Source organism: Amblyomma mixtum, chromosome 1, assembly GCF_055824585.1.
Source record: "Amblyomma mixtum isolate Tamu chromosome 1, ASM5582458v1, whole genome shotgun sequence".
NCBI classification, from domain to species: Eukaryota; Metazoa; Arthropoda; class Arachnida; order Ixodida; family Ixodidae; genus Amblyomma; species Amblyomma mixtum.
This window is the reverse complement of record NC_143012.1, coordinates 95,277,311-95,399,206: the sequence shown is the minus strand read 5'-3', so window position 1 is coordinate 95,399,206 and position 121,896 is coordinate 95,277,311. Positions and strand designations below refer to the sequence as shown.

The 121,896-nt window shown below is 47.5% G+C and overlaps 1 protein-coding gene across 3 annotated transcripts; it reads right to left on the bottom strand.

The window, feature by feature from the left end:
• Positions 1-2,206: 2,206 nt before the first annotated feature.
• Positions 2,207-86,113, bottom strand: LOC149367258 (uncharacterized). 3 transcript variants are annotated; one of them, XM_089566935.1, is made up of 14 exons: positions 86,026-86,113; positions 50,205-50,355; positions 46,301-46,491; positions 44,839-45,148; positions 28,489-28,618; positions 27,822-27,867; positions 25,872-25,943; positions 23,965-24,007; positions 22,970-23,113; positions 18,263-18,392; positions 13,714-13,800; positions 9,414-9,462; positions 6,329-6,403; positions 2,207-4,322 (listed from the first exon to the last, which is right to left on the bottom strand). In XM_089566935.1, exons 1-14 carry the CDS (start codon positions 86,074-86,076, stop codon positions 4,251-4,253), a joined length of 1,551 nt encoding a protein of 516 aa, XP_089423061.1. In that variant the 5' UTR covers positions 86,077-86,113; the 3' UTR covers positions 2,207-4,250. The 3 variants fall into 3 exon arrangements, with proteins under 3 accessions (XP_089423061.1, XP_089423071.1, XP_089423080.1); XM_089566945.1 differs by having other exon boundaries at positions 25,872-25,940; XM_089566954.1 differs by lacking the exon at positions 13,714-13,800.
• Positions 86,114-121,896: the final 35,783 nt, after the last annotated feature.

Sequence of the window (121,896 nt, the reverse complement as noted above, 5' to 3'; positions counted from 1 at the left end):
GTTCACTGATGTGTGGTTAAGATGTTAAGCTTCGCCTGTAAGAGTGGAACACGACAGCGTCTTGCAACGCTGTCAGGGAGTTCATAGAACGCCATTGCCCATTCGGTTCTACGCCGCTCGTCGGTAAATTGGTTTTTCAGGAAAGGAAATGCATCTCTCTCTCTCTCTCTCATATCTCGGTGGACACCTAAACCTCGCCGGAAGGGAAGGGAGGAGGATGGGAGTGAGCGAAGACACCGTATTCACTAGACGCACCTTTGTTCATTCCAAACCATCGAGCTGGCATGGCGGAGTGGATATCATGCTCGTCTCGCACGCCGAAGACCGGGGTTCGATTCCCGAGCTCGACCAATTTCCTACTAGGTTTTATTTATTTGTATGGCCTGACTATAAAGGTTAGTTAGGTTAATTAGGCAATTAAGCAATTAACTAAGCTCAGTCCCACTTGGAGCATCACTATACGATCCCTTCAATTAGTTGCATGGTTACTAGCCAAAGTACAATTGGCCCCATTTGAAATTCGCGCACTGTAACGTGACGACCGTTTCGACCAATTGAAAAGCGTGACATTTCTGTCGACAACTGCTGCTTACAACGATGAGACATTAAAGGCTTCTGCCTTAATAAAACATTGTAATGCAGCTTTTGAATCGCAGAACACAGCCCACATTTGGGGGGTGTTTGTGCACCGATGTGCTGCAAAGTCGCACGAAGAGCAGCAAATTCTGACCCGGTGGAGGTTGTCCGATGTGAAGTTCGCTGGTTAATACTAGCCCGTCTCGCAGGAATGACCATGGCGCAAGTTGAACTTGTAGATGAGACCGAGCCATCAGTATACACAAGAGTGCTGCCACTATAGATTCGGCATGGAGTAGGTAGAGTGTCAATAAAGTCGATAAGGTCAGCGTTGATAAGGTCGGTTTTTTTCGCTTTCCTTGGAATTGTAAGGCGCACACGTGGCTTCCGCAGGCACCACAGAGCAGAGGAAGGCCAGGTCGCAGGGGTAAACTGTGGCGGGTTGGACGTTTGGTGGGCTGCTATTACCTTTGGAAACGCTGCGTGTGGTCTTTGTACCGGTACTGACACGAGGTGATGCTGGGGAGTCCTTGTTAGATGACGTATGAGGATCTGCAAGGGGTCACGGGTAATATACGCCGAAAGTGGGTAGCCCTTGGCTATAGAAATTATTACAACTGTTGATTCGCTGCGAGGGAGACCCAAGCATCTGCAAAGACACTCACCTTGTACAGTCTGGAGGGCACGGAAATTCGACTTGCATGTATTCGAAAGCACAGGTGTACTATGCCGCGAAAATACCAAGAAGAGTGCTCTGTACAGCTGCAGCGTTGACTGAGCCGACGATCCCTATGATTTTCTGCCAAGAAATCTGAGTAGGTGTGCGATTGAAATTAGCTTTTTCTTTACAAAGCTGCAATGCGGGCTCCATGATAGATTATGGTATACGATAATCCTTAAAAAGCGATGAGAAACACGATAGGCAGTGGTATGACCGTTGCTAGTTAGCTGATATCTAGTCATACATTTGCGCGTAAGTGCCACTAAAGCGCACTTCTCGGCTGGAAGGCTGAGACCTTGCTCTCGGAGATGGGTTGAAGTTATGACTGCTGCCCGCTGAAGTCTTGCTCGCACCAGGAGAAGAGTCACAAAGGAGGCCCAGGTGCAGACGTCGTCGGCATACATAGAGATATGGACGGTGTTCATCATCATCATCATCAGCCTGACTACACCCACTGAAGTGCAAATGCCTCTCCCATGTCTCCCCAATTAACCCTGTCCTTTGCCAGCTGCGGCCACTGTATCCCCGCGAACTTCTTAATCTCATCCGCCCACCTAACTTTCTGCCGTCCCCTGCTACGCTTGCCTTCTCTTGGAATCCACTCCGTTACTCTTAGGGACCAGCGGTTGTCTTGCCCTCGCATTACATGCCCCGCCCAAGCCCACTTCTTCCTCTTGATTTCAAATATGATGTCATTAACCCGAGTTTGTTCTCTCACCCACTCCGCCCTCTTCCGATCTCTTAACATTACACCTATCATTTTCCTTGGACGGACGGTGTTAGGTAGGTTTAATCATAATCTAAGCGCCTGAGAAGTTGTCGCTTGGCCTTCGTGTTGTGCCCCCCTTGGACAGAACATTTTTATAAATAATGCAAGAAAATGGGGCGAGACACGTGTCGTTCAAAAAAAGGAACCATCTCTTTATTTTGCGCCAGTGCCAACGTATCTTGCGGGCGCACTTTAAATAACTCAACATGTGACAAACAGTGATATCGCAGGGAAGTTGGGAACAGGGCAGGCAGCTGGGGCCCCGGGAAAAGGAGAAACAGGAACGCGGGAAGGATCGCGGGGCAGACCCGCACTATGTACAACAGGGGCGCGCACACCGGAAGTTTGGGGAGAGAGGACTCTGTCCGTATAGAGCGGAGGAAGTAGAAAGGGGTCGAAGGGGAAAAGGCGCCCCTTCCTTCACTGCGCGACGTCTAACACCTCCCTGCCCAACACTAAACTCGGCATGGCGCTTTCTGTGCACCGAACAGTGACCATCATTTGCTCCTGCCCAATATACAATATTACGCAATCATCTCTAACTAGTGTTCACAGTTTGTTCAGTAATCAGGAACGTCCTTGTCAGGGCCTGAGCATTCGCTGAAAGCTCGAAGCCCGCTGCGAACAAGCGCCATTGTATTGAAATCTCAGTGGCGAAGTGTACGCCTAAGCGAGTGCGGTATAGCATCTCTTTCGTTAACAGTAAGGCTGAACGCTCGCTGTACTGCCTACGAGCATTGGTGGACACCGCAGGCTAGTATTTACTGGAGCCCAAGATCCATGCAGTGCAACGAATGGAAATGTGAAAGATTAAGAAAGGGTTTTAGAAAAAAAGATGTGTTATATAAATTTAGCCTAGTTCATGGCTGACAACTTGTTCTACCACTTTCAGATGCAACGCCCATGGCAACAATGATACCCAAAAAGACAGCGGACAGTAAGTTCCAGAATATATATACTCGTCATGTACTCGACCGGAATAGGCAAAACATAATTACAGTTTTGGCTTCACATTTTTTTGTTTTTTGGCAGGTCCTATGAAATCGTGCTCTTTAAATGATGCTGACCTATGTGGACAGATCGTCGTGCTGAACAAACACAGAGGCTATTTCGCTCAAAACGGCGCCTTTACAATTTAGGAAGTACCAAAAAATGAAATACAACAATCGGCACCTGCGGTGCTTATCACAAGCACACTATGATGAAGTAAATTTGAAAATTCCTTTTCTTTGGCCACTCACTTGCAATGGCCATTTACTTACTGCCGGTGATGCCGGAGCCTGTTTTGGTCTTGACGTCACAAGGTTGAGTCGCGTGACGAGTAAAAATGTTTAATATTTATGTGTAACTTGTCGAGAAATCAACGCATCTTTTCGTGCAGAACAAGAATCAACACATTATGCAGCAACTAGCCACACGATTGATCTTTCTTTACCAAGAACAAAAATTGAATTTTATTGTCCGCAGTGTCTCTTTGAGCGCGACTGTGAACATAACTAGCGTTAATTTGGTCAAGTAAAAATCGTCAATGCATTCTGCGGAAGGAGATAAGAGTTGCATCCTTAAAATTTTTTTTCGACAGCCTATAGACTTTCCATTTATTTTTGTCTGTACAGTCTACGGACTTTCTATAGACGAGGTTATAGACAATACAAATCCTGCAGTCTATAGACAATCTATGGATTTATAGTCATGCACGTTTAGCAGACTTTTATCTATAGACAGTCTATAGGTTCTGAATATATCAGAGGAAATATCTATAGGAAGGCAATAGAACCCATCTGAAGCGTATATAACGTGAATAGACCATTTTTATAAGGGCGGCGCCTTTGACGATCACTTTTCGGTGCACAAAACCCCAACATGCCTTCGAATATGACTAAACTCGCCGAGGCGACACGGTAACACTGAATCGATCCCGCAGCAGTCGACGCGACAAGAACCATTGCACTCCTACGCGGGCCGTAGGCGGCGGCGGCGATGACGACGGAGTGGTGGTCGCGTCGATTCGACGGCTTCGTCGCCGTCGTAGTCGTGGAAGCGCGAAGCTCGCTCATTCGCCGCCACCGTCTTCGCGCGATCGTTACGTATGAAGAAGCCTGACGTCGACGTGGACGCGTCGAACCACCCGGCCGGCCAATCGGAGCAGAGGGGCAGCCAGCAGGACCCGGTACGGGGCGCCCCCTAGAGGTGGATCTTGCGCAGGTCAGACGGACACGTGACCGCGTCGCACTGGGGACACAGACCCTTGGCACCCTGCGGTCAAGGGAGATAACGATAAGCTTTAAAAAAAAATGCGATATTTGAAATAAAAAGAACAAATAACAACAGTACGTCTGAGTCCCGCCGTGATGGCTCAGTTGGTTAGGGCACTCGGTTTCTGAGCTGCAGGTCTCGGGTTCAATCCCAGCAGCTGCGGCCGTGTTTCGATGACGGCAAAACGCAAGCAGCTCCCGTGTACTGTCCAAGGTCGGCGCACGCTAAAGAACTCCAGATGCGCTAAATTAAGAGCCCGTTACCACGGCGTCCACGGATGAACTAGCTCAAGACCAGGTACAATCACGAGTCGTTTTGAAACACTGGCTCTCATTTCATTTAGGCGTCGATAGCACGCAGAGCCACTGCTACAGCAAGCGGCACAGTATCCGGCGTTTTGACACAACCGGAAATCGCTTCGCCGTTCGGAGCTTTGCTTATATAACAGCACACATTAAATGGGCTCTGAAACGATCTCCCATTAAGCTGCGGTACGTCTATGATGTTAAAGGACGCCGCTTCATGAATATCCTCCAGCAAAATTTTTTTTATGCGCTTTGTAGAAGCTGAGTTGTCTGTAGTCACAATTTGAATTTCAGCGTCTTCGAGCCTTTCCCTCTCCTCTCTCCATTTTTTGCACGCTTAAAGGCCGGCGCCGGAGCTGCGCCGTTTTTATTGGCCGCGGCCACGATAGCCGCCTGACGTCAGAAAGAATCTAACCAATAGCCACCTCTGCACTGGTATACGCAGGACCGGTGTGGCGGAGGAGGGCGAGCGCATGAAAAGGTCACCGGAAAGGGATCGCCAACTTTCGCGTGCGATTGTGGGTTCTCTGCTGCGTGTTGAAATGCATTATTTAACTCAGGTGTTCAAGACAACACAATGCAATGATTGAGCGACTTGATGAGCTCTTCTCGGAACGTGTTTCTGAGCCCCTTCGTCCGCCCGATAACAGTGATTCATACACCGCTTGGACACAAGGACCTCATCATCGTTCACTGCTCGATTTCATTAGATCAGCGAACCTTTACTCATTTATTTAGGCATCCTCATTTATCATTACATGCCGTTTTATGCCCTGAGGCAATAAACATCGCATTAAAAAAAAAAAAGCCCCTTTAATCAAATTCTACCCCGTTTGTCCCGGCGTAGTGGAGTGGTCGTACACTTTGCTTTTTTATCTGAAAAGTTGCTGCTTTCTGCTTATTCCTGCATTTTCTAAGGTGTATGAAAGCATGAGATGCGAATGAATTTAAATATGTAAATGTCCTTACAGTTGTACACATTGCGTTCTCTGAATATACGTACAGCCGGCCAAATCTTTAGCTGGCGTGCGCTAAGGCCGCTTTTTTTACGCTACTGCGCGCTGAGACAAAGCAAACTTCTGGAAAGCTATATATTAAGCACGTGCTTAGTGAACTTGTGCTTAGATTTCATATTTTCGCAAGTTGGCTCTGTCATAAGCTGCAGGAGCCATGAAACCGCGGCCGTCACGCACGCCAGCTAAAGATTTGGCCGGCTGTACGTTCGTGTGGCTGCGACACGCTACGCACGTTAAGCCTAATCTCTTGGTCCTCGCATGGGCAGAAGAGTTCGTAATAACAAGCAGGTCTAATTACCTAAAGGAGCTTCATGAATGGGGTACGGAATACGACGCCACACAACGTAACTAGACATATGCTGCGATGTCTAGAGGGCAACTGGCGTTGTGCAGTGCAACCATACAACCTCAGTTCACTCATAAGCCTACGCGGCTATGTTGGCTCTCACAGTTCGTGGAGAATGGAGAGGAGGCTACGAGGCTTTCTCAGGACGTTCGAGACTGAGCATGAGAAAAAAAAATATGGGGACACTTAAGTCGCCTTAAGAGTAGGATGCTTTAGGTGAATTTGTCGCAGCTTCTGTTTAAACCTCTTTTAGAACTCCTCAGCGCGTTTGCGTCAGTTCTGTGCAATTGTCGGTGCATCAAGTGACAAGTACCTGTGCTCATAGAAGGTTCCGCTTACCAGTGATTGAAGCCAGCAGCGTTCGCAGTGTACGTGCCAACAACACACGGAGACCAACGGAGTTGTGTACGGACCCTGCGGAGCGCGAAAGAAAATAGAAAGAGAAAACAAATTAGGGGGATACATAACCCCTGTTCTAAGAGTGTAACGAGACAGAGTTAATGGTTATTTGTTGCATTCTTTCTAGGTTACTTCCTTTTTTAATTACACTCATTCATTAGCACACATCAGTACGCATATTAGACCACGTGATACAACACGTGATACATCACAAGACACACAGGGTCTCCCTTAAACCCAGTCGAACGTGCATCAGTGGCCTGGGATGCGTGTCTGACTTGAAACCCAAAGATGGGGGGTTCGATTCCCAACTAATTATCCCAATTTCCATTTTAGAGTAATATACTTATTCTACATCCTGACATGTCTTAATGAGATTTCAGGCTATCGAAAAACGCAACAGAAGATTTTCTGTTGCCACAACAGAATTGTCTGTAGTATTAAGTGACCTGACAACAGAAATTCTTGTTGTAACAACAGGGTGTTGTAACGACAGAGCCAGTTCTGTCGTTACAACAGACATCTTCGCTATAATGCACAAAAATTTATCGTAAAGACAGGACGGCAAAATTTTTTGTCGTGTTTTGGAACCGGCTCTGTAGTGTTTTTTGACTTCATGATCACGATTTAACTGAAGATTTAATCACTCCCATTGCGCTGGCCAAAGTGTGACGCAAGGGCCATCTTGACCAATTGAGATTTTCTCGAAACGCCAAGGCCAGCAACAACGTTGGTTTCTCGTTAAACATGGTGACATTAGTGCAAGTGTTTCTACGGAGACACGGAAGGATCAAAAATAGGGAAAAGACCTGCAGTCGCTAGCCTGAAAAAAATGAGGCGAGGAACACAAAAGGACAGAGTTATGTTACTGAAATTTTGATGAAATGTTCACCTGGACGACCCCAAAAGCGCACCAGCAAGGATCGAACTTTACGTGCCCTCATCGTCCTCCTCAGAAATCCGCATTTTGTGTGCTCCGCTATTAAATGAAGAGTTTGACCATAGCTTTGTTTAGATACGATGTGTAACTTTCACACTATCATTGGGGCCAATATCGGCTTTGGTGTAATGCTTCTTACGAAATAGCTACATGCTTGCTGAAGGTCCGTCGAAGTGTCACTGCCGTCGCAACCCACGATCTTAAGAAATACATATTTGCTCCGTCGCAACCCGTTCTCTTAAGAAATACGTATTTGTTACGGGACACAAAATTTGTCGACGAGTTTCTTATATTTAAGAGGTCGAAAGTTCACTCCAGGAACAACAGTAGATAATCGGTTAAGGGACATATGGTTCAACAAGGGGAAGCTTTCAGCCAGTTGATCTGACATGCTGAGGAGGAGGAAAAACCGCGAACTTGAACGAGATATGGTGTACGTGCTAAAAGGTCATTAATGTAATGTCCTTCAGATGTACAGTGAGAAATTAATAAATAAACAAATAAGAACACTGCAGGCAGAGCAAATGCCTGAGCTTTTCGCTGTATCTTGAGCACTTGAAAGTATAGAAAGGCACAGTGATAAAGAGGTAAGCCTATATCAAGCTTGAGCTTTTGAGTAATGAGCCCAAAAAAACAGCGCGGTACATATGGTGTTCTGAAAATAGAATATCTCCTATTTCCAATATGATGTATGGTTAGAGGCCCGCCGCACAGCGGTTGCAGTGATATCACTTTCAATTATTGTTTTTTTATATCGAAGGTGTGCTGTCAGGGGGCCATAGCCTATACTCCGTTTCATACATAGCTGTCAACGCAGCCAAGGCTGCGGCGCCTGTTCGCGCTCCTCGTCCGCATCGCAATGTAGTGCGTCGGAAGTGAAAAGAGTAATGAACTTAAAATTAAAGTATATGTTGGTTGATATTGCAGTATAATGATAATGGTGTTTTATTTTGCAAAAAGATTGCTTTTTCTTTAATGTTCTTCAAAACAGAGTGCCTTAGTTTTCTGGGTTTTTTTTCGGCTCCTCCTGTATCAGGTTTTCGCAGCTAGGCCAGCCGGCGATGTCGTCTGCTTTCGTCTTTCGGTTTCCGAGTATGCGAAAATGGCACCGCTATCGCCTACTCGCTTGTTTTCTTCGCCCACTGCGGCTTCAAAAACATCTCCTGCAAGCCTGTTCTCCAAGCTGAAGTCTCCGAAAATTTCGAAAGACTCCAAGCAGGTTATCGTCAACTTTTACTCTAGCGTAAAGAAGCGCTTCCCGGAGAAGAATGTGCGTCAAGTTCTCGAAACTGTGGGCAAGATGACCAGGGTGAGCCCTCGGACAGTTGCGAGGTTCAAGAAGGAAGGTCTCGCTACTAGAATAAGATCACCACAAAAACGACCTAGCAAGGTGACCATATCTAGCTATCGCAGTGTTAAATATGACAGCTTTGCAGTCAACGCCATCCGACTCAAGTTACATCGTATGTGTGCCGTACACTACACTGCCTTTTCCCTTCGAGACAAGTAAACAGCGCTGTGTTTTTCAAAGTAGGTATTAGAGCTTGAACGTTTCGAGTTTCTACCTAATGAATCTTTAAAGAAAAATAAAAAACAATAATAAAAAAGACACCCCAGCCGGGAGTCGAACCTAGGCCCTTTGTAAAATGAACACACAGGCGCGCGCTTCGTACCACTCAGCCACGACGCGAGGCGGACGGATACATTTTGCTTGTTTTGTTTTTTGCAGCGGACTACTATCGTACCTTTGGCAGCGTTGACAGCTATGTATGAAACGGAGTAGTCAGGCCCCATCCGGGCCTTTTGCTATTGCCTCCTGAGCCAATTTGTAGCAAATTGTCTCAAATAAAAAAGAAAGAAAGAAAAGAAAAAGGGCTATTTTTTATGGAGTAGAAATAAAGGTAAGAAAGGGCCTGTACTACTTTTCTCCGATAATGTAATACGAACGCGCACGAAGCGTATTTCATTAGACAGATCACTTCAGCACGCGGTCCGGTGGATCTGAACGGGTTACCGCGATGTGAACAGTTGTCGAAACAAGGTAGTAAGCAATACTGAGGCCTTGCATAAACCCTCTCCACTCACCGAGCAGACGACGCACTTCCACCTGACCGTCTCGTCTCCATTTGTGCTCCTGCAAGAAAATAAAAACAAAATAAAAAATAAATTCGCAAGAGAAATTTTGGCGCATGGGGATACGCTTTTAATATCCATGTTTAACAATGCTTTAATATGGGAATGTTCTCACGATTCATCACCCGACAACTGCTAGGATTTGCATCAAAACTGTATAAAAATAAATTCGACCTTCGCATACGGAGACTTTCAGAACTCACAATTCAAGAATATGAATGGCGCCGACCACAAGGGAAATAGAATGATGTTCCGGATCTATAGATCCGTTCAAATGACGTTGACCAAAACAGAAATGGAATAACTTTCTGGCTGCCGCACAGAAACGCCCCCCACGTGGGGACCGGAACGTCCTTCAGTTTGTCTTCTAGTCGGCACTGTTTTATTTTATTTCCATAGCATAAAAGCCCCATGTCCCCCCACCCACCCTGGTGTCACACTTCGCCACCCACATGGTGGCATGTGGCACCATGCATGTGGCAAGAGACACTTGCCAAGATTGGTAAACGGAAGCGCCAGCAGCGGCGTCCTGCCTCCTGCCACCGTTGGCCTCTAATGCTTCTAATCCATTGAAAACATGTGTCTGATGATGCAGTGTATCTGCAGTCATGCATTGTGTGGTAAGTGTGCTCGTGTATGGTATCACACAGCGAAGTTCGTATGCTATCACATTGTCCCAACTGATGGTGTTTAGATGTCCTCCAAGTTTTTTCATCATCTTTGGTTACAGGCGCGAAAAAAGACACAACATAAGGCAGGAAGAAGACGGGACGAAGCGCTTCGTCCCGTCTTTCTGCCTAGTCTTCTGTCTTTTTTCGCGCCTGTAACCAAAGATGAACAGTTACCAACTAGCCCAGCAAGACGTTCTTTTTTCATCATGCACTATCCCCACAAGACCGGCTTCCGTAAAGCTCTTTGATTCCAAACCATTTCGAAAGTCATGTGACTGTGCACAGCTGGCTGCATGTCCTCGGCGAGCCAGCTCGTAACTATTGTTTCGAAAGTTTTTTTTTTTTTCGAAACACGTTGCCACGGTTCAACTGGCTTAGAATCACCATCGGTAACGCACAACCACCGTTCTTTGTTCCCGTAGACTTGTCACAATTATAACAGCACAGTTTCCACATTCTTGTCTCCGAGCACTTCCACACTGCAGTTTACACACACAATGTTACTCTGATCAGTATCTCACTAATTAGCACGTTTATAATTCACTCCACTAGTTACCACGCTACTAAGCTTCAAATTCAAGCCAAAACCAACACACATTACCCCCTGCCCTCTTGTAGTACATCAGCGAAGTCAACGCGCCTACATGGCCTAGTTCGTAGTCTGCCTGGATGGCGACATAAAGATGTGGGCTTGAATTCCGACTAAAAACAATGGGAATTTTTTTTGGGGGCGAAATTCAAAACTTTCATAACATTACAGCCTTAAGCTATCGCGTAATGATACCCACATCATGCAATTCACCCACACTCTATACAGAAGGGAGTAAACTGTACTCTAGCACGCATCTGGTTACAAAAGGATATGCGCTAGAGGACACTTTGCTCCCTTTTTTACACGTATTCGTGTTCAGAGTGCACCCCCCCCCCCCCCCCTCCTGAGAATGCTTGCTTTCAAGACCAGGTGCGCCACAGGACCAGATGGCTTGACGAGCTTGACGGATTTAACGCGATATCGTTAGGGCGCACGTTCGGTGGCAACAAGGAGGCAGGAAAGCTCAAAAGTGGCCCTCGATATCCGAACTGTGCACCAAACAGTGTGCCGGAAGTCAGGCGCTTTCCCAAGGACTGCTGGGAGTCTTCGGCTTGTACCTGTAGCGGTATAGCGTACTGAAGGCCGCTCCTTTACGTATCAAAACCAGTTAATAAGCAGTGCAGTTTTAACACGAGAGCGTTAATACACGTCTGAAAAAAAGGGCTGAGGCTTAACTTGGTTAAGCCTGGAGAATGCGAAGCATCATCGTGTCGCGTAATTTGGAGGCGCACAACCACAGCGACGGCGCGAGGTGGGCCCCCGCTTCTCCACTGCCGTGACGTCATCGGGTCACGTGGTGTGGCATCATCGTGTCACGTGATTTGGAGGCGCACAACCACAGCGACGGCGCGAGGTGGGCCCCCGTTTCTCCACTGCCGTGACGTCATCGTAATGTCCGGCGTCGACGGTGGCGTCGGAGCGATCGTTGACAGCCTCGCAGCCGGAGCGGCCGGAGCAACGTAGGTGGGCCACCTAAGTCCCGTGACCATGTGGCGTCATCACAAGCTGCCATTGGATAGTGAGCAAACTGACCGCCGTGGCAGATGGAAATTAAATTACTGATTGGCCGAGAGAGGTTACTCAGGGAGAGCAACCTGGGTCGCACAATGCCCCACCGGGAGAAGCACCTGCCATCGCAGGGCAGTGGCGCATCGCTTAAAGGGCAACTGAAGCGGTTTTAGAATTTCGATGAGTTTAAGGTTGCCTAATGCGCGAAATGTGCTGGTAAAGCCTGCCAAATCGTTTTGCTCTAGCATATGAAATGGTGGCGTAATCGCCGAATAAAGTCTTCGTCGGCGTTCAGGCTTCTCTGAAGTTCACAGCGACGGGCAGAGGCCCCGATAATGACGTCACGTATGACGGGTCTACTTTTCCAGCGAAGAAACGGTTATTGCATGGAAGAAAACCGACGCCATCGAAGGTGAAGCTCACGATGCATTGTTTGGCGCCATCTGACGACGCACAGCAGCATGCAGGCGTAGGCAGCGCACATCTGAAATTTCGGCAACAATGGCGTCACTGTCGAGTTTCCCCGCACTCCTCCAACGTAGTGAGAAGCCTAAAAATCATCACGGTTTTAATCAATGATTATGACACCATTTAAAATGCTAGTGCAAAAATACTTTGCATGCTTCATCTAGAAGCTTGATAGATTCGAATTCTTGAATAACCTCGAAACCTCAAAAAACCGTTTCAGTTTCCCTTTAACCGCTGCACCACTGCGTCTGGAGTGGTATGAGGACTCCCAGGGATCTATTGATCCTACGTAGAAGATCACAAATTCTTTATAAATGTTCATTTACTCACTAATGTTATTGCGTAATACACTTAAGACTCTTAAATCTCCCCTACAAGTTTTTTTTCTCCTTCCTCGCCATATTTTTCCTTGGCTTTCCTAAAGACTGTGTCAGCTTTTATCTCTTCTTAAATTGTGACTCTGGTTTTGCTCCCCAGATTTTAGCGCTTTTTCGTAATCGCGTGCCATGCCTTTTAGTGTGCTTCCTCGACACCCCCCTTAGGCTTCACTGTTAACCGTGTAGAAGAAAACCTATTGTTTCCCCTTTTTGACTTCGTCACGATGCATACTTGTACTCTGTGTTTGCATGGTGCTTTATGTCTCAATTTCAAGGGATGTTCGTGATTCTGTTTGCATGTGTTCCAGAGCACGGTTTGGGGTTCTTCGGTTTTAGTTCTGGCACTGCCAGCACCTGATGAGTTTCCTTTAAGATGCCTTCATTGGCTCCCTTGTTATCACGTGGTCCGATATTGTAGGCTTACATTGTGCTGGGTTCCTTGGCAATGGACATTTGGTACCCAGAGCCCGTGCTGGCTTGAGTATTTCTTTGTCGGCGTCTTTTGGAGTGAAAAGCTTCACTACGAGGGTCGGAGCCGAGCTTCGCGTATGCCGTGGAACCGAATGGCGAGTTCTGCGCATGCGCGAAACCGAGTGATGTCACACGCGGCGCAGGTGGCCGCAGCCGTCACCGCCGCCATTCCACCGCCTTACCTTTCAGCGCAGCCGTGCGCTACTGCGCATGTGCGCCGCCTCCTCACCGCCGCTACTACTGCGCGCTCGCCTCCTCGGCACCGTTTGACCTTTCGTTGCAGCCGCGTGTTCACTACAGTTGCTACGCATGCGGAAGGAGGGGGCTATATAACGCGCTTGCCTACACCGTTATCGTGGTGCCCCCAGTGCACTGTGCGCCAACTGCGACATCCATGACGTCAAACAAAGCATAACTGCAGATTTTCGCTTGTATATTCAGAGAAGGAGAGTGTGCCAGAGCTAAGCCGCTGCCATTTTTTTTTGCGCTGGTTACTCACTTTCTACGACTGAACCAAAATGCCGAAAAAGAAATTTTCTGCATGGTAAGTTACTTCAGTGAAACTTAGTGACTCACTAAGAAATAAACTAGGAATTTACGGGAGAAAAAGGAAATGAATCAAGCAACAAAGGAGACAGAGCTAACAGGGGCGGGCATTCATTCACCTCTCGTCTGCCGCTTGACCGTCTTCGGTGCAGGGCGTTTCGCTACTGCTGCCGACGCCAGCGCCCCCGCCCGACGACGAAGGGGACCTGCGAATCAGGCGGATACGTATAAGCCAGCGCGTCTCTACTGGCGCTAAAGTGCGCACGCCAAGGCAACTAGCTCGTTCACTCAAACTACAGGGGTATAAACATTATTGCTGTTGACTAAAACGACATTTGATGCTTTCGAGGCATTTGCCGGCATTTCCAGTTTACATTTGATACTTCTCCGTATTCAAGAACTTATTCGAAGCATAGAGATTGCGATTTCCTTTTTAACGCCCAATTGGAATGGTGCAATGAGCACTTATTTATTTACTTCTGCTCCTTGCGCCCTGGATCTGACTCTTTAATCCTGGAATGTGGTCGTCCTGCCAACACAAATCACGGTCGTCTGTTTGTCATCTCCATATTTAAAAGTACTTCCTGTCCGTTTCACTCTCGCAAAATAGCCTAGTTCATGTAGAACCTGAGAGCAAGTTGACGCGACGGTTCATTGATTGGTACACCGATCACGTAAAAGAGCGTTTCCCTTCATATAAACACCATTTGAAGCCGCCGTTAATAAACTCAAGCATGGCGTATTTCAGTAGCTTGCGTCATTTCCGGCCACACGGGCTAAATAGTACCAGCATTCTCAGAAAAAGAAACCGGCCGGCCGATTTCAGCTCACCACTTTATCACTGTGCACACTATCCTAAGCGCGAAATGTCCTTACCGCTTCCCACGCATTGTCACAAAACATAAATGTACTCCCATGTGACAATGTCTTTGACAGCCTCCCATGCATTTTCTTCAGATCATCTTTGTAAGAGCCCGCCGCGGTGGCGCAGTGGTTCTGGCGCTCGGCTGCTGACCCGAAAGACGCGGGTTCGATCCCTGCCGCCGCGGCCGAATTTCGATGAAGGCCAAATTCCAGAGGCCCGTGTACTGTGCGATGTCAGTGCACGTTAAAGAACCCCGGGTGGTCGAAATTTCCGGAGCCCTTCACTACGGCGTCTCTCATAGCCTGAGTTGCTTTGGGACGTTAAACCCCAATAAACCAATAAACCAATCATCTATTTAATTCATCGACTTCCTGGGCTGCCAACTTTCCCTTATACTGTAAGTAAGAAGATGGGGATGCGGGAAAGTAGAAATGCTATATTGTATTCAACAACAAAAAAAAATAAAAATAAACTAGGAACAGATTATTGAAAGAATGAAGGAAAGAATACAAAGCAAAAAAATGCCCGTAATAAGCTAGCAACACGTTGTGCGCACGTTGATTCGTCACGCTGTTCAACGCCAAGGCTGACCTTTATTGATATCATACTTCCTTCTACGCGTGCCAGAAGGTTAGAAAAAGCTACGCAAACAGCAAATGCCACGATCACGTTCTTGGAATATACGTAACAGCCGCTGTAACCTCAAAACAACCCTTTTGAGGAAACGATTAGTAGCGAAATACCTTTTCGCAGCAAAGAAGTATAACAAAAACCGATGTCACTGAACTAAGTAGAGCCGAAAGTTGGTTGAGTTGGTGAACATTCATGATGTAAAAAAATAGCGTGAAGGAACACGGCAGACGGAAAGAACGACGCAGACAAACGCTAAACTGTCCAATTGTTCAACTCAACTAACTGAACCTAACTGAACCTGAACGCTAACTGATCCAATACTATACACAGCACGAAAAGGTCAATGTAGAAAATGTGCCTACCAGCACGACCGCTGTTCGTGCCTCTAGTGTAGGACTCCCGAAGCGTGGAACCAGTTTTCCTACTTCCTTTTTTTTTCCGTGCCATATTTATCGTCCTTTCTACTTCTACCCGCATCGCTTCGACCAGGCCGAACCGACGCGGTCCCCACTTCTCTCCTGTCCCCAGTCCAGGGTACAATGGAGGCGGTCCCTTTGCCTCCCGGCAGACTGAGAGAAGGGCATTTTGGTGAAATGCCCTTTTACTGCGGACGGGCTATCAGCACGTGTGCGTATGTGCGCGGCGCTTTCATGTATCCCGTCAAATGTTTAAGGGAAGAGAGGGATTTGACCCTGCAGCTTTCGCCCGTGCGCTTCTCTCCCGCGAGCTTTTGTTTCCCTTTCCTTCCCATTCTCCCAAAATACTAGGGCACTTATACAGACTTGTCACCCCTCCCTCCCATCCTTCGCTTCGCGAGGTCACCCTTCTCCCACCTGACACCGTCAATTTGAGTGACTTCGGTGTCACGTCGGCCAACCGGAACTGATGTCACTTGGTCCCCAACTCAACCTTCTCACCCCCTTCCTCGATTCCCCAACTTCGCTCTCCTCTCTTACCCATGCCCGTTCTGTTATGTGTGTGTGTGTTTCGCTGTAGACCCCGTCTATATGCGCAGCGGCTAGTTTTCAGTCCCCGACGTCGAAGCGTACGGTTCCTGTCAACTGCGCTGGCAGCAATTTGACTAAAAGCACCCCGGGCTTTCTCACTTTCCCGTCCCGTCCGTCCCGTTATGCCCTTGCGCTGCCACCACTGCTCGTCGACTTTGAGCTTCGGACCGGGTCGACCCGCCCTCTTGCCGCACAAAGGCCTCTCGTCGCTGGCTGGGCCGCAAGTAAATCTCGGGATGCTCGACATCTCAGTTCTTGTACGCTTCAAACTGATTGTACAACTCCGCTCACCCCTTCATCTTTTTTCAGCCGTCTTTAGCTCTTTTCACACCGCTAGGGTTTGAATTCTTTTTATGTTGGTCCATGTATAGAGAGTCGCTCGCTGGGACCAACCGGGTGTCGATCTGCGCTCCGGTCATGCGAGTCGACTAAAGCCGAGCCATGGCAAGTCAAACCAAGAGAGCAGCTCAGAGAGGGTGTAGAAGGGTGGGGGGGGGGGGGGGGGTATAACAGAGGACATCTTGTCGTCATGGAAGGGCGCGGTCCTAATTGAATTATATCGAGAGCATTTGCATGACAGCCAAACGGAAACCATCGCGCTCTTTCTTTTTTTCTTTTTAATGTATTGCATCTCGTTCTTTTGTTCCTTGCTCTCCGGTCTTCAGCACGTCTGTATTCCGAAGCTGAAATGTCACGCTGTTGAATTTTGTGTTTATTTGCTGGTTTTGTTCATTTGAACTCAGCTCTGGATTTTTAGCGTCAGACTTCGCGGAAACGGAGCTTCTGTCTCTGCAGTCGGCTTTCTGCGCAGCAGCTAGGCCTTAATGTAGAAGTCCATCAATCTAGCTTTCTTGTTTTCCTGAGGGACCTCTTTCGTGAAAGTAACACTGCAGTGAAGAACATTCATCCCCCTTCCATCCCCCATCCCCAATTCTTCCAGTGTCAGCCTCTTTCGTTTTGCTTCACCGAACTTTGTGATTTTTGTTCGTCCGTCGCTACTGAGGAACTAAGCCAACTTTTCATGATTACAGTTTCGAAATCCTGAGAGCTTCGAGTGCTTTTTCTTCTTTTTATTTCTATCTTGCCGTACGTCCATGCATTTAAAACGCGGCAGTCACTGTACTTCTACCTTTTTTCTTGTAGTCCTTCGCAGCTGTCTATTAGAAGATGCTATCAGAGCAGCCGAAAAAAGTGACGAAATGTTATTCACTCATTTTTTTCCCGGTGTGTGCACTCTTCATAAATGGCGCGCCTTCCGTATGCATGCTTGAAATGACCGCAGTGTTCAGAAATTCAAACAACGGTGATAAGGCTCAGGAAAGCTGAAAATTCACAATCCAAGGCTTCCATGGGAACTGCTGTTATTCCCTTGGTGTCCTTGATGAAGCATGATTTTGAAACCCGTAAACTTTTTTCTTAACCGAACTACACTGCGGGGTACGCATTTAACGGAAGACTCCGTATTAATTCCGGCCATCCGGTGTTTAAACATAACAGGCAGCGGACCTAGCGAAAGCTTAATTTGTGCCTTGAATAGAGTTGCTTACTACTACAACTAGCGTGCAAACTTCTGCCCTTGGGCTCCGTAGGCGGAGGTGTCTGTCTCTCTCCTCTTACAAAAGAAGTTTTAGACAGTCTATATAGGGTCTGTAGGCTTCTGTCTATAAGGTCTATAGACTGTCCATAGACAAATACTAGAGAACAGTCTATAGGCCATACAAATGCCATTCAGACAATCTATAGATTTATCGCCATACACTTTTAGTAGACTTTTGAGTATAGACAGTCTATAGACTATGAATAGACAAACAGAAATATCTATAGGAAGTCAATAGAGTCAATAAGAAGTCTATAGACTGTCTATAGACCATTTCTATAATGGATCAATCCACCAAATTGACATTTGTTCACTGAGCTGACGAATAGGCTCTGTGCGACGCAGATAATGTCGATTCAGTGCTTTCATTAATACTTTAATACAAACGGCATCCGGCAGGTGATAATTTTTTACCTTGTTTTATATTTTAACCGTATGACGATTTTAAAATGTTTACAATATTTTTAATCTCACTTCTTTTACTCTCCTCGCTATTAACTCACGTGCCGAAGCCTCGTGAGTGCGACTGCAATAAAAGAGGGCAAGGGAAATGCAGAAGGGCTCACCCATCCCGTCCCGTCGACGTCTCGCCACCTCGGGAGTCGGCGGCCGCGTCGGCACTCCCCGTCCGATCCCGAGCTCCCGACGGTGACTGGGGATCCTTCCCTACTCCCGGAGATCCGGACCGACAGCGCTCTGCGACATGGAGAACGGTGGGTGAGCGAGAGAGGCAAGAGTGAGGAAAAATAACAACACACACGCTAAAAAGGAAACAACGAAAAACGTGCCGACTGTGTCTGTCAGCGATGCGACAATGATCGACGATGGCTTCAACTCAATGCCCCTTTTGTACCTTACGCTTGCTTTTAACTTCAAATTTTTATGCATCCGTGCAATCTTTGTCTTTATCACGACTTTTCGTGAGAGCCATTCGCGGTGTTAAGTCAGAAGTATCATCTACATTACCAGACGCATGTTTCTCACTTTTCCTGCATAAATAGCACTCCAAATAGCCGTCGGTGTGCGGTACTTGTGCTTATCATGCAGGCTAATGATATGCTGTAAAAAAGTGGTAGGGCTTTAACGTAGTTAAACCAAGGAGACATAAGCGACACTATGCACGTCTAGCCTGGTTGGCTCATGGTTTTGCCTTGCTGGGTCGTTGGCACGTCTGGCTACGATATTAGTTCGATAGTAGTATTAGCTGGCGAAGACGACGAAGTGCAATGCACAGGCGATAGTGTGTTGCAGTTTAACACAAACCATGATGGGCTGCGGCGATAACATAGTATGCTCTCGTGCACAGGCCAGCGAAGCTGATCTGTTAGCGCCACCACGAGTTCGAAACGCAGTTGCAGATATATTTATTTTATTTATTCACTTCATTTAGACTCACAAGGCCAATTTAAGGTCAAGGTGCAGCGGGGAAGCGCCTTTTGCAGCTTTGGCCGTGAAGTAGAGCATTAGCTCCAAAATACAACCCGAGCACATTATGTATACTAATACCTTCAGCGAGCGCGAAAAGCATTCTTTATAGATGTCATCTGTGTCAGCGACTTCATTTCACAATTATTACGCATTATAGATCACATTTCAGGCATGCACCTCCCGAATACAGTCGGAGACTGGTAATAGAGCTATTGGGTTCAGTTGCGGCTTAACCGTCCCGGACACTTTTCTCCCCGTTGCCTTTAAAACTACTGAACACACACTATCGCATTCCATAAGGGTGAATGCTCCATCATCTACATCATCATCATCAGCAGCAGCAGCAGCAGCAGAAGCAGCGTGACTACGCTCACAGCAGGGCAAAAACCTCTTTCATCTCTCCCCAATTAACCCTGTTCTTTGCCAGCTGCGGCCACCCTATCCCCGAAAACTTCCTAATCTCATCCGCCCACCTAACTTTCTGCCGTCCCCTGCTATGCTTGCCTTCTCTTGGAATCCACTCCGTAACCCTTGAGGACCATTGGTTATCTTGCCTTCGCATTACATGCCCTGCCCAAGCCCACTTCTTCCTCTTGATGTCGACTAGGATGTCATTTACCAGCATTTGTTCCCACACCTACTCCGCCCGCTTGCGGTCTCTTAATGTTACACCTATCATTTTTCTTTCCATAGCTCTTTGTTAGCCTCCACGCTTCTGCCCCAGAGGTGAGTACCGATAAGACACAGCTGTTGTATACTTTTCACTTGAGGTGCATTGGTAAAATACTCAATGAGCTTACTCCAATGGATTACTCCGGGTGCTCAGCAACATCGCCGCGAAAAGCACGCGGGCAGAGAGAGCCGCACGACCAGATACAGCTAGCTGTCCGCACAACGGAGCAAAAAGGGACGACAAAATTGGGAAAGAAACAGCGAGAAAAAAAAAACACTTGAGAGCCATAATCGAACACAACTCCTTTCGTTCCAGTGCCCTTCACAATTCCGTTCCTCAGTGTCTTCCTGTCGCCATATAACCCCTGAAGGCACCTTTTAATAAGTGGACCCCCAGCGCCCGGTCGTAGTGAGCTCCCCTCCCCCCTTATACATCTCCCCTCTATCCCTATAGCCTCGGGAAGCGCCCGGCGCGGCCAGCATAGCGGGGGCTCAACGGGGCAGAAAGGATTTCGGAGGAGGGACGGGACCAGGAGCGAACCCGAGCGGGCCGAAGTCGCTGAGGCGAGTGGCAATACTCTGCGCATCCTCGCGTTCAGTCCACGCCGCAGAAGAGAGGCACGGGTCCTCGGCGGTCCGTCTCCGACAGTATATAGAATACGCTGGGAGCGTGGTTCCATTGGGAGAAGGAAGCGATGAAAGGAAGGCCCTGTAACTACCTTGCTGCCAGCTTCTCTCGCGCAGCGAGTCAGTGCCGTGCTGCACGCAACTGGGTGTGCATACTGCGCGCAAAGAGAGAGAGGACGCTCATCTAAGCGGCCGCCTTTACTGCCGCGCACGCTGTGTTTCCTCTCAAATATATGTGCCGACGGGTCGGGGCCCCTTTCCCCCCTTCTTTCCCTTCACGGCCTGCCGCAGATATTGCGGAATGGCTGGGACCACGTGGGTTTCTTATTTTCTTTCATTTTGTTAACATCTATATCTTTTTTTCTTTTCCACCCTCTCCCTCTGATCTTTTTTTTTTCCTCGTGGTTTGTCAGCGCCGCAGCTGCTAACGCGTTTATGACACCAGTGGGGAAACATGACTGGAATGCGGCCGGTTTTGTTGGGAACACCCGCTGCACGTGGGCGATGACGGTGCCGGTCGGAAACGGACAGGAAAGTACGAAGACAAAAGATGAGAGAGAAACAAAGAAAGAGGAAAGCGGGAGGGGGGCGCGATATGCAAAGTTATGCAAGCGCATCGCAGAGCTGCAACCAGTATTCCGGAAGCAGGCATGCGTGCATTTGCGTTTATGTGTGGCGTAGATACGAGGACACCGCGAGAGGCGCGCGTGCTTCCCTACTTGCGAAACACTCGCGTAGAGTCTTCGTAGAAGTTCGCCATGAGGTATGGCGAACAGCGGGCAGCCAGTGTATGTAGAAGCTGCACCGTGCGTTTACGCCTCATTGAGCGCGTGCTCATTGAAAAGCGTCAATGCTGACGAGGTAGTATCCTTTGTATACTTCCACGGTAGCAGCAGGATAGGCGGTACCTTACGGGGTACCCACAGGCCAGTAAGGCCACCAACACAGCTTTACGGTCCTCGAAAGTATAAAACACCGGAAGAATGCTAAGCTTATAAAGGAAAAATTGACATTTTCGATTTTTGAGCAAATCACTAGCTCTTGGTTTGTCCGCGCGTATTATTTCACAGCGCACGCACAACGCTCACCACATGCGCTCGGGCACACCAACTGCTGCCGCTGAACTTGGTGAATTATTCATGCCGGAGTCGAGAAAGTTGCAAAATTCTTTAAATCTCTGCCCCTTCCACACCTTGCTCGTTCACTTTCTTGATTTTATGCTTCACAAGTCCACCCGCTGTGAGAATGATACCGTGCCGGGGTGGCTTTATGCGTCTCTCTTGTAAGGGCAGTTTGGGTGGAGGGTGCCGTTGACCATTTCAACCATGTGCTTATTGTACTTTTTGTCAAAAAAACTAGCTTCAACATGATTTTCTCGCCTAACATTACTCGTTTGGCCATCTCTTAAAATCCCCATCTGCTACCATGCAGTTCCTTTCCCTATTCTAAATAATAATAATAATAATAAACACCTTTATTTTCAGAGAACAGAATACAATCTATAAGACAAGTCTGCCCAAGCCATAAAGGCTTGTAGGGCAGTACTCGGCAATCGATGAAAGACAGATATATTAAACAATAGGTGTTACAAAGCAAGCAAACAATGATAAATGTGTGCCCATTTAACCCTTTTCCTGCATTCCCGGCCCGTGCTTGGCCTACTAAGAACACCCAATAGCATCAACGCAGACGAGGCCTGTTGTGGCTTCGGAACAGCGATGAATTTGGAACCACGATATATGCTACGATTCCTAATAATCAATGTGCAACTTCGACAAAGTTTCGAGGTTAATAAAGGTTTCACCCAGCCTATTCGGCCCATAGGGATTATTCTCTGACGTCACACCTGCCTCCATTTTGTTGTATGCGGAGCATGACAACACGCCGCCGGCGTGTGTAATTATTAGAGAGATTTAACATGCCGGAGACGTAGTAGCGGAGGCGTATACCGGTTTTACGTACGCTTGTCCAGCACGCGCAGTAGCCCTATACGGCCACGCATTTCCAACTGTGCATGCGCAACTCCCTTAACTAATTCATCTTAATACAGCGCGATACACAGGACAAGAGAAAGAAACAAGAAATAAAACTAGAAATAAAATAGAAATAAAAATAGAAATAAAACTCAGTTGTTAGATTGCGCTCGTGTCGTCTCTTGTTTCTTTCTCTTGTCCTGTGTATCGCGCTGTATTAAGATGAATCCGTTCCAACTTGCCCAGTTTTCTGTTCTAGTTATCCCTTAACTAAAACCGGTTACGTCCCCGCTATTAAGTTAAATCTCTCTATTTAGCATACCGGAGACATACTAGAGGAGACGTATACCAGTTTTAGGCACGCGTGTTAGGCACGCGCAGTAGTCCTACCCGGTCACATGCGCAACTCGCGCGCGTAAAACCGGCATACATCTCCGCTATTACGTCTCTGGTATTCTAAATCTTTCTGTTGCATCCTCCTCCGGCCTGCTACGTCCAGGACAACAAAATGGCGCCCGTGACGTCACGTGAACAGCCCTTTACTCCCGCAGCAACGCAACCCCACGGACTCACCGGCCGACTCGTAGGCGGCGTCCGACAGCTCGACCTTGAGCGGCGGAGGGGGTCCTCGGCTCCGCGGGGTGCCCGGCGGGGAGCCGCCGTCCGCCGACTGCAGGTCCAGCGGAAGCTCGGCGCGGCGCCGGCGGCCACACAGCGCTGCGGAAGAGGAGATGCAGGGCCGCCAGATAGTTCAGACGCAAGGGACGCCGTGATTTGTATTCAGTTGATACGCATCGAAATTTACAGGCGTCGATGGCTTGCACTGGTGTAACAGCGGCCGCCATGTTGGCAGATGATCAAGACCACGGTGGGAGGCTGTTTATCTACCCGCTAATTGGCCACCGCGGTGGCTCAGTGGTTATGGTGCTCGGCTGCTGACCCGAAAGACGCGGGCTCAATCCCGGCCGCGGCCGTTGAACTTCCTTGGAGGAGAAATTCTAGAGGCCCGTGTACTGTGAGATGTCAGTGCACGTGAGAGAACCTCAAGTGGTCGAAATTAATCCGGAGCACTTAACTATGGCGTCTCTCATAGCCTGAGTCGCTTTGGGACGTTAAACCCCATGAACCAAACCATAAACCAAATCTCTACCCGCTAATTGGCATCTGCTCCTACACGCAATGCGGAGCCACATTAATTAGTTTTATTTTCTTAATTTACCCCTCGGCTTTCAGATGTGAATTTGTAGGGTGTAGAACATTGTGAGCAATGTTCGATTCTTGTGTTTTCGGCTACCTATCGGCAGCATGTTCCTTTTTTACCACAGAACACATATGATCAAGTGGATTAAAAACAAGAAGGTGTAGTAGCAGGCCGCTAGTGCAGTGTTCTCAACCGAGATATGATGAAAAAATCAGCTGCTCTCAAGTGAGCACAAAGTTCGACCCAGCCTTACCCTGCAAATCACGAGGGACTTACAAGGCGTTCATCAAACCTTGACTGAGAGTACCAAAGTGGAATTTTACACGGTGGCAGTGAAATTACCAAAAAGATTCATGTTACTACTTACCATTCAGCCTCTGATGGCGGTTACCGCGGACCTTCAGGTATGTCTGGGAGCACGAAAAAAGAAAGAAAGCATGAAGATTAAAGGAGTAGTCTCGTCAGTTTTCTTTCAATAATCGCAGCAGACAAGGAAACACTGATCTTCATGCTCTCTAACACGCCCTTCGTTCGCCGTTTTTCGCTCCTATGCAGCGTGCATGCCGCATTAGTGCATGCCGCTTCCGCAAGGCTCACTACAGTCGTTAGTGCATGCCTCGAAGCACGACTTGGGTTGTCGAGTACATGCACCTCTAGCTCTGCCTTCATACTCATTGCTATCCGGAGGACGCTGTACAACATGTGGGGACGCCTTCGTCCCCTGCGTTCGCTTTCCCGTAACGCACTAGTTCCCTGTGGTTAGCTTCCCCGCAACACACTCCCCTTAGTTGTGTTTAACTAACAGGGGAGGGCGCTCGCGTCGCAGCGACACCAGCGCCACGAACGGCGTTTTGCTGCGCGCGCGCGGGGAGCGACGGGGTCTCTTCTCCCTGGGACCGGGATAGCGAGCGGACGTTTAGCTCGCGGCTCCGCTCTTCGCCGCGGGCGCCTCGTGGTCGGAACTTGCTTCCGCCACCCCGTCCCGTCTGGCCTCGGAGCTTCCCTTTGCCCTAGCGTGGGCGAACGTTCGCTCGTAACCGTGCTGGTGAGTCGGACATCCTCGATTCCTCAGTGTATTTTGTTGCTAGCTGGCGTTATTGTTGTTATAGCAATAAATGCCTTGTTCGTGTCAGCCAGTGTGTCGTTCTTTTGTTACCGCAGAGCAAGGCCCGCCGTGGTCGGCGAGCGCTCGATAGCGCTCGGCACCACGGGGTGGGGTCCGCGCGGTTAGACGGGTAGAACGTATTTATCTCCCCATTTTAAAACCCCACAAACAAAAGCCGCGTCCACTTTAAAGGGGCCCTGAAACAACTTCTGAAGAAAGCACATTAACTCACTGAATCACTGCATTGTGTTGTCATGGACACCTGAGCCAAGTAATACACTACTACACACAGTAGAGGACCCACAATCGACGCGCGAAAGTTGGCGAGCCCTTCCCGGCTACTTTTTCATGCTCGCACCCTCCTCCGTCGCTCGCACCTGCTTATGCAAGTTCAAAGATGCTATGCTATCGGTTAGATTCTTTCTGACGTCAGGCGGCTATCGTGGCCGCGGCCAATAAGCGGCGTAGCTCCGGCAAAGGAGCGCCGACCTTCCAGCGTGCAGAAAGTGCCGAGAGAGCCGGGGCGGGTAAAAATCTTTTCCTTCCTTTTAATTATGAATTTACTAAACCTCAACTACTACTACTACTACTACTACTAGATGGAGAAAGGCGAAGATGCTGAAATTCAAATTTTTTACTACAGATAACTCAGCTTTTGCGAAGCGCATTAGAACAATTCTTACTGAACAGTATTCGTGCAGCGGTGTCCTTTAACATCCCAGACATCCTGCAACTTTATTAGAGCCCTTTTCAGAGCCCCTTTAACTTCCTTCACTGTGTTTGGGGCACTGTGCAGCTCCGTATTCCCTTCGCACTGCGCTGTGCTCACCTCTGCGTCCGCGTGCGTGGTGGAAAGATATCCCTTACAAAAAAAAGTTTTATACAGTCTATAGAGTGTCTATAGACTTCTGTGTATGAAGTCTATAGAATGTCTATAGACAAAAGTATATAGGCAATACAAATGCCATAAACAGTATATAGAGAATGTATAGATTTATGGCCATACACTTTTAGTAGACTTTTGTCCATAGACAGTCTATGGACTATGAATATACAAAAAGCAGTATCTCTAGGAAGTCAACAGAGTCAATAAGAGGTATATAGACTGTCTATAGACCATTTTTATAAGGGAATGCAGATCAGTGCAAAGTATTGGAAGGCTCACGTACCTCCCACCGAGAGAGGGGCGATCGCTTGCCAGCCTCGTACGCGGTCCGGCAGGCGGACTGGGGTTCCGGCTGCTGGGAAGAGAACAAAAAAGAACGCTGTTTTCACGACAAAAAATAATTAAAGAATAAAAAGGGTCAACCCACAGCTTCAAGTGGCAGTTTTGCTTTGTCCACCATGCGGCAGAGAGAGAGACTGTTACCACCCCCAACAGGCCGGTTATGACTAATGAATATACCATCGCCGCCGCCGCGGTGGCTCAGTGGTTATGGTGCTCGGCTGCTGACCCGAAAGACGCGGGTTCGATCCCGGCCGCGGCGGCTAGAATTTCTTTGGAGGAGAAATTCTAGAGGCCCGTGTACTGTGCGATATCAGTGCACGTTAAAGAACCCCAGGTGGTCGAAATTTCCGGAGCCCTCCACTACGGCGTCTCTCATAGCCTTAGTCGCTTTGGGACGTTAAACTCCATAAACCAAACCGAATATACCATCGGTGTCAAATTAGCCCTTAGATTAGAGTGCTTGCAGCGGCCACATTATACGATATTAAGGCCACCACAGTGCAGTATGTCAACAGTTACAAGTGGAATACTTTGTTGCAAAGCATTAAAGTGAACACCAAACCACTGCTCAGGAGGCAACTTCTCCTCTGCCCCATAAAAAATGCAACAGCACCACGACGCCAATACAGTAATGATGCTCCTTCTCCGTGCAGCAGAAGCGTTCAGTCAGAGGCGGCACACAGACGGCTTGAAGGCTTATAGCGTATAGTGTGTATAGTGACGTTTTGCAACGACGGGAAGTGAGGAGAATATGGATTGAAGTTTATGTACAGTAGATCTACAAATTTACAGACATATAATACAGAGAAGAAAAAAAAACAGACGTAGCAGCCTAATATGGAAATTTTCCCTCCTCGGCATGGCCCAAGATGCAGCCCATTTATATACCCAGCCCAGAACCAAAGACTGGGCTCCCGGGCTCGATATAATAATTTATACCGAGCCCGGTAATAATAATAATAATAATTATAATAATAATTATTATTATTAAAAACACAAATGATCTATGTCCATAAAATATGCAGTGTTCTGGTGTAACTGAAGAAAAAAATTGTATAAGGCAACTTGACTGGTCCCCAACCCGTCTCGTGACAGAAGCAGCAATGCAGATACAAGCAATAACGAATGACACAGGCATAACTCATGTGACAAGGATGCGCTGAGTGGCCGTGTTGTAAAGACGGATTGCGTACCCACTTGACAAAATTGCCGAAACGGCGGCGGTTCGCCCCTCCGGAGGCATCAGCCGCCCATTGTCCAGGCGGTGCGTACCCTCGAAAGCTAGTCCTTCCGAACGTGCGTTGTAGTTCCCCGCCAGCCTCGCGGTGACGCCGATCGCATCTTTGCCTACGCGTTCTCTCCGTTCTTTCGAAGAGCGCGGCAAGCCGTTTCCCTGCTTCGTCCCCATGAATGGGCCGCGTCATCTGCGCGTGCTCGGCGGTATGTATGTCTGCGGGGCCCGAAACGGCGGAGCTCGCCTCTACGGCCCCAAGCGCGTAGTGTTTTTGGAGCGGAAGCTCCGCCATGTTTCACTAAGGTCATCGGGTGCTGCTGCTTGACCTTCTTGACCTTGCTTGACCTAGTGGCCGCCTGCTAGCAAGAACACAGCACCCAGCTGCTCATTGTTTACACCTCCGGGTAAACAGGGGCACCACAAGAGTCCAGCACAAGCATCGGTAAGGACCCGACATACGCCCTCAATGAGCGTTATTGAAGACATCGTATATCTGCTTCTCCCACATCTGAAAGACTACTTTGTTTGGCACAAAGAATCGGCTGCAAATTGAGAATAACTTACTACTGCTGCACACGAACCTTATTAAAATATTTTTGAAAGAAAAGGAAGAGAAGACTGAACTGAGATAAATTTTAGGGAAGCTTTTCAACTCACCAACGGCAAACTGTCTTCGTGCGTCCGGTCCACCCACCGCCGACAGCTGGAAAACGGGATTTCATTCAGTGAGAAATGCCACTCGGAAGACTGGCAGCAAACAAACAGGCAAAAGTTTAACGGCTTAAAATACTCAAAGTACCTATAGAGAAGTACGGGGCACAATCATTCCTGCACTATACTTCTTTCGTTGCTTCTTTTCCGACCGACGCCATCAGTTCGTGAGAAGTAGAGCAGCTTTGCCTGCAGGCACACTATTGTAGCGAAAGCTACATTGGCCACAAACGCGATTTCGCTGTGGCGGTGCTCCGCGGAGGCACAGAGACTGACCTTGAGCCGTCGCCTAGCAACCGCCGCAGCTTGCGGATGCCACGCGCTCGCCGCGCCATCTGGCATGACGTCACACCGTGCGCCTCGCCGCGGAGCCGCCGTTTGGTATGACGTCACACCGTTTCCTCGTCGTTGCGCTCGCTTTCGCTGCGTATATCCCGGCATAGCCGAGCTAAGCCACTGCCATTTTTTTTTTCTACATGCTCGTTAGGCTTTATATAGGGCTTCTTCCAGGTGGTACCGTTGGCTTACTGTGTTCTCTGAACGTGACACGGCCGAAGGTGGGGCGTGCGGGCATACACGTGCAAGGGTGCCTGGTTGGTATACAATACCGCACCTGTAGAAGTCCGTAAGCTTGTCCATCTCCAGCTGGAAGTGATCAGCCATCTGAGCTTGGGCCAGCGTGATGCCGCACACGGGACAGCTGGTCGCCTGGCCCAACGTCCACTTGGGGGATCCCAGGGGGCCTGCGAGGAGGCAGCGAGACCACCGTTTTTACCTAACGGCTAAGATGACATCTAACGCGAAACGAAGTTCTCGGAAATAAATGCGCGATCATCATCATCATCATCATCAGCCTGACTACACCCAATTAACCTTGTCCTTTACCAGTTGCGGCCACTGCATCCCCGCGAACTTCTTAATCTCATCCGCCCACCTAACTTTCTGCCGCCCCCTGCTACGTTTGCCTTCTCTTGGAATCCACTGCGTTACCCTCAAGGACCAGCGGTTATTTTGCCTTCGCATTACATGCCCTGCCCAGGCCCATTTCTTCCTCTTGATATCGACTATAGTCGGATACAACTTAAGTCTGCAGTGAAGCTCCGCCCACATTCAGCCTTCGCGCACAGAATTCCTCCACGACAAAAAAGTAGTCCGCTGCTTAAACGCTTCTTGTTATGTAAACAAGAAGCTTATCAAAAGAAAAAAAATTATGAGCTCTAGAATTTTGATACATGGATTGTTTGATATAGTCAAACATTAAAGAGCTGGTTTCGTTTACAGTTGCGATTCGCGAGCGGAGTAATACAGGACGCCGCGGACCGCGGCCCAGTGTTAGCAACTGCTGTTTTTTTAAGTTGTATCCTACTATAGGATGTCATTAGCCCGTGATTGTTCCCTCACCCATTCCACCCTCTTCCGATCTCTTAACGTCGCACCTATCATTTTTCTTTCCATGGGTCGCTGCGTTGTCCTTAACTTAAGCTGGACCCTCTTTGTTAGCCTCCACGTTTCTGCCCCATAGGTGAGTGCCGGTAAATGCGCGATATTTCCACTTAAAGATGTGCTGCGATGCACGAACGCTTGCAGAGTATTGCGTTCTTTCCACAGCTTATTGCAACATTTGTGCATGTGCCTCCAGCTTTATAAAGATAATAGCCACAGTTCTCAGTGTTAAGCATCCGCAGCTTTCAAGAGATGATAGAGACTATGAGTTACAGCTCTAAAACGCCTTGGGCTGTAAAACTTTTGACAAAGACTATGTTATTAATATATATAGATCAAGATTCGGTAAAATTCACTAAGCAACAAATCTACTGAAAACTTAAGAAAGGTGACGCGTGAATGAACTGACATCTCTCTTCGCTTGGACAGCGTCGCAGGTCCCTCAACCAAACCCTTCTCTGAGTGACCCGACTTAGCTAAAGAGAAGGAATGAAAAGAGGAGGCTGAACGGTGGAGTCTAAAATACAGAGAAAGGTCAACAAAGCGTGAATTCTATAAAGAAATAGTTGGCAGGAAACAAATGAGCGGTGGCGTACGTACGCGTACAAAAAAGAAAGAAGGGAGATACAGGGGGCTGAGAGAACACGGAAATTCATTGAACGGAAGAGCGGACCGAACGAGATTAAAACACGCGGCGAAAACCTTGCACCGCCGATGAGAGGGCCGCTGATCGATACAGCCTCAGGGGGGAAGGCCTGGGAAGGCACCGCGCTGTGCCTCGCGAAAGAAACAGCCAGCCCCCCCCCCCCCCCCCCCTCGTCTCAAGAGGGGCACTAATATGTCGGTGTATGGGGCTTGTCGTAGGTTATCCAGGAGGCGAGAATATAATAAAAAGGCAGGAAAATGAACGGACCGCGCAGGCAGGCGGAGAAGGCTTACGCCGTCTTATAGGGACACCATGAGAGTTATTCGCCTGTCGATTATTGGAAAAACTGTTTCTGAACTGCGTAGCGAAGAGGACGGCTGCATGGATGACAGCAATATTGTATACGCGTACCTTAAGCGCAAACATACATCGCTTGGTGTCAGATGACACGCATCCCACGAAGATATGGTAGGAGTAGAAGAATCCCCTTTTCAGCTGCGATGATACTGTCTAGATTTGTCGACAGAATGGCCAGCATTGCTGTCAGAATAACCATTGCTACTGTTCGCGGGTTGGCGCTGCTGGTCACACTTTCTGCTTGGTACAGTGCCGGTTTTTAAACCGTTGCCTCAGGGCACTGGACCCTGGACTGCGCCTCCGTTTTCCCCATAGTACACCGCGTCGCGAAGCAACACTCCTCTGCCGCCCACGGCTCGGTGTTGCATTTACAGAGCAAAACGCGTTCCGGACTGGGATGGCCGACAGCCCTGCTTGTGAAAAATGCCCTTATAAAAATGGTCTATAGACAGTCTATAGACTTCTTATTGACTCTATTGACTTCCTATAGATATTGCTTTTTGTCAATTCATAGTCTATAGACTGTCTATAGAGAAAAGTCTTCTAAATTTGTAAGGCCATAAATCTGTAGATTGTCTATAGACTGTTTACGGCATTTGTATTCCCTATAGACTGTTGTCTATAGAAGTCTATAAACTTTATAGACACTCTATAGACTGTCTTAAGCATTTTTTTGTAAGGGTGTGGCTGCAGGCAGACAGTTGTAGATCTCCTGTGTGAGAGCCCTGCTTTGTAGGCCGAAAGAAATACGCTGCGGTGTTCCCTGGACTGCCTCGATTTGCATATGAGACAGAGGGATGCCTTCGTACCTTGCCAGAGAGGCGTCGTCTACAAAATTCCACTTTCATATGGAATGCACTTATAGGCCAAACTGGAAGATGCTTGAACTTCCGGCTGCAAGAGCACACTAAGAAAGTCAGCAACATTGCCACTGACGGATAGCTAGCTGCCCATTGTAAAAGGTGTGACCCTGAAACACCGCGCCATCCTTTGTTTGACCAAACGATTTCTGTGTATAACTACAGCACCGGCCCGACCAGAGAAATTGTGCAAGCGTCACTGATAGCACGGTCAGGTGATGATTGCGTCAGGAAGCCATCCGTGGCCCTATCACAGACCGCGCTGGAACGTGGCAATTTTGTCGTTACCTTTTCCTTCGCTCCCCTTGCGAACGAAGGAACCGCAATAAACATTTGTCGAAAGTAGTGTTTGTCTTGCCCTCGCCTCGTCCTGTAGTTACCCAGGTATACTTTCTGTGTAACGATGAACCAACAAGCTCAAACGTATTCCCTCATTTAGAGTGTACCCTCCAAACATAGCGATGGACATGGAATATCCTGTGGTTTCGGTTTGGCGTTAGTGAAGGGTAGGCTATCCCTACAACGACTTCGCGCAGGATCTCACCGCAATCTGTAGTTTTTTGTTTTAGTGAGTTAGGCGGTGTTCTCCACTGGCAGCCGACAGATGGCGCTAGTTAGTTCGTTTGCTTTTATTTTTGCTTTATTTTGTATTGTTTGCTAGGAGATACCTTATGTGACCGCACGCCGCATCACCATCAACATCATCAAAACTGAGCTTTAAAAATAATTGAAAATAGCAACGGGACCGAAACCAGTAAATGAATCCAGGGCAGGAAATCTGATCAACCACTTCTAGTTATCACGGCTGCCACCACGTTCGCGCGGCGCTGAACACTGAAAATAACAGCGGGAATTTTGAATTTTTGCTACACCTCCTTGATTTAGGGATCACATATCATGATCTCACCAATCATTTTAAACTAGAGAGGAGAATTTTCCCCCCTCCAGACAAAAGACTTACTAAAGAACAAGAGGTTACGTGGCGTCGTCTACAGACGAGATCGATACGCACCCCATCACTCCTCGCGCACATTTATCCAGATCTTTACAACCCAAACTGCAAACACTGTGGCCAACGTGCTACCTACGATCACATCCTGTGGGACTGCAAAATAGAGCCACCTCCGGGTGATCTAGTTACAGCTCCTTCTCTCGAGCGGTGGGAGACCGTGCTGGCTAGCTCTGAACCCAGAACGCAAGTTTTGGCGGTGGAGTGGGCTGACAAAGTCGTCGAGGGCTATGTACTCTCGACCACTTAACGCGACCTCTTGCCAAGCTCTTCCCGGCGAATAAAATGTTTTACAATCAAAAATTTAGGGAAAGATTTATGCCAACTAGTGCAGGCCTTTGCGCTAAGCAGGATACTCTATGCCACCCCTTCTCTCAAATTTGCGAAAGCTGAAAAGGACAAATTAGATAGCATGATACGGCAGGCCTACAAAGCTGCGTTAGGACTCCCACTAAATGCCTCAACCGAAAGGCTTATCAAGTTAGGAATACATAACACCTACAATGAACTGAAAGAAGCCCATTTAATGGCTCAAACAGCGAGATTAGCCAATTCCAGGACTGGCAGGAGTATTCTTACCAGGCTTGGAATTAACTTTTACCCTACGAATAAAGATGCTAAAGTAGACTTACCCCGCGACTATACGACGCCCCTACTAATCTAACCACTCAAAAAACATGCACCCCTTACACCATGAGGGTAGAAGACAAGCACAAGCCAAAGCCTTATATTATAGATACGGACAGTGCGCTGGAACTCTTTATGTAGATGCGGCACAATACAAACTTACCAATTCCTTTGCAATTGTGGCTGTGAACGAGAATGGTGACCTCATCGTGTCGGCAACAATCAAAGCGAAATCCTGTGAAACGGCAGAAGAAACGGCTATAGCCCTCGCCCTAGGGCATACCCAAGAGAGCATCACCCTCAGCGATTCCAAAATGGGTATCAATAATTTCGCTAAAGGGCGAATTACAAACACCTCCCTTAGAATCCTTAACGCAACTAAATTATCACCAAATTGTTCCGAACTGATATGGGTCCCAGCCCATTCGGGGAATCCGGGGAACGAGGCAGCCCACAGTAAAGCCCGAGGTTTCGTCGACCGGGCAGTGGATGAGTCTGGCTCCCTGAATTTCACGAAGGACTCAATGATCACATATCATGATCTCACCAATCATTTTAAATTAGAGAGGAGAATTTTCCCCCCTCCAGACAAAAGACTTACTAAAGAACAAGAGGTTACGTGGCGTCGTCTACAGACGAGATCGATAGGCACCCCATCACTCCTCGCGCACATTTATCCAGATCTTTACAACCCAAACTCTAAACACTGGTCAACGAGCCACCTACGATCCCATCCTGTGGGACTGCAAAATAGAGCCACCTCCGGGTGATCTAGTTACCGCTCCTTCTCTCGAGCGGTGGGAGGCCGTGCTGGCTAGCTCTAACCCCAGAACGCAAGTTTTGGAGGTGGAGTGTGCTGACAAAGTCGTCGAGGGCTGCGTACTCTCGACCACTTAACGCGACCTCTCACCAAGCTCTTTCCGGCGAGTAAAATGTTTTACAATCAATTTCTTTATGGCCGACGGAATAGTTAGTGCGAGCGCGGGAGGCAATTCAAACGTAAGATTTTGCAGCGACAAGGAAGAGTAGGCCATGAAAATCACTATGTTCGCGCTGAAACTGCAGGGGACTCTAGCCTTCTGAAAATTAGAAGCTTAGGGTATCACTACTGAGTTAGGCGGTGTTCGCTAACGGTGACCAACAGATAGCGCTAGATTCTGCATGTCCAGGAAAGTTGGGAATGATACGTGCAAACCTTTTAAAGATGCATTATCCAGTAACGAACTCTTTCTTTCTACTTTACAGAGAATAAGCCTCTTGGAGCTTATCTCATGTGAACATCTTTCCTATAAGGACGGTATTAGTTTTACGGGGCAAGCTCTGGAAAGTTTGGTTTGGTTTATGGAGGTTCAACGTCCCAAAGCGACTAATGCTATGAGGGACGCCGTAGTGAAGGGCTCGGGAAATTTGGACCACCTGGGGTTCCTTAACGTGCACTGACATCGTACAGTGATTCCCAGCTCAGACATTGACTGCTGTCCAATAAAAAAACAAAGCGAAATAACGCTATGCATAAACATGTATTCACTGCGCGTGACGCTAATACAGCGTAAAATACGAGGCTACGGGAAACAAGGAACGATACAAAAAAATGACATCTTGCCAACACAGAAGCGCGTATGAGGTTGGCGAGAGAACTGGAAAGCTAGAAAGTGCCGCAGCCAAAGCCCGTTTTCCTGATGGATAAACCGTTTATACGCGCGGCTTTCTCCAAAGGGAAACCACCAACGCAGAAAACAGGCTTGCCTGCTCGGAACCAGAAACAGCTGCGGCGGCGTCAGCAGTGGAAGAAGGGCGTAGAAAAATAAAGAAAGACCAACATTCATCGGTTGCAAGGGGAACAGAACTGCGACTGCTCGGAGAAGAAAGTGTTTCTCCCCCCAAAGTCGCGCCGCTGCTTTGAGCAGCAGCTTCGGCTGGGGTGGGCGCAAACAGACAAGCCTGTATTCGTCTCCCTACACCCAAACAAACGCCCGAGGCACGCGCGGCGGTCGGACCGAAAGAGATCGCACGAGGGGCAGACAGACACCCTTGCAAAAGCGATCTTCGGACGTCCTTTTCAACGCAATCCAAAAACAGCGGAACAAAAGCAAAAAACAAAATCACTCATACTTGCTCGGGGGGGAAAGCGAGAGAGAAAAGAAAAAGATAAATGTCATGAATAAAGATAACGCGGAACGGGGGGGTCGAAGCGTGGCGGCGTGTCTCTCGGTCGATGGCCCGATGCTCGAAGCCAGGCGCCGGGGGCTGCAGGACGGTTTTCACCCGCCGCGCAGAAGTGATAGGCAAGCAATCCCCGCCAAGCGAGGCGCGTTCGCTTCAAAATGGAATCTCGGCCAAGAAGAAAGCCCCACTCCGCGTTCTCTCGGCTCCTTATTCTCTTTTCGTTTTTTGGATAGTCGCGAAGCGCCGCCGACCGTTGATCCGCAAACGGAATTGACACGGGCCGAGCAGAGTGGGCTCGAACCAGAACTGACGGGACCAGGGGGAAGGGACGCCGAGTTTCTTTACTACTTTGCTTTGTCGCGGACGGACGAGATCGGTTTCTTTTCGCAGCTCAAACCAGATGAATTCTTCCGGGTCGCGGCAGGTTGAAAGGAGCAGCATCGGGAGCGAGCGCGTATGCAACAAGACATTCACTTCGGTCCACCTGACAGCGCTTGGCCTTCCGCACGACAGGCGTACAGTATGCACGCAATCAGCGGCCCACGAAAAAAGGCGATCGCGAACTTCCTCGTCATCGTCTGCGAGGAAGAAGAGACGAGCAGACGACACTCGCTGACAGCTTTGCGGGGGGTCGTCTGCTCCGTCGTCTGCTTTATTCAGTGTTTCTCTCAATTTTTTGGATCGTGTACTTTGATTTCTAGTCCTGCTCTTTGTGTCCGGAAATGCAGAGCTATGAATGACAGGCGCGGCTACGGGGAGGACATTGAACGAACCACTGCCGCCAGGTGCGGTCGCTGCGTGGCCCGAGGGGCTATGCATGGCAATCCCCAGACCACCCCTCGACATCCCTTGTTGGCAAACAAACATGAAAAGAAAGAAATAAACAAACTAGCCAGCATGTACAAATACGCGATCAAGCCGACACACACTCAATAGCAAACGAGCTCAACAAAAATAGTGCAAAGCAGACGGAGACAGCGTAACGAGAAAAAAAGGAAGGAGCGCAATGCTGAGTTTCAGAGTGTTCACGCGCGCCCTCTCTGGAGCAGCGCCGACGACGACGGATGGCTAGCCCTAATCCGTCCGAGCTGTTCTCAATTTACGCTGCCCGGGACAATCCATCTGTGGCCCCCGACCCCGGCTAGGTTCCTATCCCTCCACCAGCCGCGCTTGCTAAGCGGCTGTGCTCGGGGCTTCCGATGCTGCTTCAGCGAGCATCTAGCGACGTTGAGAGGAGGGGGAGGGGGGGGGGGGGGTGCGGAAGAGAGCAAAGACGAAGCGAACGGAGCGATCGGTTGTTGGCTTGCGGTAACCTGCGGTCAGATCGGCGCGGCGTTCATGACGAAACGGCCGTGGGTCTTGGATAGAACGGCGGTTGCAGAGGGAAAGGTCGTGGTGGTGGGCGCGCGGGTGGAAGTGTATGAGAGAGGGGACTTTGATTGCGCACGAGTCCGATTTCGAGCACCCGCGCCGTCGTCCGAGTAGCCCTGGGACCAAGATGGACGAGCGCTCATATCAGCACACTATTACGCCGCGACCATGGGCTCCACCTCTTCTATTTTCTTTTTTGTGCCTCCGGTGTGGTAGTAGCTTGACTCGACTGACAGCGGAGAGATGAAGCGAGAGTTGAACGCTGAGCAAGACCGTTGCGGTGCGGAGGGGCGGGACGGTTATAAGCGGGGAAAAAAAAAAAAAAAGAAAACGCGAGAACGTTTCGGCTTGTTGCTTGCCAAGCCACAAATCGATTCTCTCTCTCCTCATTTCTCTTTACCGGGTCATTCGATCCGGAAACGAAACGGAGCTCTCCGTTTGGCTCGCCTGTTGGACAGCGAGTCGTGGAAGCGGTGTTTAGGTTTTCTTTAGTGGGATCTGATGTTTAGCACCCGCCCAGCTTCTGTCGGCTGTATTCCAACTTGACCTTCTAATACTCCAACGTTCTCTTCTTTCGTTATTATGAGCATTTCAGTTTTGCACAGAATCAAGGAATACCGCTGTTTATGACCTGTGCTAACCGTTCGCATATCGGTCAGCATTTGCCCAACTTTTCGCTCCTCAAGTACCTTACTATACAGTAGGGCGTCGACTCACCGCCATGGCTCAGTGCTCATGGCGCTCCTCTATTGAGCCACAGTACCCGGGTTTGAACCAGACCGCGGCGGCCGCGTTTCGATTGAGACGAAACGAAAAAAGGCGCCCGTGTGTTACGCGATGTCCGTGCACGTTAAAGATACTCAGGTGTTCGAAATTATTTTCGGAGGCCTTCACTATACGGCACCGATTTTTTCCTTTTTTTTCTTTCACTTCCTCCTTTAGAACCCTTCACTTACGGCGCTGTTCAGGCGCAAACCGAGGTATGTGGTACAGTTACTGCGTTATTTCCTTTCCTCAAAGCCAATTAAATCTTTATTTTCCGTAGGGCGTTGATCAAGGGGAGCGTCAAATTTCTAGCAGTGCATTAAGTAGAATAAGCAACAAGAAAAAAATGCAGTGCATAGGGAAATGTATCTGAACACATAACAGTAGAGAAGACTATAGCGAACGACAGAGAAGCAATAACAATAAAAACAAAATATGCGCCCCATGTTGAAACACAACAGTCAAGTAATTAATTGCATGCGGCTCGTGTTATCGTTGTGCAATCAAACAAATAGTGATAGAGCCCAATTGAGGATAATGTGAGCTGATGGACTAAAAGCTAATTTGTCACCATAGATGCGTATAAAACTGGGGGGATTGTACAACCGTTTAGACGTGCGTGATGGAACATCAAGGTGAAACGAACATGATCTACTACCGTTTACATGTTTCTGAAATAGTATTAGCAGAATGATGTAACGGTGTGTGCCTAAAGATTGTACTGAAAGACCAGCTCTAATCTGAGTGATGCTGGAATGGTAATCATAGTTTCGTGAAATGAATCGTGCTGCCCTATTTCGGATGGATTCTAACATGATGACTATGTTGTTATGCTGGGGAGACCAAATGGAGGTCATAAACTCAATTTGTGGGCGAACAAAAGTTAAGGAAGCTAGTTTATGTTTATTAGCGGGAGAATCTGTGAGACTGCGGCCTATGCACCCTAATGACCTTGAGGTGATGGCGCATACGGATGTAATATCAAACGACCTTGAAAGATGTGAAGGTTAACACTGAGAAGTTTGTAAGGGACACGTGAGTCTTTGGTTTAAGGCGCAAAACACAAGGACGCAATGAAGGTAGGCGGGACGGAACGCCCGCCTGCCTTCCTTTGAGACAGTCAGTCGTCTGGAGTGAGGTGTATGTAGACAGAATTACTGTGTTTGCGGCTGAATGAGATGACCTTGCATTTAGATACCTTAAGGATCATTAATCGTGTGTTGCACTAATTGTTACTAGCTTGAAGATCTGGCTGGAGTGTCAGGTGGTCCTTGGTATGTTAACAAGCCGGTAAATAACGTAATCATTTGCGAAAACCCGCACACAGGAAGATGTGTTATCAGGTAAGTACATAATTTATGTGAACAAGAAATAATATGGAACCTAGCATTTTGCCCTACGGCGCACCGGAAGCGACAGGAGAAAGATTAGAGGATAGATTATTGATAGAGATGAACTTTTGGTCATGCGAAAGGACATAACGAAGCCATGATATTTTAACGAGTCTCATCAGCATGATGATAATTTCGTAGTCATGCGGCAGTGAGCTACGCGGTCGAAAGTTATGGCGACGTCAATAAATATGTAATGTTTTTGCAGGCTATCGTTCATAATAAAACGCAAATCAATTTATTACGAATGACTGTGTATCGAAGGAATGTCTCTTTCTAAATCCATGTTATTAGCGTGAAGAAGTTATTGCGCTCAGAACGGCTGTAAACTTGAGATGGAACTATGTGTTCTAGCATTTTGCAGCGAATGCATGTGAGGGGTATGGATGGTAATTATCAGCTGAACTTTTATTTACAGTTGTACTGCCCTCAGCCTTTCTGTCTGAGGGCAGTATTCCTGTAAAGATTACTGAGCAATATGAAATAAAATTAGCTGCTGGTCTACGTGTCATAGAGAAATGTTTACAAAAAGCTGCTAATGTTTTATGCGACTAAAAATAGTAAATAAAAACTCTACAAGGCAACATGTGTAAGAGGGACATTCGGTAAGTTTTTTTTTTATTTTACCAACAGATTATTTCAGTTACAAATTTGATCATCACTCTATCCTATTTAATTGAAGACAAATAATGAGAGCCACGTTTTGTATACGTTTCAATATTCCATCCCCGGCTTATTCGAGTTGCTGCAGACGCATTCTGAAGCTAATTCTAAGCGACGCCCCAAAAATTCTTGTCCCCAGTTTTATTTCCTCTTCGAGCTTGAGACTTCATTGTCGGAACTTTTTTCATTCTTGTGATGCTGCTGTTCTCTTCAAAAGCGACCAAATCGAACCTTAAGACCAGCTGAACCCGTGATCGGTCCGCTCCACTGCCTAGCGCAACGGTTGTCTTTTTTCTGAGCACCCACATCTTCACGCTTTCTTTTTCTTTCTTCTATCCGAGCACGATTTATATAATGCTTTCTGTCAACGCCGCCATACAATCTTTATCTGTTTACCCATTCTCCCGACATACGTCACACTGCTTCCATCATGTCCAGTTATTGTTGTACGCTCCCTTTTACGTACATACGTCATCTCTCTTTTTCTGGTACACGGATTTTTCAGCTCGACCCGTCCGGGAGCAAGTGTTTGTTCTTTTCGCTTCCCTTGTAAAAGGCGTATATAAGGCCTTCAATCTATTTATTCTCGCCTACTTTTCTTTACTTTTACATTCATTCGGTGAAGGGCACGGCCGGCTGGCTGGCTCGCGCGATCTCTTGTCTCTTTGTATTTCGACGCCATTTTCATCCCCTCTTTCTGTCTTTTCTTTCTTTCAGTTTTTTATTTTTTCTATCGCTTTTGTGAGCCCGTCTACCCCCTCTCCCTCTCCCTCTCCCCCCTCCCCCCCCCCCCCCATCGCAATCGACCATCCCGTGTTCCTACTTGTGTGCTTGATGGAAACATCTCCCCCTCACACGGCGCAGGCACGTCGCCCCCAATACTATTTGTTTTGAGCCGCGCTGACAACTTATTCCTCGCAGAACCCGAAAGCTTTCTTTTTTTTTGTTCATCCGCGCTTGAACCCCGCTGGAGCTACGTGTGCCTGTATTTGCTTCCTCATTTTCTTTTTTCTCCTGCCCATTTTCCGCCTTCTTTTGTTCCGTTCTTTCTGTCAGCAAAGTGGCCACGCTGACCCCACTCCTACTTACGTTCGCGACGGGTAACGCGAGCTCTGTCAAGCAGTGGAACCTCAGCGATTGAGAATTGGCGGTGACATCTGCGGCATTGCCGCTATATTCTTGCGCTTTGTTTTCTTTGCCACGTGTTGTGTTCCTGTTCGCAAAAAGATACGTCTTAATTTTTCTCCTCTTTTTGTCCTTTTTTGTGCGTGCGATATCCTGTGTGGGTATGACCGTGTGCTCCGCTGTACGCGCTTCAGTTGTCGCGGCGGTGGCCGCCGGACCGTGCTGCCTCGATAAAGATTGGCCGCGTTTGTTCGTCTCCCCCCCCCCCCCCCCCCCCCCCCAAAAAAAAAAAAAAAAAAGATCTTGAAAGATTGGGGCTTGTTTTCATAAACGTATACGGTCGTGCGGAGAGGTTCAGCGATCGCTTTCGAATTAAACCGGCTCGGGCGTGGAAAACTCGCTGTCACTCACGACGTGTAGGTGTACACGGGACAGTGTGATAAGGATCCGGACCTTGGGTCACGATCTGAGCGGTTTTAGTGAAGTGAACTCTCTGCAAGCTCACCAGGACATGGTCGCTTGCGGACTCCGCTCCGTTCTTGGTATGGCCAGCGCGAAAGAACAGAAGCGCGGAGACAAGACAGGACGATTCATGGTTGAAAAACAGCGCACAAAAGACTAGACACAAGAGTAAAGGCGACGACAGGACAAGCGCTGAACTCACAACTAAGGCTTTATTGCGAAAACCTGGGTATATAAGGAAGGCATAATACATGAAAACAAAATTGAACAAACAAAACTATGACAATGATAAAACTAGCGTGCGCCCGAAGCCCAAAATCTGCCAAGAAACGTGATCTCGTTATCACTTAAAGCAACCGAAGGTTTGCTAATGCAGCCCCGTTGCTCCGTTGCGATGAAGTATGCTTCTGCTACTTCCCGCGTGGTTTGATCTCTGAGTGAATACATCACCTTTGCTTGACTTAACAAAGCAGTGCACTTTTTCTTCTTGTTTTTCATCACCGCGCACCCCTTACAATGAGTAACAAGATAAGATTGGTCATTGCCTTTATCTGAATTGTTGTGTTCTTGCAAACACTTGTTCAAGCAACGGCCGGTCTGTCCGATGTAGCGGGCTCCGCCTTTACTCTTGTGTCTAGTCTTTTGTGCGCTGTTTTTCAACCATGAACCTATACCAACTCGCCCAACTTAACGTTCTGCTAAGACAGGACGAGGAAATGCATATGTACAAGGTTTATCAGAAGTCACCAGGCCACAGGTTCTGCATTCGAGCAGTGCATAGTCGGGTACTTGCGGTGCCGAACAACCTACCAAGATTCTCAGGGGAGAGGATGGAACTCCTCCTCACCCTTGAGAGGCTTTGAGATTTGGAGTTGCCCTACGTGCGTCACTAGATGGCTCAAAAGCTGGCCCTGTGACCTCCATGGGAACTTTTCATACTCAGCAATTTTGGACAAAGGCGTTTTTTATCAGGAAACTGCTTACGAACACAGTTTTTTCATGTAATATAAAATTTCGCTATAACAATCAATATATGCAGAAACCACCCGACGGCTGTGTTGTATTTTTTTATTAACGTTTTTGCTATAGTGAAAAGCTTTCCCCATTGGTTTTATATGGCAGTCTTAATTGTTCGATGTGATCCATGGAGACACTATAAAAGAGATCTTTTGCTACGTATCAGGAGAATGGACCATTACCTTCCATATTCCTGTAACAGTGTCTTACAGTTTTCCAATTTTAACTTTTTTTTTTGTCGGAGAAAATTCAACATGGACCAACTTTGTGTGCAAGGGCTCCCAGGTGGGAAATTCGGCGTGGGAAAACCATGCTGGACCTAATTTTTCGGTGAAATAAAGTACAAGCCATGCATGGTTCAATTAAGACCTTAAATAAATATAGACTTGTGGCGTAGGCTTGGCGCAGATTACTAGCATTTTGTCATGAGCTTGTAGCAGGCTTTGCCTTTTGGCGCAGTTTGGCGCGACTGGAGCAACAATTACATCACCACAGTCACCTATTGGCCCGGGCACAGCGACGTCACTCGTCAAATTGCCAGACATTCACCAAAGCATACCCATGTAACTGATCTGAATGTAGCGTCATAAAGGTGGCTCAGTGGCAAAGTGCCCGTCTGCCGAGCCGGAGTACCCGGGTTCGAACCCGACCGCGGCGGCCGCGTTTCGATGGAGGCGAAACGCAAAAGGTCCGCGTGTGCTGTGCGATCTCAGTGCACGTCAAAGATCCCCAGGCGGTCGAAATTATTCCGGAGATCTCCACTACGGCACCTCATCCTCCCTTTCTTCTTTCACTCCTACCTTCCTCCCTTCCCTTACGGCGCGGTTCAGGTGTCCACCGAGATATGTGAGACAGATACTGCGTCATTTCCTTTCCTCAAAAACCAATTTACCAATTTATTTACGTTAGAGATCTTACACCCTGACCGAGAGTTACTAAACACTCTGACTGGAACAGGCATTTCGAACCACCCCAGCTCTCCCTGGGATTCACAATACTGTCGGTTGTTGCGACGCGCGTCGGTTCTTTCACTCTTTCCTCTCATATCTTTCAACTGTCCTCTATCTAGTAAACACTCTGGCTGAAATAGACATCTCTAATCACCTCAGCTGACCCTGAAATTCACAATACAGTATTTTGAATTCCAGGACAGCTGAGGTAGTTCGAGACGCCTGTTCCAGTCAGAGTACTTAGTAACTTTCATTCAGGGAGTAATACCCCTGTCAAGCGGGCAAGTTAAGTGCACTTACGGAGAGTGTCACTCACCGTAAGTACACTTTGCCTCATCTGAACGACGCAAGTGGAGTGTCACTGCGGAAGAGTGTACTCCGCTAGGAGTGCGTTCACGGACCACACTTCGAGGGCTGAGTGCGTATAGTATCGCAGCAGCGATTTCAAAGGCAAAATATTTACAGTGCATAAAAAGTACTTACAACTTTATTTTACATGCTATAACACTGTTTTCAGGAAAAAATTCATTCGTTATAGCTACAAGCGAAGCAACAAAACAAGGAAACGTGATCAGATGCAACATCGCTGCCCGCCGCCATCTTGTTTGTTATCGCAACTCTGGATAGTCTTGGCCGGTCTTGGCTTTTCTTCTATTTCTATTTTTTTCATCGTTAAAAACTATTGAACCTCGTTTTATTCGCGCTGTCACGTTAAGCAATCAATTATTTTGAGTCCTTTTTCTTTTCCATCGTCCTCATCAGAAATTCCGCTCATTTTCTGACGCCATCTTTTTTTTAACTACGAGTACACTTTGCTTCCCCGTTTAGCACCGCGCAGCCCAAAGTGTCACTCGGGTTGCCGAAGCGCACTCCCCGTAAGTGCAGTTAACTTGTGTGCTTGACAGGGAGTTGCGGTAAACGACCGGTCACACTTTTGCCGCATGTTGTCTTCTTATTTATTTATTTATTTATTTATTTATTTATTTTTTTTTTTTATTTATCATCATACCAACACCCCATTGCCTGGCATTACAGTGGGGGGGTTGACGAAAAGTACACAAATGCCACCGCGTGCAGGTGGTTACAAAAAAAAAGAGAGATAACAATGAGATAGAAAGAACACGGAATTATTATACATAAAAATGTCACAGCATGACAAAATATGAATCATTTGATAATATGGACACTACTTCCTCGGGCAGCTTGTTCCATTCCGAAACCATTTTGGGGAAAAAAGACATTTTAAAAAGGTCAGTCCGGCATCTGTATTTGTCTAACTTTAAGTGAATGATCTCTTCGTGAATACACGTAATCAGGGTTGGCTATATATTTGGTTCTGTCTATTCTATTTCTAGAATGAAATATATTATGAAATAATTTTACACGCATAATAACTTTCCTACGTTTTTGAAGTGAGTCCCAACCCAAAGATTTATTCGCGCTCGTTACACTAAAATATCGCCCATTGTTATTGAAAACAAAACGAACGGCCAAATTCTGAACTCTTTCTAGCTTTTGAACGTCATTAAATATTTTAGGAATCTAACAGTATGAAGCAATAGATTAAGGATTTGAATTGCATATTGTAATTAAAGAAACATTTCTGTATAAGTTCATTTGTCTATGTTTCAGATTTCATTTGTGAAGTATGTACATGTATAAATTTTTGTGTACAGTGAATAAGAGTTTTTTTATATATGTGTGTGTGTGTGTGTTCTCACTAGGTATAATGATTTGTGGTGTACGCGCATAAAATATTATTTGATCGTATTTTGTGCTGTAGTGTAAGAACTTCTGCAGAAACTAATCTAAACATTGTGTGTAATTTTTTGTGTGTGATTTGAAACCGCTGTACGCTGCCATCAAAGGGGGCAAGGGCCTTGGTCAAGCTGCTTAACTAGCAGCTTTTAGTCCTTGCCCTCACATGTTTTCTGTACCAGGAGAAATGTGGAATAAAGTGAATTTGAAAAGAAATGATTTCGGATCCCAGACTGTGCAAGCATACTCAAGTATGCTTCTAACATTTGTATTATACAGCAGTTCTTTAGTCTTTAAAGGGAAAAGTATAAGTAGTCCTTAGTTAATTCGGCTCGAAGTCCACGGCCTCTTACCGGTAAGGTGATCTGTCCTCTTGAGGTCCAGTCCCTTGGCGGGCGACCCGCTGCGGTCCTGGCCGAAGGGCGACGGCGGGGAACCCGCGTCCCCGGCCGACGACAGCAGGTCCGGCACGCTGTGCGGCGACCGCCACCGGTCGTGCAGTCCCGGGGGGAACGGCAGCGTCGGGGCGCCCAGCAGGGGACTGCGCACGTCGTGCGGAGAGGAGCTGCCCTTGTTCGAGCCGGGCCTCTGGTGGGCCGCCGCAGCCGCCTGCTGGTGCGCGTACGAGCGGGCCGCCAGGTCCAGGCACGACGCCATGCGTTCCTGCGTCGCCGGGGACTCGTTTGGATGGAAGGTTCGGAAGGCGTGCCTCATCATCATCAACCTCCGTACGCCCACTGAAGGACAAAAGCCTCTCACGTGTCCCACCAATTAACTCGTGTGCTGTGCCAGTGCGGACTTTTATTGCGAAAGCAATACTACTTGCACTTTCACGCCTTTGCCGTGCCGCGGCGGTGACCACCATTGACCTTCATTTCACCTTGATTGTATTAGATTGGATTAGATTAGATTGGATTGGACTGGACTGGACTGGACTGGATTAGATTACATTAGATTGGATTATACTACATTGAATTGGATTGGATAGGCGTGGATTGGATTGGTTTGGATTGTATAACAGATTCATCACCCCAAGTCTAACCACAAGCACCACCACCAGCTACACTACCAGCTGTACCATGGCGTAGGTACGGATATTGCTTTCGCAATTACCGGGCTTAACCAAGCTAAGCCACAGCGAATTTTTAATCCCCGTAAACTTCCTAATCTCGTCCGCCAAACTGCATCTCTGACACCCAGTGGTCGTTCAGTGGTCCTCTCTTGTCCTGTCTTTCGCGCTGTAACTATGGAAGATCGTCACCAACTCGCCCGGCAGGTTGCTTTATGCAGACTGATTTTAAGTAAGCAGTGTTCAAAGAAGAACTAGCTACGGTTCACAATGTTCGCCCCTTTGTAGTTGTCCCGTATTTAATTTACAGCGCCATCGCTCTTCTTGGCCCATTCCTTTGTTTCTTAGCAATCGCTCGCCACCTTTCGTTGGTTACGTTTCGTTAGGCTTGTTTGCGTTGTGTTCGCTACAGGCATTCGTAAGATGCAAGTCTCCCAGAAGCTTCAAGCATGCTCTCCTTGTTGAGAAGGAAAGAAGCAGTGTTGCTGAGAAGTAGCTTCGTCATTACTCAAAAGGTGTTCCACAGAGGCAACAGACTGCCCACGTAAAGGTAGGAACATGCTAATCGGAGCACGCTACTCTGTTCCATGTGCAATCCCACCTGTCCCAGAAGTCTGTCAATGTTTTTTGCCCATGAAACTGCTGCACAAGAGTTCACTGTAATAAGCGTCAGAAAGCAAGAGAGATAGAGAGGGAATGACGTCAGCCAGAAGGAGTATTCTGCGTTCGTCGTTGGGGCAACGTACAGCGTGGAGTACCTTGGCGAGCGGGTCGAATCCCGCGTGCAGCGGCGGGAACAGCAGGCCCCGGGACAGGTCCCCCTGCGGCGGCAGCGGCATGAAGGGCGCCGAGCCCACGAGCAGGTACGACGAGGGCTGCCCGTACAGCAGGGACAGGGGGAAGCCGCCGGGCTGCTTCCCGCCCAGCAGGGGAAAACCTGCAAAGCAAGCATCGGACAACCTTTTACGCAAACGGTGACGAAGCTCCGCGAACAGGAGCGAAAAAATTGATCGACTGACTGACTGACTGACTGACTGACTGACTGACTGACTGACTGACTGACTGACTGACTGACTGACTTTCTGACTGACTGATTGATTGATTGACTAACTTTCTGACTGACTGATTGACTGACTGACTTTCTGACTGACTTTCCGACTGACTGACTGACTGACTGACTGACTGACTGACTGACTGACTGACTGACTGACTGACTGACTGACTGGGCTGACTGGGCTGACTGACTGACTGACTGACTGACTGACTGACTTTCTGACTGATTGATTGACTGACTGACTTTCTGACTGACTGATTGATTGACTGACTGACTTTCTGACTGATTGACTGACTGACTGACTGGCGGATTGATTGAATGATTGACTGACTGGCTTTCTGACTGACTGACTGATTGATTGATTGATTGACTGACTGATTGACTGACTGACTTTCTGACTGACTGATTGACTGACTGACTGACTTTCCGACTGACTGATTGACTGACTGACTTTCTGACTGACTGATTGATTGACTGACTTTCTGACTGACTGATTGACTGACTGACTTTCTGACTGACTGATTGACTGACTGACTGACGGATTGATTGATTGATTGACTTACTGGCTTTCTGACTGACTGACTGACTGACTGACTGACTGACTGACTGACTGACTGACTGACTGACTGACTGACTAACTGACTGACTTTCTGACTGACTGACTCACTGACTAATGAAACGGCTAAAACAGATGCTTGGGCGAGTAGGTAATCCATGACTGTAGGCAGTGGGAAAAGACAGGGACGTCTCGCGCTCGTCTTTGTGTTCTTCCCACGTCCCCGTCTTTTCGCGCTGTCCACAATCACGATTAAAGGAGTTTAGTTTGGAATATTCCTGGCCAGTAATATGAAGGCGTATAGGTTGGGATGACACCGGCACCATTTAGCAGTCGGCCTAAAATCTAGCTAAAAAAAAATATCTGCTCCTTTCGAGTACGGCCTTAATGCCAGCAGGTTTTATTTAATTAATCTTTGGCGTGCCTTGTGGGCCGAACTAGTGCTAAAGACAGCGCATGTCTTGTGTCGTAGGATCACGTGACATGTGGCGGGAAAATTCCAAAAGAGGAGCGTTGTAGATGGGCGCTCCGTTTTGCATTGTAAAGCAGCCACTTGGATAATAGGTTGGTGGATATAACAGGCTGGTCGTGAGTGCGAATCCCCCATCAAAACCTTGGTGAAGGGCCCTTGGGCAACTCGCCGGTCTTACAAAGAGAATTAGTGGCCGTGCAGGAAGTGGCTTGACTCTGTCCTCGGAGCACACTTGGCACTTGTTAAGCGCAATGGTCACCTATGGTAGCCCCACGGCGCCTCATACGTTGAACAAAGCTTGCTCCTCGGTTAGGTGGTGGGTATTGATAGAAACACGGGAGTACAGAAAAGACACTAAGAACACTTTCCGGAAGAGGCCATAGCTGAAGATAGTTGATTTCAGATTCCGCAAACGGAACGTTCAACACAGTAGAAATATCTGTGTAAAGGTAGAGGTGTACGTCCTTTTAAGTTAACAGATCCCATAGAAAGCGATACGCGGATATTTAAGTAAACGAGCGGGTGTTGTGTGCCTGCAAGAACAGCGTATAGCTTGCAGTGGGAAGGAAAATTATCGCGTTAACGTTAGGGGACTCAAGGAGAGCCCCATTCATAAGACAAAGTACGAGATGGAGAGACATGAGTTGATGTTCTTTCAGGATTTGAAGGGGGAAAATTGAACCGGGTAAAGCATGTGCATTGCGAAAATAATCCCGTTCTAAGCCAGAAAAGACTAAAAACTTCCACGAGCGTCAGACCCTCAAACGGTGAACCGTTACTCCTGCAGAGACTATTTACAAAGGGACGTCGGCTACAGTTAGCCTACGCACGCACTAACCGTTCTTCATAAGGACTCACTGGTACGGTTACTCCCAATTTAACCCTTTTTTTTGCTTGGAGTGTAACCGTTGCTTTTAGACAGGCAGAGTAGACAAGTGAACGGAAATATAGCCAGAACGCCAGAGGCTTATGGGGAGGGACCAGGTTACGAACCGCGCTGGTAAAAGGCGACCTCTGAGCAAGAGCAATGCATGGGGAGATCACTGGGACATATCCTTGTTCTCCAGTGAGTTTTAAATGCCTGCTATCGCTGAGGATAATCAAGAAGTTGTGCGCCTTGCGCGTGGTTTATGAGATGTCTGACACAACTTTGGGGCCGTGACTTGAAGCTTAACTACCAAGAATGAAGTTCTCTAACGAAGTTTATTTTAGCAATAAACCTGACGAAAACACACAAGCTTAGCTGGCTGCTTGGTCCCTTTATCCGCTCCGTCGTTTTGTTCGACAGTAAGATACCATCGCACCAGGAAAAAATTATGGCTATCGTTAGTCAGATAATAATGTTTGGTTTGGTTTGGCTTATTGAGGTTTAACGTCCGAAAGCGACTCAGGCCATGAGGGAAGCCGTAGTGGAGGGCTCCGGGATAATTTCCACCACCTGGGGTTCTTTAACGTGCACTGACATCGCACAGCACACGAGCTTCTAGAATTTCGCCTCCATAGAAATTCGACCACCGCGACCGGGATCGAACCCACGTCTTTGGGGTCAGGAGCCGAATGCCATAGCCACTGAGCCACCGCGGCGGCTAGATAATAATGTAACAACCTTTAATCGTTTTGGACTATACGTATAAGTTAAATGGATGCATGGATGAGTGGACAGCGTCACTTTCGCATTATGAGATGTCTGACACAACTTTGGGGCCGTGACTTGAAGCTTAACTACCAAGAATGAAGTGCTCTAACGAAGTTCATTTTAGCAATAAACCTGACGAGAATACACAAGCTTAGCTAGCTGCTTGGTCTCTATCCGCTCCGTCGTTTTGTTCGTTTTGTTCGAGAGTAAAAGACCATCACATTAGAAAAAAATTACTGCTACTGTTGGCCAGAAAACGATGCCACCACGTTTAAATCGTGTTGGATTATACGTACGAGTTAACTACATGCATGTATGACTGGACAGCGTCAGTTGCGCATTACCAACGCGACGTATTGCAGCGTCTTTGCAGCGTCAACGCATTTCAAAACACCACTGGCTATAAAAGAAAGGAACTAAGGAACTACTTTGTAACGTCGTAAATACTTGTGTACTATTGATATCATTTTATTACTTGCTGTGTTGTTTAGCTCGGTGTGCACCTTGTGTTTGCTTCGTTGATTGAATATGTGCCATCTTCAGTTGTCTCCTTGTTCTTACGTTCTTTTTTCTCTGCACAGCTAAGAGTTTCATGACATTTTTATATCACTGACTGTGTTCTGTGCTTTGTATTTTTATCATTTATTGTTATATCATTTATAATTTCTGATGGCTTAAAACTAGTTGTCACAAGCTGTGCGCTTTGCCTTGTATTGATTTCTTGGACTTCGTCATGCTGCGTTAGCAGCTTTTATCCAGGAAACCATCCAGAAAAATGTCTGGTGAATAAAGTTTATTGAATTCTTGTGTTGGCACCGTCTTCAGCCGCCACAAAGCTCCACAGGTATGTGCTCATGGTCACCGTATTGTCACCATCGGCTATGAGCGGAGTGCCGAGATTAGCGAGCAACATTGGGAGTGCGTGCACTGACCTGCGGGCTGCGCCGTGGGCAGGAGGGGCCCCACTCCGCCGGCCGTAGCCCCCGCCGAGCGACCCTTGTCGTCGGGCGACGGGCTCGAGGGCACCCCTCCCAGAAGGAACGGAGACGTCGGACCCCCATCGTCCAGGCCCCCGCCGGCACTCTGCGAGAGGAGAGGGGAGAATGAATGATGATGTCATAACACAATAAATTGCTTAGTGTGGCCTGACTTGTAGCGCAGACCACGAACAGTGGCACAATTGTACCCTGTCCTGCTGCGCAAAAAGTACACATCAAATATTAATCAAGGAACTGCATTTCTCGCTGATTTGCCTAGACTAATATGGAGAGAACGCCCCTGCAATACGCGCATCGGAGACAACTGGTATTTACCGCGAACGCGAACTAACTACGGCAGACAAATGCTGTCCTATAATATGCCGTCCATTTTAAACAATTTGTGAAAAACTGTAATTAGTGAAGAGTAACAACATATAGTTTCTTTCTTTACTGTACTAACTCAGCCTGCTGTTATGCCTTCCCTACTGACGTGATATGTTTGATAGTTATGAGTTTTTTGATGCCCTGAACGTGTTTATTTTCGATGCAATGTGCTTTTGTTTTAAATATGTCACAGGCATAACATATAATGTACCGTTGTGTGATTGTGGGTTTTTGGACACAATGTAGCTGTTAGTAGGGGGCAAGGACCTCCGTCAAGCCTCTATAGACTTTTTGTCTCCGCTCCTCACATCCTTGACGTGAAAATAAACCTGATTGATTGAATAACACTGATACCTGCGGAAAGCGCACGTCATCAAGCCGAAAGCACTGAACGCCGATGAAAAAAAAAGCTGAGGGGAGGGGGGACACAGAAGCTCATCCGAAGAGTTTGGTTTATGGTTTATGGAGGTATAACGTCCCAAAAGCGACACAGGCTATGAGAGACGCCGTAGTGAGGGGCTCCTCGCGACCCAAGGGAGAGAGATTCGATTCCAGCGCCTGAACAACTAATTTTTTCTTTGAAGTGAAATTGATATGGTTCTGACGTCATCACCCTCTAGACCAATGGGGATTCTGAGTCACTGCGCCGTGCCCCGGTTTTATGCTGAACATGACCCTTAATGCTATCCGTTAAAAAAACATTCCAAGGGGAAACATTCCTCAGAGAATTTCGCCAGCCGTAACTGCTTCTAAGAGCCCATTCACACTTGCGCGTTGCGAAGGGCGTCGCTTGCGAGAGGGGGATCGGCAGATACCTATGTTCACATTTGTGAGGGCTACTCACGGGTAGCCTTCTCGAGAAATCTCTTTCGGAACAGGAGTTGCCGGTATTCACCGTTACCGGCAACGAGAAGCCGGATGTGGAACAAACTTCCGTTCACCTCTGAGCAGCCACTCATTTGTTAGCAGTTGGTTGGCATGACCTCTGCCAGTATTCAATTCAATTCAATTCTTTATTTCCTTTTGAGAGGAGGAGACAGGACTAAAAGCCGCGACAACGGCTTGACATGGGATGGCTCCTTACATGTTGGCATTCACAGAGGTACGGCCATCGGAATCATTACTTCGCAGGTTACAAGAGTATACAAGAACGGCAAACACGTGCGACAATAATAGAGCATACAGTAATTATTAAAATTAACTGCAGTAAAATAAATGAGCGAAAGAACAAAATTTCCAAACATTGAACAAAACGAGCACATCAAGGCACAATACCCTCATCATGTATGCAAATGTGATGAAAACAATTTAACATCAGAATTGAATTTACATAACGGATTAAAGGGTGCTTCGTCAAACGAATTTAGCAAAAAAGGGAGGGTGTAGCATAATTATGGCTTACAATAGTTTGCCCGTGGGGTGGGCACGTTCCATTTTTCACCGTGGCGGGTGTGACGAATGGACTCATTCTTTTTCAGCTTGGCAAGTTGCACAAGGTAGTTATTACTAGATTTCAGAAATGACTTGTAGCACTGGAATAATCTGAATGAACGGACCTAGATTGTGCCTTTAGAGCCACAGGGGACTGGCGACCGCACTACAGTTTTCATTATAAAATGAGCAAATCTCGCAAGGAGTGCTGTCGCTAGAAAAAAATGAAAAAAAAAAATGTTGCGACGAATTGAGCACTTGCGACGGCATAGTTGCTTTACTGAGGAGCTCTCACACGGAGTGAAAATGGAAAGAGAAGTCGCGGATCATGCGCGTAGGCACCGTAAAAGGCAATGCGTTGCTTCACATATACCAGAAGATATCGATTTCAGCTGATATTATTTCGCAGCGGTGACTACAGAAAAGGGAGCGGGCCTAGCAAACAGTTATTAACGCAGCAAGACGGGCTAGTAGGTTGTTGTAGCTTCAAGGCATCTTTTTTAGCAAATTCAAACCAAAGGCAAGACTACAGGGTCTGTTCTGAAAGTAGCAGGACTGGTTTTTTCCTGGGCGAACGGGCGGACGAGAGGTGGTCTGCGCGCGCAGGATCGTTGAAGGGGGATACTGGAAATGCTGGGGAAAATCGGCAGTCGGCTCTCGTCCGTTGAAGAGAGGAGGTCGCTTGTACTGTGAACCCCTGTCGAAACGTCTCGTCACGCAGAATCGTCGAGCGTTTACTGGATCAGCGATACGCGATCAAATTTTGAGTAAATCTTGGTAAAACGGCGTCTCTCATAGCCTTAGTCGCTTTGGGAAGTTAAACCCCATAAACCAAACCAAATCTTGGTAAAACGGGCAAAGAGACTCACAACATGATTAAGGAGGCCTACGGTGACGCTTCAATGGGTTTATCAGGTGTTTTTTGAGTGGTACAAGCTCTTCCAAGAAGGTAAGGAAAGAGTGGAGGAAGACGACCGCTTCAGACGCCCTTCGACCAGCAAGACGAACGAAAATGTGTAGCGAGTGAAACATTTACTGAACAGTGATTATTAGAATGAGTATCAGAATGATTGCTGATGACTTGAGCATTCCTCAAACCCAAGTTTTTGAGATCGTGACAGAAAACTTATCCATGAGGAAAGCGTGCGCGAAGTTGGTGCCGGGAGTGTTGTCAGAGGAGGCAAAGGCAAACCGGTAGGATCTTCTTCATCATCTGAATGAGGACCCCGATTTTTTGCCCAGCACAAGGCGGCAACGCTGCCTCAACCCCCCTACAGCCTCGACTTGGCCCCGCCAGACTTTTTTCTATTCCCGAGAATAAAATCGACGCTCGAGGGGAAACATCATCGATCGGTAGAGGTGGTACAACAGGCCGTGACGAGGGAGCTAAACAACATTCCGGTCCAGGCGTTCCTGGAGGCGTACGAAAACTGTAAAACTCATTGGCCGCAGCGTGTAGGTGCGGAAGGGTGCTACCTTGAAAAATTGTAATCGTTTGTACTATTCTCTTGAATAAATTTTTAAAAAAAAATGAGTCCTACTACTTTCAGAACAGACCATGTATGTATCAAAGCGTTTGTCCTTTGGTACATTCTGTGTCCTGCTACATTGTCTTGTGTCCAGTTTAAATGCGCTGAAAAAATGTATTCAAGATATATAGGAAACAGATAGTCTGAGGGCGAAAGGCTAAGCAAAGGGCTTTAAAGGCGTCCCAATAGAAAAATAAAAACAAACAAACAAACTTGATGGCGGTGATAGTAATACCTGCTCTTGAATCTCGGCCGGGCTCTTTTTAAACCATGAACGCTACAGATAAAACGTCTGTCTCGTCGCAGGAAGTCCTGAATGTCGCACAGCCGGCTGACTGAGATCGCAGTCATCCGAAATCAGCCTGTCATCACCTGGTAAACCAACGCCAGACAGCGCGCGACACACGTGGCGAACAGCAGTGAGCTGACAGCGACAAGCAAAGGTTCACTGGTTTAAGAGTACATGCAATAAAAACCACGGCGATATCAAGGAAAGATAACAATGACGGCAGCCATCTAGGTTCTGTGCTGCGCGCACTACTGCCGACCCAATGAGTGTCGATTTTTGCCCACCTGTACCGTGCATGTGTTAGCCACAGATTGCCTTCATTCGAGAGCAAGACATTGCGGAGGTTATTGGAACACTTGCAAGCGGCTCACCAAGCTGTTCGATAATAAAGCCGAAATAGGACATGCAGCATGATGTCCCAATAGGGCTGGCCATTGTGTTAGAACCTAACATATTCTAACACCATGGGGCTGGCTAACCAAACAGGGCAATGAAAGGACTGGGAGAAAAATTTATCCCCAATAAGTCTGAGCCTGACGCCCATTTTCATGTCACATGTTATTCAGAAGCAAAGGAAGCAGCCTAACAGTGAAAAACTTCACTAGCAGTCTCTCCTAACGCATGCAAGACAGCTATTTTCACTCTAATGCCATATCGGTCGGAAAATTTCAAAGATAGGCGGGTTTGATCCCGGCCGCGGCGGTCGAATTTCTTTGGAGGAGAAATCCTAGACGCCCGTGTACTGTGCGATGTCAATAGAAAGTTAAAGGACACCAGGTGGTCGAAATTTCCGGAGCCCTCCACTACGGCGTCCCTCATAGCCTGAGTCGCTTTGGGACGTTAAACGCTCCATTAAAAAAAAAAGATTCAAGGCAGGCCCAGTTATTTAGAACGACGAGTTATTTATTTACTCCTTTAATGTCCAGTATCTCGAATTCGCGACATACGTTAGCAGGCCGTGTACACTAGCTACAACATGGAATTGAATACAAAAATTAATGTCAGCGTGTTCTCAGCAGCCTCTTATTTGGGTCAAAAATGATAAGTGCGTCACCATTGATGTTTTGTGAAGAAAAAAGAGCATAAGAGTGTGACTTCTAGTCTGCATTCAACAACTCCCGGCCTGTTATTTTTTAAGAATTCTTGCGCAAGAAAATAAACATTTGGTGGCCAAAAATATTCTTCGGTCTCCAGGCCTTCGCATTGGTTCCAGTTCTTCGCTTTGGTCTTTCAGAATACGCTGAATAGCCGCACAAAATGGACCAAATTCCCATTTTTGAATCAGCAGCACCCTGATTTCGCAAATTTTCATGGGGCTATCAAGTTTTTTATATCGCCTTTGTTATGTCGGTACATTAGTTAGCATAATGTGGAAGTAATATTTTGTTCTATTGATCCTTTATTTCGGCAATAATGGGTCAAGTCAGATAAAAGATCTACTTTAAATCACTGAAAGAAATGTCCTTTGTTGACGAATATCACGTAATTCGTTAGAATTTGAGTGCGCGTCCCTGAGGTTTTGTTGTTGCTGAATAAACATGCTAATACATTCATTTCCGTCACTTAGATACTGCTTGAATGATGATTTGCATCATAATTTTTTATTTCAAAAGCACAACATGTTTGATCCTGACGAACTAAAGGATAAATCAGTAAACTTCGATTCAGTGTCATGCACAGAAACGCTATCAACTAAGTCCCCATAAAGGGAGAAGCCAAACACGAGCCAGACGCGGCCGGAAGGGCAAGCCGAAGAAGGACCAAGATGGCGGCGGTCGGCCATATGGAGGCGCAGGAACAGGCGGTTGTCATGGCGGCCGTTTTCGCGACGGAGAAAGAGGGTGAAACCGTGCGATAGAAAATCGTGCAGGGGTGTAAAGAGGTAAATAAATAAGCAAGTGCGCAAAAACCTAAAAAAAAACAGGCGCTTCTGGTCCGGACGGAGATGATAAAAGAGGAGGGAAAGCGGCCGCACAAAATGAAAATCATAACCGTCAGAGGGCGCACTAACCATAACTCCTCTCTCTTTTCCTCAACCGCTTCGAACGAGTCCGCGCCGCCATATAACGCCCAGTATAGTGGAGAAGCGAGGCGGCGGTGTTGATAATGCGACTTTGATCAAAACTCTGCGGACCTCGTTCCTCGGGTCGCCTTCATCTATAACTCCGTCTCTCTCTCTCCCTTAGCATCTAGCTTCGCACTTTCTTACTTCACTTATCTCCTCTTCCTCTCCCTTTTGCAGGTTCCCCTCTCTCTCCGTAAGCCGGGTTACTAGATGTAGCGTGCCAGAGGGCAGTGGGCCTCTTGCAGGCGGAGACTCAACTGCCCCCTTTCCCTCTTCTTCCTGCAAGCACCGTATTTACAGTTATGCGGGACTGCAGTGTACGCACTGCTGCCGCAGTGGCCGGCACAGAGGGGGAGAGGTGATAGCGGCGGGTGCACACAAAATGAAGGGAGTGAGGACGTCCAGTCGACGAAAACTACCCGGTCGGGTATCTAACTCCCTGCAGAACCTCACCACCCTTTCTGCCTTCATCCAGCTCTTCCAACCCTTCCCCTTTTCACCCCTTCTTTCCATCTGGATCCACCACCACGTATACTCCGCAGAGCAAACCACCGCAGTTCGCCGCAGTCCACCCCCCCGCTTCCTCATACGCCCGTGTGTACCGCAAGGGCAGGCTGCGGCATAGGTCGATGCGGAAGAAAGGCGGAGTCTCGGAGCTCTATGAACACTCCGCCCCTGCCGGCGCGGAGTCTCTATAGCGCAGCGCCGTCGGCGGCGGGCCCGGGGTTCCGGCGGAGCTCGAGCCCGGGGCGGAACTACCCGGCAGCGAACCGACCGGCGCAACCCCATTGGTCGGAGCGCGGGAGAACAGACTCGGCCCCGGAGAAGAACCTCCGCGACTGTCGCTGCGGTTCCCTCGCTCACTCGGCGCCCGGGGTCTCGGGCCAGAGACTCGGACTCTCCCTCATAGACTCCCCCGACCCTCTTCCTCTGAGGCTACTCCCCTTTCCCGCTCCCTCTTTCTCCGCATTCACCTTCCCGCGCGCTTCGCCGGAGCTGGTCACCTCCGCTCCCGACGCTGGCGCTGCCGGCGCTTTCCGGTCGATACGGGACCGACGTATGGACCGCCGGAACCGTGCGAGAGCGAACCTCGATAGTTGCACGAGCCGCCGGCAAAGCCCAGCTGTGTGAAGTGCTGCGCATTTGCTGGGATTCTACGGCGCTAGCCGTAGCCGTAGCCGTAGCGGCGCTAGCCGCCCAGGCCCGCCAAGGTGGCCGCGCGACAAAAGGTCCTGGGCTAGGTACACTGACGTATTTCACAAGGGCATACCACGGTTGCAACCTTTGGCACATGCAAAGGGGTCCCCGGCGGCTGAGATTTATCTAGAGTCATCCGTCACTGCACCCGTAATATTTGGAGAAAACTTTGGGACTCCCAAGTACAAGGCTGTAAACTTTCAGAGTGTGCCCAGTGCACCCTGTCAGTTATGGACTACGGACACGCGAAAAAGTCATTTAGCTTCCTCTCTCCCTTTTCTATCTCTTCTTCCGTTCCCCTTCCCACGTGTAGGGTAGCATACAGGGCGTCGCCTAGTTAACTTCCCTGCCTTTCCGTTCATCAATCTCTCTCTCTCTCTCTCTTGGGAGTCCTAAGCAGAGGAAAGGGCAGAAAAAAGAAAGTCTAGGCCAAAAGACTATTTCGGTTGGTCGCCTCGCATTGGAAGCATTGCACCAAAAGCCTTAAGGAGAGGCTGGCCGCTACATTATTTCCTGTACACGCGCACGAATTAAAGGGTAATTATCAGTTAAAATTTAGGCACCTCGGCTGGTATAGGGAGGGAATAAAGGATGAAAAAAAAATGCGATAGACCGATTTACAGAAATCTCGATTGCTGCGCTCATCAAGGAGTTCAAACCGGTGAACAACTTTCCTCAAAGCTATGCGTCCGTGCAGTGCTTCCACATTTCATGTGCTCTTGGAATTACTGTCTCGGTATCGTATTTGTAATCTCAGGAAAGGCGACGAGAGTTTGTGTCCAGGAGGCCTCAAAGGTGTCTGCGTTAAATTCGAATACCTGGAACGTTTAGACGTTTCTAGCCTCGTGTTGTTACTGCTGCAAGTTACGAGTGCATGGTATAACCTTCGTGACGAAGATAGGGCTTCGTACCTCATCCTTCCCATAACATGTTCAGTTTTACAATGCGGTTTAACGACGATAATGCGTAAGGGCTATTACGGCTTATTTCCCATCATGCGATAATGTCAGCGGTCGATAAAAATAGTCCGTTCATTCTTCTGTGCAACGCCTGCCACCGGTCGCCTAAATGGCACGTTAAAGTAATGATTAACAGCCTTTTTTCCTTTTTGAGCACTAGTTAAACTTTGCAGAGTCAGTGAGGAAAAAACAAAAACAAAATGAACGCTATCTGAACGACAGTTTGCCCGGCTTACTTCCAGTTAGCCTCCATCACGAATGTTGAACCTGCGGGGTGTTTCCTTCGGTGCTTGTCAGATTCGTTTTGGCAACCACTAATGTCACGGAGACCTTGTCAAGCAAGGAAACATCACCAATGACAGCGCAAAAATACACACAAGTATCCAAAAGCACAACGAGTCGGCGCCCCAGCTTTATCCAGATAACGCTCAGATTGAGGTACGCGACATCGATGCACTCCAAGGGCGTCCGCAGAATTTTTTGCAGGGGGGGGCCCCATTGGTTGTTGGCGCCGGAGGGGGGGGGGGGGGGGGGGGTATGTTCGTTGCAAAAAGGCCCTATTTGCGGAGTAAATTTATTTATTTATATATAAATAAAAATAAATAAGTAAAATACAGACATGAAAGAAAAATTACAAACAGCAAATTAAAGCGTGGCTAGGAGAGATGCATTGGAGTTTATCGACGAAGAAGCAATTACAATTAATAAAAAGTGCAAAAAGATACTATCACTTCGTGGAGAAGAGTGCTCAGTCTTGCTGCATACGAGTTCTCGACTCACCCGGATTGATGACCAGCACACAGCACAATATGTTCACAAACACGCAACTACAGTCACTTAGTCAGTCTTCCTTGAACAGCAACTGTAGGCGCCTCGGATTTTTCTGGGCGAATTGCGCAATTACACGGGTGATAATTCATTTATGTGCTTCATTACACGCTCTCGGTGCACACTCATCATACACATTGATTGGAAAAACGGTTTAACGCGTACGTTGAAAACAAAAGATGACTATATATACAACAAAAACTTCTTTACAAGATAAATGCACGCTCGCAGCTTCATACACCTCGCTCCATCTTGCTCGCGCATCCGCACAGTCGAGCAACCGCACACACACTGCTCGCCGCACGTCGTTTTCTCGTCCACTGTGTTGGTTGTTCTCACCTTCGTTGACAACTGGCCACTAAAAACACCCAAGCACAAACACAGATGCGCGCGCACACGTGCAAGGGCTTACTTGCTGCAATATCCCCGAATGCGCACTTTGGGGGTGAAAGGAACGCCGCGCGACTTCCGAGGGGAAGGGACACTCGCCACTCCGGTCGGAAAATTTGTTCTTGTGTTTTTATGGGGTTCAGAGCCCCAAAACGACTCGGGCTAAGAGGGACGGAGTAGTACAGAGTTCCGGATGATGTCGACCACCTGGGTCTCTTTACCATGCACTGACATCGCACAGTACATGGGCGCTGTTGTGATTTGAGGCCCAGCCAGAGGTGACAGGCGAGCCAGGCAGGCGCCATCGGGCTGCGTTGGCCAAAGGCGATGGTTTTCGGAGAAGACGCAAGGAACGCTGGTGTGGGGGCGCCTCTGGAGACTGCGTCGCCGTGAACAAAAGCAGCTTATCCCCTTTGCCGAAGATTCTGAAAGCGGCGCTTCTACCGAACTGCGCTCTCCCGTGGATCGGAGGAGACAGCGAGTGGCGGCGGCGGCGCCAACTCATTGCCCGCTTGACCCTGAGCAGCCCGACAAAGCGGGGGTGGACACGGCTGATTTGTCCTTCCCTCCTGAAGAATTCATCGGTGGCCGGCGTACGAACGTATCCTGATTATAGCGAGCGACGAAGGCCAAAACAAGGTGCCCTGTGCACTGTCTGCCTCCGTCTCGCTATCTCTCTAGAGATCAAAGAAACAGACACCCATCTCAAGACGGCTCGAAACACATGCTCGCCGGTGCCGCTGTATGCCTGCAACAGGTCGCCCTTCAGCAGAGCTGGCGGTGGCGTGGTTTGAAAACGGCGGAACGACGCGCGCCCGGACGCGGCATTTCGCAGATGTGACCCAAAGCGTGGAAGCGGGGCTGCTTTTATCCTTTTGGCTGAGCGCACCACCGCCCCTGGCGTGCGGCCATCACTCCCAGTTCGAGTGAGGGATTTTCCAGGGGGGTGCAGCCGCCCCCCCCCCCTTGCCCCCCCCTCCGGACGCCCATGATGCACTCCTTGAGCTTTGCAGAAACTGTCTCGAAGTCCAGCAGCGCGGTGTCGCAACAAGTACTTAGCGCCAGCGCTCTTCGAGGATGATGGAGGTTCTTCGAAGTTACCCAGAAACGCCAAAATATGAGTCGCATGCTCAGCGGTGCGACCGCGTACGTCAGCTATCTTCAGAAGTCGGCTTTGTTTCCACCTTACTGCTTGTCCTGGGCAATGCACCGATTTCTTGACGCACTGCGCTGATCGCACTTTATGCTGCGCGCAACCGATCACGTTCGATCACATTGCTCGTTCCGAGGAGCCTCTCACGATTAAATAGGCCGCCGCCTTACACAGTGGAAAGGTGAGCAACCTGCCACAAAACCGGCTTCAAACAAAGAGAGAGACAAACAGACAAACATACAGCACCTGAATACTGGAAATGGCCACTAAGTGCTAGCGAACTGAAAACAGAAAAACTCAAACAGCCAATAGTATTGACGTTTGACTGCACTAGTTTTGCCGCATTGAAGCGTATAAAATACATGTCGCCGACGTCTTGTCCGACTTTCTTTTGAAATAACCCCGTCCCACGCAGTTCGTCTGCCATTCTTCATCGCATTGTTCATGTCACCATCGCCATCCCTTCGTCAGCTCCAAACGGAACGGCTGCAAAGACAGCACTCGAAGAGCACACAGGCTCTCGCGAGTGAAAAACCGCGTTTTAATTACACTCCAGGACAAAAGCGGGGTCTTACGCAGCGTCGTCATTTAACGACTGCCCGTGCCGAGTCATTCATACACGCCAATAGAGGGACGCCATAAAATGCTTCGCCGACGGGTGTCGGCGGCAGCACAAAGATAAAAGAGGGATAGCAGTTGCACGGATGCTTGAGTAATGGCGTCCATCCGTATAAAAGCGTCACCGCCGCCGCTCGCCAAGCCATGCATGGCGAATGGGGACCACGTGGTCGGGAGGGGGGGGGGGGATAGTAGCGTGTGCGCGAAAGACAGAGCGTCGGCAGCCAATTGCTCTTCCGCATGGCCTGAGAATGCGACGGGGCCTCCCTTGTTCGATACGCCGAGGCTCCGGAATGCACTAATGAGCAGCGATCCTTTTTGCCGGCTCCCTCCTTTCCCGCCCCCCCCCCCCCCCCCCTCCCCCTCTAACCTCTGCGATTGTCGACGGAGATCGCCGTGATGGCGCTCGCGTGTGCCGTTCCGTCGTCTGCATTGTGAACGGATCCGTCTGCTCACAGTGCTTGCATGTTTTGTTTTTGTTCTTCTGTTCCGACGTGCGCCAACGCGTGTAAGCGAATTGATTTAGCCCGCCGTTGCGTATCTGGTCACTCGCAATATGGAAACCAGGAGAGGATTTGAGAGGCTTCTATAGGGATGATCAACTCGCTTTCAGGTGCTTTAAAACACAAACCGCGGATTCGAAATTATTTAGGTGACTTGTAAGTTACTAACACGTGCTATGCACTGCACATGAATTGTGTGTACAGGGGCTATGACAGGTCTCGATGTCTGGCAAGAAATGCTTATTTCCCATTATAGTCATCGGGCCGTCTAACCGCCTGATGTTGTTTCCCAACCCTGCCAGTACTGACAATTCCACTCCATTATCGGTTCAAGTGCTGTAATTAGTTTTTGAGAATGACGAAAATGAACTAGTGTGTCCGGTATATCACCCTGACTGCTGCTGATGCTTTTGTGCGCTGGCCAGCGGATAAAGGTTCGCAAGAGTTGTGCGTTCTGTCGAAAGAACTGCAGCTGACGGTGTGTGCGTCTCGCGAGAGGGGAGGCGTCGTCCCGGGGACACCGCGGCGCTGATGGCAGTTGGACTTCTGACGCTGAGGTCGTCATCTTCTCTGCAGATGCAGAAGGGCTGCTTTGTTCGTACGGATGAGCAGAGGCCGCTGCGCTAGGTCGTGCTCACACCCGGTGGCACCGCATCGAAGCTTTGCTCCCGTTCGCACCGCTTTGGCCGAAGGGTAACCATTTTAGCAGGTTGCTAGGCCGTTTGAAACTGGGCTTGGCATGCGAGGGGCGCAGCGGTGTTTACGGAGCCTCTCCCAAGCGTACAATCTAGAAGAAAGCCGGGCGCAAGGCTGGGGGACGCTTGCACCGATTTTTACCGGTGGTAGCTGGCGGTGGGTTTCGAATTATTCATCTCTCGCCGCCGAGGCTGGCGCCCAAACCACAGGGCCACGGCTGCGATGGCACTGGTCACGATGAGACGCCGTGGCAGTTTGTATGCCCTCGCAGAATGACTGCGAATGACCGCGTAAGGTTGTGTGTTTGCAAGCTGTCAACGGAAAAGAGAAATTATTCCCAGCTAATGAGAAATCGTAGTTGTTCTTTCAACTTCAGTGCTCTTTTAATTTCAGTAAGTGATTAGATGTACTCAATGGTGATAAAGTTCTGCGTGTAAAGAAATAGCAGTTAAACTGTGTCAAAATTAAGAGACCATTGACTTTGCAGGCGAAACCCCAATGAGAGTAACTTCTTTAGCAGCTATCTGTATCGAGTTTACATAACGAAGTGGTCACCGCGTTTCAACTTAAAGTATACTGACCGAACTCTTTAAACGTGTTGTTACTAATTTTTTTTAACCACATTATTTCTTTTTTTGGAGGAAGGGGGGGGGGGGTGGAGGGAAGCTGCACAGAGCAACCAAGACCTAGCTTTACGTAATCTTTTTTAAGCCTTTTTGAAACACCTAAAGTGATGCTTTTTCGCTGAAAGCTGAAATAACATTTCATTACCCAAACCATCAAATTTGACAGCAGGCATCTTCTGTCAGCCCTCTGAACAGGAATACAGCACAAACATGATACACCCATACATTCAAAATTGGGCCAAAAGAGAGAAGAGCAGATGGACGGGTTTTCTGGGAATTTTAAGATTAACGGAGAAATTCGAGGAATTTTAGCACCCAATGATAGTTTTGGCTAAATGTACAGATCACGGTCCGGGCAAGGTTCAAACCTGCTGCAAACCCAGAATAAGAGACATAACGGCGAAATCAATGTCAGTGTTGAATGCCTTTCCTTGCGCGCCCGCCTTCCAGCCTTCTCGAAGCACGGCAGCTGCCACCAGTGCTACTGCACAAAGGTTTCCTGCACCCGCTCTGTTAATGAGAGCTGGGGAAAAAAACTTTCCGAAAAAAAAAAGGATACGGCGATCACATGCTGCATAGTTTCATAATTTGCAGCTGTTACTGTAGTACAAAATTACTGAGGGCTCTGAGGTTTACGTTGGCTAGAAAAATAAATTAATAGGAGAAAAGGAAGGCGGTTTTGTATTCAGTAGTTTCTCGCGTTTCCTTTATAGCCATTATACATGGTGCTTCACCTAAGACTTCGCCCAGTTTTTAAAGTTAGGCTAACTATTACCGTTAGGCTCCTTAATTATTGAGATGAGTGTAGGCCACCGTAAGTAATATCCATATTAGATTCTAGAATTTCAAAAACGCGGTTACCCTCGTCGCTGCGGCCCAGCAAATTATGGCTACATCGCGCCAAAATGCTTGACCTTTCAAGAAGCTTGCAGGCAAAGCAACCTCTCCAGTGCACGTGACTCGTGGAAATAGCCAGAATCTGTTGGGCCACAGAGCCGAGGGTAATTGCGTTTTCGAAATTAAAAAAAAAAACTGATATGGATATTACTTGCGCTGGGCAGCAGGCCTTTCTATAATTAAGGAGCCTAACGGTAATAGCTAAAAGTTATCTATTCAGTATTAGATGAAAAACCTGCTAGTTAGCCCATCTTAGCTGTATTTCAATGCGCTACACCACTGGCAATGCTATGCCGAAAAAAGTGCTCCTCTAGCTCAAAAAGCCTATTTTCAAAAATTGTGTAAAGTCTCAGGTGAAACACCCTGCATATGATTCCCCTGAACAGCGCTCCCACTTCGAGCTGTCGATCAGTTGGACCTCGCCCTCCATCTGCTTCTATTCCTGGATAGCTTAGTTCATAGGACGATTGCCTCGGACAAGCTGTGGTAACTGGCTATGTCCTCGGAGAAGTGTTTTTTTTTCCTTCAACTACGAAGTTTCTGTGAAAGCTGCATAGCTGCACTTCGTAGCCTCGCGCCTGTGCCGGTGACCTTAATAGTGCGTTAAAGAGCGCGCTGGAAAAATTCGTTTTCGCACTTTTTTTTTAGGGGGAGGGGGGGATCAGCGATTAAATAGTTTCACTCGCAGACACCGTAGCCGTAAATTAAGTCCGCGGAAGTAAAAAGACGCGTGGGCTAACGTATTTGCTATCGCCACTGAACGTCATCACTCGGCAATGACCAATGAAAAATATTTTAATCAGTTCAGGCCCACATGGTAATTTCTATTACTCTTTTTGGATACGACGTAAATAATAGGCTTACAAAACCGTTACATATCTGTTGCTCAGAGATGACCGAAGCAACTGTCCGTTCTCCTCGTCTGTTGCCGCAGGGGTGATGTTCCCGACCGTTTGCTCCAGCTGAACCAAGTCCAACCAGCAACGCGCACATTTTCGATGACCACTCCGGGCATTACTCCAAAAAGCATTGAACGCGTGCTCTTTCTTCGACATCAATGTCGGTTGACTACTACCACTCTCCGCGGTGAGTTATATAAAAAAAAAGGAAGGGTCCGGGACATTTAATCCGATTTAGCGGGAATATCGACCACACAGGATAATAATTCGAAGTTTGTAAGAAATTGTCGGAGCGTCTAGATCGAGTCACAGCAAAAAAGAAGACGCACTGAAAATCCTCTGTAGTGACCCTGTAATGGTGACTCAAAATTTTTATTGGGCGACCTATTGGAGATTTCAATTTCATCTTTTTTTTTTCAGGTTCTGAAGTTAGCGTGTCCACGTATAGAACTGACCGCCCAGTTGGTAGTAAACACGGTACTCATGTGGAGCTGGCACTTGCATGTGTTGTACAAGGCACGTTCGAGATGCAAGCTCATGCTCGAGTTTTTCTCTCACGAGTCGCGTGGTGGAATGAAATACGTTGTGGAATGCCGAAAAACAAAACGATACCTTGCGTAGCGACTACTATGTGCCGAATTCCTGCACTGAGGCTTGAGGCTTCAAGTCGAACGCCAATGAAAAATACTATGAAACAACGCAGGGGAAAAAGCAAGTACTTTCCAAACTGGTTCTGAAAAAAACCGTGAATTTTATATCAAAGCCAATTCGCGGACACGGCATGGGACATATCACTGTCAGCAATAGCATTTAGCAGGAAGTACAAGCGCGAGTTTTTTTCAGCCATTTGGTGTTAATCGTTTCGCATGGCGTCATCGAGGATGGGCTTCTTACTTTCGCGGGCGTGTAAGCAATCGCTGCCGTTGGCGTCGTTCGCGAGCGACCGCCGCTCGCTCGACGCGGACTGTGGGGGTTGCTTGGCGTACGCTTCCGTTCCCCACGCATCCTCGGCGACGACAAACTCTGGTTCTCACGGGTTCGACATTCCCTCCCCTAGATCGTCAGCGTGACGTTGTGCAGCAGCGTCACGTGGGTCGGCTCCTTTCATGTCGACTGACTCTGCGCACGCCGCGCGTCATCCGGGCTAAACATCTGAGCACTACGTCATCGCCAAACCTACCTGCTATTAGTCGCAAGCGCGACGACACTAGCGCGCCCCCGGTAGCCGCCGCCCGCATCTCTCCCTCTCGCAGGCCAATTATAGGGCAATCATTTGGCCCGAGCAAGCGCGTGCAAAAGGAAAAGAAAAAAAATGAATAGACGGACTTTGGCGGCGAAAATCATAAGGCCCATCAATGCAGAGAGGTCCAATGTGGGCGTCTAGAACACCATGAACGATAGCAGCAGCATGCTCATTTCCTGCTTGAAATGGTGGGTTTGTTTATTTGAATAAATGCTTCGTTTGAAATTTGTTTTCAAACAAACAAACAAACAAAATAATAAACTAACAAACAAACAAACAAAAGAAACAAACACAAAAAAATGTATATTACAATCGTAATCAGGGGTTTAGAATCGGGGAACCGAGTTAAGAGCCAGTATTCTCGGGGCGTAAGGTGGTCCTCCCGGTTTGTACTCGTGAAAGCTTTTGAATAGGTGGCCGGTCCAGTCTGGATTGCGTTAGACGTTCACAGCGCCATTTCGGCTCAAACGTCAAAAGCAAAAATGTAACTCTATCAATTTTGACTTATTTTCGGCCCTTACTTTAAAGCCAGTGTCAGGAAAAAGCAGTAACAAAGAATAAAAAAGTATTATGCACAATTCAATAGTTTGTATAATATATTTTCGCGTAAACAACACCAAAGTCCCCCTTTTCCAACCGGATTAGCGCCTATAGCTTCTGTGCTAATTTTTGCACCTGGCGCTACCGATCCACCGCGCCTACGGCAGGAGCGTACTGCGTATTAGGGAGCAATAAGGCGACGCCCAGGGAGCGATTGGTAGCGCCAGGTAGAAAAAGCAGTCCAGCGGGAAATATGGCGGCAATCATATTCGAAAGGTTTATAGCAGGATACAGCATGACAAAAAAAAAAAAACGGCAGTTGATAATAATGAGCCATTGTCCGCGGTGTCCTGCACAATGTGAAATAAGGTGGAGTCGTCCAAAATTTTTAGCCTATAATTTCGTCTGAAGATTAGCTTCTAGTTTAGGTAACAAGAAAATCTTTCACAACGAATCATATTTTGGACGGGGAGGAATTCTGTGCGCCGGTCCTGAATGTCTGCCAAGCTTCACTGCAGACATGGCGAATTCCACTGGTAGATTCGGAGCGGGGTGCAGAATTGGCGCCATAGCACAAAATATGACGCAGGGTGACCCAATCTTGATCGTCCAGCGAAACACGAACATTCTTCGGCAAAGAGCACGACGGATCCACTCTCATGCGCGACCGGTTTCGGAAGTTGGGCCTGGCATCCGTCTGCAAATTTTCGCTTGATTAGCTTGATAATGTGATCCGCGATGGTGACAGTCGTATCTTGCACTTGGCTTGTGAAATGTGCCGCTTTTTGCAATGCCTAGCAGTCAACGACAACCCAGGCAGAACACCAGGAATGAGTGCATGCCCTGCGTCTATATCCTCGCCGCTTCATCTGAATAGTTACGAGCTGCGCCGTCGATGCAGTAGGAGATTTTTTTACAGTTTGCGAAACGTTTCAAACAATATTGTTTTGATGAATACCCCTATGGCAACATACATTTCGTCATCATCCCTGGCGCTGGTCTCCTTCATCGGGGCGATAAAGCGTCACACCTAGTTCCGATCGTTTCGACGACGCTACGTTTAGCTACGCCGTCAGAATGTGGACAAACGGCCGGGGTTAGCCGGCGATGACTGAAATTACGCTAAAAACAGGGGAGCTTCGCTTGGCTATTCCGGAGGTGACGGCACCGCACCCTCGGAGTTCCGGCTATAGACTCCGCTGCTTCTCGGCGTTCGTTTTATTGGTGGCATTTATTGAAAATAATTAAAAATAAAGGGTCCTATCCCGTGAATTTTCTACAACAGAAAGTAATAATAAAATAAAATGACAAGGGAAAGGAGCAGTAGCCACAAAAAGAGGAGAGTGAGAACGAGAGAGGGTCGAGTCGGCCGGATATCTCGCATGTTATCTCGCTACTGTAACATGGGAGTCGGCAAACCATCGACCGACAGCCATCTTGCCGCCGACGGTTGGCCGACTCTTCATGTCGGCGTAGTGTGACGTAGACGCAGACATCACGACAACACCGCGTTGGCAGACGGAATCGGCGTCGTGTCGGGCTAGTGTGACAGCCCCTTTACGAAGCAAATAGGACGTTAGCCGCGGCAGCCGTATCCGCTCAACTGTTTCGGGGGGCTTCAATGTATCCTTGTCACCCGCTTCATTCAGCGTACTTCGCACTGTATGTCAATCGTGTCTTCGACCTTTTAACGACGCGCGCCGTCCAACAGAGTGGTAAAGCCACTAGTACTCGCTGAAAGATTAATGACGGACTTCCTAATAAACGACGCGGAAACCGCGCTCTGTTCGATCGCCTTCAAAGACACAACAACCCATGCCAACCTGTGCATCTACCTGAGCGGAGAAACTGGTAGCGCCGCTGTGTGTAGCTTTTTGAAGCAGCAAAAAGGAGCCAGTAGTGCGGGCCAGAAGAAGCAAGCCGATTATGATGTTTCGGCAGAACTGGAAGCGGTAATGTTTTCTTTTTTTTTTCTTGTCAGCTCACACGCCGACAACGCTCTGCAACCCCCCCCCCCCCCTCTCCCTTTTTCTCACTCTAAAGGTCAGTGCCACCGGTGCCATCAAGTCTGGTCATTAGGCTTTGCTGAAGAAGCGGGGACACTTAGAAGCTGCCATTTTGGCGCGAGACGAAAGTGCCACTTTCAAGGCGAGCGGCGGGCTCCATTGTGCTGATGGTTTGGATGCGTTAGGTTCTACACCGAAACCTACCGAAATAACCGAAACGCTCCCCCGTCCTACTTCCTCTCTCCAAAAAAGAAAAATACAAGAGTTTTGCTGGTGATACCGGCGACGTTCACGGGTCTAGGAGTGCCACGAACCGGGCAGCTGTGGGCGACGAATTGTCTTTGACGTCAGTTAGTGCTCAAAGAAAAAAGCCATGCACTCGGGATTGCCGGCTCGATTCAATCACTGTGGTTATCTGCAGGACAGCAACAAAGGTGGGAAACGAAATACTCGCTGAGGACGCTGCGAAAGAAGCTGAATAGTGCCGCTAATCATGAAAAATCTCATTGCCTTATAGATAAAATTTGGCTGGTACACTTCCACACCTCAGTGCCCAAACTGTCCACACACATATGCAGACATACAACACTGCCTTACACAGTGCCACGTAGCCTTCCAGTCCCCCGTCTATCCTTTCCCGCCACCCCCACCGTGGCCCATCTGGCTCGCCTCCCTGGATCTGAAGTTGCAACGCGCCCTCGTCGCCTTGCCCCAGGACCTATTGAACGCCTAGTAGAAAGGATGTTCTAATAAAAGCGTCACACCACCACCACCATTGCCTTATGGAATCAAAACTGACTTTTCTGTTCGTCACAAAGGGCAGAAAGCACTAATACGTACCACTAGAGTGTCTTCGAGTAGCCTCGCTTCTGTTTTAAAGAAAAGTAGAAAAATGCACTACGTTGTTTATTTGTTGTTCTTGGTTTTGTGCGATGAAAAGATTAAGTCAGCTGACATGCCTTCTGTGAAAACACAATGGAGTGAAAGGATTTTTAATAGCGACTATAACTTAGGAGTTAAAGCTACGTTTATCGGAGCTTACGTTACTCGTTCATGCATCATCAAGGAACAATGCTGCACAGAAAGGCTGCCAAGGACAATGTCTACCAGAATTTAAAATATGCCACTTTTAAGATACTCACAAACAAGGAATATTAAAATGACTTACCGCAATATTTTTGTATTTCTATTTACCGTTGCTTTAAATTAATGAAGCACTCACCCACTGCCGTTTAAGAGAAAGCCATATTCCAGGGTGCTCCCCTTTATACACTGAGTGATCCTTGCTTTAATTATTGCTTGGCGCTAACTACAAATAAATGCTGGCGTTAGACAGCACCACTGAGATAAATATATCATTACCGTATGCGGACCATAGACCTGAAATCTAGCGTTGTCTAAGGCAGTTTCTGTCTTCTGCACCCTCGTAAGCGTGTGAGGAGATACGTATCAAGATCTCTTTGTGTCTGTCCCCGTTTCCTGATTCGGGGCGGATTAGAAAATTGTCCAAGTAACGCGAAACGAATGGACGTCCCGTCTGAAGCATCTTTCAGACGCATTTCAGTCCTCTCAAGGCTTCAGATTCGTTTTGAGGCGATCTCCATTTTAGTGCGAAATTACTCATGCGCTCACCAACAGCGACCAAGAATCTTGTCTCTTGTCACCGTACCAACGTTCGCCATTCACCGTACAGACGTACGCACGCACGATCTTGTGCTGTTACCTAACAACCCGAGTTACTACCCGAGCTAGTCGGGTAAGCTCGCGTAAGTTCGGAGGAGCGTCGTACCATCTGAGGGAGAGGTTGCTCGGAAAGAGCAACATAGGTCGCACAATCACTACCTTTGGTTTTTACAGAAATAACTACCTGTCAATGCAGTGGAACACCGCTTAACCGCTGCGCCACTGCGCTGGCTGTGGTATGAGGACTAGCTACAATCTCTGAAGATTAGGTACAGAATGATCAATTCTGCATATATGGTAGTTAACCCATTAAAGATATTGCGTCATACCCGTAAGGCGGAGCTTAGTGTTGCGTACAATTGAATAATGAACGCCTGTTTTCGCATGTCTGCTCGATTTAACGTAAAACCCCTACCAATATTTATTCCCATTTCTCTCCAAAGATTTTTTCGCAATACGAGTTACGAAACTTCACTTACGCCCAAGAATAAAAATCCGAAACTCTGACTGGCACGCACTTAAGAGATTAGCAGACTGTCGCGCCATCTGTGGCCATTACGATTACCTGCCTGAAGCTGAAAAACACAGATGAGGCGAAGGAAAAATATTTGCAGGGCGTTGCCATGACTTCATTGCTATGCTCGCAGGTGACGTCCCATCCTGCTAGCCTTCAGGAAGTGAACGCAGGTTTTCAACGGGTTTTTATTCAGAAGCGCAAGACCTGGGAAGACTGAACACCTCTCAGCTCAGGTCGCGCAAGCCGTAAAGAATGAAGGCGCCCAAGTCACCGGCGCCCGCTCTCCCAAGTTCGAAAAAGGGTCGTTTCTGCCTAAGCAACATCATCTAACGAACACCCAGATTTGTACATATAACGCTAACTGACGGAAAACAGCTCGAGAGAACGTGGACAAGACGGAACGAGCAAGTCAGGACGGGCGCTGTTAACAATTCACCAACTTGCCCACGCAAAGGTCCCGATACATTGTACGTAACGCTTTGCAAGCAATTCGTTAATTGTAATAACTTGCATTTACTTCGAACTCTGTAGTGCATTTATTACTTTTTGTACGCTGTAATGTTTACGGCAATCAAATTATTATTTTCAGTAATCGATTACTATTGCAATACGCTACATTTCTTGTTTACAAAGAGAAGAAGCGAGTGGTAATATTTCACAAACTTGAACTCGGCGCTAACACTCGGTGAACTTGAACTCGATGCAAAAGCAAACGGCATTTCCATTTCCGCCGGTGAACAGCAAGATGGCCACTGATACCATCCTTTCATTAACGTCGTCATCATCATCATCAGCCTGACTACGCTCACTGCAGGGGAAACGCCTCTCCTATTTCTCCCCAATTAATCCTGTCCTTCGCCAGTTGCGGCCATCGTATTCCCGCAAATTTCTTAATCTCATCCGCCCACCTAACTTCCTGCCGTCCCCTGCTACGCTTGCCTTCCCTTGGGATCCACTCCGTTACCCTTTAGGACCAGCGGTCATCTTGCCTCCGCCTTACATGCCCTGCCCAAGCCCACTTCTTCCTCTTGATTTCGACTAGGATGTCATTAACCCGCTCTTGTTCCCTCACCCGCACCGCCCGCTTGCGGTCTATTATCGTTATATTTATAATTTTTCTTTCCATAGCTCGCTGCGTTGTCCTTAACTTAACTTGCCGGAAATGCAAATGTCGACCCATGTTCAATAATGCCCAGTGTCTGGGCTACGCTAAGGGCAAGCTTGGGCGCGAAATCACTGCTGTTTTCTTTATCAAGAAGGCTGATAACAACCGCCTCAGCATGCCTTCAGTATCGTTCCTTGAAAATTAAATGGAATTTGTCGAAAACAGCGATTAGCTTCTACGTCACGAGAACTCATTTTATTTAAACGCGGAATATTATCAAATAATATCAGCTGGAAGTTCAGCACTGTCTTGTTTTGTTTGTTCTACGGATGGGAACCAGCAGGCCCAAATCTCTGTGCTACTGTGCCGCCCCTTGTGTTCGCTTTGCGATAGTTAAGATGCTTCAAGTGCACAGCCGACACTGCGCATAAGTAAATGAAAGAAAAAATATGACTGCTGAAAGATGGCGCTCCGTGACGAACACTGCGCGACCAAGTCAATCTTGCGCATGGCTTCCAGGATGCTGCAAGCTTTAACGATTCAGAGTACACGGAGGATGAGAGTTAAGCTGGTTCCGAGGCGGCAACCTTTGACCGAAAAGCCATCCGTCCTATCTGCGTACGCCTGGCTCAAAAGCCGTCTGTTATGAACGACGCCAGCGGTCAGGACAGAGGCGGCGACGGGCCATTCTTCGGAGTGTCGTCGGGCGGCCAATTAGTGAACGCCGACCCAACGAAGAAGGCACCGACTTTCCCCGACCACAAAACGGGAGGCGCCGACGGCTCCCGACAGCCGAGCAAGTCGTCAATACTTGTTCCTGGAGCGAAACGCTGATGGTACCGCAGGGCGCCAAAGGCAGCACAGCATAGCCAGAAACCTTTTTTTTTCTCCGATTGAACCCGCCTGGAAGCTTTCGTACTTGAGGCGCGCAGTGTGGTTCCGCGAAAGCGGCAGTACTGCCTCCTCAACATCCCGGTCACCCAAAGAACGTGGCTTCGAAGCACGGGGGGGAAGCTGGAGACTGCGCCTTCTGGGATAGCCGGCAAATAGGCTGCACATATTCGGAGAAGGACCGTGACCATTAGCGAGGAAGGAGAAAGGAAAAGGGACACAAAGGTCGGCTCGTAATGGGGCCTGCAATTCTTTTGCCCACGGCCTTAAAGAGGGGAGTGATTGCGCCCAAAGCGACTCGGACAAAACAGAAAGTGTGTCCTCGGTTAAGTGTCTGTGTGTGCGTGTCAGCCGTTTCCACAGAAAGGGGAGAGGGTTTAGGCAGCTGCTGGCTTCAAGTGTGTCGCCCCGTCGCTCTTGGCGAAGTGCATGCATTTGTCTAGTGATCGGCCTGCGGCGAACAGCGCTCGTAGTGTCCTGAACCCTGTCACGTGGGTCAGCTCTTGTTAGCAAAACACGCTCTTCATTGCCGATCGGCGTTCAACCGCATTCTTCGACTGAAGTCTGCCAGTATGAGTTGACTCTCTCACACCAGCTGCGAGATAGTTTTCTCACAGAATGGCAAACCTTTCGCTTTTTACGATCACGTACACAGAATAAGTGTATAATTGGCCACCGACGGAGAGCGGAGGAAGCGGAGAATGTGGGCGTTGCTACCAGATTTCCAGGTCCCGCTGGCATTAGGCTCTCAGTGAGCATACCACCAGTTGTGTCTGTCGTGTTGTCAGTGAAGACACGTGTGAAGTTGAAGGCTGGTTTGAAAAAAACTAGGCGGAAATTGAGTGGTTAACAAGCACCAGCTTTCATGAATTGGTTGAAGTACTACTGCACTCTTCTCACTAATTCCTTTTCCTTTTTCTAGTGTTGGTGTAGGGTGGATGGCGTTAAGCGAAGGATAATTTGGTCTCAGTGCATCTTGCCAAAATATGTGCAGCGTGCAGTGGCAGTTCCGAGAGGTTTCGTTTCTTGCTTTACAGGAACAAAGTGTTGGGAAGTTCATTCGAATCGAAAACCTTAATCAGATAGTCGAAAATGAAGACACTGAAAGGCATCAGTGGAAAGTCAATCGGTTTTCAGGCCGAAAAGACAGATTATAAATATATGTGTGTATATAAGTCTAGACCTTTGAAGAATAAAGTTGAAATACTTGGCTATGCTGTCGTGCCACATGTTCCCTGCTGCCAGTTTTTCTGGATGGTTAAGAACAACTGCCGTAGGCAGACATGAAAGCGCGAAAAATTTATATGAATAAGCACTCCTCGACATCACTTTTTCACGCCCACTTACGAATAGGCAGCTGGCGTGATACATGTTTTTGTGTGAAGATAAATGTTTGGTGCACGACGATCAGCTAGTTCTCCAACAATGACAAACTATATGGATTTGGATATGACCTGACAAGAGGTGGAGTCACCTAACCGTTTCGCTGGGTTGAAAACGAAGCAGGAAGCAGTGTGTCAACAGCGTATAAGTCAGCACTTAAATCAACAATCAACGGATGCAACGTTTGCGAGTACTTGCTTCTGTGAAAGAATTGAAACTGAGGGCAATTTCAGAACACTCACTCAAAGTCCACAGTACCAACCCGTCTCTGGTGACTTTGAACATTCAAAATCACAGCTGCAATTTTGGATGTTTGGTACATCCTACGGATATCCTGTGGCCGTCAGAACTAATCGGTATCAGCGCAGAAATCATTTTAGTACTCAATGTTTGCAGTGGGTATAAAAGATTAAGCCATCGCAACCAGCATGTTAAATTACTATGAAAGAAAGTTGCGTGATAATTAAACAGGCAGCGTCCGTATTTTTGGGCCTAGATCATGTTGCTTTCGAAATAGAGCAATTTAGGAGCGAGCATGAGCAGGTAGGCGATATTTCTATAGAATGCTGGATCACTGTAGAAAATACTCAGCATGTTCTGGTAGGCTGCAAAGCTGCGCATCAAGATAACAAAGAGTACATGGTCAGCCTTCCTGAACTTTGCTTCAGGAATAGGAACGGCAAGATCAACACGTTGGCATGACAGACAAACAAGAGAAGACGTGAGTTCAAGTGGCGTAAAAGTAGAAAAAAAATCACTCGAGGCGTCACAGAAATCAAAATAAATAGCTTTCAACACAGGAAGAGAATAGTTGAAAAAGACAAAGAATCAAAATACGACTGCAAGTTTCAAAAATTATGAAATAACTCAAACGGCCACTTTTAGTCAAAAGGCAAAGCTTACACGCCATCTTCCCATAGCAATTTGAAAACTCAGTGATCGTCTTCGTGATAAACAAGCACTGGGACAATATTTTTCTTCATTCCGTCAGCCCTCATTCGTCATCTGTTCCACTGAAAAGGTGTTTCCCTTGACGTGCGCAAGCAGTTAAAAAAAAAATGTTACGGACTGCTTGCCTAATAAGTGTGCCGGTACATCATGTGAAGGCGTATCCTGTCCACACACCCACCTCTATCACAAACGTAAAGCGCACTGCCTACACCACTCTCTCTTTGCCGACATGTCCGTTATCTCTTGCAACAATTACTTTGGACAGTCCGCAATCATTCTACAGATGGTCTAAATACGCCTATCACAATTTCCGAAAGTAATAACCCGTGTCCCCCTGGAAATTATTCTTGCAGTACAGCATACCGCCGTGGAAATTTTCGTTTACGACGACTATACGGCGACACCTTTACCCCAACACAGTCATTCATACGTCGTTCCTGCAGTGTCACGATAGGAATGAAAATGCGGGGAGGTGAGACGCACTGCCGTCTCCAAAAATAGTTGTGCTGTCCTGGAAGAACACATAAGCTACACCTCTTTCTGTCTCTGTCTCTTCCTGTGTTTGTTCCTTTGCGCCATTTAAAAAATTGGCTGTGGCTTAGCCTGGTTAAGCCCGGTAATTGCGAAAGCAATATTCGTAGCTACGCCATGGATCAGCTGGTAGTGTCGCTGGTGGTGGTGCTTGTGGTTAGACTTGCGGTGATGCATCGGTTATACAATCCAATCCAATCCAATGCAATCAAATCCATCGAAATCCAATCCAATGCAATCCCATCCAATGCAATGCAATCCAATGTAATCCAATGCAATCCAATCCAATGCAATGCTGAAGTGGTCGTGTGTAGATTACCGTTATCCCGGTGTGTGATGAAGAGCGCTGAAAGGCGCGGCGGGCGCAGGAGTTAGGCAGCAGCTACCAAGCGCGGCCTCGCCTCGTGACGGCCCAAGTTGGGCCCCTGGTTTTTGCGGCAGATGGTATGACGTCATAGCAGAGGTCAAGCTAAAGGTCAATGGTAGCTACCGCGGCCTCGCCACGCGAGGAGCTGAAAGTGAAAGTAGTATTGCTTTCGCAATACTACTTTTATGATGAACCAACTAAGCCAACAGCAAGCACTTCTGCAAGCTACACCTCTGCACCAAGGCTGTCCACGCATGCAGACCAAACAGTAACAAATCGATTTTTTTTGTCGCATACCAATATCAGAGCGAGAACATCGCTCAGGAGACAGTGTTGTCCTGGCACGCTGCGTGGCGAAAGCGAAGAGACCATCACATCGGTGTCCTATCCGCTGAGTATACGCCGCGGCCACCCTGCGAGGGGGGTCTCCGCAGTTTCGGGCTGTGGTGCGTTCGATTTACGACGCATGTGCACACGAAGTCGGACCGAGAACGGCTCGGCAAAGTTAAACTACGCGCTTCAACCCGAGCGAAGGGTTGTTAAGCGTAAAAAGGACGCGCGACGTCCCCAACGCACTTAAGCACTCCCATTCTATGTGGAGAGAGGACCATCTTTTATTCGCGACGTGTTAAACAAGGCGAGAGGGCCGTTCGCTTCGAAACCGACTCGCCGCATCTCATAAAGGGATCGCTTGGGCCCCGTCAGCGAGCGTTGAGGAAGCGAGACGCTAGAGGTAAGACAAAGGAGAGCACAAACACCGACCCTTGCTGTGCTTCTATTCACTATCAGCGTCGAATGAAATGCGAATACGAATAAAAACGCCTCAGCAGACCGAGAACATCTTAGCTGGTGCAAGCTGCATACTGACGCTGCTGACTCACTTCAAAAGCCGCGTTTACATGAATGCGACAGAAGTCGACTCCAGGCCACTTTTTGAGAGAAAGAGCAGGTTTTGAGAAGCAAAGGCTTGACTCGTCCTCTACTCTCTTCCCCAACGTCTTTGCTCTTGCCCTCAAAAAGTGGGCCGGAGTCGACTTCTGTAGCATTCATGTAAACGTGGCTAAAGGCGCGATGACCAGTTCCTAAATAAATAAATAAATAAATAAATAAATAAATAAATAAATAAATAAATATTTCAACATCGTGGTGTTGAGTGAAATGAGTTTATGAATCCCGTGTGCATTTCTTCTCCAGCAGCCAATATTCTTTTCTTTGCCTATGATTTCATAGAACAGGAAATAGGCTTGTGTACGGATCCAGAGGAAAGAAAAATAATGGAGGCTTTCTCAGGACTGAGGACCTGCTGTTTTCGGTCGGTTAAGGCCGATTCACACGACGGACCGTTCGCCCGCGGCCCGCGCACTACGTGTGCATACGTCAGCACTTTGAGAGGCGCGCTGGATGCATGGATGGATGGTGGCCGACAGCGCGCCCCTCAAAGTGCTGACGTATGCACACGTAGTGCGCGGGCCGCGGGCGAACGGTCCGTCGTGTGAATCGGCCTTTACCGACAATTACAGTGACGCCACGGATGTACTGCAGGTACAGGCGCGGCCATAAGTAAACGGAGCACGCTATTGCATTCGAACTGCAACCACGCTTTTTCCATTGGTAATGAAGAAGAGTTGCTTTTCTGCAAGAAAGCTCACCAATCTCCTCTACCAGCATGCGCGTACCACTGCTGGAAATTTCAATTAGGTGACGCGTGAAAATATTCGAAGACAGTTGCGTGCTCCGTTTACTTTTGTCCGCGCCTGTACGCATACGTGACCAGGTAAGCGGTCTTCCAATCCGTCCATTTGTTATCATAGAACCTGAGCATTTTCCTTTCCTTATAACTGCAATGCCGTCGCTCTAACACCACAAATGCCAAGTTGATTTAGTCTTCAAGGCGAATTCCTCTTTGTGTATTCTTTTTATGTTGTAACGCTAACCTAGGCACAAGAGAATTCCTGAAAACAAGGCTAAATATGTACTACGCGGTCTTCTGCAATATCTTCCGATAAAAAAAAATGCCCATATACATGTTCGTGCGTACAGGGCAGTACGATTTCAGTGCACTGACATACGTGTCCCGCTCAGTCCCGCCAAACAAAAAGGGTTGTAGGGAAGGGGCGACACAGCCGACGTTTCCAGCCCTACTTGTGGCTCCATTTCTTTCGATTTCTCACGACAAACCGGCAAGCACAGCGAGCAGGCCTCCTTCCGGAATCGTCGAGGGCGACGAGAACCGCTTCTTCACGTTTCCGGTGCACTTCGGGATCCATCGGCGAAGACCGGACGGTGTTCGGGTCGAGAATCGTCGAAGGAGGGGTCGGGAAGAGCGAGGCACTGGAGTGGGGGAGGCCACAGGCCGCACGGCTCCCTTCTCGCAAGAGCTGCGGGGGTGATTCTATGGCCGTCGTCGCCCGAGAAGGCGCAACGACATTGAAGAAGTGGTAGGGAGCGTATAGCGGGAAGGGGGAGGGAGGGCGCAGCCACGTCGTTAATCGCCAGCCATTTGTCCCCGCTCGGCTTTGCCTCGGCTGACGGGGCTCTTGTCTCACCCGACCCAGCAGGGCGCCTGTCGGGGCACTCTCAAAGAAGGGGATATATCGAACACGACGACGTCAGTGGCGTGAAGAGCGCGGTTGTCTCAATCTTCTTGCTTCTGCTGCCCTGTCTGTGTGCTTCTTTTTGTTACTCTATCTGCCTTAGTTACACTGTTCCCTATTCGGGATGTCCGCACGATGTCCCTTTTGTTCCCTTTATTGCCTCTCTGCCTTCCCTACTAAGGTTTTTTCCCCAACCTTCGCCAGCTTTCCCTCAACCCATCTCTTATACGACACGAGCGTCAACACTGGTTTTCTATCCATCTCAAGGTGCGCTCTTCCGTTTTCTTTCAGGGAGGAGCCGAAAGGAAAATCCATTTTTGTTAGCAATCCATTTTTGTTGTTGGCCTGCTTATTTGCTGATGTTTCTTCAACGGCTCGTTTTGAGATGATTCTCTTTCCTTTTCCGCTCGATGCCTTTTTCGAATGAATTTAGTGCACTAATTGGGTCTTTTCGCTAGTCGCAATTTGGTTAGTCACCAGTTTGGGACTATGTTCAAAAGAGATTGGTGTTTTTTCAAAAGAAAAACTGAGTGAGACTGTTAACCTTGTTTGTGTCTCTGAAACTGACATTCCAAGCTCAAGCGCGGAAGGAGCATATTTTATGCCGCGTAATGGTATAAGTACATGATTTACTATGAACCCGCAGAAAATTATCTTCATTCCGAAGTCCTTGTCTCCAAACTATAGGATGCGAAAAGGGTATTGTTGTAAGCATCCCTCGGCATAATTCATGAGTGCGTACAGGGTATACCATCGTTCTAACTTTTTCAGCTTATTATGCGGAGGTCAACGATTATCAACTATACCTTAGCAGAAGCATCCCGTAGGAGCAATTGATTAAAGCATTGTACAATTAAAACATTGTGCAGAATTGTACATTGTGCAGTACATTAAAGCATTGTGCAGAAGTAACCTTCATCGATAATCGACCACAAGAATGCCGAGCGCATCAATGTGCATACACTTTCGACTTCTTGCTTATCTTGTCAATATTGCACAACATCCCGTTATCTCGGGTTAATTACTATTATCAAAAGGCCCTTAGAGGCTACTATTCAGGCGTCACTGAAACGAATGAATCAAACTGATGCTCTGACTTCGCGGGCGTTTACAAACGACCTAACCTTCGGTTTTGCAACTAACAGAGCATTTAATTTGGCACTTTGTCAGAAGCGATTGGTACTTTCTCCTCTACCGGCCCACATTCCAATTCGTTTCTCCCTATTTTCACGAATGCCCTGAAGGCAGTATCATGGTGTGAGAAACAAAACGTCAATGGGCTTCATTTTCTCTCAACGTGCCCTTGTGAATCAAAAGCTATGCCACGGATAAAACTGAAAAGTAAGAAAAAAACACATTACATTCAGTTAGATTAAAATGTGAGATGGTTTCTGGCCTATAATAAATATTTTTGCGGCGTTCAGGAGACAAAATTATAAAAGGTAATACACTAAAGCGAGGCCAAAGAAAATTATGATTGGAGAACTCTGCAAAATGTAACCCTCATATAGCTGTTTCATATTCCAATACTTACCACAATACTGACAAGAATATGGACTGAGTACAAAAAAATCTCATTTATGTTGGGAACAACCTGCTCCACAACTGCCGAACAGTCTTTATATGCGTTGATCAGTTTTGCTGGGAGCAAACTATATCAACACAGCATCCACTTTCCTGCCTGGGAGAATGTACAGTGCAAGACACCCAGTACCTTATGACACCCATCTTACTTCAAAAGCTAACCAAGCAAAATAGGAAAGCACGGCAGCTAAAGTTAAAATGTGCATCTCAGACGCGTTATAGAAACTTATGCAAGTATTTATACAATGATTCTCCCTGTTACACTTATGAAACGCATGACGCGAATATGATGGTGGACGATGCGTTTACAGCATGCCGTTATATATGTCCACGGATTGCACTTTTGGGTCTAAACCGAAAAAAAAGAGCGATAAAAGTATGCCGATTAAATTTTAGAAATTCGGTTTTAACCGAAATTGCGCAGTATCCTTGACATGAAGTCCACAGCTAGCTGGCTATGGATTAGGAGTTAAGCTCAGGCGCGCGAAGAAATTAACCAGAAGCGCAAGCCAGAGGCGCGGTGATACGGTGTACAGATGGATTTAGCAAATCAGTTGTGCACGTTGATGTATTGCTCCGCTACAAATTGGGAGGCTGAATCTCGGCGCCAAACGTCGTCTGCTAGGATAGCGATGTCACTGTCATAGCTCGCTTAGGCACTAACTTGGTTAGGCAAGCATCTCAACGGATAACGGGCACTCGAAACTGAGCATAAGCGTTGCGAAAAGTTGTCGAATTCTTGATTGATTGAGGTTTATTTTTGTTTGGTTTATTAGGTTTTTAACGACCTAAAGCGACTCAGGCTGTGAGGGACGCCGCAGTGAAGGGCTCCGGAATAATTTCGATCACCTGGGGTTCTTTAACTTGCACTGACATCGCACAGCACACTGGCCTCTAGAATTTCGCCTACATCGAAATTCATCCGCCGCAGCCGGGATCGAACCCGCGTCTTTCGGGTCAGTAGCGGAGCGCCGTGACCACTGAGCCACCGCGGCGTGGCGATTGATTGAGGTTTAACGTCCCAAAGCGACTCAGGCTATGAGAGACGCCGTAGTGAAGGGCTCCGGAAATTTCGACCAACTGGGGTTCTCTAACGTGCACTGACGTCGCACAGTACACGGGCCTCTAGAATTTCCCCACCATCGAAGTTCGACCGACGCAGCCGGGATCGAACCCGCGTCTTTCGGGTCAGCAGCCGAGCGCCATAACCACCGAGCCACCGCAGAGGCAGTTATCAAGTTCTAGTTACCGCGATGGTTAAGCAGCAATTTCATCGCTGTCTTCAACCCTGAGACGATTGAGGCCTTACCCTCTCGTTCTGCCTAGCGCAAAAACTAAGCGATAACTTGGGAAGCCACCTTGTAGCAATACTCCTTAACTTGCGTTTTTATTCTTTATGTTTCAGCATTTAACTTCTGTGGCCTTTTTTGGTGATAGCATTTTCTTCTGCAAGTGGAGCTATGCACAGCTATAAAAAGCCAAATGAACTGTGTCACTTTTGAGCGCAGAGGAATATAACAATATGTAACAAAAAAAAGAAAGGAAAACAGCAATTCATCCGTAGGAAATAGTGCTTATCGAAAAGATAAGGCAAACTGTGTTTTGCAATGAACGCGCAAAAAAGTGCGCCGAATTTTCAGGAAATATAAATAGGAAAGTACAACGCCCATATATAATAAACATCAAAACTTCCAAGCTTTGTTTACTAGTTTTAAGGTTTTACAACTATTTTATATGCATTAAGTCTTGCATATTTAATCAGTACGAGCTTTTCAATTCAAATGCTTCTGTATAGAGACAAGACGTATATCTCTAAAAGCAAAAACTTGTGGATATGTCGCACAGGTAAAACGAAATGGACGGCAGCAAATTTTATGATCTCTTATGAATATGCCATCAAAGCTCGAAGTACTCGTATCATTGTGTCGCTCGTCGCCAGTAACAGAGCTACTGGAAGCTTTCTACAGGCCTCACATGCCACTCCTGATTTCTGAAAAGTGCTCAGTAACAACTTAATACAACTTACAGCAAATTACCTAAATGCCTACACCTTTCTTTTTGGAGATTTTAACTTTTCAAACATAGACTGGAGTAATTTATTGTCCTCTTGAGTTGCAGGTCCCACAATCTATAAATTTTATGGATATCTATTTGAACTTTAATTTAACGCATTTAGTTTCTGAGTCAACGCGCGTCAAACCAGAAGATGCAAACATTCTGGGCCTAACCCTGACCAATGATCCCAATACACTCTCATCCGTTACACACCTTGGAGGAATTAGTGAATGTAACTTTATTCACGCTACCTTTGCCTTTCCTGTATCATCAAATAAGACGCATAACAAAGCTTTAAATCTTAACTAAAAGGGTAACTATGACGCAATAAACCAAGAGCTTAACGCCTGCTTTCCCAAGTTTGAAGCTGCAAGTCAGTCAGTCAATACATAATAAGAGGTCGACGTTCAGAAATAAGTTCAATTATTTAACATATAAATATATCCCAACTGTCACTATCGGCGCCAGTAACCAAAAACCTTGCCTTACTAATTCCGTAAAAATGCTATAAAATGAAAGAAGCGCCTTTATCGAGCGGCTAAAAATAAAGGTAATACACTGTGATCGAAAATGTACATTGAAGTAGAAAATGAATACCTGACCGCGATCTGTCGCAGCGCAAAGAGTTCCTATTATGATACTAGACTCTCAATTTGTTGCGCACTAACCGAAAAAAGTTTTGGCGGATCATAAACCCTAATCAGTGACTCACGCGTGTTATTATCCTTTAATACTAATAATTCACGCTATAACCCTCACAAAGCGATCACCGCTACTAAATGTGCTGACGCTTTTAACTCTGCATTTGCTAGAGTCTTCTCGAAAGAAACTGAACCACAGTTTCCTTTATTCAACACTAAATGCACCATGTTTTACATTATGTTTTATGCAGACGATATGTCGTCAGCCATCTAAAAGGTTTAGCTGCCCTCATCATTTGGCATTCATGAAATTAAATATAAACTTCTAAGGAACACAACACATATGGCTGCATCGTACTTGTCCTTGCTGCTTTCATAGTCACTCTTCAGGAGCAATGTCGGATGATTGGGAAAAAAACAGGTAATAGATATGCTCCACAAAGTTATTGATCTATGTCACTAACAAGCGTGCCATGCAAGATCATGGAACCGGTCATCTTCTCTCAAATTGTCGCTCTCTTAGACATTAACCGCTTTTTCCGCCCCTCACGACATGTCTTTCGGGAAGGGTTTTCTTGCGAAATCTGATTCACTCTTTCCGTTCATGATCTGCCTACTAACCTTGACATCAACTTAGAGACTGACGCCATTTTTCTGGATTTTGCCAAAGCACTCGATAAAGTGCCCCACCGACGCTTGCTACTAAAACTTCAACCGTACTCAACCTGGACCCTAACGTTCTACTCTGGATGGAGGAATTTTTGTCTAATCGCACACAAATAGGTTTAATCAACAATAACTCATCTAGCCCCCTCCCAGTAGCCCCTGGCGTGCCCGAAGTGTCTGTGCCTGGTCCCCTGCTGTTCTCAATGCATATAGACGAATTACGTACCTCACAGTGCCTTATGTAATATACGCATGTTTGACATGGCTTCCACATCTACCGCACTATTAATAACTACTCTGACCAAACTGCCGCCCAGAACGACCTTCTTAGTGCTTTGGAATGGTGCTAGTGACCCTTAATGCCAACAAATGTAAATGTATATCCTTCTCCAATCATCGTAGCCCACTTGTCTTCGCTTACACAATTACTGACACGCCTCTGGAGCTCGCGAAATCTTATAAGTATCCAGGTGTAACCCTATCTCACGATTTATCGTGACGCGAACGTCACTAACAATATCTCGGCAGCTGGTCTAAAACGAATCTACGTAATACTCCACAACACGTGAAGTTACTTGCTTATACCTCCCGCGTTAGTCTAAAACTCGATTACGCGCCACCCACTTGGAACCCGCATCAAGCGAACCTCGCCGACACGTTAGAAACAATTCAAAATATTGCTCTTGATTGATTCATGCCTCACAATCACATGACGTCAACGTGTAATCTCTGAAATCCGAAACCAGCTTATCAATGCTAGCATGTTGATGTAGCATGTCCCTTTATCAAAAGTTCTTTTTCTTCTTTATTCAAGTACCATACCTCACCGCACGTACATATCACCGCCTGGCTTTCAAAAGTTGTTGGCTCTGACATTATAGTCACCCAGTCTTCGCCATACTTCCCAATATTACTTTAGTCATTGATCACATCAAAATTTTCTTTGAGCGGCTGTTCGAGTGGGCTGAAGCCTGAGATAATTTAAAACTAAAAGCCGAAGGTACCTCGTGGAAAGTGCGGCATATACTTAAACGGCGATTTTATGTATACCGCTACCCCCAACATCGCGCCGCAACACCCCATATTCAGCGGTTGCTGTTTATAGCGAGCTCGAATCATATATGTGGACAAGTGGTCGGCTATAACAGTTAATTGGAAATGGCACGTCGCTGTCGTGGTCGCCTTGATTGGTAAAGTCATCAGGATACTGACATGCTTTGAGATTAGACTGCAGCCGGTCGACAAGCAGCAGCTGTCATCCTCAAGAAGCCACAAGCTTAGACGTGGTGCCTGCACTTCGTGTATTTCCAAGGCACTTTTGCTCTGATACCAGTTTAGTGGAACGAAAAGCTTCAAAGACACTAATTCAACTCCACCGTTTCGGTGCTCCATCCTCACCTGCCAAGTCCTCAAAATGGGACAGTGATGTAACCAACGCAGCGTCTCCTGGCGGTTAAGAACCACGTAAGCACAGTTTCAGACTGGAGTTGTCTGTCCAGGTTGCGCCGGCGGATGGTAACAGCACGCGGTGTAGATATGCGCAGATGCACGGGAGGAGAGATCCGGCACAGCCTTATGGCGACGTGGCATCGGTTTGTGCGGTAAGTCCTGTAGTCTCCATGGAGAAGCATTTGGATGTAATCCACATTCGTTCCAGTCTTGGTGCGCTGATGTCTAGACTCGGGTCGAGTAAGTCCCGTGAGCACACGGGGTAGCACTCAGGGGTTGGTTGTGTCGGTAGGAAAAGGCATTCTGTGACCGGAAATTCGCAACACTTGTTGGAAGTCGGACTGGTATTCTCGCCATCTTGCAGTGTTGTAGCTGGAGACTACAAGGCGGCGCTGCGAAGTTCCTTATAGGCTGACACCTGCTGCGTCATGATGATCAGCAACAGTTGCGTTGGGAAGCGGTCGTCGAGGGAGATGAACCGCCAGGCTTTCCTCGTGGAAATCATCAAGCACACGCGAGTATTGTCCGCAGCTGAAAAGTCGTAGTTCGCATCGTCTTGCACGTAAACTTGCTGCCGAAATCATACAAATCCTATCCACACCGCCCGCGCTGCATGTGCTATTTCCGGGCGTTTGCCTGAGCAGATGAGTCCGTCTTTCATGGTACATTGCAAAAACATTAATTCAAAATGCTCCTTTCACGAATTAAGGTACAGCGAGATAAGCTTAAACCGAATCGGAACCGCTTTGCGTGCAACAGAAACTTACGGGTACGTTTATTCGAACACCATGTCATGTGCTGATGGTTGTTACGGATTATTAAACCGAGAATCACATTACGGAGTAGGTTTTACGTCATTTGAAGAAGAGATACCTGCGAATTGAGTTTACGTTGTACCTTTAGCAATATAGGGCAGTCATCAGTCCTCTGCGACTGTCTTATTTCACCACACCTGTCACTAAAAGCTCAGCCTTCCGGCTATAGGAATACATCGCCTCGCATTACATGCAATACAGGATACGAGGATCTCCTTCCATCGATCGAAAGAAACACACGAAAGCAGGCGATGCGCGAGAAAATGGCAGCGCTGCCACAGTTCTCACCTGTGCGAACTTCAGTGCCATGGGGCCGACCAAGCCCGGCGAGGCGTCCATGGAGGGCAATCACCGTCCTTCCGTCGCGCGCGAACGGTCCGAGTGCCACCGACGACGAAACCGCGGGGTGGGCGTGGCCTGTGCTCAGCGGGCCCCGCCCACCGGGGGGTCTCCCCGCGGCTCCCTATTGGTCGCCGAGTCGTAGGGAAAACCGCGCGCAGGAAGAGTGGGGAAGCGGAGAAGGGTGGACGGAAGTCAATAGCTGCGGGCCGCGCCCCGCACCCCATGGTGCACTCCCCCTTGTTTTCCCCGCAACACTGCGCGAGATGACTTCCTCGGCCGGAATGGGAACCCAGGGCAGAGTAGGGTCTCCGCTCTTTGGGCAGAGTAGGGTCTCCGCCTGCGGTTTCCGGCAGCCGCCTGCAAAGCCGAGTTTTCTATTGGCGGACTTTGAGCTACAGTGGACCTGGATGGTACCATCCAAAACCGGGAGCTATGCCAGGAATGAGTAAATGTTCCGGCCTTTCGTGGGTGCTGCGCCACTGGTACTCTCTTAAAAATGCTCAGTGAAGAGAAACACGAAGCTCTATTTGTTATCAATAGGTCATGGGGAGTATAAATATGGATCTTGCTCCACAGCTAATTACGAATACCGATCTTCCCTCCCACACAGTTGTTCCCTTCATTTTATCTCTTCTACCCGTCTTTTTTTCCGCAGCTCTGAGAGTTTATTGCATATTTACAGGAAACAATGTTCTACCACAGAAAGTCTACATCCACTGGCAATAAGCGTTTTCACGTAACAGGCAATCGCGTATAGACTGAAAATGGCGCGAACTAAAGCACAACCGTACCCTGCCCGGGGGCCGGGTATGCAGAGATTCCGTTCTGCAAGGGGAATCCCGAGCGAGAGCGGACGGTGCGTGCGTGGAGTGTTTGCTTGTTGTTCGGCGCCGCGGGCAGTCAGTCCCTTTTCGAAAGCAGCGGCATTGGAGGAGGGGGGAGTCAAGAGGAGAGAATAACTGGATTCAGCTCCGAGGAGAGCATGGGAGAAAAAAAAAGGAGGCGAAGCCAGCGGAGCGGTGACGGAAGGAGGCGCATCATCATCGATTGCTGGGTCGCCCTCTTCTCCCCATTAGGGCGTAATTAGTGGCGTCCCGCTACGAGTCCCTTTCCAGTGGACGGGTCAGCGGGCTGAGATGGTACGGAGGAGGAGGGCATCAGTAGGGCTGCGTGGGAAAGAGTACAGTATTCGGTACGGACGAGCTCCGGAGAACTGGGGGAGCGACTACGCCACAGGGGAGAGTGTTGGAAACGGCAGTCGGCCAGGCGCGGAGTGCGCCCTCTATGAAGGAGAATGCGCACTGCGCTGAAGTCGTGCCCCGCGGAGTGAACTCGGCCTCTTCGTCTCCCTCGCCGCTGCCATGATAGTCTTGGCCGTCACCAGATAGGGAAAAGCGTGGTCTGAGACGGACCCGGAGTGGCCGGAGTGGCGCACTGCGGCGGTTGGCGTAGTTGGTTGTTCGCTATACGGCGCGCCGTTGCGTTCAAGATGGCGACACCGACCGACCAGTAGTTCTTACGGGGAAATGGGATGGAGGGAATGTGACTCGTATCAGACTTCGAGGTTGGAGAATGAAGTGGAATATGGAGGCGGTCCGCACAGCAGTTGGTTGGCTGGGAAATAATATTGGTGTGTTGCCTATGTTGCGAAATGCTGGCAAAAAAGTATTTGGCCCAATTTTGCGTAGGCCAAACACCTTTCGTCCCGGCCCAGTTTAGGCCAACCATCATAATTTTGAGACAGCCTTCGATATGCCCATTAAGACGTGGAACTCGAATCTTTAGCGGGGCTAGTGGATGAGAATTTAATGAAGTGGTGCCTGAAAGGGAAAGAGGAAGATGATAAGAAACTCGAGCGGATTGTGAGCATATCTACTGATTAATACGCAACTGAAAGGTCAGAATGCCCGAAGAATGAGACATAAAATCTCCAGGAGTCGTATATTAAGAGTGTATGAAGCGGTGCATTTCGTATCTTACATCCACCTTCAGGCCGCGTATCATCCCGGCCTTGCCCGAAGAAAAATTTTTGGTTGCTCAACCACCCGCCTTATTAAGGGACCTACACAGAACCTTGATTAAGTTATGTATTACAGCGGTTAAGAAAGATGTGCGTACAGATAGACAACGGACAGGACGGGCGCTGTACTCGGACTAGTTTTATTTCTGTGAAAGAAGCAACGAAGACAACTTCAGACTCGCGCGCCAAAAGTAGAATGATTGAAAAAAAAACCGTCAAACACTTTTTCACAGCCAGCAGGCACCTGATCTCTTAATTTTGAATACGACCTCTATCTAATCGAACTTGCGCCACTGAAAAGAGATACCGGGGTGTCACTGATGCAGTCAGAGCCCTGCGTTTTGATAAAAATGCTTCCAGCATGTCACGAACGAGTTTGCCCTTGGTCCTGCTTAGAAATGTTGCGGCAGTTTTGGCTCACAGATTGGTTTAAAATCCCACGATCGCCAGAGGGTGGGTCGATGCCTGTTCACTGTTTTCTATGGAACACTTGTGTTCTTTGCCCTATAAATCACACATCCACCGGTTTGAGGGATGTATATCTATCCATATGTCAAAGGGATTTCATACTACACCAGTAACACATTCGAAATATGGCTTCACATGCTTCTGGAGCGGTCGTTAGTGTTTTTTCTGCCATCCCTCACTCGAGCGCACATGTCAGCCAATTTTTGGGGGCGATGAAAACCATTCTGACCCTATTATTGTTGCCACCCTCTGCAAGTTATTCGTCGCCTTAAGAATGCAAGGTGCGACTGAGGGTCTGGTTGTTACAATCCCTCTCATTTTCACTTACGGGCCCGTCCGAGTTCATGTTTTGTAACAGGGACTCTGCCACCGTCACCTCCATGCGTTCAATATATCCTGCCGACTGGAGCTTCATGAGCGGGTCGTTGAAGCTCTACTCCACCGCGCCACAGAAGTATCTCTGAAGACAGAGTCTAACGCCTGCTTGGCGACTGCTCTTTTGATTATCTTAGAGTGGGTCAATCCAAAGCAAAGAATACAATGGAAAGCGCTTGCAGACAGTGGAAAAGTGTTTGACTGTTTTTTTTCATCATTCAACCTTTAATCATAGTCGCTTGCTCAAAGAAAATAAAATGAGGTGGAGTACAGCGCCCGTGCTGTCCATTGCTTCTCTTCGTGCACGTATTTCTTTAGTGCAGTGGAATATTACCTTTATTAAGAATGAAGAAACTAGCCCCGCAAATGGTTTTGTTCAACACAGTCTTGGCGTTTTCGGTGTCTAAATTTTAGTTTGGGGCAGTAACTGCGGTTCACACTCGGGCAGTACACTCGTATTTACTCGCATAATCCTCGCACTTTTTTTCGCAGAAAATCGGTGCGAAGTTAGGGGGTGCGATAATTACGCGGGGAAAATTTTTGAACAATGCTTTGGAGTACTGAAAGCAAATGTAAATAGGCTGTGAACCGGGGTTCACAGCCTATTTACATTAGGCTGGCAGCGCGGTTGCCGTGCTCCAAAGCGTACTCGACAACTTTTAGCTTAAAGGCAGCGGTGTAGCTTGCGTATCGCCCCATGGCGAAGCGGCACCGAGAGCACGGTGACAAAAGTAGCACGCACTGAGCGAGGCCTACGAAAGTCTTCGCAAAATGGCAGAACTATGCGCGGAACTCGGGAGAACGTGCGGCGGTACCAGCGGAACAAAACTGACGAAACACCTTCTCGCCTTCTCGCTCTCTTGAATGTTTTTATGTAGCCCAAAGATTCCGCTTTGCTTTGAAGTAATCATTTTCTTTCCTATCTGAGCTGTAGTTGTCTTAGGCTGTAGCTGGGTCATCCGCTCCTTTGTATCTGTTAGTCCTTTTATCATTAGTTTGGTAATGCTATATTTTGATAGTGCATGCACTTTTCCTTAGTTCTGTCGAGTGATGTTGGGGATGCGATGATTATGCGAGGAAAAAAAAAATTCCAATTTTCGATAGGCAATGTGGGGGGTGCGAGCATTATGCGAGTGCGAGCATTATGCGAGTAAATACGGTACTAGCTCTTGATTTATAAGGGCTTCACGCAGTACTTTCGGGTACTGGCAGGCTCGGGCACTGAAGGTAGCAAATAAGCAATAAGCAGTCCTTTGACGAGACTTTACCATTCCGGTTTCTGCATATAAGTGCCGCGTTCTATTAAATAATGCTCACCACAAACAGCACTATCCGCTCCGAGATCCCTTCCCTAAATTCCAAATATTTCATTCCCTTTCTCTCTGGCAGCTACTGCTGCAGGAGAGGTGATTAAAAATGATCACACACTCAGGAAGCCTAGAGAGCTGGTGCCGTTACTTTTATCAGCTTTTTGTTGCCCCCCCCCCCCCCCCCCCCCGCCCCCTTCCTTAAAAAATGTTTCAATATTTCGTATTCCTCATATTTTTTTAGGCGTAATACTCTGTTCATGAGGTCAGTCACATATCGAAGAAATCCGCCGTGGGTAAAAGATGCCGTGCTGATAATTTATAATAAGAAAAGAAACAATAAGGAGATGCATGCATTTTGCTGTACAAAGCACACATACGAAATTACCGGAAGGGGAACAATCTGATGACTCATTGATTGATGGCGCATTGAGTGGCATTAACCTTGATATCATGAAAAGATGGCTTCCTTCATGGGTCATCTGTTGCTTCTTTCTTGACCTGCATCCGACTATATCACGCTTTTCGCATTTAGGGATTCTGAATGTTGCTCGCAATGCACGAGCAGGCGCACGTAAATCAATGTTTTCTCTCGGTACTTCGATGCTTGTCGCAGTGTATGTAAAGTAAAAGTACTGGGGTTTCCAATCTAGTTTTTAAGAACTCACTGCCTTGAGTTATTTACTAACATGCGCTGCAGATTAAAATATTAGCTGTTTCTTCTGAAGCAGCAGCGATGAGTTAGGCTCCCTCTTCTTCTTCTTTTTCTCCTTCTACCACATCTTCCCTCTCCTCATCCTCTTATCCTTCCAAGCTCACGTAGCTAGTGGACAGCCTGTACGTTCCTATGGCCATTTGGCCATGCACGCAGTGCGCTCTATACGTCGTGACGCACGTAGCGAACGCTTGTTAAGAGATAGGTGGCATACTCGTATATTGTCATTGAAGCGGGCTCTGCATGAGCTGCATACGGAAAACTGAGCCAGAAATAAAAAAAAATCTCGGGTGTCAGACATATATAATGCATTTCTGCACTAAAATGTGCAACGGCTAGTGGGCTTACATCGTAACGCACTTTATTGATTTATTTACGAAATACTGCAGTCCGAAGCCCAAGCAGCAGGGGCATATATGAAACGTATAAAAGAGAACGGCTGCCGGACTTGTACGTGTAACGCCATTGAATCGAAAGGCGTTCTCAAGCCAGTGGAGCCCTGGAAAGAGGACTCCACCCAGAAGCTCGCACAAATGCCCTTATTTTTAATAAAGTTTTTTTCTTCCTCCTCCTCCTCCTCTCGATATAGATTTATAGGAACCGTTGCACCACTGCTCAACAAGTGGCGGAGAGTGACCAATACCGCTTATAGGGGCATTAATTAACCAATTTCGCTAAAGTGTCATCATACCCTTAGGGTGGAGCTGAAATGGCCCCTTCAATTGTGCATCATTTATGAACAACTGCATGTGTTTTCTTGTTGCTGCAGAGTTTGCACTGCAGCTCTCCGCACAAGGCCACAGTTCCCGATACCACCACAATAATGACATCCGTGCACGTCTGATTTCTCTTATGAACTCCCACATCAGCAACTAGAGTGCAAATTTGTTTAGATTCGGAGACTGAGAGTGGCCTTGTTGAAAACTACTCTTTCACTTCGGTTAGGCTGGGGAACATTGGCATGCCTGGCGGTTGCTTCCGAAACAAACCATTTATTCAGGATGTAAAAAATAGCGCACAGGGAACACACGGGACGGAAAGTAAACGACGCAGACAAGCGCTAACTCGCAACTGAGGTTTATTGCTGACGCGCGCAATATAAGGTAGTCACTTTAAAAACATAAAACAAAAACAACCACAAACAGTCCCTCCTGGAAAGACCAAGTCAGAGGAAAAAATTGAAATTGAAGCATCAGGCGCCACTCGTCGTTTACTTTCGTCATTTACTTTCCGTCCCGTGTGTTCCCTGTGCGCTATTTTTTAAATCATGAACGTTATCCAACTTGCCCAACTTTCCGCTTTGCTGAACATTTATTCAGGAGAACTTGTGCCCACAAAACGACCACAAGGTGGCGTCGAAGGCTAGAATCACTGATGGCCGCACGCGTTTCAAGCACACCAAGCGTTTCAAGCACGCAGTAGGTCGTACAGACGTCTAAGATACTAGACGGCCTACCTTGAACACCGCTGTAAGAGCCGCCCGTGATCATCAATTTTAAGGCGGAAGCCTTTAACGCCTCATCGTTGTAAGCAGGAGTTGTCGACGAAAATGTCACGCTTTTCAATTGGTCGAAGTGGTCGTGACGTCACAGTGCGCAAATTTCAAACGGGTCCAATTGTACTTTGGCTAGTAACCATGCAACCAATTGAAGGGATGGTTTAGTAATGCTCAAAGTAAAATAAATAAATAAATAAAACCTAGTAGGAATTTGGTCGAGTCTCCGGAGTGCGAGACGAGCACGCTAACCACTCCGCCATGCCAGCTCGATGGTTTGGAACGAACAAAGGCGCGTCTAGTGAATACAGTCTTTTCGTTCACTCCCATCTTCCTCCCTTCCAGTTACGGCGAGGTTCAGGTGTCCATCGAGATATGCGAGACAGATAGATTTCCTTTCCTCAAAAACCAATTTACCGACGAGCTAGGCGTACAGCCGAACGGGCGATGGCGTTCTGTGGACTCCCTGGCAGCGTTGCAAGACGCTGTCGCGTTCCACTCTTACAGGTGAAGCTTAGCATCTTAAAGGGATACTGAGGCGGTTTTCGAATCAGCTAACCTTCTAGGGTTTTGAAGTAGTGTCATTGCTGATCACGTCTGTGAAATTATTTTTCCGATTTTGGTTAAAACAGTGGCGCGATCATCAATTAAAAACGCGATGTTTAAATTTCCCGCGCCCCGCGCGAGCGCAGGAGAGGGGAACAGCGGAGAGGGAAACCTCGTCCATGTCGGCCAGCGTGACGTCATGTTGAGGAGCCGGGGATGCTTCGGCGCACCCGAGCGCGCTTTCAGCGCGCGTTGTTTCTCGTGCTGCATGCGTTGTTCCTCGCACTGCGTGCGTTGCGACGTACAAAGCGTGTCAGCCGACCTTGAGAATCAGATTCAACAGGTACTACTCTGCGTTCGTGTCCACGAACAACTACGGCCGCGACAGTGTCGTCTTCCACTGTTTTCCGCAAGACCACAAGCTCGCAGCGCAACCGCTCGCTGCTGTGACGAAGAATTCAAGCCGACTAAAGCAAGCGTACTCTGCTCGAAACACTTTCGTAAAAGCGGCTACAGGCAGAGCTTGTCCTATTGTGATCTCTGGAGATTTCTGCCGAAAAGGCGCGGCTGAACCATGACACAGTTCCATCGATTTCCTCGCGCATAAGAGGCGTGTCACCATTCCGAAGAAGCGCCTCTTTTAAAAGTAGAAACATGCTCACTTAGCCCCTGAAGAAACCTTATAGAGGCTTAAGCATGTGTCGCTCTCCTCAGCTTAGGTGCGGCCAGACCACCTGAGACGTGCTCAGCAAGGCTCGGTTAGTGATTTTATACTCGGTTCGACGTGTCCAAGCAAGCAAGCAAGCAGAGCAAAGCACAATAAAGCAAAGCAAGCAAGCATCGAAGCTCTTCATATGCGGCATCTCGTTTAATCCTAGCTAAGCAATTAAAATGAAAGCGTTTGACGTTGATTTCGGATGCAAATTTATGAGAGAAATGAATGCCAACCGAGTTTTTGCAAAAAAAAACACCGCAACCTTACTCGGTTTCTTCATCAAGTTGTGGCAGCGGGCGAGTTGCAGCTAGCTTGGCTTTTAAACACACATATAGTTAGCAACTACTTCACTGAACCTAAACTGCAAATCTAGGAAGGGCGAACGTTTCCGAGGCAGCGATTAATATTTTCTGGCATCTGCTGAACGCGCCAGGAGTGAAGCGTATTTGTGCGCGTATTTGGCTTGGTTTCTAGCGCACCATGATTGCGTCACTATCTTGTGGTCACATGCCTCGCAGTGCTTGGCCACTGCGCTTCGCTAATTTTGACACCAACTTTGTGCTCCTTCATCGTTCACTTGAAATACTTTCTTGCCCCAACCAGCAACGCCGGGTACTGAGAACAAGATTTACACAGTGCTTTGGGCCTTTTCTTTAGGATGACGCTCTTCCGGGCGAGCCAGGAGGCGTCCGGTGGTGGTAATTGACTTGAGTATTGTTCGCACCCCTTCATTTCCGAGAATACGAGCCGATGTTGTGCTGGCACCTTTTACGCATGGTCTGTATCGCGTCTTTGACGCTGGCGTATGCTTGTGCTAGGCATAGAATTTTTTGCTTGTGTCTTTTTTTGTTTCAGGCGATACGTGGAATGAGCAAACTGTAGTATTCTTTTCTTCGGTGGTCAGTAAAAAAAAAATAGTCGCCGTATTCGCTTTTACAACGACACGGAAAGCTGCGATCTGCCCTCAACGCAGCGCCGGATCCGCATCGGCAGCTTCTCCAGTCCTCAAAGTGACGTCACGATCTCTCTTGACCAATCACGGGCGGCGGCGCGCCGCGCGGCGTGCCCCGCGGCACAGGCCGCACATTTCGGCTAAAAAAGGCAATGCGCGCTTGTTTTTGCCTTAATTGGATGCGATATTCCAGTATACAGCATGAAGAATTATAGGATGCCGCTGCCAGCCCGATTTTCAGAAAAAGTGCTTCAGTCTCCCTTTAACCACACATCAGTGACACACAAGCAGCAACACCGAGCTTAAGGCTTTCGCCTCACCGCGCTTTAGGTCAACAAAGTGCCCCCCCCCCCCCCCCCCCCCCCCCGAACTTTTTCAGAGCGCCCCGGTCGCATATCGCCAAGCGGCAACAGTCATAAAGCTTGGTGGGAATATTTGGCCCATTTTTGACGTATCAAGATCGTTATGACCCATGAATATGAGTGTATACGACAGGTCAAACAACAGAGACTTTTGCGCATGTTGCCGTGCAGAATCCTCACAACGTCCCTTGCAGTTTCTGTGATCACGGACACCAAAGTACGAAAGAAAACGAAAACACGAGCCGGATGCTACAGAAACAAATAAAGCACAGGTGGGGACCAAATAAAACGGAGCACACTGTGACCTTCAGACATTAATAAAGCATTGCCTTATAGAAACGAAAGGTTACTGCATGCGCGGACTGTCAGTCTTCATTATGAAGGTTTCTCATATAGACGCTTGGCGTTTCTCGATTTCAGGTAGTACAGGCGTGCTTCGACATGGGAGCTACCTTCTGGTGCTCCGATCATACTTATATCCGAGACTGGTAACAACGACGTTTTAGACGGACGCAGGGAAAGAAAATTGAAGTATGTGATATCGATTGATTACCGCTGTCTTGAGCAGAAAAAGCAGTTTTGATGAAATATAAACAAGGGTAAAAAAGTAAAGTATAAATATTGGCGCCATCAGCCGTTTTCAGAAGCGAACTGTGATGCAAGGCGGTACATTTTTGCTTGGTTGCTGATCCCTGGGGTCATACAGCATCAACTTCTAATTTCAATCAGTCAGTCAGTCAGTCAGTCAGTCAGTCAGTCAGTCAGTCAGTCAGTCAGTCAGTCAGTCAGTCAGTCAGTCAGTCAGTCGGTCGGTCGGTCGGTCGGTCGGTCGGTCGGTCGGTCGGTCGGTCGGGGTCGGTCGGGGTCGGTCGGGGTCGGTCGGGGTGGGTCGGGGTCGGTCGGGGTCGGTCGGTCGGTCGGTCGGTCGGTCGGTCGGTCGGTCGGTCGGTCGGTCGGTCGGTCGGTCGGTCGGTCGGTCGGTCGGTCGGTCGGTCGGTCGGTCGGTCAGTCAGTCAGTCAGTCATTTTTATTCAAGACAATAATACAAAACTGTTGTCTTTGGGGACGTGACAAAAGGCAGTTGGTGATCATAGAATCCTTAATGTCCTTGACGCTGCAAATTTCAATGAAATAATGATGAAATAAATTTAATTTTCAGCATTTTTATTTACCGAACGATTGTGAACCGAGCCGCAGAAAGCCAAAGAATCGAATTTTATGGCGATCTAATACTGCACAGAGTGTTTCTAAGTGTGCTTTGGAGAGCTTCCAACAACCAATTCTAAATTTTCAATCGAGGAACAAGCTCTAAACATGCGTGCCCCTTACATGACCGTCCTTTGCCTGCCTCACTTGTCCCCTCCCGCCGCACCTGCGTCATTTAGTAGCACGCCAGACCAGCAAACAGAGCGCGACCCACGACGAAAGGCCTCCTCACTTCGCACGGTCCTCGCTTCCCTTGCCAAACACGCAAACATCAGACAGAAAAAAATGTATAAAACTATAGCAAAGCCTAGATGGAGTGGCAGGAAGGAGGAAAAAAGGGAAAGGAGGAAAGGTCTCCAAAATATACCCCCCCTTCCTTTCCCCTCCAGGAAGGTTGGAATCCCGCGAGCCTCGGCAGAAGATATCCCTTAGGCAAACAATGTCAGCAGCAAATCTCCCCGTTCCTAAACGCCTTCTGGGCGCTTCGGGCATAGCAGACGGGCATGCCGTGTGTTGGGGCGGCGGCGCTTGCAAAGGGCGCTATACTGGGTAAACTGCAGCGCGCGTTCAGAGGATGGAGCGTATACAGCATGTTTACCGGTAACGTTGTTTCTTTAAAATGACGTCTTTTGTACGGTGGAAAAAAACAATATTTTTTCAGCTTAGTTTTACATGGTGGCCGCTTGCTCTTACGCTTTGCGGAAAACAACAAAAAGCCTCCGGAACGTAAGAATTTTTTTTCTCTCAAGAGCTGCTGCAATAAAGCCATACAGTATTGAACGGCAGGTGGTAACAGCGGAAGTAATATGGTTGTCCGAAGTGCGTATTCTGTCCTGCGATATTAATAGTTTTTCAGAAATGAACTTGAAATCAAAATCGAGAAGTCTTTGAGCATTCTTGGCGAGATTCTAGATACCACCGACAAACACACATTTGTAATCTCGTTATGTGCGCTGTCAAGGTTTCCTTCCCTCAGGCCTTATCTCGAGCAAGATAAGGCCTGAAGGTAGGCTGGCGATTTCGCTTGAACGATAGAGCGGCAAACGCCGCACGTTCCTCCGTTCTGCTTGCTCCCCTGGAACAATGTATATAGAGAATGGAGGAGGAGGAGGATATAGAAAAGGAAAGGCAGGGAGGTTAACCGAAAGAATAATCGGTTTGCTACCCTACACGAAGGGGAAGGGGGTGAGGGGATAAAAAAAGAAAGAGAAAGGAGAGTAACAGAAAATTGGTCACTCTAAAACGTCACTGTTCGTTGATGTCACAGCCTATCGTGCAGGCCAGAAGTTCTCAAGAAGCGGAGCAGTGCCTTGCAGGCCTTCTCCGCCGACGACCGCCGCGGCCAGTGGCCGAGAATCTTCATTTCCGTGAATGGGCGCGGATCTAGGCGCTCCAGCGCACGGCTGAGAGACTGCCTTTCGGTGGTGTAGGCAGGGCAGTCACAAAGGATGTGGGTTATGGTCTCGTCATGCCCGCAGATGGAACATGCAGGACTATCAGCCATACCGAGTAAGAATGAGTAGTGGTTGGTGAACGCTACACCAAGCCAGAGGCGACACAGAAAAGTTTCTTCTCGTCGTGGTAGGCCTGATGGTAGCCGGAGCTTCAGATCTGGGTCCAAGGATTGTAAACGGGAATTGCAAAATTGGCCGGAATTCCACGCGGCAAGCGTGATGTCCCGCGCAAGTGCGCGAAGCCTGCTCGCTGCATCCGATCTCGAAATGGGGATCGACACAAAATCGCCGTCGTCGTGAGCAGTTCGCGCGGCCTCATCCGCGCGGTGAATAGAGAATAGGGCGCCATATACTATAAGGGTTCAGGTGTCGAACGCTCTTTGGCAATACCTGCAACAGTTTTCGTACAGAGGCTTAAAGGGTGTAAATGTAGCGACATCGTCGAGGAATGACAGGTCAACACTGTATACCTTTCCTGCTTATTTTTCCTCTTGAAATAAAAGTTTGCTGTTAGTCAAACTCTGAGAACATGTTCTATCCCATATACACCATCACCGACAGAGGCCGCGGAAATAAATGATCACTTTCGCAGACACTGGTGCATATTACTAGCCGTGCACAAAAACTGGTAAATTGATTTTTTTTTTAGGAAAGAAATGGCGCAGTATCTGTCTCACGTATATCGACGGACACCTGGACTGCGCCTTTAGGGTAGGGAGGAAGGCGGGAGTGAAAGAAGAGAGAGAGAAAGCGGTGCCGTGGTGGAGGTCTCCGGTATAATTTCGACCACCTGGGGATCTTCAACGCGCACTGACATCGCACAGCACACGGGCGCCTCTTGCGTTTCGCCTCCGTCTAAACGCGGCCGCCACGGTCGGGTTCGAACCTGGGTAGTCCGGCTCGGTAGACGAGCGCCTTAATTACTGAGCAACCGCGATCACGGCATTTTTCTTTTGTAGCTGCCAAGCCTTGAAGGCGACTTGAAAATGATCGGTAGCAAAAAAAAAATGGCTGAGGCTTAACTTGGTTAAGCCTGGAGAATGCGAAGCATCATCGTGTCGCGTAATTTGGAGGCGCACAACCACAGCGACGGCGCGAGGTGGGCCCCCATTTCTGCACTGTCGTGACGTCATGTATCACGTGATTTGGAGGCGCACAACCACAGCGACGGCGCGAGGTGGGCCCCCGTTTCTCCACTGTCGTGACGTCATCGTGTCACGTGATTTGGAGGCGCACAACCACAGCGACGGCGCGAGGTGGGCCCCCGTTTCTCCACTGTCATGACGTCATCGTGTCACGTGGTGTGACGTCATGTATCACGTGATTTGGAGGCGCACAACCACAGCGACGGCGCGAGGTGGGCCCCCGTTTCTCTACTGTCGTGACGTCATCGTGTCACGTGGTGTGACGTCATGTATCACGTGATTTGGAGGCGCATAACCACGGTGAAGGGCTGAAGTGGTAGCTAAAGTAGTATGCTTCGCATAATAACGGCGACAGTCATGCAATGTGGATGTCAATCCAACGACACCCAGTATGAACTTGCTCACTTGCACTTTCAGTTGCTACTGAGAGGGGATTACGGCTCTAATGCCACTTTTAAATTTCCTTCCTCTCGCAAAGATAAGAACTACGTGAATGCGCTCGCAAGCTGTATGGCTGGTGTTTATTTTAGGTTCACCACTGCACGTGAAGAGACATTTCTCAGTGATTAAGTCAAGAAATCCAGCTGCTTATCAGCTATCCTCGGAAAAAAGCATGCAGGCTGATAAAAATGCCGCATATCTCGGTCATACAGCCGGACGACAGAGCATGTATTCGAGCTCAGGACACCCCAGGTTCTAAAGCGTAACCAAAATATATTGGTGCCATGATGTCATGAATAATTTAATAAATGACAGGGTTACCGATTAAAAAAAATACGTCAGTGGAAAGAAAATTTATTTCACTAACGATCTTGAATAAACAGCGCGAACGAAGACGAGCACACAGGAAAGAAAACGCACGACACAGCGCTGGACAGACGGGACGATGTATCAATAAAAGGCTGAGCGAACACAGCTATAAAGTCTCAAAAGTAGTTTCCGGTCACCTCGGCATTCATTGCCGGGATTGTGAATGGGCAAAGACAGAGAAAAAACAGTGCGTACCTCTATATCACGAAACTAAGGTCATTGCCAAAAATCGGGAAAAAACTGCGAGGGAAATTATCGAGGCCTACAACATATTCAAGCAAGGAAATGCATGTATAAGCACTCCTTCGCTAACACTACTGCAAAAAGAGCTGTCACTCCTGGGGGCTGATAATCTCCGCTGATTTCTAGCGCGCTTCTGTTGCTGTTGTCACATGTTTTGTTTATTGTTTTTATTTTTTTTGCACTTTGTATACCTTTCCCTCTCTGCCGACATCTATGTATTTATACTTGTATGATCAGCAATAAACCCTCAGTTGTTAACAGCGCTGTGTCGTCCGTTTTCTTTCCTGTGTGCTCGTCTTCGTTCGCGCTGTTTATTCAAGATGTTTAACCAACTAGCCCGCCAAAACGTGTTAATTCACTAACGAACTGACAATCATTCCCTCTAATGTCCAACAATTTCGGGTTGGGTGGTGTGGGGTGGGGAGGAGGCTGGCGTATAATGCTTCTGGAGGGCAGCTGGCCTTCCCACTGCGTCTTTGAATTCGATTGCGCCGTTTTGTTTACGTTCCGTCTGGGCGGAGGATTCTCTCGGCGAGGCATCACACATACGCCGCCAGCATTTTGCCAAGTGCCACTGCTACTGCTATCGCAGTAAAATAACCTCAAGCGTATATATTGTCTTCACTGTTTTCGCCAGAAAAGCCAGTCTAATCCAGCACAATCCAGTTTGTTTCAGCGCCGATCTCTACAGACAGTGATGTTGTGGACTGCCCAAGTAAGCTAAACTGGGCTAGTCGGAGCAATTGCATCTTCGAAAAACGTAGCGCGAAAAACAAGACACAGGTAAGGTGAAGACAGGACTCGAGCGCTTTTTCACGACTGAATTTTTTATTAGGAAGGATATCAGAATATATACCATAGATATGGAAGCGAAGAAGAAAGAAGGAAAAACAAAATAACAACTCAAAAAAAGAACAAGACGAGGAGATAAAAGGCCGGCGATGGAAGCAGGTACATAGCATAGCAACATAAAACACGTGCACTGTTACTTGACAACCGATTGGAGGTACACAATCTCACTTTTTGTTAAGGCGATGGATGCGTCACTAATACACTTTCCCCCCCCTTTCGCGATATAGAACGCTTCAATAATCTCTCTTGTACGTTGGTGATATGCTCTGTCAAGTACTATAGTCTTATCGAAAAGGGGGCGACATTTACAATCCCTTTCCCAAGGGGGGGAAAAGTGTATTAGTGACGCATCCATCGCCTTAACAAAAAGTGAGATTGTGTACCTCCAATCGGTTGTCAAGTAACAGTGCACGTGTTTTATGTTGCTATGCTATGTACCTGCTTCCATCGCCGGCCTTTTATCTCCTCGTCTTGTTCTTTTTTTGAGTTGTCATTTTGTTTTTTCCTTCTTTCTTCTTCGCTTCCATATCTATGGTATATATTCTGATATCCTTCCTAATAAAAAATTCAGTCGTGAAAAAGCGCTCGTGTCCTGTCTTCACCTTACCTGTGTCTTGTTTTTCGCGCTACGTTTTTCGAAGATGTTGTGGACAACGGACAGAAGATCTCAAAATAGGGTTTGACGGCGTCCACTGGCCGTCTGCTTGACATACAGGAATGGAAATAATGCAAACAATATACCAAGTAAGTAACAATATAACCCTTATTTAATGCCCTAAGCCAAGGGCCCTTAAGGGTAAATTAATGATGATGATGATGATGAGCAGAAGATATACAAACCATAAGCTGCTCAATTAATAATTTCGTTTGGGCAAGTTGGTTCATAGTTCGAATATTACGTTCTTGCGCTATAGACGAAGGACGAAAGAAGTCGTATGTGCTTCGTCCTTCGTCTTATTGCGTAAGAACGTACAGCCTTTGTCAAAAGTTTGGAGCCCAGGTGTTTTGTTTTGAGCCACACTGTGTCGTTCTTAATGGAGCTCTAGAGATCCAAATTTCCTGGACATGAGAAGATTTCTGGTACTGCAGCCTCCAGCTATAGATAGGACTTCCATGAATGCTCCTAGAGTCCCAATATAAAGCTTGGAAATGGACCCCCTGGGCTCTAAACTTTTGACAAAGACTGTACTTTTAAAAGCTTAGGTGGGCAGCGCTTTACACAGGAATAAAATCATAGCACACAAAGCAACAGCATCATTACGTTGGAAGGTAAATCTGGACAAACAGGCACTAAATGCCAAGTAGCGTACCTACGCCGGCTAAAATATAGTCAGGCAGGTAAAAGAAGCCCAATTTCTTCGATTTCCTCGCGCACGAAGTGCGGTATGCGTCGCCACGTGTGTACCTCGCTTAAAAAGACGGGTTCACAAAATCCGGGAAGAGCAGCGTCGCTGCCTTTTGACTGCCGCGCACACTGTGGAGAGCGGTGCGCCGGGTCTTTCCCCGCGGGCCTCCCGCGGCGTTGGCGGTCGAGTCGACACGGGAACATAAAAGGCTCCCTCGGCCCTTTCGTATGAGCCCCGTAAAGGGGGAGGGGGGGGGGGGGATGGCTGCGATAAACACGAGGTAAACGGGATAAAAAGGCGCGTGAGGAGCCGCATCGTGACGAGGCGCCCGCTGAGAACATGGGGGTGGAAGGCATTCGTAGAAAGAAAGGAAAAAAAGGAAGATTACATTTTTTTAGTGAAATTCAGTGTGGCGAAGAACCTTCGCATTCAAGAGAGCGAGCCATGTTACGGCGCAACGGTTTCGAACAAAACGTTCGAAAAAAACAAGGATGCGATGCAGAGATAACAGCGGGAAAACGGAACGACCCCCTTCGAACGTAACGGGGCAAAACAAGACAAGAGCGTGTGAGTGGCGCGCGGCGTCGTTGTCATGCAGGCAAAGAGATGCACCAGGGGGAAAGGGGAATAGAGGTACTTGGGGATAAATAGAGGGATGCGGTAGGTGAAGGGTGCGGGGGAAGGGAAAGAGAGGTGGAAGCCGCGAGCAAAAACGTCTCCATCCCCTCGTGGTGCGCTGCGTCGGGAAGCCACCGCTTGCAGGAGCAGGCAGGCATATGACATGCACGTATGCATGCATGCAGCTCGTCGATGTCGTATCCGGTTGCCTGGGGCTGTGTCGCCAGCCGTGAGGGATCCGCTGTGTGTGTGTGTGCGCGCGCGCTTGGATTTGTGATAGCTGTTGGTGTTGCTAGGAAGAGCTAGCGCTGTTAGGAGGTTGAGATGACACGCGCTGGGCGCTGGGGACGAAGTAGAATTGAGAGAAAGTGGGAGTGTGTGTGTGTAGTATTCATGGAGAGCTCGCGGAAACATTCGTGACGGGGAAAGGGTCGACGGAATACTTGCTTAGGAAATGCACACGAAACCTTAGGACGAACACTGATCTGGGCTTCATAGTACGCTTCTTCTCTGTTCTTTATTTCTTTTTATCGTTTTGTTCTGTGTAACAACCACCAAAGATCATCAGAAGGGAACTCTTCGCCAGACGCTGAAAGACCACTACCGAAAAGGCAGTTTACGTTTGAATCAAAAACAAAGAGAAAACTCAGGCGATCCTCGTTGGATCGTTTCTTAGCGCTAGCAGCCAAATGTTCGTTACATCCGAGGTGGTATAATTAAGTTTCTTATATCAGAAACAAACACATGAAAGTTTGTTATATTCGATGTTAACACACGAACGTTCGTTCTGCCCGAGGTTAACACATGAAAGTTCGTTAATTTCGAGGTTCACACTAGAAAGGTCGTTACGAGGGGGTACCCAAAAGAAACCGGACTAAATTTTTTGGTCGGCAAAGCTTCTCTGGTACCGCGTTTTGCCACTAGGAGCGCATAGAACGAACATTCCAGAGTCAGTAAGCCGAGTGCCGTCGTTGAAGGAGGTCAGACTAGTTTAGGCAGAGTTTTAGAGTGACGACTGTTTTGTGTGAATGTCGTTTTTGCAATGGCTGATTTTCGTGAACAGCGTGCGCCGGTGAAATTCAGATTTTTTCTCGGAAAAAGTTGAATGGAAACTCTTGAAATATTAAGAAAGACGTACAAGGACGATGCTATGGGGACAACTCAAGTGTTCCTGAATCGAATCCTGAATCAAAGCAACAATCATGCCAATGGAAAACTTCAAATTCACCTCGCCTCAAGAAAGCTCGTCAGGTGAAACCAAACCTCAAAACAATGCCGATTTGTTTTTTCGACGTGAGAGGAGTCGTCCATTGAGAATTTGTTCCGCAGGGTCAGACAGTTAGCCAGGCTTTCTACTTGGATGTTTTGAAAAGATTGGTCAACAGTGTGCGGTGGAAGCGGCCAGATTTGTGGCGGTCGGGTGACTGGTTTTTCCATCATGGCGATGCCCCTGCTCACACAGCCCTGTCTCTACGACAATTTTGGACCAAAAATGGCATGACCCCTATTCCTCAACCTTCATACTCTCCCGACCTTGCCCCGTGCTACTTTCTTTGTTTCCTAGAGCGAAAAAATAGGGGAATGGAAAGCGTTTCGCTGATGTTGCTGAGGTGAAGAAAAAAACGACGGAGGCACTGTCAAGCATCACAAAAGATGAATTTAAACAATGTTTTGAAAAATGGAATGAAAGATTTGACAAGCGTATCCTTGCTAGTGGGGAATACTTTGAAGGAGATTGAAGGTCTGTGCTTAAAATGTGAACAAATAAATCCAAACAAAAATAAGTCCGGTTTCTTTTGGGTACCCCCTCGTATATCCCAGGTGGAATACCATGGTTCGTTAAATGCGAGATAGAGCAATAAGTTCATATCGGTTGTATGCTATGGTCGTTCGTAGCGCGGTGGGCCGGTTTCCACCTGCCACTGCCTGCTGAGAGATGGCGTTCGCAATTTCTGCTGGATAAAAAAAGAATCACAGGTTTCACCGAGCTTGAGAAAGCGAAGTAAAGCCTCAATGAAAGTAAGCGTCACGTACTTTGCGAAAAAATGATGTGGAAGAGCAATATGTGAAAAACTGGAAGATATCTTTAGAGGCTGCACAGATACCATAGTTCTCAGTGTAGTTAATCCCACCAAAACTGTACAGCCGACTAGCCCTCAGCCGCCGCGGTGGCTCAGTGGTTATGGTGCTCGGCTGCTGACCCGAAAGACGCGTGTTCGATCCCGGCCGCGGCGGTTGAATTTCTTTGGAGGAGAAATTCTAGAGGCCCGTGTACTGTGCGATGTCAGTGCACGTTAAAGAACCCCAAGTGGTAGAAATTTCCGGAGCCCTCCACTACGGCGTCTCTCATAGCCTTAGTCGCTTTGGGACGTTAAACCCCATAAACCAACCAACCAACTAGCCCTCATTGCAGCCTTGCGGTAGTCGCATCTTTGACGCATTTTGCTGCGCTGCGCGAAGAATATCGTTAATGGTAATAAAAAAATTACAGGACAGTTACGAGTGTGCAACGCAAGTGTTTGATCATTTGCTGTGATGTGACGGTAAAGAAAGAAGCCGGGCTAGGGCCGGCGGAGGCTTGCACCTGTCCTTTTCCGGTGATGTGTTTCGAACCAACCACCTTCCGCAGCCGAGGCGGACGACCGAGCCTCTATAGTTCGCCTGCCGCCTGCCACCCTTTAATGCACTGGAGGAAAAACGTAAGAAATAAAATTTTTCATCGGGCACTGCAACAGCCTGACGTCTGGAAGAACACGATGAGGCCATCCTCATCAGTGGGAAGAGCGAAATCCCATTCCGGAAGAATACAGAAGGTCAGAAGAGTCGATTGGTGGGTGAGTTGGTACATGACTATATGATACAAAGCGCAAAAGGGACAGGACGAACGAAGAAACAATACGGACAAGGCGCTTACTGCAGTTGCAACACGGACAAGGCACTTACTGCAACTGCAGTAAGCGCCTTGTCCGTGTTGTTTCTTCGTTCGTCCTGTCCCTTTTGCGCTTTGTACTACCTAATACCGAAGGTGTCTACCGTGGACCAATTTGAGGGTGTGAGATGGAAAAGATCTGCCGGAGTGGCCATCTACCGATGTCATGATTTCTCCGTCACCCCTGTGGACTTGATGGAGCAAGCCCATGCACGATGTGAAGTGTGCGCTGTGCAGTTGCCTTCAGGCATCGTTGTCGGGGCAGTGTACATATCTCCTGAAACGACAGCCGAGCAAGCTGCCCCAATCGCGCATCGCGAGCTACCCTTCCGGGCATAGACATACTCTGCGATTCTGGAAGACAGACACAGACACTACCTGGAGGATGCAAGGGCCTCAGCAAAAAGGAAGAGGTCAAATGGAGAAAGTTACAGGCGGGAGTTTTTCCGAACCCACTCGCACTAAGCCGATGGCATCCGGCAATCCAAGACCCGAGGTGTAAACAGTGTAATGAAATAGCAGACATGATCCACATGGTGTGGACATGCCCTAGCCACAACGAACCAGAGAGGAATATAGAGTCCTGGGGTGCTTTAATGGCCAGCCAGAGAGAAGAAGAACAAAAAGAAGTCATCCGTCTGGCCCTGGACCCTGGACACTGCTGAATCCCAAGGGATCCCAGCCTGCTGAAAGGGTAGGAAGATGACGGCGGTCAAGACTCGTCTTTTTCGCCCTCTGATTCCTTGACGGGTGCAAATAAAGTTATTTCATCATCATCTGTGATTCTCGTAGCAGACTTTGATAAAATATGGCAAAGAAGCATCCATTCGCAGAAGACTTGGATGAAAGGGTTGGTCTTGTCTCGCTACTCTGAAGGGGCCCGTGCCCACCCAAAGAAAAACCATAGGCGTGGAGTTTTATAAAATATCTGCTATGAATTCTGTAGAACACATAAGCAACTACTTCACCGCTCACAGTGTTGTGATCGTAACGTTGCACGACAAGCCATTTCCAGAACCCAGTGCCTATGGATACTGGCGACCAGACATGGAATAGAAGACCAAGTGTGCTAGAAAGTCAAATACACCCGTGTACAAGAACAAAAAGAAGCAATAAAATGTGATCAAGTACAACGGAGACTAAGTGGTTTGGTTTGGTTTATGGGGTTTAACGTCCCAAAGCCACTAAGGCTACGAGAGACGCCGTAGTGGAGGGCTCCGGACATTGTCCAATAAAGTTGGATACGGCACAAAAAAAATGTGTGTGATGTGTCGCGTTGCGTAAAGGCGAATGAAAGTCTAATGCTACACATTTTCTTCGGATCGACGTGTCGATCACCGGCAATTTTTTTATTACTACTATTATTGTTATCATTTTCCCCGAAATATGTAACCTGACGAGGTATTTTGTACTATGAATCGGCAATGTTCTAAAACTTTGCATATATACTGTCGTGACTTATCTAGAAAATTCCAAGCTAACATTGTTGTTCCCAGTTTCGACCATAGAGTTCTAAGTCCCAGAAAATTGCCGGTTTGGCTGGGCTGAGTCCCACAAGTCCTTTCAGGATTTGAGACTGCCCGAATTTTCATTTTTTTTTGGTAAAAGATGTATATTGTTATTAATAGTTCAACTATTACTGCCTTTACGTGGTCGGCCGTAATTACATAGTGTCTCGATGCATCATTCCGTTGCCAATAGAACGATGCATCGAGGGACCCTAGCGAAGTCCAGGCTAGGTCTCCACAACGGCGCCATCTGAACGTAACGCGCGAAAGCCCGCATCTGCTCGCACAGCACAACCCCGTGTCCTCACGAATGCGACCGCGGGAATGGCTGGGGGAACGAAGGGATGTCATTAATCAAGACCGCTTCATACAGCGGACACAATCGAAGCCCATCCTCCACAGTCCTCACTGCGGCCGGCGGAGGAGGCGAGACGCGGTGGCGTTAACCACGCTCACGTGTCGTCGCCGGCGTCAAAGGGGACAGGAAGAGGATGTTGGTCGGCCGTCCCTAGGCTTCCCTTCATAGGCCGCTCGTTAGAGCCCGCGGCTCGATTAATTACGCCCTAAAGGAGAGGCCAGCACTCGCCCTTTTCGCGCCTGCCTTCCTCTTCCTCACCTTTCCGCTCTCCCCCAGATCTCTTTCCTCTACCCCGGTGGTCCCTTCCTTTTATGCCCTACAGGATCAGACTCTATGCTTGCGTCTTCTTGTCGTTAAAGGTCGATGTATCTCCTTTTGTCGGGAGCGGAGTGAAGCGTCGGCCGGCGTCGATTGCCGATGTCTAGCTGATAAGGAATATTTTTTAGGTGCTTGAATGCTGCAGTAAAAAAGATTGCAGTAGATAGCAGAGTCCCAATGCCTCTTGACAACAGGTTGCTGAACAGAGTCCACTTCTTTTTGAGTCCGTTCCTTAAGAAAAGCGGCGGTTACTGATCCAGAGCTTGTCTGCACAACAAGAAATGGGCCCATCGACATATGTACCAACAAACAATAAACTCCAGATCTCTGTTCTACCTTTCGTTCTGAGCAGTTCCCTTCCGAAGGAGAGCGACAAATGTATTAAGGCGAAAGCCTTTAAAGTCTCAATTGTTGTAAGCAGCAGTTGTCGACAGAGAATGTCACGCTTTTCAGTTGGTCGAAACGGTCGTGACGTCACAGTGCGCCAATTTCAAACGGGGCCAATTGTACTTTGGCTAGTAACCGTGCAACGAATTGAAGGGACCATATAGTGATGCTCCAAGTAAGTGGGACTGAGCTTAGTTAAATGCTTAATTGCCCAATTAGCCTAATAAACTTCTCTAGTCAGGCCATATAAATAAATAAAACCTAGTAAGAAATTGGTCGAGCTCGGGAATCGAACCCCGGTCTTCGGCGTGTGAGACGAGCATGCTATCCACTCCGCCATGCCGCTCGATGGTTTGGAATGAACAAAGGCGCGTCTAGTGAATACGGTGTCTTCACTCACTCTCAGCCTCCTCCATTCCCTTCCGGCGAGGTTTAGGTGTACACCGACAAATGAGAGACAGATACATTTCCTTTCCTCAAAAACCAATTTACCGACGAGCGAGGCGTAGAACCGAATGGGCGATGGCGTTCAATGGACTCCCTGGCAGCGTTGCAAGACGCTCTCGCGTTCCACTCTTAGAGGCGAAGCTTAACATCTTAACCACACATCAGTGACCACACTTTAAGTCAAAAAAGTGCACCCCCCCCCCCCCCCCCCCCCCCTGAATTTTGACGGGTGTCCACCGAGATATGCGAGACAGTTACTGCGTAATTTTCTTTCCTCAAATACAATTTTCATTTTCTTCATTACTGGCCATCTTCGTCTTTCTTCTTTCACTCCCACTTCCTCCGTTCCTCTACGGTGCGGTTCAGGTGTCCACCGAGATGACAGAGATTTACTGCGCCATTTCCTTTCCTCAAAAACCGTTGCGTTGAAACGGCAAGGCATCGCGCCGAACGGGTGGTGGCGTTCCGTGGACTCCCTGGCAGCGCAACAACACGCTGTCGCGTTCCACTCCTAAAAGCGAAGCTGAAGCATAAGCGTAATTAGCAGTTAATTAGTGTTCATGCATTAATCAGTAATTAACCATTAATTAGTGATTTGTCATCAATTAGTAATTAGTACTCAATTACATGTGACGCCACCAGTGCCAAAGAAGCACTGAAAGTGGTGCGGAATACGCTTTCGCCTCTACGCACTTTAGACAGTCAAAGTGGCCCCTGAATTTTTTATGGGCCCCCAACGACACGAGCAATGATGTATGCCGTAGAGAAGGGCTCCAGATCAATTCTCCTTTATAAAAATGGTCTACAGACAGTCTATAAACTTGTTAATGACTCTACTGACTTCCTATAGATATTGATTTTTGTCTGTTCATAGTCTATAGACCATCTATAGACAAAAGTCTACTAAAAGTGTATGGACATAAATCTATAGATTGTCTAAAGACTGTCTATGGCATTTGTATTGCCTATAAACTTTTATCCATAGACAGTCTATAAACGTTATAGACAAAAGTCTATAGACTTTATAGACGAAAGTCTATAGACACTCTATAAACTGTCAAACTTTTTTGTAAGGGCAAACCCCTTGGATTATTTACAATGCAGCGGTGTCTCAATACATGACCGCGGTTGCCGTTCGCCTCCACTGATTGCGACCAGCGCGGCACTTGCGAAGTGGCACTCAGCAACCAAACCTGCCAAAACCGTTGAGCCAGCGTGGCCGAACTGCGATAGCGCGACGCTGTGTTGTGACGTCATTGCGGTCTTGCGAGCCATGATTCCTTGATGCGGTAAAACGACGCTCAGGCCTATATATCGCTGCGCGCTTATCAGCAAACGTTCGTCGTTCGCGTCTAGCGTCAGTCATATCATCTGGCGACGAGGCACTTTGGCACTGCGGAAGGATTGTTATCCGCTAAGAAGACCAGTCAGTGCACCCGGCACGTTCGTCGAGCGCTTGTCCGCCGGCTGAGCTGTACCTGTTCAGGGTGGAGGACAGCGAACGCAAGCGACGATTGAAGTCCAACGGGAGTGCTGACGGAGGGAAGGCAGACGCAGCGTGTGATGAGTATACTGTCAAAATGCCTTCTTACAGAACGATAGCGGAGTTTGATGGTAAAGCTTGGAACTTGGAGTCATACGTGGGACGATTCGAGCTTTTTGTTGGTGTGAACGAAATCGCTGAAAGAAAAAGAAACTGTCTATTTTTGACTGTTATTGGCGCGGCAGCTTATGAGGTATTTTGAAAAGTCTGTGCGTTCCGAAAACACCCGCTGAGCAAACGCATGCTGAGGTAAAGCGACTGCTTCAAACCCATTACGGTCCGAAAAGCTCAGTGATTGCCGAACGTTGCAAGTTCAATCGCCGGGTATACAACTAGAGCATGAAGGTTTGGAAGAATTTATTTTTGAATTGAAACACTTGGCGGTGAAGTGCGACTTTGGCACATTCTTGCAAGACGCGTTACAGGACAGAAGCGAGAGAAGCACACTTATCGTTGCATTCCTTGCAGGCTAAGAGAAAGAGCGCAGGGAAAGAAAGATTCCCGAAGTCTAATCCTGACCAAGTGCCAGTGAAAGTGTTTTGTGAAATATGTGGCAGGAAGCACGAATCACAGCAGTGCTGGTACAAAAATTTTAAGTGCAGTAAGTGTCTAAATGTCGGTCACTTGCATTAAATGTGTCGAAATGCAAGGCGCCTGAATACTGTGGATGGACCCGCCGCGGTGGCTCAATGGTTACGGCGCTCGTCTGCTGGCCCGAAAGACGTGGGTTCGATCGCGGCCGCGGCGGCTCAGTTTCGATGGAGGCGAAATTCTAGAAGCCCGTGTACTGTGCGATGTCAGCGCACGTTAAAGAACCCAAGGTGTTCGAAATTGCCGGAGCCCTTCACTACAGCGTCCCTCATAGTCTGAGTCGCTTTGGGATGTTAAACCCCGATAAAATCAAATAAAGAAACAGTGGATGGTACTGAGGACGAGGAAGAAGAGATAGACGTGTGCCATTTTAGACGCTTGACTCGAATAGGTTACGAAGTGAATGTTGAAGTGGAAGGCAAGCCATTGAAAATGCAGATCGACACCGGCGCGGCTGTTTCAATTGTTCCAAAGAGTGTGTACAATTCTGTCTTTCCGCACGTGAAGTGTGTGCCCACTAGCATGTCACTGCGCACCTACATGGGGGAGCAGTTGTCTTTGAAAGGCTAGTGTGACGTATCAGTCGTGTACTGCAGTCATCGCATGAATCTGCCCGTTTTCGCAACACGCGATAACGGGAGGCGGCAACCAGCACTGTTGGGTCGCAACTCGCTTGAACGCCTTCAGTTGGAGTGGAGGCAGATAATGCATTAACACTTCTTCTTGGGCGAGTTGGTGCATACTTGATTTGAAGAAAATAGCGCCAGAGCATGCAAACCACGAAAAGACAAGGACGAGACACAAAGCGCTAACTCACAACTAATTTTATTGAAACCAGGCAGCGCCTTTATATGGCGAAGTTTCACTGAAAAAGAGGGAGGAGGGCAGGAAAGGTAAAGATTTCAAAGCGACCATCACAGCGAGCACACATGAGCAGGCGGTAACCAAAACAAAACCAAAAAATTAACAAAGATTATTTAAGGGCGGCATCTAAGAATTCGAACTCGGATGAAAAAAGTGAAACAGATGGGGTGCTGACACACCTATTTTCTTATGTGAAAAGCCTCCAGACATTCACGTGCCTTCTTATCTGCGCTTTTGCCAAGAATCTTAGTCTGACTGAATCGTGCCTCGCATCCGTCGCAACCCATAATATGCGCTACCAAATGTGCATATTTATCCTTTAAATCTGATAAATTTCGGGCATGTTCCCCCAAGCGCTCGTTGATGCAACGCCCAGTCTGGCCGACATAGGTCTTCCCACACGTTAAGGGGATAGCATAGACCACTCCTGCGGAACACATGATGAATGGAGAGTCGTGCCTTATCTGGCAACCCCGCTTTCTTGAGCTGCAAATACGGGGGCACAGCTTTTTCAGCTTGTTGGGGGCGGAAAAAACGACACTCACCCTATGCCTGTTGGCCACTTTCTTCAAGTTGTGAGCAGTTTTGTGCAAGTAAGGCACCACCAACGGCTTCTGTGACCTGCAACGATCCTCTCCGGAGCTTCTTCGTGTTCCTTGCTTAAGTTTCTTTAGAAGGGTCTCGCAGACAGCAGTCAACACTGAGCAGGGGAACCCAGCCGCCGAAAGCCGGCTCACCTGATTGTGGAAGCTAGCCTGCAATTTATCAGATTTAAAGGATAAATATGCACATTTGGTAGCGCATATTATGGGGTGCGACGGATGCGAGGCACGATTCAGTCAGACTAAGATTCTTGGCAAAAGCGCAGATAAGAAGGCACGTGAATGTCTGGAGGCTTTTCACATAAGAAAACTTGGCAATAGGTGTGTCAGCACCCCATCTGTTTCACTTTTTTCATCCGAGTTCGAATTCTTAGATGCCGCCCTTAAATAATCTTTGTTAATTTTTTTGGTTTTGTTTTGGTTACCGCCTGCTCATGTGTGCTCGCTGTGATGGTCGCTTTGAAATCTTTACCTTTCCTGCCCTCCTCCCTCTTTTTCAGTGAAACTTCGCCATATAAAGGCGCTGCCTGGTTTCAATAAAATTAGTTGTGAGTTAGCGCTTTGTGTCTCGTCCTTGTCTTTTCGTGGTTTGCATGCTCTGGCGCTATTTTCTTCAAATCAAGGAGGCAGATAAGCCAGATTTCGGGCGGAAGCCGCGTTGAAGCTCTGCGTGAAAAATTTCCTTCGGTGTTATCGAACACGCTGGGCGCAGTACGCAGTTTTCATTCATTCATTCATTCATTCATTCATTCATTCATTCATTCATTCATTCATTCATTCATTCATTCATTCATTCATTCATTTATTGTACCTTTAAAGGGCCTTTTCGGGCATTACATAAGGCGGGGGGGGGGGGAGGAAACAGTTGAAATACATAGTAAAGAGAATAACAATGTTAATACAATAAAATACAACACAATGCAATGCAAAAAAGAAAAAAAGAACAAAAAAAGAACTGGAATACACTGTGAAATGTTAAGATGCAGTTCTAATCAATACATGGTGGCGGATAGGCTAAAGGAGGGAATAGTAACAAAATAAAATAAATGGTAAAAATCAAAGCATGAGGTTGATTTTTCATTTGCTTTAATGTTCGATTAATGCGTCTCTAAATTTAGTAGCGTAACGCTTGTTTACAATGTGTTCTGGTAACTGGTTCCAATTTTCTATTGCTGTAGGTAGAAATGATTTATTGAATTGAGGCGAAGATGGTGCTGATACAGATTGTTGTACAGCACTGCCGTGATTCGTGCTTCTTCCCAAGAGGCACGTTCCCCGCGCACTCTCTTCACGTACAGAGGGCAAAACGCTTGCCTAGAATACGTTTTTGGCGTGTTTCGGGCTGAACACGCGATATTAAGCGACAACATTTAGTTAAAAATGGTCTGGATGTACGAGGGGGGACCCAAAAAAAACGGATTTTTTGTATATAAACTTTATTTGTTAACTTTTGCACAAAATTCCTTCAGTCACCTTCAAAGTACTCTCCATGAAATGCGATGCATTTGTCAAGTCTTTTTTCCCACTGTTTGAAGCATCTCTGGAACTCTTCAACTTTGATATCGTCCAGTGCCCTTTGCGAAGCTGTTTGAACGGCCTCCACGTCACCAAAACGGGCCCCATTTAGACTTTTCTTCCTTCTCAGAAAGAGAAAAAAGTCGCACGGGGCTAGGTCTGGTGAATATGGAGGGTGGGGAACGACAGTCCATCCCCGAGAGGCCAAATAGTGGGTCACTCGTAAGGCCATGTGTGCGGGGGTGTGGTCGTGATGAAGGAACCAGTCACCTGATCGCCAAAATTCCGGGCGTTTCCTCCGCACACCCTCTCGCAGACGTCTTAAGACTTCAAAATAAAAGTGCTGGTTAACAGTCTGGCCAGGCGGAACAAATTCTTGGTGCACAATTTCTCGAGCATCAAAAAAGACAATGATCATTGTCTTCACATTCGACTTCAACTCTATTGCTTTTTTTGGTCTCGGAGTGTTGGGAGACTTCCACTGGCTTGACGCTTGCTTAGTTTCTGGGTCATACCCGTAACACCAACTCTCATCACCTGTAATGACTTTGGTGAAGAAGTTTGGATCACTTTCAATCTCTTTTTTTTAAGTCCCGGATCAAATTCAATCGAATGTTCTTTTGATCGTGTGTGAGAATGCGAGGAACAAATTTAGCGGAAACACGCCTCATTTGCAACTGCTCAGTCAAAATTCGCTGACACGAGCTCCAACTCACACCTGTCTGTTCTGAAATTTGGTCGATCGTGAAACGACGATCTTTATTCATTTTTTGGCGGATTTTGTCAACGTTTTCAACGTTTCGAGACGTTGAAGGACGCCCAGAACGAGCACGGTCTTCGATACTCACCTCACCACGTTTGAAGCGCCCAAACAACTCGAAAACTTGTGTGCGGCTCATAGCATACTCTTTAAAAGCCTGCTGCAACATTTGGTAAGCTTCCGTTGCCCATTTTTCAAGCAGGAAACAAAACTTCAAACACACTCTTTGTTCTTTTAAATTTTCCATAAAGATTTCGCAGGCGGAACAAACTAACTGCAAGCGAAACACAACATTACGCTCAAATGTTTACCTACAAACTTATGTCGTCTGCACAGCTGTTTCGTGAAGGTCTCTACTAAGCCTATCTCGCGGTAGAACTCTCTACTACGTCTACGAATGGCAGCGCGCTCTCAGTTCGGTTTCTTTTGGGTCCCCCCTCGTAAGCGTGTGCAGATAAACTCATGGGATTTCATCTCCGTTTCTTCATTTCCTGGTCGCAGCGGCTTTGGGAGCTTCGAGACAGAGTTCGGTCGTTCTAGACGCGTGTTTTGCTCTGTACACGCGATCACCATCGCGAAACGCGCGCTCAGCACCACGTGACACATTACGAGCCTCATGGCGAATAAGCTTGCAGCAAGAGTTTTGCAAGGTTGATGAAAAAATAAGCATAAATATGATTCCTGAGTTTGATTCAAGTATTCCCTCGCAATTTTGCATCTGATTGTATTGCCACGTAGTGATGACTGCAGTCCGGCGAACAGGAAAACAGCGAGAATGTCTTCGAAACGAAACTCTTTATTTGGGCTGTCTTGCGCCCGCAAAGAACTGAATCTCGGCGGCGGCGTAGCAACAAGCGTTCTCGGCGGTCGTCGAACAGAATGCCCGCCGCTGTCGGTCATGCTCTTTTTAAAGCTGCTAGCGAACATTCGAGATAAAGCTTGGGAAGTTACTAGAACATTCTGGCGCAAAGTAGGATCGGCTCCGCCCGGATGCGATCAATCGAGATAAATCTAGGCGCGTCTGGCATCGCAAACAAAGCGATAAAGCAGCGTGTCGGCAGCCTTGAAGCATGAACCAACAAACACTAGAAAGATTGGCGGCAGTATATAGCTTACGTTATCGCACTGCCACTGTTATTTAAAGCCAGACGCGGGTCTAAAAGCAGGATTCTGGGACTTTATGCATTTTAATTAAAATTTCAGGCCAATGTTTATTAGTACTGCGGGAACTGCAGGAAAATTTGTTATTCCTGTGCATTTTTCACGAAGCTATAAATGCCTGAAAAAAAATGAAAGTGAGCGCGCCTAACTAGGAAAACCATCGTTCTGAAAATACAAGAATTTTTTCATTTGTAAGTAAAAGCTAATTTTAGAAAGGATTTTACAATTAAACAATTCAGTTAGCCACTTTCTGATGAATAAGTGCAAATTATTTTCATTTAAATGCCCATTTTGATTTTCGACACGAATGAATTTTGGACACGGAATATAGTAAGTGCGAAAACGGCTAGAAAAACCATATACAACTAGGCAGTAAAATTTATGATACAGTGTTGGACGAGAAAATAGATTAAAATAATGGCCTAGTCGTGCTCAGTATTATATTAAAATAGTTTTCTATAAGGTGTCCTTTCAAGAGCCCGAGAACGCATATTGAGAAAAAACGAACTCTAAAACTTAAATTTGTGACGGAACAGCGCAAAACACCGGGACAAGAGACAGCGCTTGTCTCTTGTCCCGGTGTTTTGCGCTGTTCCGTCACAAATGAATAACCAACATGCCCAAGCTGCTGTCCTGGCTAAAACTTAAAGGCGGCAATTCTTATTGAAGAATCATAATCATCACCATCATCGGTCTGACTACGCCCACTGGAGGACAAAGGCCTCTCCCATATCTCGCAGTTAACCCTGCGGCCACTGTATCCCCGCAAACATCTTAACCTTATCTACCCACCTAACTTTCTGCCGCCCCCTGCTACGCTTCCCTTCTCTTAGATTTTAGTGGGCTGAGATTATTGTGGAAGGCTACTAAAATCTGGCTAGCTTCGTGTTGAAGCTAGACCGTTACCTCCAGACCGTTACCTTTAACCACCATCGGTTATCTTTCCTCCGTCTTGCATGCCCTGCCCAAGCCCATTTCTTTCTCTTGATTTCGACTGGGATGTCTTTTAACCTCACCCACTCTTCCCTCTTCCTGTCTCTTAACGTTACACCTATCCTTTTTCTTTCCATAGCTCGCTGCGTTGTCCTTAATTTAAAGCTGAACCCTCTTTGTTAGTATTGAAGAAGCGTAGCTTGTTGGGCCAGTTGGTACATGGTATGTAGAAAACCAGCGAAAAAGACGCATTCACAAGGAGGAGAAGTACACAGGACAACGCTGGAAGGACAGCGTTGTCCTGTGTACTTCTCCTCCTTGTGAATGCGTCTTTTTCGCTGGTTTTCTACATACCTCTTTGTTAGCCTCCACGTTTCTGCCCCATAGGTGAGTACCGGTAAGGTACAGCTGTCGTATACTTTTCTCTTGAGGGATATTGATAAACTACCATTCATGAACTTTTCATTTCATTTATTGGTTTTGTTTGGCCAGTACAGAGACTGCAAACAAGGGAGAGCAAGCTAAAGGCGCCTAGTAGCGCCTGACAGAGGTCTGCCCTCCCCATGTAAAAAAACAAAACAAAGTGGCACTTGGCAATGGTACAAAGTTTCCATAAGTAACAGAAACTAGAAAAGCAGCGGATATATTGACAACGAAACAGAGATCAGGCATGCATAGAGCTAAGCACAAGGAAACTAAGATCAAAACATAACAAAGACAAACTGATTAGGTAAAAACACACCACAACTAGCTATAACAAAAATATTCATGAACAGTTTTCCTAAATCTGACCTCGGACATATTTTGTAGTGACAATTCTGTTAAATATGGATAGGTGTTTAATGTATGAGGAATTATGTGAGTTAGTTTTTGGAACCCATAGTTTGTACGGGATTTTGATGCATGGTATTGAGGGTGCCTAAGACTGTATGCTGTTTGGGCAATTAAATATGTGCTCTCAAAAGTCTGCCAGTTTCCTTTCATAAGGTTTCTGATATAAACAGCAAGCTTCTTGTGGTAAGCCGCCGTGATGGTTAGCAGTCTATGGTTGAGGAAGGAAGGACCCATGCTCTCACTGTAATGTAAATTATCAATCGCTCGTACAGCTCTTTTTTGTAAAGTAAGTACTTTCACAAGATTGGTTGAGGTAGTCGTTCCCCAGATCAACTGAGAGACTGACAGAAGCTGCCATATGCGATCCACCCCATTGTCATTCTTCTAGTTATTTCACTCTCCTCATTCCGATCTGTGCTCACTACCTGCGCTAACTAGATATATTTTCTTATCACGCGCAGCAGTAAGGTATTTAACGAATTGATGCTTTCAAAGGCAGATTTTACAACCTCCGTCAAACGTAAATGATGCATTCAAGACTAGCTTTTATAGCTTCAAAAATTTATTTGATGAAGCTATGTTTTGGGACATATTCCTTTAATATTTGATATTTCTTTCATGGGTTTTTGACGAAAATGCTGTAATTGCAACAGAAAACTCATTTCGATGTTATGTTTTCTGGACAGGTGACCACGTTGTTGAAGTGTATTTCCGGCCGGTAAATGAGGAACTATTAACAAACTCTTCCTAACCCTGAAACTAAAATGAAAATAAAAGCTTGAAATACGAACCAAGTAAAACTGTCTGGGTATCCTTTCTCGCAGTGCTCATGTGTATTAGCAAGTGGGAAGAACGATGCTTTTAAAGAAGACATCGCCCCATCCCAATCCGTTCCCGTCAAACTCTACATCAGCGTTCGACATCAGCGCCACAAGCGCTTCAATAAACTTCAACATCTCGAAGTTTCACTGTAGAAACCAGAGCGAAAGTAAGAAAAGTTCTCGAATGGTCACTGGGGAGTCGATTACTACTGTAACCCAAAAAGTCATTTTGTGGTAAAAAAATCGCGACTTCTGACTCCGCCGCCACCCTTGAGCGTTTAGTTAGCCATAACATGTTGAGCTGTTCACTGGTGCTAAGGATACTATTAACGTTACTACGGTGCCTATATACCCCAATGCCCAATTTCCTCTTCCTGTTTATCCTCGATCGGACGCAGCTTGGCGTCCTTGTTTTCCCCCTCGCTCTTTTTCATCTCATCGGCAGCTCGTATGCGGTATCCGATGCTAGTGCGCATACACACACACACTCGGAGACATACAAGCGCACGAATAACACAAGCGCGTGCGCAGAGGAGAGGGCGGAAGGCTAGCGGGACTGATCCGCAACATCTGGCACGTGGCCGGCCGGCGCGGTGTGACGCATTTACGACCGCTTGGGCAAGCAGTGGCGCGCGCGGCCCGTGTGGACGGCGGATTTACGGCGCCCCGACAGGTGATCCGCACGCGTTTAGGTCCTCGATCGCGCCGGAACACGCTGTTTTGGGACAGGTTTATTGTTTTGCTTCGATCTTTTTGCTGTCGCTGTCGACACTCGTGTCCACGCTCTTCGCGAATCGTGTGCGTCTGTGTGTGTGTAATGCGCGCGCGCGTGTATATATATATATATATATATATATATATATATATATATATATATATATATATATATATATATATATATATATATATATATATATATATATATATATATATATATATATATATACATAGGACAACAGCGATCACCATTCGACCGTGGAGAGTTTTCTTGCCTATAGTCGTATTTTTAGAAGGCCAGTTTCGTCTGTTTAGGTCGCATGCTCCTTTGGTGGCCTCAGCCAGTGTCTCGTTGCTCTCTCGAAGGATCAGTCAGCCGGTAATTTCTGTTTACCATTTGGTGACTCGATGTACAAACTAACTGGGCGGAAAAAAAGGCATTCTTATCAGATGAAGAACTGCACACGCTAAGGAGCAAGCGTGTACCAGTAAGCACAACAACAGCAAAAAGCATGAAATTAAGCTTACTTATATGAAATACCGTTACTGATGTGAATGGGTGCCTCTTGCTGACACCACAGCGACTGTCATTATGGAAGACCAGGAACGTGGCATAAATCTGTGCATTTACTCATTACGATTATTGAAAACCTTGAAGGCAGGTCTGTGTGTAATCTATAATTTATATAAAGTAATCTATAATAACTTCGTACTTAATAAGTTGACGAGTGGTGTGTTTATACTGCCAAGTGCCAGTATGATTGAAACTGGTCGCACGAGCAAACTGAGCAATACTGAAACCGTCAAATCAGAGAGCCTTGTGTTACAAAGTGCTTCACTGCCAATAAAAGGTTGCCTACGGCGGCAGCGGCGAGGTCAGACACAACAGGTGCGGGGGAATGCCGGAAAACTATAGGGAGACTTCCCAAATAAAACTTTCAACTATTCCCGGAACCTGTGTTGCCGACTCGGATCTTAGATGTCTCGTAGTGCCGCAGATTTGGAGAGAAACCGTGTGTTTAGACCGATACTCGGAAAGAGGCTGTCTGAAAAATTTTATATCAGGAATTCAATGCTTCAGTTCATATTTGTACGGAGGTATTCTTCCTAACTGGCTTCATTGTACCTTTTGAAAAATCCCCTCCCCCTTAGCGCTACTTGGCCATACATATATGCTGAGCTTTTCCAGGGCTTATTTCTGAGAAAAATCGGTATATGTTTTTCTCTTTCGGAAATTGATGTTTTCCGGCTAGTTGTACGGATCAACTTTAACTGCTACATCCGTACAACTAGTCGCAAGCACGTAGCTTGTCTAGGCGGAATTCGCCCCGCACTGCGAGTTCTGTAGATTGTTTGTAGTGCGCCGATTCCCCTGTCAACTACGTATCCTTCAGAGGTAACCAGTTTCGGCGTCGATCTATACGTGTCACCATTGAACTGCAAATCATAGTGGGTCTTACTCTGGATGTTGTAAGCACCTTACAGAATACTGTGAAAATTCTTAAGCTATATTCTTAGGTTCTCATCTGTCCTGTTCATTAGGCTCTTTAAGTGTCCTGCCGTTGGTGCCTGATTCCATTTCTCTAAAAACCCGCGCTTACAAACACGGACAGAGGACAAGGGAAACAGACTGACGGCGCTGATTCTGTTTCCCTTGTCCTCTGTCCGTGTTTGTAAGCGCTGGTTTTTTCTACAATGGATCACCACCAACTCGCCCAATCCTCAGTTCTCCATTTCTCTAGCAGGGCGAAAGTTTCGCACCAAGGAGAGGACACATCTCGTATACGACATTCTTCTCCAACTGAAACGTCTTCATATCCTCCAGTGGCGGCGCAGTTGCCTTGAACATAAAGGCCCTTCTCATCTGCTTTCGCAAATATTCTAGTTTAGACGAGTGCTTTGAGATTTTGGTTCATCTCTTTGTGATGCTGTCAGTGCTCACGGAGAGCGGCGAAATTTGGCGCTACCGCTCCACATTATCGGCGAAAGGCTGAAAGAAAACCATCATGAAGGGTTGACTGCGGAGAGGCGCTTTTCTGCTATAGAACTAATAAATCATAGACAGCCTTGAAACTAATGCCGCAGTTTCCGGCAGCTTTTCGTGAGAGCCGTGATAAAGTACTCTACGCCGAGCCGGTCAATCCTTTTACCCATGAGCTTGGCCTAAATCTACTTTTCTTAACAATAGATTTAAAGGAATGGTTCTAAGCATCGGCCAGTAAAAATTGAATGACCACAAAATTGCCTTGAATCGAGTCGGCTGCCAGTGGTGAGGTGCTCGGTAGTGCCCTCTGGGCTTTTTGAAAGAGAATACGAAGCCTTTCGGCATTTCTACTCTTTGAAAAGGAATGGAGTAGGAGGAGAATGTTTAATGACCAAAGAAAAGGGGTGTTGACTAAACTGGTGGTTGGAGTCCTCAGTCCAGGAGCCCAGTGACGTTGGCCGACAAGCGCACCATTTGGATGAGCGCTCGTTGGCTGCCTCCCCAAGGTGACGCTGATGAGTTGTATATCCCTCGGCTCGAGTGACGTGTTCGGTGTCTGTACACACTTGCCATAATAAAGTTTCTCTTTCTCTCTCTCTCTCTCGGTGTCTGTAAATGTTGCGGTTTAGCCTGGTACCCCCATGATATATGAAAGATTGTCGGGCTAGCACTGCGACAAGGGCAGGTATTTTGGTAGGCACAAAATATCACCCACCTTTATAAAACCTTCATACACAGCAGAAATCATTTCACTCAGTCCAAACTTCTGCAGTCACGCAGACATTACGGAAACCAGAGTGTATAAGGGGCATATGTATTTGTACTGGAAAATGTGTATAGCGGCTGTAAAGCCACATAGTCCTCCACAGGAAGGGTGCCAGGCAAAGCACCACAGTCTCAGCAGTACTACTCATTG

Excerpts from the sequence above, each read along its gene's own strand:
- LOC149367258 (XM_089566935.1), bottom strand. The coding sequence starts at position 86,076 with ATGGACGCCTCGCCGGGCTTGGTCGGCCCCATGGCACTGAAGTTCGCA. Across the intron at positions 46,492-50,204 it reads GCCCACGGCGCAGCCCGCAG|GTTTTCCCCTGCTGGGCGGG; the intron begins GTCAGTGCACGC and ends CTTGCTTTGCAG. Across the intron at positions 45,149-46,300 it reads TCGCCAAGGTACTCCACGCT|GAACGCATGGCGTCGTGCCT; the intron begins GTACGTTGCCCC and ends CCGGCGACGCAG.